Below are 126,536 nucleotides of genomic sequence, written 5' to 3' on the forward strand. Positions count from 1 at the left end.
ATGGATCAGAAGGACAGCCACAGGATAGGGAGAATAGCCAACCTCACAAGGTCCACCCAAGGAGATCAGACCAACTCAATCTACTCCTTCAACTGTCTCTTGTAGTGACTCTTCTCTCAGTTTTCACTGTTAGGTAGCCATTTTCTTATAGAGGACTTGATTTTTTTTTTTAATTTTCTTGATCATTGCTATTTTTGGTGCTAGTTTTTCTTTTACTGTTTTTCTTTGATAGCTAGTTTAATTTCCTTTTATGGGATAGGGTTGGTTAAGGTTTCTATTTGGTGTTCTATTTACTTAAGTAGTTCATATTTTGATAAGTAATGCTCTATTTCTTTTAGATTCTCTGCTTTGTTAGCACTTAACTGTATATAGGTTCTGATATTTTAATTTCTTTTGGGTTTATCATAATTTTTCAACTTGTTCATTTTTAAAAATTAATTTGATCTTTCTCCATTTTAAAAATCAAATTAGCCAGAGATTTACCAATTTTGTTGATTTTTTTTCAAAGAACTAGCTTTTCTTTTGGTCAGTTATATAGACTTTTGTGTTCTCCAATTTGTCTGTTTCTCCTCCAGTTTTCAGAATTTTCCCTTTTGTACATGTTTTGGATTTATTTGTTGGTTTTTCAATTGTAATAATTGCATTTAATCCATTAATCTTCTAGTTTGTTAATGCATGTGTTTAGGAACATAATTTTTTTCTCTAGATACTGTTTTAGTTATATCCCAGAATTATTCATTTGTTATCTTATCATTATCACTGCCTTTCATAGTTATTGTTTCCATAATCTGTTATTTGACCTATTTATCCCTTCTGACCACACTATTGCTTTCATTTAGGCTTGTTTCTTTTGCTTGTCCTCCATGAATTGACCAATTTTTTTTATCACATTACAACACATAAAGTACATTTGGTATTTCTGATTTTTTGTATTTATTTGTATTTTCTATGCATATGTATTATTTAGTGGTCTTATTTAAAAAACTCTATTAATTTTACCTCTAAATTCTATAAAAACTTAGTTTGGTTCTGTATTTTTTCTTTCTTTTTTTTTTTTAAACCCTTACCTTCCATCTTGGAGTCAATAGATTTATCCTGCTTTAAGTGAGAAATATTAAAGTGTCTCCTCACTATTTTGTTAATGTCTTCTTACAACTTAGTCATTTTTTTCCTGTGTAAATTTAGATGCTATGTCATTTGGAAGATGTAATTTTAATATTGACATTGGTTCTTTGTGGTTCCTTTAGGCAAAATGAAGTTTTATTTTAGTTTCCATTGATACTGTGAACTTCTATTTTTTGCTTTCACTGATAATGTGACTATAACTCCAGCACCCCAGGAGAGGCTCCATCATGGCAATAGGTCCTGGGCACAGCTGAAGCAGCAGCAAAGAATTCTAGAGCTCTCAGCCATAGATGGTAAGTGGGAGGGGATTGGACGACTGTTCAAAAGGAAATTAAAGAGGTCCCTTTGCTCTGGGTACAAGAATCTTATTGCATTGCCCATATACATATCCAGGTCACAATCGTGAGACCCAATCTCAGGGCAAGGATGAGCACTAGTACACACCAACACTTAAGGCCACAGGAGGACAGGGGATTCTAGTCATGGTTCAAAGACAGAAGAGAGTATTTGTGGTTGCTCACATACAAAAGCACAGGTTGGGAGAGTATTAGACACACCTCATTTTTTTCCTCTCTTTTTTTGAGACCTAGAAAATAAACCCAGGAGAGATGATCTAAAGATTATTGGACTACCTGAAAACCAGGATATTTTTTTAAAAGAGCCTAGACATCATCTTGTAAGAAATCAGGGAAAACTGCTCTGATTTAGAATGAGAGGGTAAAATAGAAATTGAAAGAATCCACTAGTCATCTCTTGAAAGAGATCCCTAAAAGATATCCCAGGAATATTCCAGAACTCCCAGGTTAAGGAGAACTTATAATAGGTCAAATTATAAGAGGTCAAAAAGAAATAATTTAAATCTCATGGAGCCACAGTCAGAATAGCACAAGATTTAGCAGCTTCTACATTAAGGGGATCAAAGAGCCTGGAATATGCTATTCCAGAGGGCAAAAGAAACTAGGATTTCAACCAAGAATCACTCATCCAGCAAAACTGAGCATAATTCTGCAGGGGGAAAATGAGTATTGAATGAAATAACAGACTTTCAAATATTCCTGATGAAAACCCCAGAAGTGAATGGAAAATTTGACTTTCAAATACAAGACTCAAGAGAAGTATAAAAAGATAAACAGGAAAGAGAAATCAAGAAAATTGATCAGGTTAAATTGTTTATATGCCTACATGAAAAGATTTTGTAACTCCTAAGAACCTTATCATTATTAGGGAAATTTAAAGTAGTATATACATAGTCAGAGGGCAAAGGTGTGAGCTTACTATGATAGCATGATATCTAAAAGACAGATAAAATTAAAGGATAAGAAATAGGAATGCATTGGGAAGAGGGGGAAGGAAGAAATAGAATGGAGTAAATTATCTGGCATAAAAGCTTTTACAGTGTAAAGGAAGATGGGGAAGATGGGGAGGGAAGCAATTGAACTTACTCTCATTGGAATTGGCTAAAAGAGGGAAGAATATATACCCTTAATTGGGCAGATAAATCTATTTTACCCTATAGAAAATTAGGAGAGGGAGGGGATAAGTGGGTGGGGGGTGATGCTGATAGAAAAGAGGGCAAATTGGGGGATGTGGTAGTCAGAAGATAAATACTTTTGAGAATGGACAGAATGAAAGCATAGAAAAAAGGATAAATGTGAGGGGCAGATAATGGAGAATAATACACAGTAATCATAATGGTGAAATTTTTTTTTTATAATTCTAATAATGGTTTCATATCTCAAATACATAGAGACATAAGTTGAAAACATAAGAATACAAGTCATTCCCCAATTGATAAATGGCCAAAGGATATGAATAGGCAGTTCTCAGACAAAATTCTCTATAGTCATGCAGAAAAATTCTTTAAATCATTAAAACAATTCTGAGGTACCACTCCATACCTATCAGATTGGCTATTATGACAGAAAAGGAAAATGACAAAACTTGGAGGGGAATATGAATGTAGAGATATGAATGCACTCTTGGGGGAGTTGTGGCCTAATTTAATCATTTTGGAGAGCAATTTGACTTATGCCCCAAGAGCTATAAAATAGTAAATGCCTTCTGACCTAGAAATACCCGTTACTAGTTTTGCATACCAAAAAGATTTTATATGCCAAAAAGATAAAAAATAAAAAAGAGGAAAGACAAAATATTTAAAGAAGCTCTTTTTGTTTGGTGGCAAAGAATTGGAAAGTGAAGGGATACCCATAAATTGAGAAATAGCTGAGTAAGTTATAGTACATAATTGTAATGAAATACTATTGTGATATAAGAAATAATGAGCAGGAGGAACTCAGAAAAACCTGGAAAGACTTACATGAATTGAAGCAGGATGAAATAAGCAGAACCAGGATAACATTTTACACAATGTCAGGAATAGTGTACAATGAGCAACTGTGAATAAGTTATTTTCAGCATTACAATTATCAAAAACTAAAATAATTGACAGTCTGAATCCAGACCAAAACAAACCTTTTTCACTTTCTTTCTTAATTTTTTAAAATTTGAGTTTTCCTTCCACAAAAGGATGAATATGGAAAAATGTTTTACATGATTGCACATGTAAAATCTATACGAGATTACTAACCATTTCAGCAGGGATGGGAGGGAGGAGGTAGAGGAAGAGATTTCGAAACTCAACGTTATTTGAAAAATGTTGAAACTTGTTTTTATATGTAATTGGGTTGAAATGAAATAGCATTTAATTTTAAAAATATCTAAGTGTATCTCATGGAGTAAAATTTTCCAAAATACAATGTGTTTCTTCTTCTAACAAATTTTTATTTTGCCTTTATTTTTAACTCTGAAAAATTCTGCACTTGGCAAATATCCTAAAATGAAGGTTTTCATATACAAAAAGAAAACAAAAAGATTATTGCATATGAAACTATGAACCTCTATTTTTTTAAAAAGTATTTTTAAATTTTAGCACTATACTTCAAAAACTATGCTCATCTGTCTGCTTTCTCTTATTCAAGTAAATATTAACAAACTCTATAGAAATTAAAGATGAGTTTAATTTAATTTGTAACACTATCACCCCAGCACGAAGTTTGCCAGAGTTCATTACTAGAAAGCCAGAGGAATGCTACGTCAAGCTGCTCCCCTTCCTCTTGCCTGAGGACATTTCTCACATCATCCACCTCTCTAAAAGGTTTGCCATTACTGTCATATACTATAATTCATCCAGCTAAAATTTTAAAATACTTTAAAAAATTGGACATAATAGGGATTCATAGCTTTTCCCCACTTCTTTGCTATAATAAAGAGCTGCTATCATGTGATTATATATGTGTGTGAGTGAATGTGCATATACATGCATGTGTATATATATATATATACATACAGATATTCCATACACACACACACATATATATGTATATATGTATATATATATATAATGTGCTTTTCTTTAAAAGATAATCTCTTTGAGGTACAGTCTAAATAAAGAACCGGGAGAAGGGTATATATAGTTTTGTAATTTTTTGGATATAGTTACAAATTATTTTCCAAAATGACTGTACCAATTTATAGCTCCTCCACCAGTGCTCCTATATCTTTCTACACACACTCCAACAACTGTCATTAAAATTTTGTTCAATTTTGCCATTCTGTTGTTAGGTTTCATTTGTGTTTCTCTAATTATTAGTGATTTGGAATATTTTTTTCATTTGGCTGGAGAGATTAGATTCCTTCCTTTCTATTCATGTCCTTTAATTATATATTGAGAATGGTTTGTGTTCTTATAAATTTGAATTGGTATGTGTGTATACATATACACATATGCATACATATGTATGTATGCCATCTGACTTTAATCAGAGAAACCTGCTTTTAAGATTTTTCCTAGTTAATTATTCCCTTTCTATTTTTAAACACATTAATTTTGTTTCTATAAAAATATAAATTTTAAGTAATAAAAATGGTCCTTTTTATTTCTTGCAATCATGTAGTTTAATTACAAACCCTCCTCATATTCATAGTTGTAAAAGATATTTCCTTCCTCTCCTTTCTAACTTGTTTGTGATTTGACCAAACTTATCTAGGACAACTATTCATTTAGAGCATATATTGTTATACATAAAAGATCCAGACCTAAATTCTGCCAAATTTCTTTATAGTTTTCCTAATAGCTTTTGTCAAGTAGTGAATCTTTTCCCAACCCAGTAGGTGGGTTCTTTGGATTTATCAAACACTATACCATTATGTTCATTTTCTTCTGTAATTTATTTATCTGTTCGTTGCATTGGTTGATATTTCTGTGGTTTAAACAGTACTAGTTTTGATGTTTACTGCTTTGTAGTTTTTGAGATGCAATACCAGTAGGATATCTTTCTTCCCAATTTTTTTTCATTTTTACCCTTGAAATTCTTTACAATTTGTTCTTCTAGAAAAATAATAAAATAAACCTTTGGTAGTCTGAATACTAAGACATTGAATAAGTAAATTTATTGAGGGAAATATTTCATTTTTATTTACTTTGGCATTATATAATCATCAGAAATTAATCTCTCCAATAAAGTTTTTTTCTGATTTTTGATAGCATCATCAGTTAGCTATTGGACATTTCAAACTGAAAGTACTAGAGACATCACAAACATTTCTAAAATAGACTTATGATCTTTCCACAAAAAGACAACCCTCTTCCAAATTTCCTTAATTATGTCAAAGGTACTACCATTCTTCCAATTTCCCAAACTTATAATTTCGCTATTTTCCTTGATTCCTCAGTTTCCTTCACCATGCATATTTAAACAGTTGACAAATCTTGTTGTTTTTATCTGAGAGACATCTTTCACAGCTTACTCCTCTCTACTCATTAGGTTAACACCTTATTTCAGATCCACAATCACTTTACCTGGATTATTGTAACTGCCTCTTCACTGGTCTTTTCACCTTAAATATCTTCCTAGTTCAGTCTGTCTTCTAGACTGATGCCATTAGATTATGAGCTCTATAAGGGTAGACTGTCTTTTGTCTTTGTATTTTCAGCAATTAGTAGAGTACCAAGCATGAAGTAGGTACTTCATAAATTCTTATTGACTAAATAAGTGATTTTCCATAAGCACAGCTCTGACCCTGTGACTTTAATTCAGTGAACTCCAGTAGCTTATTGCCTCTAGAATAAAACATAAATTCCTCCTTCTAAAATTCTTCACAACCTCGACTCCGCCTATCTAACATAACTGGATATCATATCCATTCCTGCACTCTTATGTTCCAGCTAGCTCTCTTCTTTACACACGACACTCCCTCCCTGATTCTGTGCTTTGCAGTCATTGTCCTCATTGCCAGGACTGCTTCCCTCCTCACCTCTACTTTATGGGATCCCTTTTTCTTCAAGATGCAACTCAAACACCACCTTCTACTCAAAGTCTTTCCTACTGCTTTCAATTGTTAGAGAACTCCCTTTTAAATTACTTTGTATTTAGTCTCTTCACATGGGGTCTGTATATTCTTTTATATGTTCTTATTTCCTTCATTATGATGTTAGCTCTTGTATAAGGAATTTCATTTATTACATTGTGTCTAAGTGCCTAGTAGAGTATCTAGAATATAGAAAGTGTTTACTATATATTTATTGGTTGATTGATTGCATTTCAAAAGGGTTTGTACTTCATCTGTTTTCTTTTTCTTTTTTGTAATAGTTAAGAGAGCTTTATAATAATCACTTTGAGGGTTTAGTAACCATTCTAGTTTGAGGATTTATATGCTTGTGCTCCCAGTTTTTGAGTTGTCTTCTTAATATTTCCTCCTATATTCCCTCATTAGTTACTTCCAGATTGGTAAATACAACCTTGGGACTATAAAATCATCTCAATCTCCTTCCTTGTTGCAGTGTTTAATACTTCCTAGCATTAGTGTCTGCCATGAGCAGGCTCAGTGGAGACAAGACATCCTGGTTGGGCTTCACTGCCTTTCCCTTCAGTCCTGACATAGGCTTTCACGTTGTCAATCTACCTTTAACTTTCTTCCTTTCTTTTACTGGCTGGGCTGAATCAGTACCTGCTTCTTTTTACAAAATTGGGCAAAAATTAGGAGGTCATTCTAGACAGAGCCTATACAGCTTTGAGGCCTGACAACCAAGGGCTTCCCTAGGCTATGCTTCTTCTCAACATTATGTCTTACTTAGCTTGGTAGGTGGTGTATTCCAGTTATTGTGGAGGAGAGGAAAAGCAGGGGGGATAAGGTGTGCCAGCAAAGTCTTTGTAACAGAAAAGGAAAGGATCACAATGTGGGTTTTAAACACACTCATGGGTTGGTTTGTGCCATTCCGTGCATCACTGTAGGGATTCTGGAATTTAATAGTGAAGGGGTGCTTAGTGAGTGCTTCATAGATTAGTGTTCTCTAGTGTGAATTTGTAAGGATTTTTGTCTCATCAAAGTTTTCTCCTTTTTCTCCCATGGATTCAGCTTGAATTGTTTTGCATACGCCACATGATTCCTTTTAATAAAGAATGGGATCAGAAAAAATTTCTGCTCATCTTATATGTGTGTATTGCAATTAAGAGTTCACTTTTATTTCCTTTAATATATAACTAATACTTTCCTTCTGTCCCACCTCCACCTTGCAGTGTGCTCAATTCCTAGTGACCATCTGGAAGCTTGAGGTGAGCCTACTTCTAGCCATTGAAGTGATGACAAAGAGTATCCTAAATCCTTAATCCAGAAAAGCTGATGACTCAGGGATTTGCAATATGAAATTATGAAGAATTCCCTAACTGAATATTGAGAAAGAATTCAGCTGAGAAACAAAATGTTTAACTGATCCTATTTTTTAGCTTTGAAGTATAAAGTATAAAGACTACTTTGAATTATCTCCTGAAAATAAAAGAGGGCCCAAGACAGAGTCCTGGGACATGCATGGGCATGACTTGGATAAAGATCCAACAAAGGAAGCAGAGAAACAATGGTCAAATAGGTTGAAAAACATGAAAGAGCAGTTTCATGAAATCTTAGAGAGAAAAGAATATCTAGAAGAGAATATTTGATAGCATCAAAAGCTGTAGAGTAGAAGGATGAGATCTGAGAAAAGGTCATTAGATTTGGCAATTAAAAGATCATGTATAACTTTGGGGATAGCAGTTTGAGAAGCAAAATACGAAATGAATAATTAGCAATACTGTGCAATTATTTTATATCATGACATAAATCAGCCTCTTTAGAGAACTGCAATAGTAGTTGTGAGTTGTTAGCGAAATCTGTTCTAATTGTTCTGTAATATTCCATGTGATTCTTTCTTATGGTTATGATTGCTTTCTGTATAAATGTAATGTATAAATGTAAATGACCTGTCCTTACCTCATTCTGTAGCTTAAACATTCTCTGTTATGCACCCCTTTTGGGGAAAATTTTAGACAAAAGCTATAATTAAAATTGTCCCTTGACACTGAGAGGTTTGGTCTAATGAGACAAATGAATGTGAGAAAGAGGAGTCTAAAGCCCTTAATAGAGGTAGACTCCTGTAGTAATGAATCCAGCCCAGGACTGCATTGGAGATACTCATCAGGAAAGGAAGCCCTTTCTTCTTTCACATTCACTGATACTTAAGCTGGCTAAAGAATGTTATCCTTCATGTTACATAATTTCTGAAATGAACTATAATATTTAAAATAGGTTAATCATTTTTCTGTTCAGGGATGGGAGGACTAGAGGGTATAGTCATAGCAAAACTGTATAGCCTGGAGTTCTGTTGCAGATAATGGATTAAATGGGAGGCTTTGATAAGGCTCAATGTTGAGAGTTGGGAATTTCTTGTGGTCTAGTTGGAAGTGGTAGATCAACAAGCCCTGTCATCTTTAGAAGAAATCCAAGGATCCTTTCTGTTTTATGGGGAACAAGAGAAGATGAGTGGGAAATCATGGTTTTACTCTCTGGCCTAATGATGGGGGTCAAGAGAATGGATTGGGGGAGAAATGAAGGGATTGGAGAAATGAGCAATGAGAACTTTTTTAGCTATTGGTTGCACAGGCCTTGTGGAGGGGGAGTGCAGGGAATAAGGGTTGAACAGTAGTTCCCATTTTTTCAGACTCTACCGGGAACTATTTTGGGAAAAGGCAGAGGGAGGGGATTCACCAGAGGCAGAGAAGATTTCCCAGGGTCCTGGTAGGGGGCCAGGAGTCTTTCTGGGATTTTGATTAAATAGTTCAAGGTGTTGAGGGTATTGAACACTCTACTGAGCTGTGGCCAGACATTTGGGTTGGGGGGGCAGGCTCTAGTGAGTGTGTAGTGGAGGGAATAGAGGTGAGAGGTACAATATCTGGCTGGCCTAGGCCATTATGAGGGGATCATAGAGATCTAACTCATGGCCCACCAATTGTGATAATTAGATTAAGTCTACACTGCCCATCTTTATATTTAATCACCAAAGGTGAGAACACCTATAATTCTGGGAGGTCTGTAACTAATAATTAATACTGCACAAGTTGTATAAATATATATTCCCTTTTAGCTAATTCCATTTAATTAATTAACTGGGAGGTTTGTAACTTGTGCTAGAGTGGATGACGAATCAGAATCAACTGACTGCCCCCTAGGCAGTACTATGAGAAGTGTCTATTGTGATTGGACATGCAAATTAGGAGGGAGGCACAGGAAGTGATGCATAAGTGACCCCTTTAAAAGGAGAAGGTCGTTAGTCAGCTGGGGGCTTCTGGTGAAGAGGGAGGATGGTGAAGGAGCTCTTCTAGCTCTTCTGATCCATGGAGGTGGTGAGTTTAAAGACTGACTGAATCTTCCTGAACTTCTCTTAAGGAACTTCCTTAATATACTCTGTGAATGAAGCAAAGCTTCATTCACCTCTGGGCCTCTGGCCCTCTGACTCTCATCTGAGGGTTAATTAGATCTACATGGATTAATTAGAGGATCTTAGTAAATTATCTACTGGGTTAGATTCTTATTTCCTCTCTCTCTTCTTAATTGTAAATAAACTTCCATAAAAGTCAATTTTGACTTGAGATTATTCTTAATTGAGGATTGATAATAGTTCAATCCTCTGGTGACCATCTTTTAATATATTGAACCAAAAAAAAAACTTTCCCCCCCTTACACAATACATACCAGTTGAAAGATAAGAGTTTGTGGCTGCTTCCCATTTATAGAGGCTAAGGAGGGTAACATTCCAGGACTGGAAGAATAAAAGTTATTGTGGGCCCTAGGACTTCAAGGCAGATGGATAGTGTGATTTAGTAGAACAATGTCTCTCTTTCTCTAGCAGAAGACAGATGATAGAACAGAAGATAGAACTCTGGGCCTAGCAAGGACAGCTAAGTTTAAACCTGGTTTCAGACACTTACTAGATGTGTGAATATGGGCAAATCAATTAACCTTTGTTTGCCCCAGTTTTTTCTACCTCCCAGGGTTGTTGTGAGGATTAAATGAGGCAATATTTATAAAAACTGCTGGCACATAGTAGGCACTACATAAATGCTTATTCCTCAGGGTCTGCAATTCTCCACAAGTCGTATAACTATCTATTCCCTTTTAGCTAATTCCATTTCCTCCCCTCTTTTAGGACAAATAGAGTGAGATGTGTAACGGATTGAGTAGAATTACTAAATCATTGAGGGAATTGGAACAGAATTAACTTCTCTTGCTTCTTATTAATCTGTTATCTTACCAGCAAAGACTCAGTTAATTATTGCGTAATATAATGATATGGGTTTTGAATTTCTCCTACTGGCAAGGTGCAGATAAGTCCAATGTCCCTTTCTCCTTAACAATATCATTTGACATTACTGACCACACACACTTTGCTGCTGGATACTTTGTCCTCTCTGGTTTGTTTTCTTTTAACTCCTTTCTTGGTTCTACTACTACCTCACCAGTAATTCTTACTGTCCTTTGCTGAATCATTATCCATATCCTGCCTCCTCCCCACACTCCCAATATGCGTATACCTCAACACTCTGTCCTGAGACTTATTTCTCCACATTCTCCTCATGACTTGATCAGCTCTCCTGGATTCAATTATTATCTATGCAGATTACTCCTAGATCTGTATATCAAGTTGACTCTTTCTGAGTTTCTGACTATCTATTAGACATTTCTATGTGAGTGCCCTTTAAGCATCTCAAATTGAACATGGCCCAAACAGAAGTGATTATATTCTCCCTCCCCTTTCCATAAGCCCACACTTCTTTCAAACTTCCTTATTTCTATCAGATACCATTATCATTTCAATTACCTTGGTTTGTAATCTTGAAGGAAGGGAAGAGAATAAATATTTATTAAATATCTACAATGTGCCAGGCACAGTGCTAAGTACTGTTTTTGTTGTGGTGGTTTAAAAAATATTATCTCACTTGATCCTCACAACAACCTAAGAGTAGGTGCTGTTATCACTCAGGCTTCTGACTGGGAAGGGAAGATAATACCAAGGAAAAGCCATATGAGACAGAAGCTAAGAAAGCAATCAACACGTAGGAACCCCAGGCCACTAGAGGCAAAAAGAATAAGCAGCAGCAAAAAAAGCTCTTCATTCTGGATAATTTCTATGGAGAAAAAGAGCAAAATACAGAAGCAACAGCAGAGAGTGACAAACAAGCAAACATAACCAAACTTTAAAAAAAAAATGGAAATTGGCCACAGTTCTCAAGAAACTCAAAAAGGAGGTCAACAATCAAGTAAGAAAGACAGGAGATTAAAAAAAAAAGAAAGATAGGAGAAAAATGGGAAGAAAAGTGGGGAAAAGAAATGAAAGTAATATAAAAAAATAACAACTTAAAAGACAAAATTGCCCATATGGAAAAAGAAGCCCAGAAATCAAAGGAAAACCAAAAGATCATAGATGAAAATCAGTTTTAAAGACTACAATTAGGCAAGTAGAAGCTAATGATTTCATGAGAGAGTAAGAATTAATAGAGTAAAATCAAAAGAACGAAAAAATAGAAGAAAACATGAAATATCTCATTGAAAAGACAACTGACCTGGAAAACAGATCCAGGAGAGACAATTTGACAATTATTGGTCTACCGGAAAACCTGGAACGAAATAAAAGTCTTGACATCATATTACAAGAAATTATCCAGGAAAACTACCCTGATATCTTGAATAGGAGGGCAAAACAGTCATTGAAAGAGTCCATAGATTACCCCCCTACATTAAATCCCCAAATGACAACCCCTAGAAATGTTATAGTCAAATTCAAGAGCTTCAAAGTCAAGGGGAAAATATTACAAATAGCCATAAAGAGACAATTCAGATATCAAGGAGCCCCAGTTAGGATTATACAGGATCTGGCAGCCTCCACACTAAAGGACCACAAGGCTTTGAATATGATATTCAGGAAGGCAAGAGAATTGGGTCTACAACCAAGAATCACTTACCCATCAACACTGACTATATACTTTTAGGGGAAAGAATAAGCATTTAACAAGCATTTTCTAAAGAAAAGACCAGAACTAAATGGAAAATTTAATATCCAAATACAAATTCAAGAGAAGCATAAAAAGGTAAACAAGAAAGAGGGGGGAAAATTTAAGGGCTTTTGTAAGGTCAAATTGATTATATTCCTATATGGAAAAATGATATCTGTAAATCTTAAAAATTGTTTTCATTAATAGTAGACAGAAGAATTATTCATAGGCAGAGGTTGCGGTACTAAATTGTTTAAGATGATATGTTAAAAAAAAAAGGGAGGGGATAGAGGATGGTGCTAAGAGAATCTTGAAGAAGAAAAATAGGATAAATTATACCACATAAAAAGGCAAATGTTGGTGTGTGTGTGTGTGTGTGTGTGTGTGTGTGTGTGTGTGTGTGTGAAGAATACTATTATAAGAAGGGGAGGAAGAGAGTGATAATAGGTAATACTTAAACCTTACTCTCAGTGTAATCAGTTGTGAGAGGGAAGAGCAGATAAATCTATTGGGGTATAGAATTCTATCTTACCCTACAGGGAAATTGAGAGGGAATAATGAAGGGAGGGGGGAGTAGGACAGGGAGTATTAAAATGGAGGGAAATGTTGGGAAGGCTATTAGTAGATCTTAAAGAGAAATAAGAGGGGAATAAGAAGGGAAGGGGTAGGAAGGAAAGTAAAATAAGGGTGGGGAAAATGGTACTGATTAAAAGCAAAACACTGGTGTAGAAAGAAATAGTGAAAGAAGAAAGGGCAAGACTAAAAGGAAATTAAAATGATGGGGAATACACAGGTGGTAATCATAACTCTGAATATGAATGGGATAAACTCACCTATAAAATAGAAGCAGATAGCAGAGTGGATTCAAAACCAAAATCCTACCATATGTTGTCTACAAGAAACACATAGAGGCAGGGAGACACAAACAAGCTAAAGGTAAGTCGTTGAGCAAAATTTATTGGGCATCAACTGAGAAAAAGAAGGCAGGAGTTGCAATTATGATATCTGACAAAGTCAAAATAAAAATAGATCTGATTAAAAGAGATTAGGAAGGTTATTACATCCTGATAAAAGGCAGTATAGAAAATGAAGAAATATCAGTACTCAATATGAATGTACCAAGTAGTATAGCATCCAGATATTTAAGGGAGAAATTACTGGAACTTAAGGAGGAAATAGATAGTAAAACTATACTAGTGGGAGTCCTCAACCTTCCTCTATCAGATCTAGATGAATCAAACCAAAAAATAAATGAGAAAAAAGTTAAGAGATGTGAATGAAATCTTAGAAAAATTAGAGTTAATAGATACATGGAGAAAAGTAAATAGGGATAAAAAGGAATATATCTTCTTTTCAGCAGCACATGGTACATTCACAAAGAATGACCATGTAATAGGGCATAAAAACATTGTAAACAAATGCAGAAAAGCAGAAATAATAAATGCAGCTTTTTTAGATCATAATGTAATAAAAATCATAATTAGTAAGGATACATGGAGAGGCAAATCAAAAATTAATTGGAAATTAAATAATCTGATTTTCCAAAATTGGTTGGTTCAAGAACAAATCAAAGAAACAATGATTTCATCAAAGAGAATGACAATGAGGAAACAATATATCAAAATTTTTAGGATACTACAAAAGCAGTACTCAGGGGAAAATTTATATCCCTGAAAGCCCATGCAACTAAAAAAACTAGGAAAAGGACAAATTTAAAACCCTCAGCTAAAGACCAAATTGGAAATCTTAAAAATCAAAGGAGAAATTAATAAAATTGAAAGTAAAAGAACTATTGAACTAATAAATAAGCTGGTATTTTGAAAAAAAAAATAAACTATTGTTTAATCTAATTAAGAAAAATAAAAAAGAGAACCAAATTAACAGTATCATGAATGAAAAGGGTGATCTCACCTCTAATGAAGAGGAAATTAAGGTAATTACTGAGAACTATTTTGCCTAATTATATAGCAATAAATATGGCAATCTAGGTGAAACGGATGAATATTTACAAAAATATAAACTGCCTAGATTAGAAGAAGAGGAAATAGAATAATAATCCCATATCAAAAAAAGAAATTGAACAAGCCATCAAAGAACTTCCTAAGAAAAAATCACCAGGGCCAGATGAATTCACAAGTGAATTCTATCAAACATTTAAAGATTGATTAATCCTAATACTTTACAAACTATTTGATAAAATAGGCAAAGAAGGAATCTTACCAAATTCTTTTTATGATACAAATATGGTACTGATTCCCAAGCCAGAATGACTAAAATCAGAGAAGAAAAACTATTAACCAATATCCTTAATGAATATTCAAAAATAGTAAATAAAATACTAGCTAAAAGGCTACAAGTTATCACAAGGATTATTCACTATGACCAGGTAGAATTTATAGCAGGAAAGCAAGGATGGTTTAATATTAGAAAAACCATTTGCATAATTGACCATAATAACCAAGCTAATAACAATCACATAATTATCTCAATAGATGCTGACAAAATACAACACCAATTCCTATTGAAAACACTAGAAAGTATAGAAATAGAAGGTCCTTTCCTAAAAATAATAAACAGTATTTATTTAAAATCATCAGCAAATATCGTCTGCAATAGAGATACATTAGATGCTTTCCCACTGAGATCAGGAGTGAAGTAGGGATGCCCATTATCACCACTACTATTTAATATTGTACCAGAAATGCTAACAGTAGCAATTAGAGAAGAAAAAGAAATTGAAGGGATCAAAGTAGGCAATGAGGAATTTAAACTATCAGTCTTTGTAGGTGACATGATGGTATACCTAGAGAATCCAAGAAAACCAACTAAAAAACTAATAGAAACAATCCATAACTTTAGCAAAGTGGCAGGGTAACAAAATAAACCCACATAAATCATCAGCATTCCTATATGTTTCCAATAAAACCAAGCAGCAAGAGTTAGAAAAAGAAACTCTAGACAAGATAAAATACCTGGGAATCTACTTGCCAAGATAAATTCAGGAATTATATGAACATAACTACAAAACACTCTTCACACAAATAAAACCAGATCTAAACAATTGGAAAAAACATCAATTGCTCATTGATAGGACAAGCTAATATAATAAAAATGATAATCCTACCTAAATTAATTTACTTATTCAGTGCTATACCTATCAAACTACTAAAACACTTTTTTATAGAATTAGAAAAAATTATTACAAAGTTCATCTGGAAGAACAAAAGATCAAGAATATCAAGGGAAATAATTTTAAAAAAAGATGTGAATGATAGAGGCCTAGCTTTCCCAGATCTCAAAATATACTATAAAGCAGTGATCATCAAAATTATGTGGTACTGACTTAGAGATAGAAGGGTGGATCAATGGAATAGATTTGGGGTAAATGACAGTAGCAAGACAGTGTTCAATAAACCCAAAGATTCCAGCTTTTGGGACAAGAAACAACTATTTGCCAAAAACTGCTGGGAGAATTGAAAAACAGTATGGGAGAAATTACGCTTAGATCAACGTTTTATACCTTATACCAAGATTAACTCAGAATGGATAAATGACTTAAATATAAAGAGAGAAAAATCATAAACAAATTAGGTGAACATAGAATATGTCAGATCTATGGGAAAGGAAGGAATTTAAGACCAAGTAGGAGATAGAGAATGTAACAAAATGTAAAATGAATAATTTTGATTATATTAAATTAAAAATTCCTGTATAAACAAAACCAATGCAACTAAAACTAGAAGGGAAGCAACAAATTGGGGAAAAAATTTTATAACAAAAACCTCTGACAAAGGTCTCATTTCTCAAATTTATAAGGAGAGCTAAGTCAATTGTACAAAAAATCAAGCCATTCCCCAGCTGACAAATGGTCAAGGGACATGAATAAGCAGTTTTCATATAAAGAAATCAAAACTGTCAATAAGCACATAAAAGTGCTCTAAATCTCTCATAATTAGAGAAATGTGAGGCCAAAGGCTCTTAGAAGCCATATTCATACACAAACATACACACATACACACATATAAATCACACCCAGAGAAATAAAATTGACTGTATCTTCACAGGAAATGACTGGTTACCAATGTAATTCATTTTTTGCATCAATTATCATATCTAAAATGAAGGGTTATGGCATACAATTAAAAGAGTTCCAACCTAACATAAAAAAAAGGTTATTAAAGAACAAAAATAAGGGAGAGAGAGGGAAATGAATAATGGAAAACATTTCTATAGGGACACTATTTCCTAAGGAAGTTTAATTGATATAAAGCAAAAGCTACAAGAAGACTAAATGAACACAGAAGTTAACATTGGCCAACTCATCCTTGATCTTCGAGACAAGCAAAAAGCTATGGCAGGGGCTGCCAAGTGGCTCGGTGGATAGAGTGCCAGGCCTGGAATAGGAGGTCCTGGGTTCAAATTTGGCCTGAAATACTTCCTAGCTGTATCACCCAGGGCAAGCCTCTCTATCCCAGTTACCTAGATCTTACTGCTCTGCTGCCTTGGGACTAATACTCTTAGTATCAATTCCAAGAGAGAAGGTAAGGGTTTAAAAACAAAAGTTATGGCAGCCAAATGTAACCCTGGAATAGATTATCTTACCTTTTTCATGTGACCTTCCCAAGTCCCCAGCCTTCCTTCTGAAATTCCTTTCCACTTACACTGATTATATCTTGTTTATACAAAAAAAATTATATTCTCTATCTACTATTTATAAGGTGAGCTCCTTCAGGGTAAGTGTTATATTTTGGCCTTTATATTCCTAATACTTAATATAATGTTTGGCATATAATAAATATTTAATAAAGACTTGTTTGCTTACTGACAGATAAACTCATCTGCAAAATCTTAAGGGGTAGGATGGTGGAAAATTACAGTTTTGTCTCACAAGATTGCAAGAATTAGTCACAGAAAAATGGAAATTTGCAGAAAGCATGGTGTTTGACCAAGGTGTGGAGGATATCAGCTGAATTACTTCCTCTTAAATAATTTCAGTAAACCTATCTCCACAATCCTGGGGGCAAAGTATGTGTGCCATTTTTGCTGGGATCTTGGTTTTCTCTCCCGACTGCTCTCAACCTTTGCCTAAAATAAAGTCACATCTTTGATTTTTTTTTTTTTTGCTTACATTTCCACTTGCCAGGAAGCAGCTATTACCTCCCTCTTTGCACAGATGCTTTCTTTATATACAAGCCAAGCAAGGGCAGATTTCATTTTGAAACAGTGACAGAGTTCTAGTTTAGGGCCATTGGCCAGCCCCATTCTTTTAATCCTGTGGAAACCTCAGTGGAAAAAGTATAGCTACAAAATACTTTCCCATGTAGTTCTAGATGGCTATAAAATGGTCTCTTTTTCAGACAGTCTTTTAAGTCACTTAGTCTTTATCACTTGGAGTAGGGGACTGGATAAGCCATCTCGCATTCTTGGTACATTCTTGTGCCTCCATTGCACAGCTATTAGAGCTAATGGGGCTGCTGCTTGATGCCCATTCTTGCTCATTTCAGTAATAAATCTTATTTGATTTTATGACAGACTCTTTCATGAAATCATTTTCTATACCTAGGGATTTGAATCTAAGTGATGACTAACTTATTCATTAAACTAATATACCCAATGAAACCAAATTATTCCAGAACATTCAGGGACAAAAATGGGACAACAAATGAAAAGATAGAAAATGCATCTATTTCTAAAACAAACTATATATAATGGCAATGATATAATCACACTTGGACTTTAACATCATAGACCCTGATATATCACATAAAGGATTTTAAAAAATACTAATGAAAAAGTAGGTAAATCAGACTAACTATATAAAGCAGAAGGTCCTATTGGAGGTGACACACTTATGAGGATGGAGAAGATTCTGAAATATCTGAAAGAGGGGAGGATAGAGAATGAGTGGACCTTATTACTACCAAAACATCAAAGCAAAAAAAAACCAAAGGTAATCTAGAGTTGGGCAATTAGGTAGCTGAGTGGATAGAGAACCAGGCCTGGAGTCAGAAGAAGGTGGGTTCAAATATGACCTCAGATGCTTCCTAGCTGTGTGACCCTGGACAAGTTACTTAACCCCAATTGTCTAGCCCTTACTGCTATTCTGCCTTGGATTCCAAGATAGAAGGTTAAGTTGAAAAAAAAAAGTGATCAAGAGGATACAAAGAATTACTTACTTGCATACTTTTCCACTGACTGGCCTCAATGTCAGAATGCACCCCTTCTTATTTCAATGCTATTTTCCACAAATGGTTCTTTTTCTGCAAACTCCCATTTTCCCTCTCTCCCTTCCAGAAACTAAAGCACCACCTTCGAAATGAAACAATTCTGATTCTTTCAAAGGCTAGTTTCCTCCCTCCCAAATTATCTGAATTTAACTACTAAGTTTATTCTCTTTATATTTATTCTGTATATTTTGTTTTCTTTTCTGGAATGTTTCTCTTGAGTAGGGGTTTCCATTTTTGTATCTGTATCATAGTAGGCATGTAAAAAATACTTAATTCACTGATGCTTGTTTTACTATTTCAGAAAAATCTTTAGGAAAATAATCTACACACATATAAAGGACACTCTTGTTGAAAAGATGAGAAAACAGGTAGGCTTTCATAAATTATATTTTATAGTAGATTATATTTTTTCAGGAACACAACTGACTGAAAAGTACAGAGAGCAAGAGATCCCACTGTACTTGGTGTTGGAATATTTTTTCTTTAAAAAGCATCTGAAGGGCAAGTAGGTGAATCAATAGAGAGCCAGGCTTACAAATGGGAGGTCCTGGATTCAAATGTGGCCTCAGACACTGCCTAACTGTGTGACCCTGGGCAAGTCACTTAATACCAATTGCCTAGCACTTATCACTCTTCTGCCTTGGAACTGATATTTACTATCAATTCTAAGATGGAAAATAAAGGTTAAAAAAAAAAAGGCATTTGAACACGACTTTACACTGGCAGTCCCCCCATGTGTGGAATGCTCTACCTACTTGCCTTCATCTCTTAGTTTTCATGAAGATTTATGTTTTCCATTCTATTGGAATGTGAGCGTCTTGAAGGTAGACTGTTGCTATTTTCTTTATATCCCCCAGTGCCTTGAACATAGAAAGCTTTTAGATTGATTAGTGCAAAACAACACTTTAAAGATTCTCCTCCAAAAGTGTACATGTACATGTTGAAAACATACGAGATTCCTTGAAATATACAGCAATAATACTTGACACTTACATATCATGTTTGTGAATGGCTGCATGGAGATGATCTCATTTAGCCTTAATTATATAATCTCACGATAACTTTGTGAAGTTCTATCAGTATTCCTATATGCTGCAAGTGAAGAGATGTAGATGAGGAGAGTCTAAATTCTCACCCAGCTAGTAAATGATTGAGGCACCACTAGCATTTAGGTCTCTTCAATTTCTCTTCTCTACAGCATAATGTCTCTTAACAAAAGACAGCAGATATAATTTTGACTGAAGAATCTCTGATTATTAATAAAAAAAACATAAAATGGAGACAAAGCTAAAGGAGCTTGCCACTGTCATGAAGCGTGCCAGCATTGAGCCCAAAGAGAAAAGGAATTTCATATAGATGGTAATATCCTTCAGAAGTGCTTTAGTCTCAGAATACTGCAGAACTTCTTTAATGAGATTTACAGTCATTCAAGAGTTTGGTCTGACAATCCAAATAGGAAAAAACAATTAAAGAACTATAACATGCAGCTGGATGGACAGATTATGGAGCTGGTGCATCAGTATATATATTTTGGACAGACACTGCAGATGAATTCTATAGATCTAGAAATGAATACAAGAGCTGGGCAGATTGGTTTTGAGAAATCACGCAGCACTTTCTATTGTATCTGACTTCTCCCAAAAACAAAATTCCACCTTAAAATATGCTAATATTCTTCCAAAGACCCTCTATGGTTGTGAATCACAGAAATACTATACATCTTTGGAAAACCAAAGCAGATCCTCCATAGGAAAACAAAGGATTGCATGATGGGCATACATAGATTGCATCCAGCATTTATTAGGATAGTGTGATATAGTGGACAGATTAAAAGACTTATCAGGAAGACCTGGACTGAAACTGTCTCAGACTTCTATCATGTAATTCTGAGCCTCAATTTCTGGATCTACAAAATGTAAGAGTAGACTTAATGATTTCTAAAATTCCCTCTAGCTCTAACTCCATGATCCTATTTAGAATAATAGAACACAATACTGAAGAGATGTAAAGCCGGGCTGTAAAGGAGGGCTGGTAATATAGCTAGAGTAAGAAATAACAACTACTTGTTGCATTGGTGCTATTATAATATTAAAATCCATTTATAGGCCCCCAGTATGCTGCATAGATTGATCCCTTGTGGTGAATTTAAGCAAGGATATGGACAAAAGCTACACACACACACACACACACACACACACACACAATAAGAAGGTATGGTTGGATTGATATTTTTTCCTTTTCTAGTGAGTTTTACAACGAGATGACAGACCCAATTAAATACAAGGTATCACTATTAAAGCTTCATTAAATTTTGAAGATTGTATTATATTGCCTATTGTTTTGATAAAATGGACTCTTTTGCAAACACCCATCTCAAATTTTTACTAACAACAAAATATATATACTAAAGATACTAAATGCCAAATATTGTTTTTTCTATCTAAATGAAAAACACCACTAAAATTATTTTTTAAACCCTTACCTTCCACCTAGAATCAGTACTATGTATTGGTTCTAAGGTAAAAGAGTGGTAAGGGCTAGGCAATGGGGGTCAAGTGACTTGCCCACCGTCATATAGGCAGGAAGCATCTGAAATCAGATTTGAACCTAAGACCTCCTGTCTCTGGGCCTGACTCTCAATCTACCAAGCCACTTTGCTGCCCTCCAAACAGTTATTTTAAAAACAATGAATATAGTGAATTCTCCAAAGTAGCAGAGGCGTTAAGGACTTTTGTGAGTTGTGTGTTGATGGATCATGGGGATAGGAATGAGGTCCAACTGTGCCCTCCATGCTATCTGAACTTCCCTCAACCTTCCCCACTTCAACTCTGAAAATATAATGTTAATGAAAAGAAATCTTAGCAAATGATGCATAAAAGACCCAGAGAACTTCCATTTACAAGGAGCTCTAAATTAGCAATTATTGGTGGTCTATCTAGAATTTCTCCATTTTGCAAAGCTATTACTTTGTTACTTTGATTCAAGATAATTTAACATTTTCCCTAACACCTAACTGCATTTTAAAGATTAACTAAATATAGATTGATAACCTGAAAAGTAGTCAGAAGGATATTGCTCCCAAGAAAACTGCAGGGCTCAAGGTATTCCTGCTGAGTTTGCTTTCTGATATCTAAGAAAGAAAACTGCTGTTTGGGGTGCTTAATTCAGACTTCCAATGTAGATCCAAATTCAAACATTCCTTTAGATGGTACTGACAATGATGACTTCATCATGGTAGAAGCTTTGGCTCCATGTTGGCTTTGTGATGCCATGCCAAAATCTTGACTTTTAATAAATGTTCCCCAAATTCCCTGGATATGTTAGCACCTTTTTTACTCTATAAAAAATATGGAAATGATCAATGGAAATGATCTGTCCCATGAAATTCAAGTATCTTCTATAAAAAACCAGATGTCTTGGTATCAGTATAAAAAAATCAGGAGTATAGGTGACCCTAATTAAAGTGGCATATATTTCTAAACATATATACATAACAAAATACACCAAGTGAATATAATTCCACAAGATGCTACTATCTCATACTATATGTTTTCATGCATAAGTCTGTTAGCATGCTCTGTTTAACCATCACTGTTAAGAACTATGGCTAAAAACTCATGGTTTCTTATCTATTTTATTACTTAAAAGAAAAAAAAACAATCTGAAACCAAAGTGGAGGTTCACACTCAGTAGATTAACTATTCTACATTTGCCTTACCAGAAATTATTGAATATGAACATCAACATTTTCTATTTTTCAATAAAAATATCAATGATAATATATTGTTTTGTCTAAAAGGGCACAAGGGCTCCTTGACTTAAGGACACACACACACACCAAATAAAAGGCAAGTAGACAATATTGCAAAAAATCACAGGCATTGTCAACAACTAAAAAGACTTAATGGCAGCTGATATTTGGAAGTAAAAGTTTTTATCCCTCAGAGTAGTAATGGAGGGCCAGGGTAGTCAATGGGCAGCAGGTCAGACTGCTGCTCCAGTGATCTGGGAGATGATATGGAAAGTTGAAGCCCTCCTCTGTCTGTCATACAATCATGTCAGGAGAGCCCAATATGAGGGTAGCACGACAGTGAAACAAATTGACAATATGTCTGGTTTTCCCTTGCTCCTAAGGCCAAAGTGCAGGTAGAAGTTGACATTATGGGGTTTCTATTGCTTTGCCAACCTATTTTGCTCCCAGGATGCTGCTCAGAAAATGCTGGTCAAAATCTCACAAGAAGAAGTCATCTTCCCTCACTTTCCTGCAATGCATGGGGTAATACACTATAGGGAAGTCTTCTTTGTCAGATTTCATAGTGTTAAAGATATAGGTGGAGAGAAAAGTCAAATTCAGGAAAAACAAAAGCAAATCGCCCAACTTCACAAGATAGTATGTAACTCTTCCAAGTAAGAGCTGGGAATAAAGCCTAACATTCTTACCATCTACAAGTCACCTTTTAATTTTATATGCCAATGGTGTTAAATCACTGAAGTACATCTAGTTTTTATCATCTTGTTTTATAAGAATCCTTTCTTTCATTTTGCTACAAAGCTACTTATCATACATTTTAGACAGATACAAGTACAATTATAAAATGAAACATCAAAGGCAAATAGGAAGACATCATCTTTATATACTAAATATGACCTTTACTATTTTTTTACAGTGTAAACAGGAAATATTTGTTTACATACATGCATTAAATAAATATATCTTCACATGCAAGCCAATAATTACAATGGGTTTTTGGAAAATGATTTTTGAAATTGTATTTACTTCCACTTTAAAAACAGTGAAAATTATAATCATGTACATAATTTCTTTCAAGTGGATAAACTTAGCCAATTTATCAATGCATCTTTAAATTTTTATACCACACTGAACCCCAACTGGTTTTTGTTTTAGGGTAAACCAGATTTTGGGTTCCTCCCTGTGGAGAAGTTACTTTCAAGTCAGTGAAAGTTCTTGGCCCATGATTAAAAGTCTTTGCCAATTAGTACTCAACAACTTCAATTCATTTTTTTCTGGTTCAAGATGAGTAGGAGCCTAATAGGGCTGTGATAAAAGGGCAAAAGGCACTGAGAGCCAAAAGCGGATTAATGAGCTCCTCCATTTATTTGTCTTCCTAACAGCTGAACTGTTACAACTATTGACACTCTTCAAAAGGTTCTGCTCTGAACCCTATCCAGGCTCTGCAGGCTCCAATGGACATCTTCAAATCCACAGAATGGAGGGGCAAGAGCTTCCCCTGTGTGATGCCAAAACCAACAAAGCCCCATGGATCAGGTAATGAAACTTCAGCTTTTCCCTCTTTGAGATTTATTTACTGGCAGCTGACAAGGGGGCAAATTCAGCTCGAATTGTGCAGTCAAGGCCCTGTCAAGCCTTTAGAGGAACCCTTGTCTTGAAGCACCTTCATGACTGGCATTTTACTCAAAAGCCCTCGGCACTGGTCCTTAACAGCTTATGACATCACAAAGGACACTCCAGACAGATGCCTACATGGCATCCTGCAGCATTTTAAAAGAGAATTAGTGGTTTTAATTATGGTCGTAGTATGAAAGGGAACCATGCAAGCTCCACAGGAGACCTTTGATCAGACCCTTTTGCTAGTACAATGCCACGGAACTGTGACTATTCCTAGTAAGGGGCCTTTTCTTGCTGAATGACTCACCAGTGATCTTTGAATGCAGACAAGCTTCTAGCCCTCCCTCTTCATTAGTGAGCATTTCTATACAGGGGCCTATATAGTGCTTGGAGTCCAAGAGCTATACAATTGGGGGGGAAAGAATCCCTACGGATTCTGGCCTCTACTTAGGAAGTGCTGAAGGACTCTAAGTGACTTTATTCATTAAAACAGGTTGCTATTAATTAACTGTCATAATAAAATAAAGAACCATTATTTGCATTTCTTAGTATGTTCTCTTTAGTAATATCTATAGAAGATGCTTGTAACAGAATTTATATAATCTTTTTTTTTTTTTTTTGCATTTTTGGCAGCATGAGTCTACTAATTATTAGGACCATCTGGTATGTATGAGAGTACAAATAGGGATAAAACACAAATATTAAAATAATTAGGAAAATGGGAAACTCTTTACTTGCCAAGCAGTTCATGCAACTGAGACAAGTGAACACCAAATCAGCTTTACTTGTTTGGTAATCTGAAAGCATCAACTAAGATGGAACAATAACTGTACTTTTATCAGCATATCATAAGACTAGAGTTTTAGCCCAGAGCTGCAGAAGATTTGTGCAAGCCACCAAGTGATTTGAGAGAAAGAGGGGAAAATGTCATATGCTGACTTTCATTCCTATTCAAAATTCAATGGCAAGAATTAGAAAAGTTTTAAGATTTCTTTTTAAATATGTTACACTTTGTAGAGCTGGCCATAGGAAAACAAGGTTCCTGAATTCTGAATGAGTAAGTTTAAGGATACAAAAATAGGGAAAACATTAATTCTACCTCTGATTCCTACAAAACACAGAATAATTTTATGCATGATTATTTTAACAAGATTTTCTAGCAATATTCTCTGAATTCCTCATTTTTGATAACACAGAAGAACTTAAATCCTCGTCACTAAACAGCACAGGGAACATTTGTCTATTATTTTGTGACAAGTTACCACATTAATACTTTCATTATTTCCAGAATCTATCATTGGCTTTCTGGTTCCTTAAAATTTCTTTTATGAGAATGGAAAGAAAAGTTAGACAATTCTTGAGCTTTTGGATCATCAGGCAAGATCACAGGCACGTTTTTCTAAATGTTGCTGCCTTAGACTCTTTTGGTCTTTCTTAGCCCCTGCAGTTCCCTTCTGAGGTGCTTAAGAGCCTCTAAAATGTCAGCCTGCTGTGGATCATCCTGTACTTTCTCCACATAGAGGTGGAAATGTTTGATAGTCTCAGATAAAAGGACTTCAGGATTCACATCGATTTCATGAAAACGAAGCATTCTTTCACAAGCTATGGCATAGTTCTTATGCCAATTTGCTGGATGTTTCTTTTGTAGATATACGATTTCCTTATATAGCTGGAAAAAAATGCATATTTATTATTTAATTGTATGATAAACAATTCCTAAACTTAAAAAAAAACAACGCATAGATAACATACATATCAACAAAGTCAAGAAACCAATAAAATCTAATATTTGCTGCATGATGCAGAAAATGTGAAGATGTTACTGTAATTGTCACAGTAACAGGTGGCAAATATGTTTCATATAAAACTGCTTCTGGGCTTTTTAGGATACTGCTGGGGGAAATCTAAGGCACACTGTGTTAGAACAGAATGCTCTTCCTCCAGAAGGATGTTCTGGGAAAGGGATTTAGCTGTAATTCATGGAAAGCTATTTACTCAACAGGCAGAAAGGTTGGAAACTCTAAATTTAGCTGTCAGAGGAAAAAATATCCTTTACAGTTGACTTATTTTTTAAAAGCTGTTTTTTAAAGCATATTCCTACATTAGCTCTCAACAAATTCACAATTTTAATATTGTCTTTGGGTACAATGTTCAAATTTGTGCATTCTTTAATTCCAAAAGTTTACATTTTTTTAAACTTCAGGTTGAAACTATCTTCTAACTCTGAGTTAGTCATTTTCCCTTTAGGCATTCATATTTTAAGCACCAGAGATATCATGTCTATTGAGAGGTCCAACAGACTTCACATAATTGAGTTTTACAGAGGAAACAAGAAGAAAGGCACTATCAGAATCTAATAAACAAAACGTCAGACAGAAATCTGCAAAAAACAAATGCTTACTTGCTTAGTGATTTCAAAGCTTTAATAAGACCTCCATGTTAAGATTTAGATTTATGAAGAACATGAACTTATCATTAGACTGGTTAAAAAAATAGAGCAAAAAACTTTCACTAGAGGGAAGGTATTATTTTTGCATAGGGTAACATTTACAGAATTACTGGGTTGGAAGGGGCCTTAACAGATTATCCCATTCACTCACCCTGAGCCATACCAGACCAACTAGGGACCTTTTACTTGAGAAAAAGAATTTCCATAACCTATTTTTGATAAATTATTCTAATGTTTAACAGTTCTGATTGAAGGTTGTTTCTTACTGCTAAATTAAATGCTTAGTTCTGTAGTTTAAGCTCATTTCTTCTGGTTCTTAGACACTGGAAGAGAAAATGGTCACTATTTACATTGCTATACATGAAGAACATCACTTAGCAAACTTTTAGTATATCTTTTCTAGGTGAAATAGTCAAAGCTCTTCTATCCTTTTGTTATAGGTCTTTTTATCTCTAACCTTTGCTCTTCTTACATGAATTTTCTCCAAGTTTAAAAGAATTCACCAACTGTTTGAGAAAATTAAGAACTCAAGTTCTATATGTGATGATCTCTGCTGTATCATATAATACTATTCTTTTAACTATATTTTGTTATTAATTCATAATTTTCTTTTCTTCTAAGACTTACTGAAATGTATCTTCCATATCACATGAAGTAAGTTATTTCTCATCTAATTACATTTTTTCCTAAGTGAGGTATCACACAGATTCTACTGTTTCTGACATTTTCAACATACTAAAGTATTTTGAATTTGAATTCAAGTTTCTAAGGTGCTAATCATTCCTGTTCCCTACCATGGTCTGTTTTCACCTGGGAACTTACAAACTTGACCTTGATAATTTATCACCTTTTAATCTGGGCCACTGTAAATAATTATGTTATTCTTCATATTTAATGTTTTTGCTACTGACTCATCACCAATCAGACATTTGTTCTGAACATTCTTCCCAGCAGTAGTGATGAGTATGTAATGAAACATTCACATTATTTGCCTAGTATTGTGATTGAACATCTGAGAACAGATAGCTAGGACTGGACTTGTAGTCATAAGACAGAGCAAATCTAGCTAGGCCAAACAGAAATCAAACATATGATCATGTTTTCAATAATATTAAAACCAAGCAAGTTAGCTAGCTATAGATCAGATTATTGACATGATAAAAGCAATGAGCCTAAGATCTTGCCACTTGTTTTTCATAGAATCATAAATTTTAAGATGAAGGAGACCTTGTAAATCACCTAGTCTTTTTATAGATGGAACTCCAGAGGGATTAAGAGGCTTATCTAACAACTAATTAGTAATTATCTCACTCAATAAGGATTTATTAAATGTTTAGCTTCTACATGCCAGGTACTAGGCTGAGCATTGGAGATACAAAGACAAAAATTAAACAATCTCTATCCCTCTTATTGTCTGGCAAAGATGAAAACAGAGCAGTTTGGCTGTTGGGGGAAAAGGACCTAAAATGAAAAGACTGATGACCTTTGAATACATCACCTAGGGAAAAAACCAAACACCTATTTTATGAAGTCTACTGGGCCACTGTATTTTCTTCTGCTTCACATTATGTCTTATAATTGTATGTAGGCTTGACAATGAACCACTGCTTACAACTTGTGTAATATAATCCTTCAATTATTGATATAAAGTCAAAAGAGCAAATTCTCCTCTTGATCTGAATACATGACCATATATTCTAGCTGAGTAGATTCAAAATTGTCCCTTTAAGAAATAGGGAATAATAGTTCAACTTTCCCAAAATCTAGTTCTGGGAATCCCTATTATCAAAGTATCTTCATTTTCTATAGAATAGGTCCATTAGACCACTTAATCTAGGAAACTCAAAAGTCAATTTCAATGGTTCAGTGGGAAAAACTTTAAATAATACTGTAGCTGTTGGAAGCTTTTCCTCTGACCTCCCTACTCCAGTCACAAAGAGCTTGCCTAGTAATGTAAGTTAGCCCAACACCAGTAATACAGAAATAATAGCTATTGCTACTGTTTTGCAACTTTAAAAAAAAAAAATTTACATTCATAGCCAATAGCATATAAGTCAAGATAGATCAGACAAAAGGAAATTATATGTATTTGGCAGGACTTGTTCTTTACAAATTCACTTGATGCTTGCAAATTGATTTGTAAAATGATATATTTGAGTATTTTTCCATATACCTGTTAAGCTTACCACTTCTACAATGGCCCAAGAAGATGAAGAGAAAAGAATGAATTATTCTTTATAAGTCTCCCATATTACCATTCCCAAATCAAAACTATGTTTTATAAAATCACATACATTATATGTAAGAGCATAAAGTTCTGCTTTCATATTTGTAGGTATATTAGCAGTTTCTGCAAGGTTAAAGATAAAGAATGCTGTTTTCATCCTAGAAAAGAAAATATGTGTAAATAAAATCATGGAATTAATTACTTAGCTAAATATAGTCTATTTCACATCAAAGATAAATCTGGAAAGTATCCCATAGACAATAAATGTACAAATCATGTTTTCTGTATACTAATATTGACACTTTCATCATTATGGACATTTAAGTTGAAATACCAGCTGAGAAAATCAAATTATCTATTATAAACAATTTTCTCTTCCGGATAAATTATATTTCATTCAAGAGGTAGTATGAGAAGGAATCTCAGTTAATCAGCATATCTCAGAAGCATTTGTCACAACTGTAATCTAGTTCTTCAAATATGAAACCAAATTCTTCAAGGGTGGGTATACATTTTTTATACAATAAGTCCTTCAAATCATTTACAGCACACAAGTTAATATACATATTGAGCTCCATATCTATTTTGTTCATCTCTCCCTAAAATGCATTAAGTTACAAAGCAGGACTAAGCAATTAAATATACAATATATCTTTGCCCCTCTTAAGACATATACTCACAAAATTCTGCATTATGTATACACTATTAATTAAATAAAATTTCAGCACACACTATTATCATAATGGGATGAAATTTAACTTCAGCCACTTTTCTATACTATTTCAAAACACACTAAAAGCATAAGTGCATACAAATATAGAATCACCTTGCTTGCCACATCTCTTCATTAGCTACGGCTTCCCAAGAAGATGGGTCAAACCTATAATTAGAATAAAATCATTTGTTTCTGGCAGTTACACAAAAAGTTAATGAATTATTGTCTCTAAGATACAGTCTTCCATTACAACAAAACAGATTACATATTAAAATGTAGAAGTAGGGGATCAGGTGCTTTTCATATCTATAGCTAGGAGGAAATTTTTAACCAATTAAAGAATGGAACAATTAAAGAAGATAAAATAAATAATTTTGAAGATATGAAATTGAAAAACTTTTGTATGAATGAAAATAAACACAGTGAAGCTGAAGGAAACTTTAACTGGGAAGTCTTCTTTGCATCAAGTCAGAATGTGATGTTCAAGATATTTAGGGAATTAACAAAGATATACAAAACCAAGAGCCATTTCCTAATGGATAAGTGGTGAAATGATAAGAACAAATAGGTTTTTTTTTTAATAGTAAACTATTAACAAACATATGAAAAACAGCTCCAAATTAATCAAATCAATTCTGAGGTATCACCTTAAACCCAGGAAATTGGCTAAGGTGACAAAAGATAGAAACAGCGAAGGTTGAAGGGGTTTTTGGAAGGCAAAAGCTTTTCATTCTGGAAAACATTGGAATTATGTTAACAAACTAACTAAACTGTCCGTGCCTTTTAACCCATATTTCTTACTGCTGGGAATATACCCTAAGGTGGGCAAAGGCAGAAAGGAAGGTCCCATAAATAAACATATGCTCCTGCTGCTACTATCACTCCATCCTCTAAACTGAACCACTAGAGAACAACTGGGAGAAGTGAAGGCATTTATCTCTGTACTTCCTGGGAGGTAGGGGTCCTCATTTTCATCCCAATCATTTTTTGCCCTGATACTCCTACTACTGCTATTACTCTACCTTCCAAAGTGAAAAGCAAGAGATTATGCTTAGGAGTAACCCTCAAATCTGTATTCCCTGGGACACAGGACAAGTACCCACATCTTCATCCTGCTGCTGGTATAATTCTTATTATTGCTATGGAGAGGCACATCAGTTTCTAGGCTATCTGTAAGCTTCTAGACCACTGATGGTTCTCATGAAGATAAAGTGGTTTCATACAAAGGATGGCAATAAAAATGAAGTTTTTCAGTCCTTAAGTAAAAGTTTCTAAAATGTAATTTTTATATATTTTTTTTACTAATCAAAGCCATATTATGGATATCTCATTTCAGACTGAACTGGAAATGCAGACATCAGAAGGTAAAGATTGATCAAACAGGTCCTTTTGTCCCTATATGGTACAAACCCAGGTTTTGTGTTGGCTAAATAGAAAGATTTGTCAACACTTAAGGTTATTTCAGGCACATAAAACAACTTCTACAAAGCATACCCCAATTGACAGTCAAAAGATATGAACAGGCAGTTCTGAGATGAAGAAATTAAAACTATCCATAGTCATGTGATGAAATGCTCCAATTCACTATTGATTAGAGAAATGCAAATTAAAACAACTCTGAGATATCACCTCACACCTAGCAGATTGGCTAAAATGAGAGAAGGGGAGAATAATGAATGTTGGAGGGGATGTGAAAATTGGGACATTAATGCATTGCTGGTAGAGTTGTGAACTGATCCAACCATTCTGGATGGCAATTTGGAACTATGCTCGAAGGGCTATAAAAGAATGCCTACCCTTTGATCCAGCCATACCATTGCTAGGTTTGTATCCCCAAAGAGATCATAGATAAACAGACTTGTACAAAAATATTTATAGCTGCACTTTTTGTGGTGGCAAAAAACTGGAAAAGGAGGGTATGCCCTTCAATTGGGGGATGGCTGAACAAATTATGGTATATGCTGGTGATGGAATACTATTGCACTCAAAGGAATAATAAACTGGAGGAATTCCATGTGAACTGGAAAGACCTCCAGGAATTGATGCAGAGTGAAAGGAGCAGAGCCAGAAGAACATTGTACACAGAAACCAATACACTGTGGTAAAATAGAATGTAATGGACTTCTGTACTAGCAGTAATGCAATGACCCAGGACAATTCTGAGGGATTTATGGAAAGAACGCTACCCACATTCAGAGGAAGAACTGCAAGAGTGGAAACACAGAAGAAAAGCAACTGCTTGAACACATGGGTTGAGGCGGACATGATTGGGGATGTGGACTAGAAACTACCACACCAATGCAACTATCAACAATTTGGAAATAAATCTTGATCAATGACACATGTTAAAACCAGTGGAAATGCACATCAACTATGGGAGGGGAAGAGGTGGGGGGGGGTGAAGGGGAAAGTAAGAGCATGAATCATGTAACCATGCTAACTTTTCTAAAAACTAAAAATTATTAAATGTTAAAAAAAAAAAAAACCTCACACCTATCAGAAAGGCAAAGATGATCAATACTGGAGGGGATATGCACTGTTGGTGGGGCTGTTAGCTGATATAATCATTCTGGAGAACAATATGGAACCACACCCAAAGGGCCATAAACCTATGTATATCTTTTGACTCAGTAATACCACTACTAGTTCTGAATCTCAAAGAGATCATAGATAAGGGGAAAGAACCTATTTGTACAAAAAATATTTTTAGCAACTCTTTTTGTAGTGACAAAGAACTGAGGGGTACCTATCAATGGAAAATGGCTGAACAAGTTGTGGGCACATGGTTGTAACAGGGAAATTACTATTGTACCATAAAAAATGATGAATAAGATGAGCTCAGAAAAAACATGGAAAGGCTTTAGTGGTTCCCAAACTTTTTTGGCCTACCGCCCACTTTCCAGAAAATATATTACTTAGCCCCCTGGAAATTAAATTTTTTTAAAAATTTAATAGTAATTAATAGGAAAGATAAATGCACCTGTGGCTATCACCACTTCCCTGGATCACTGCAGCACCCACCAGGGGGTGGTAGTGCCCACTTTGGGAATCACTGGTTATATGAACTGATAAAAAGTGAAGTGAGCAGAAGCATGTCTACATGTATACAGTAAAAGAAATATTATATAATGATCAATTGTGAAGGACTAAACTACTATCAGCAAAACAAAGTTCAAAGATAATCAAGGGACTCATGATAGAAAAAAAGAGAAAAAGAAAAAATGCCATCCACAGCTAAAAAAGAAATCTTTGGAATCTGATTACAGATCAAAGCACACTATCCTTCACTTTATTTCCTTTATGAGTTTTTGGTTGTATATGTAATATGTTTCATTAGTCACAACATGGGGAATATGGAAATATAAATTACATGAGAGCACTACTATAACTTATATCAGACTATTCACTGCCTCAGAAAAGGGCAGGGAAGGGAAGGAAAGGGAAGAAGAGAATCTGAATTACAAAATGCCAGAAAACAATTGTCAAAAATTCTTTCTACATGTAATTGAAAAAATAAAAGAAAATTCAATAAAAAACCAACTATCTAAACAAAATGTAACCTGTTCATACCTTCCATATTCTTCAGTCCAATTATATATATTTCTAGTAAGCCTAATCCATTCCTCAGGGTTGAATACAATCTCTGAAGAAACCAATTTGTCACAAGAACCCCATGGCCAAAGTGAATAGTTCTCTTTCCAAGTTGAGTCACCTTCATGAATTCCTATGCAAACAAACGTCTCTTTGCTATGGAAAACAAAAAAAGGGGATTTATTTTTAAGTTCAGCTTCAGGATTTAAATGTTAAATTTATATTTCCCATAGCATAGGGTTGTTTCTCATAATATCTGTAAGCAATTCAGTTTTATTAAGACTTTCTAAAAAATAATCTTAGTTGAACATAAAAAAATGATAAGGGGAAAAAGTATGTTTACTCAATATTATAATAACTACCCTAGAAACAAAGTCTTAAGAGAAAAATCCTTACGGTATCTATCCCTTCACATGTATCTTTTGATACTAAATTTTCATTTCATAGACAGGAATGTGATGCCAAATCAGGCTGGAAAAATCACATTGGAAGGCAGAACATGCAAGATTTCTAGTAATAAGTTAAAAAACTTAATTCTAAAAACCTTATTATTTAGTGCTCCTTCAACAATTATGAGGTGTAGTGGCCAAACAGTGTTTTGTCCCAATTTTTAGAGGCTGATGATAGTTGTTTTTAAGCTTTGTTCTATGTAAATAACTTTTAAAATGTTAGCTTCATCTAATATTTATTGGACCATGAATTTATATTGAGACTTTTGCTATAAAATCATTTAAACTTATAACAGCACTATGTTTTAGTAGCTTTTTGTAGTTCCTAGGAATCTAAAAACAAAAGATAGCAACCATTGCCTAATTTTGATATTGTCATGATTTCTAATCTATGAAATTAGAAAACATTAAACATTGCTCTCACAGAATACTTATTCCTAACAGAAGCTTATTTCATACATTTTATTCTCATGAATATTATGAATAAATTATTATTGATAATAATTACTTATAATGTATTAAGATTTTTGAGTACTCAGAACACTTCATCACTTTGCTTTTACTATTTTACTTTGAAAAACCACAAGGGATTTATCAGGATTCCTTTACAGAAAAGACATGTTTAAATACTCTGAGAGTCCACTTAAGTTTCTAACTCTGGGTCTTGACAAAACCCAGTCTTTCAAAGGAAGGCCAAATGTACTACAATGGTTGGCAAACCCATGGCACATGTGCTAGAGGGGGCTGCTCCCCTTCCCTTCTCCACTGTACCTAAGAACATTTCTCATATCACCCACTCCTCTGCCCAGCAACCCAATGGGAATACTTCCTCCCTCCCCTGTCTGGGGTAAGGTGGGGAGGGTTCACAGGTGGTGTGAAGGTTGCAATTTATGCACTCAGTCTCTAAAAGGTTCACCATCACTGCACTATACTATTGACCTTAGTTAGCAAAAACTGTATGCCAAGAAGTATGAGGATTGACAACTTTCATAATTTCTCTCAGCTAGTACAACTGGAGGTGTTTCTTAGTCATAAAAGTGCTTCATCTTATTTTTTTAAAATCTTAGGCTATTTTTGGGCAGTGATTATTCCTGGAAAACATTTGCTTTACATTAAAAAGGTGGCCATGGTGTTCATCAATGGGAAACTAATTATTTGCTATCCACCTGCAAAGATTTCAAGTAGGCAGGCACATCTCTAATTTCCCTGAATTGTGCTAAGATCTCATATGCTATTCTTGCTAATCTGCCTTTATTTTTACTTCACTCAGAAAAATAACATTTATTTCTGCCTAGCCTTATTTCTGCATAGATATTCAATTTAATTACAAAGATAATCTCACCAGTGACAGGGAAATCAGTGTAGAAAATTGTTCTTTTGGATGAGGCACAGTTGCTACATAAACAATTTTTGAAAAGCTTAAAGATTTTAGAAAAGCTATTACATGAAAGGAATGCTTACTGTTTATTTACTTTGAGGAAATGATAAAGATTAAACATGACCATTCCACTAGGTAATATTCCTTCCACAGGACTCCATCGGTTCCCAGGAAAGTAGATACCTGGTAAATGCTTAGCCATCTTAGGTAAATACCACTCATAAGTCAACATCTGCCAGAAAAAAAATCACAAATAACTTCATACTTAATTCCAGGCTTCTAAAAAGAAATTAAATGAGCAAATACAATTAATAGACTATGAAAATTGTACTGCATAAATTTATATATAGACATTGAAATGAATAAGTAGATACACGTAAGCATATAATAATCTCCATTTTTCTGTTAACCTAACCTTTGAGATTTATGTCTTCATTAATACTGATGATGATCATAGTATCTAGTATATTCCTAAAGAATAGTCTGGGAAGTTTATATATCCAGGATAAAACCACAGAATGGACCTCAGGTTGGCCTCAACCCAAACAAGAGAGGGGAGAAAAGAGTTTTAATACATATCTTTGCAAAATCACAGATCTAAAAGCAGTCATGAATCTTTATTAATTCACTAAGTACTTATCCTGCTCTAAAATGTGCTCAACTATTTATGAGGCATCTTAAAAATTAAGAACAATTCCTTCTTTCCAATCCTAACAATGCCTCTCATGTCACCAATATTTGCTTATTTAAGTGCATATTGCCTCTCCCAACAGAACATAAGCTTCTGTGAAGCATGGGCAATTTCACTTTTTCTTTGTATCACCAGTGTGTAAAACAGTAACTAGTATCTGGCAGTAGTAAGAGCTCAATAAATGCTTGTTCATGAATTGACAGAAGAGTTAATCCTCCTTAAATCATGGTGCTTACTAGTTAAAAAACATTTTCAGTTCCAGAAAATTATTTTAGTGTAATAAGAAATTTTCATGTCTTTCCTAAGAAAAGGTGGTAACAAGCTCATAAAGAAATTCTACAGTAACATAATTTTAACGTTTAATGAAATTTCTATTTGCTTACAAAATTATTTCTTTTAGGATCACAATTTCTTTTAATCCCTAAGCCTGCAAGATATATTTGCTTATATGGCTCAGATATTATTAATTATAACTAATGTTTAAAATAAACTTGCTATGCATTGAAAAATTTTCATGGTTTTATGTTATATAAACCTAGGATCTTATTATAAATCTAAAATGAAGCCAATCAATTCTTAATACACTGAGGAAAAATATGAAGTCTTTATTAACTTGTTTGAATGGCCAAAAGAGCCAGAGGAATCTGAAGTCAGAAGCTGATTGTTAAACAGGTCATGAAAACTGTATGTATGCATACTTTGCAAAAATAAAACTGTAAATTAAAAAAAATTTAAAATTATAATATATTTAGTATGTTCTTAGTATACTTACTTCCTGATCTACCAATGAAACATCAGGCCTCAGACCCTCACAGTAATGTAAATAACGAAGAGAATTCCCTGGTAAGTCTCCTCTGAGTAAGATGATTGCATCATGAGGCATAGAGAACAGAAGGTTCTTTGCAAATTTATCAATCACATAATTGGTGCTTTGGTCACAAATGCTAAATCAAAAGGACAAAAAATATTTTTAAAAGTCTATATTTTTAACCACAATTATAACATGACACTACCTTCCCCTTTTCCTATATAATCTGTATGAAAATATTCTAAAATTAATCATCATATGACTTGAAAAGATGGAGGCCAGGTTCTATGACTGATAAAAGAATCTACTGCTTCATCTCTCAAGATGAGTTAACTCTTTCAAAGCAAGATGAAAGGTTAATTTCTAAAGGATGGCAACATTTATTACAATAAGGCTTCCAATTTCAATTGGAATTTTGAATAGTTCTATATAATTCCCATTTCTTTCATGGGGAAATTTTCAAACTGTAAAATGAAATATCTCCCCTCTCCCCCCCTTTTTTTTTAAATAAACCCTTACCTTCCATTTTGGAGTCAATACTGTGTATTGGCTCCAAGGCACAAGAGTGGTAAGGGCTAGGCAATGGGGGTTAAGTGACTTGCCCAGGGTCACACAGCTAGGAAGTGTGTGAGGCCAGATTTGAACCTAGGATCTCCCATCTCTAGGTCTGGCTCTCAATCCACTGAGCTACCCAGCTACCCCCAAATATCCTTTTTTTAAAACAAAAATTCAATATCCCTATGAATTCTTCCCCAAAATGACAAATCTTAACAATTCTCTGAACCAAAAGCTCTCTTTTTTTCCCTTCTCTAAACTGTTTAGGAAGGGACCAGAGGGAATAAGGAGAAAGATAAGTAACAGCATAGATTTATTCTGCCTTTATTAATAGAGTAACTATCTGCTGTTGCACATAACAGCAGTATGACTCTTTAATCATGAAGCTGACTTTCTTAGAACTTGAAGAACTGGCATGAATTCTGAAATCTTGCAATGAAAACAAAAATAGGATGAGTTGAAGCACTGCCAAAAGCTGAAGCAAATGAATCCTTACATGTAATTAATATGAAGTTCATTATACTTAATAATAAGAAACATAGCATTTAATTTTTGTCCTTTAAAATAACTGATGAATAATAACCACTATAGTGCCATTAAGCAAAAGGGCACATCTGTAAACAAAACCATATTTCTAATTAATTGCTATTTTGATAAAACATCTATAGTTCTCATTTTATACTGCCACATGTTTTTGATACTTTATATAAAGAAAGATTTATCCCTCACCCAGAAGCAAATTTTAAGAACTAAAAATGAATAGCCTACCTTTGGTTATGTCCCAATCTGTAGTTATCATACTTTTCCAGTTTTCTTGGTTCCTATCCTATCTAAGCATCTTGACATTTAAAGTTCTTCATAACTTGGCTCTTTTCCTATCTTTCAGCTTTCTTAACTCTTACTCTCATTTGTCTCCCATTTTCACATCTTTGTACTGGCTCTCCTTCCTCAATTTCTTGACTTTCTGCTCATATCCTAGCTTCTGAAGGAGGCATTCCCCAGTTTGCTCCCTTCCCCCAAGTTGCTAATGTCTTCCCCTTTCAGATTGTCTTATTTCACATTGTATGTATCTCACATGGACCTAATTATTAGGTGTTATCTCTGCCATGAGATGTACAATCAATCAATCAACATTTATTAATATGCCACGCATTGAACTAAGTAGTAGAGATATAAAAAGAGGCAAAAGACAATCTCTGCCCTTAAGGAGGCAAAAACCAAAAATGTCTTTCTTTAGATCCTCAACACTTAGCACAATGTCTGGGCACATAGTAAGTGCTTTATGAATAAATTCTTGTTGATTGACCAAAAAAAGTAAAATGAAAATATCTAAAATCCTAAATAGACTTTTAGCTGAAGCAAGATAACATTGGTCAGTGGAAAGGTTGCTGGATCTGGCTTGAGATGCTAGCTCTCCCACATATTACTTGGGTGGGACCTTATGGAAAATAAATTTAGAACTGTATGGAGCTCAGTTTACTCATTTCTAATGGAAGGACTTAACATCCTTTTAGATCCCTTCCAATTCTAAATTTATGATCTTATAAGATTATCAAGGCACTTAAGAAATGCTATTAATTAAATAATTAATGCTATTACAGAGTAAGAGAAGGAAAAGAATTACTAAATATATACCAAATACAAGCAGTATGAAGCACATGGTATTCTGGACACATAACATGTTATGAATGGAGTAATAAAACTCAAAATATTTTAAATCATCTATGTCAGATTCCTGTTTTTTTACATTATTTCTCCCCAAACTCCAGTTTTCCTTTAGGGGTTCTAATTCTGCAAATAGTAAATAGCAAATAATTTACATTTGTATAAATGTAATAAAGTAAAAGAGATAGAGGTTCTGAAGGATGACAAAGTACAGGGGCATTAGATAATCTTAGAATGACACTATGACACTGGGTTCTTCATAAATATGTGATAATAAAGGACTTAATAAAATAAAAATTTAGAAAAAAACTTTTTCTAAAAATGCTTCCCAATTTATTACCTGTAATTAGAATAAATTTGGTAGATTACAAAAATGGCTGCTGAAAGCCATTCCAGAAATTGAAATACAGAGCTGCCGCTCAGCATCCTGCTACTCAGAGAGGAAAATGAGGCCAAGCCAAGGCCAGCCAGAACAGTCACCACTGCATTGCTCTGCATCCAGAAGCGTTCTACCTGTGAAGCATTAAATGAATAAGATGTATTCAGCAGATGTACTTGTCCCCTACAAGCAAATATCTTTAAATGCTTTCCCATGAGAACTAATTATGGCATACAAGTCTTTCAAAACAATTCCTCTCTATTCCTTACTACTCATATGCCTTTCCTGTCCAAACACACACAAAAAAGTGTCCACAGAACCTTGCAGTGTCTAGCACATAGTAGGCATTTAATTTTAATTAATTTGACTGACTGACTGAACTAAGTTAGTAGATATGTGAATAGAGAGAAAGGGTTATAGGTGAAAGAGGTGGTAGAGGTAGAAATGAGAAGACTTGGGAACCAAGTGGACACATGGAGAGAAGGAAAGTGAGGAGTCAAAGATAACATAAAAGTTATAGACTTTGGTAAGGATGGTGATGTCTTTGACAGAAACAGAGAAATTTAAGAGACAGAAGGTTTTGAGAGGAAAGATAATGAGTTCTTGCTTTGATCTATTCAATTTAAAATGTCTATCTATGGGACAACCAGTTCAATAATCCACTACACAACTTGTGATATAGAAGTGAAACTCAAGAGTCTAGGGTTGGAGGCACAGATGTGGAAGTTATCTGTATTGAGAGGATAAGTAAGCCCATGGGAGTTGATGAAGTTACCAAGTGGGAGAGAATGAGAAAAGAGAAGAGAGAAAAGAAGTAAGAGAAGCTACAAATTTTCTGCTCATGCAGATGGAACAATAAAAGAGAAATGAAGTAGGGAATGATAAACAATTCTAGTCTCCGAGTCCATCTCCGGGATGAACAATGCATCAGGAAGGGCAACCTAAGAGATAAATTTCACATTCTAGAAATAATTATATTTTAAATGGGAACAAAGCAGGAGGGATAAAAGTAGTTGACTAAATGAAATCACTCTGGATTTATTTTTATTATTTACCTGCTGTTAATCAACTGATGGATTTTTTAAAAAGTCGTAACCCTAATTTAATTTTGCATTCTCATAATTATTTTTACTTTTAAAATTCTTGTAAAGAAATAAGCTGATGAAGTCTTACAAAACTCTAAGTGAATTGCAGTAATTGTGAGAAACTTACCACACCCAAGAAAAGAGGTTTTGAAATATCTAAATTTGCTCGCCAAGCAAAGAACAATGAATAAACACAAAGCATTCCAACAAAAAGCCACACCAATGGTGGGTTTTGTTTGTCCCTGCAAGACATAATACAACAATCATTCTTTTTATTATGCATTTAAAATAAAAAGTAAATATAAAAATGTAAATGAAAACTTTTTTTAAAATGCCAATAGATGCAAATGATAGATCTTTGTATAAATAGGGCTCAAGAAAAATCTGTCTACATTTCAGAGGAAAGTAATAAATATTTCCCCACTGGAAATGAGGCAGAGTTCTAAGGAAAAACAAATAGCACTATTTTTTTAAAGAAATGAAACTGAGGCAGAATAAGCTATAGCAGTGATGGCAAACCTATGGCACACAGAGCATTCTCTGTGGGCACTCAGCCACTTTCCCCCTCTCCCCAAAAAATTTGTTACTAAAAAGGCAGAGGGACTAGGGCAGAACTACTCCCCTCCCCCTCTCCTTTGTGTCTGTTGACCTTTTTTCACATCTGGCTCCTTTCTGTCCAACAGTGCAATGAGAGTGCTTTCTCCCTCCCCTGTGTAAGATAAGGGGGAGCAGGGCATATTCAGGATGTGGTTGGGGGAGGGGCATGGCACTGTTTCTTGGGGTGTGGTGGGGGTAGGGCCTGGCACTGCATCTCTAAAATGTTTACCATCACTGAGCTAGAGTACCTACTGAGGGAGGTCTTACTTTCTCCTCGCTTCCCTGATCTGGTAGGTTGTTTCAGGCAGCAAGTGGATATAGGAGGAGGGGGGAGTAAGGAAAGTGAAGAGAAAATCCCCAGTAATGGTAGAAAGCTAAAGGAATTCTTTCCATTGCTGGCTAGTCATGTGTAAGAGATGGATGCCTAATCCAGCAAGTGTTATAAATTGTGGACCAACTGACTAAACTTCAACTGGTATCTTAATAAGATTTATATTATGAGTGTTACAAATGCCTTAAAAGTTTAAGACTATCAAGAGATTCATTTGGTAAATCTGAAAAGGGAATATTATTCAATTCAATTTTTAAAAATGACCCTTTCCTTCTGTCTTCACATCAATACTAAGGATCAGTTCCAAGATAGAAGAGTAGTAAGGGCTAGGCAATTGGGAATGACTTGTGCAGGGTCACACAGCTAAGAAGTGCCTATGCCAGATTTGAATCCAGGACCTGTTGTTTCCAGGCCTGGCTCTCTATCCACTAAGACATCTATTTGCCTCTCAATTCAATCTTTCAACATTCTTAAGGGTTCTGGAAATAATAGTATTCACAAAGAGGTAAAAATTTGATTTAAGAAAAAATGGTGACAGTTTTTTTTCGGAATATAATGATATACTAACACAATGAAAATTCATTTACTTAATATAAAAAAATTGCAAAAGTAGGGATATTACTTACTGTCTTATTAAACATAAACAAGCTATTACTGCAAGGACTTGAATATTAATTGATAATTCAACCTTCATATTTGCCATCTGAAAACTAAAAAGTAAACATATAATTTATTCTTTTCACTAGGCAGGGAGCAAACAATTTTATATTTTAAATGTTTTAAAGTTTTAAATCAAGCATTTTTCATAAGTGCAATACCATATGAAATCCTGAAAACATGTTAGTCAGAATAATAATAGAATATATTATTTTTAAAATTTCAAAAACTGAAGTTTAGAAGAATGAAGGGCCATATACAAGAATGTGATAGAAAATTAAACTCAGTTTATATCTACACACACACACACACACACACACACACACACGCAAAAGAGTTCTAAGAGTTTGAAAAATTGAACATTGTTCAATTATTACAGTTTGTCAACCAAGGAATGAGATCATATTAAAAACAGGTAACAGGTCTCTGTTAACTATACTTGTATAATTAACCCACATCATTCTAACTGGTTTGATCAAGAGTTATGGCTAAAATGGTTCTTGAAACTCCATTTTGCCACAGATATTGACATTGCCTCAATGAATAACAATATGGAAAGCAAAAAGAGTTTCTGTAGGTCCTTCTAGAGAACATCTACTTGAATAACCCAACAAAAATATTGAAGAAACATAAATCTCCACTTATCCTTCTCCCCAACCTCATCGCTCCCCAATAATTTCTCTAAGAGATGCTTTCTTTGATGTCAATTTCTTCTCGTGTACATGCTAATTAGTCAATTTTAGACAAATAGGATGATTCTTTTAGGACTGAATTCTATTGCCAACTAAAAATATATAAAGCCACTCTTCATTCCAGTTGACATCTATAGTTGTTTGTTCTAGGAGCATCTTATATTTAAAACAGTATATGTTGCATATATTTTTCAACTCAAAGTGATCTCTCCCTGGTACCAATTTAACAAAGGAAAAAGTAATGATGTAATTATGGCAACCACACACTATGTGCTTTACTAAAGCATACTCATCTACCATGAAAAGATATGATTATTCTGATTCCATCATGATGCTTATTTTACACTATTCTTCAAAAAGAAGAATGGGGTCAAGTTTCCAAAATTAATTCTTGAAGAACTACTGTTTAAATTTAAGCTCTGAAAGATGGTCACTGCCTAAGATTAGGTTCAATAATTTACTTGTTGAGGATTGAAATTTAGAGATGTGGATTGAGAGGGAATGTAATTTGTTTGACTAGAAGAGGATGTATGACTTAATTCTATCATAATGAAGGATTTTTCCCTTATTTTATTAGAAGGCTCCTCCCCTTAATACTCCTCTTCATGTGCCCAGAATCTCTTTTTTTTTTAATTCAAAGAATAAGCTAGACCTTAATTATCTTTTATTTCAGGTCACTATTTTGATAGTGGTCATCTTCTTGAGGTTTCTAAGTATAAGATTTCACTTTTTTCTTTCTATTATAAGGGATTTAAGTATTCACACTCCTAATATATTATCATACTGTACACCTAAGAGTCAATTAGACCATTCTAGTATTATATTATAGTTCTCTGTAATTCAAATAATAATTCTCCAAGCCAACATGTTATTATTTCCAAATATCGTATAACTAAGGTGGAGGAAAAAATTGGAAGAGCACAGAGCCTGCCAATTTTTTGAGACAGGCTAACAAAAAATGAAATGGAAAGTAATAGAGCCATTAGTAGACTAAAGACATAACACTTACAGTATAATGAAGGGGAACAACAAGGTGGAAAAAGGGGAAAGGGGGTTCTCAAAAATTAATTAAATGCTAAGAGAAGTATTTAGATGAAACTGTGAGAACTAAGATAGAGTAACATCACTTAATCCACAAGACTGTAAATTTCTTTAATGCAGAAACTAAACGAGATGCATCTTTACATCTATGTTTACACCTAACAGTGCTTTGGGTACAGGAGGTACCAGTTTAATGAATGAAAGAAGAAAAAATAATAAATTGAAAACAAATAGATGGTTTGGATGTTTATTTCCTTAGCAGAAGAGCACAACAGGGTAAAGCCACTTAATCCTTCTGGGTCATAGTGATTCCTTATGAGGGGGACGAAGGAATTATAATAAATAAGGTCCCTTACAAACTCTAAAATCCTTCACCTCTAAACAATGTACAGAAATGGTTCCTCATAATGATGAGCTACTTTTTTTTCTTATTCTAGTTCATTATAGATGTATTTCCCTATATTTTTACTTAATGATGCCATTAAGAAATTCATAGTTCAGTGAGAGGAGAAACACAGAAGAAAAACAACTTCTTGAACACATGGGCTGATGGGGATATTATTGGGGATGTAGACTAAATGACAATTCTAGTCCAACTATCAATAACACGGAATTAGGTCTTGATCAGTGATACATGTAAAACCCAGTGGAATTGTGCATCGGCTAAGGGGGGGGGTAGGGGAGTTGGGGGGGAAGGGAAAGAACATGAAATATGTAACTATAATTAAAATAAAAAAAGAAATTCATAGTTCAGTTAAAATAATAAAGGTTGATGGGAACATTTTTCAAGTAGCCTCAATTTGTTTATTCTTCAGCAAATCCACCTTTCAAGCATTGTTACTAAAGATTTAGCATGTCTTATTACTTGCTGAAAAAATAAACTGCAAGTGGTTCAATTGCAATTTGGTTTTACTAATAGTGATGTTTTAGTGGACATTTGATTTCAATGATATGGAGAACTACAAATGAGGAAATTCCTTCTCCCAATATAAATAAGCATTTGCTCCACAAGTTATAGTCTTAGGGTTCTTTCCGGGTCACTTAGAAGTTAAATAACTTTCCCAGTTATAAAGCCAGTATTATTCAACAACGGCACACAAACCCCAGCCTGACTACCTTTCTATACGCTTAACCAGTGATATTAAACTCAAAGAGAAATGCAGGTCACTAAAAATCTTTGGTGGCCACATACTAATTAATGTACAAAACCTCAAATTAACATTATCTATGTTTTACTGCATTTTAATTTATTTTGTTAAATATTTACCAATTGCATTTTAATCTGGTTTGGCCACTGCCATGAGTATTGCAAACGCTTACTGGTCATGTGTTTGAAACCTCTGTTCTACATCATGCTGCCTCTAAAGGATGATATTAATCAATAGAGAAGTCAAGAAGAACCTTTTCTAATTCCTTATATACTATAATGATAGCTTAAAAACATGTGAACTACATGGATCTCTTATAGAACTTAAAAATATTAGTTCATATTAGAATTATATGAAAACATTTGTTTAGATTTTGGTAGATGATATATTTGAATAATAATTTCTAAAGAAAAGTTGTTAATAAAAATCCAGGGAAAAGAATAAGTTATTTCTAAAAACTATTTTGGGTCATCTTGTAGCAAACAGAAATGTTATGATTCAGTATACAAATCTTGGGCAATATTTGTATGTCCTCTATGTTTTGTTCTCTATCAAGAACAAGTATCAATATTCAAAAAATTGACCAAACACAGAAATACATATTAGAATTAGATGCTACTTCCTTTAGAAAGAGGAATATCAACAATCCTGACAAGTTCTGGAAGATAAACTCTAGTAATACAAAATGCGATTGAACAGTTGTTTCAGTTATTTTTTACTCACAACAATATTTCAGACATACTGGATCCTGTCTCAGATTTGGCCTGGTCATAAAAAAGAAATAGTCATATTTAATAATGCATATAAGAATTGAACATAGTATATTTTAGTATTTTGAAATTTTGAAAATAATTCAATTAGAACATATAATATGTTTTATTTTTCAAAACTGTTATTTCTTAATCTTAAGAAATTTTTTTAAGCCACCACGGAAGTATAAAGCTGCCATAATGGCTTAAAAAGAACTCCAGAAAATAATGGCCAAAGCACCTAGCTTTGAACACTAGTCTGGCATTATTATCTGATTGACTTTGGACAAGTCCACATCTTTAAAAATGAGAAAGTTGGACTGACTGGCCTTTAATGTACCTTTCAACTGTAAATCTATATTGATATGATTTAGACCATAAGGTAAATGCCAATTGAACTAATATTTCTAGAAGAATTAATTAACAACTTCATTAGTTAACCATAGCTTTACAGAAAATCTCAAATATTTGTATGAAATAAGTTCTTCTACTGTCTTTGATCCCATTATGTCCATTGATGAATAATTATTAATTCCACAAGCAATAAGTGAATTTCATTCTCTATTTCCAATTTTCTTTTGAATCTCAGTGAACATTTTCATATAAGGAACACTATTCCACATAATGCCATTTCCCTATATTGACCAAGGCAGAGAGCCATACTTAAATTAACAAATGATTATCCTACCCATTTTAAACAAAATAATCTCTTAATGAAATGACTGACTGTTCTTCCATTTTTCATATACCAAAAATATTGTAATCTCATTTTATACTAGGTTTTTCCTCACTCTCTAATTTATATATGGTGCATGTTAATAGTCATCTTGTTGAAACTGAGACTTTTAAACTCATTCAGAAGGACATTTACTCCAAAAAAAAACACTTTACATATAAATGCCTATCTTTTTTTCAAAAAAACTTATTTAGTCTTAGACTGAATATTAACCACTCAAATTTGTGCATGATCATAATTCAAACAAGGCAACCAAAAATATTGGATTTATTCTTCAACTTTCCTCTAATAGTTTTATTCATAAACCCAATGCTCGCAGTGACACCTACTGCTAAAATTATTGAAATGTTGTTTCCACTGTAGGCAGCAAAGTCTTTTTAATGCTTGTTATCCTGAAAAAGAATATTATTCTACCTCTGTAGTATAAAAAAAGGTGGATTAAATGATTCCAGCACTTTCTAAAGTATTCTCAAAGGCACATTCCAAGGAAAAGTTTGTCATATAAACAACTAAGATGAAAAATCTAACTAATGTAATTTTTCCAACTTTTGCCCATAAAGAAAACTGAAGGAAGTTTTCTTATGAATTTCACTTTTAAATGACTTTAATAATAAATTTACCAGGTTGAATGTTCCATATTCTTCCCTAAGAAAATGGGTCAGAAATCCTGAAAAGGTTGTCTGGTCTCCCCAGGTCCAACGAGCTTGATTGAGGTAGGATGAGATAGGCAGATAGAGATAAGGGAGAAAGCCAGTGGAGAAGAACAAACTCAGCTTTAGCAAATGGTCTAGGGAGAGCTCCTGTGTCAAAACATATAAGATCGTATTACAATGTTTATTTTAGTTTAATTATTTGGAACTTTAAAAACACACTAAAATAAACATGAAATATATTTACAGAGCTGTCTCTCAATTTAGAGTAAGTAACCACAAAATACCTTGTTAAACCTTCCGATTACTATGGATTACTAAGAAAATTTCATCAGTCTGAACTTCTTTGCATGGCTGGGTGAAATTTGAGTGAAGCAAATGACATCAGAAAAGACTCATGAGTATCATATTCATTGCATTTTTTACATTTATATCATGACATATATAGATGGCTGAAGCCCTGCAAAGCTGAGATAATCCACTTTGAAGTGATGAAATATTGTTGGCCCGTACTGTATATGCCAGGAAATGTCCTTCCGATGTTGGTATGCTTCCCTGTCTTCATCAGCAACAGACTCGCTTTATTTTCTGTATCATGATTATATGATATATACAACTTCTGAAATACCACTACAAGTATTTCTTGAGTAGCTATATTAGATGCTTTGTTTAAAAAGATACAATGAAAATAGTCCTTATATTACATTATTGTTTTGAAATGGCCTTTAATATTTTAAAGGCCATTTCTTGATCAAATATATCATGTAGAACATGTACTATAAGACACTAAAAATACATTTTCAAGTATTTTCTTAACATATAGGGGATTCTCAGTATCTCACTATTCATTATTTGAGTCTCTGGAGACCACTTTTTGTCTTGGGTCTGTGAGTGTAAAGACCTCAGGAAGGAGCTAAACAATAGGAAAAATCTCTCCCCCAATAGAGATCAGTAACTTTTGTCATTTAAAAATCTAAGAGAATTGCCTGAGAAGCTAAGTGATTTGCCCAGGGTTATATAATGAGTATACATCAGTGATAGGACTTAAGTCAGGGGTTTTACTGATTCTGAGGTTGGCTAACAATCTAAACTATACCATGATGTTTCCATTTGAAGCAAAAGTCACCCTAATGAAATAACCACTTAGAAAATTTGTCAATAATGAACATTCATTCATTCATTGTCTACTACCTGCTAGTTGTGTTTATAAAGATAAATGCAAAACAGTCCCTCTCCTAAAGGAATTCAAATCCTGAAGAGGGAGACAATCCAATATATCTAGTTATTATAAAAGACATGCCAAATATGTATAAGACAACCTTGGTAGAGAAGGCACTAGAAGTTGAAGGGTCAAGAAGGGCCTCTTATACAAGAGGGTACTTCAGTTGAGTCTTGAAGAAAACAGATTCCAGGGAGTTCAGGTGAGGAGGGGGTATATTCTTGGCATGGGAAATGGCCAGTGCAACATCAGAGAAAAGAAACAGAATGTCATCCTACAAGTTATAGGTATGTGTGAGAGAGTCAGAACTGTGTTTTAGGAAAGTCACTTCGGTGGCTATGTGGAGAGACTTTAAGGCCAGGATACCACTTAAACAGCTACTAATGATGGCCTAGGCAAGAGGGAATGAGGACTTTAAGGAAGGTGATGATTGATGGATGTGAGATATCATGGAGGAAGAAAAAATATTTAGAAACTTATTGGTTACATGGAATGAGTGAAGGTGAGATGTTGATGAGACAGAGAGAGGTTAGAGACCTTAGTGACAAGAAGAATGGTGGTGGTCTCAACAAGAAAGTACTAAAAACAGGGAAATATAGAAATGGGTTTTGGGAAAAGATAATAAATTCTTATTTGTAAATTTTGAATTTGAGATGCCAATCCAGTTTAAAATATACAACAGGAAGTTGGTGATTCAGGACAAGAACTCAAGAGAGAGACTATAGTCATACATATTGTGTGTGTATGTGTGTGTGTATGTTTTCCACAGAGAGATGATAATAAAATATGTTGGAGCTAATGAGCTTACTAAATAAGGGTAGAAAGAAATGAGAAGGGTTCAGGGACAGCCTTGGGATTGTACCCAGGTAGAGAACATGTTATAGCTTAACGGTCCAACCAAGGGAGAGGAAAAACTAGGATGGAAAAGTGTTAAGAAAACTCAGAGAGGAGAAATTATTCAGAAAGGAAAAATAGTCACCATGTCATATGCTGCAGAGAGGTCAAGAAAGAAAAGAACTAGTAAAAGTCCATTAGATTTGGTAAATAAGAAATTATTGGCAAATTTGGAGAAAGAGGTTTCTATAAAATAATGTTAGAGGCCAAATTACAAAAAATTCAGAAGAGTAAGAGGAAAGGGAGTGAATGAAGAATAAAGACAGACTTCTCAAGAAGTTTGACTGGAACAGGGAAGATAGATAGAAGATAAAATGCAGAAGGAACAGTAGAATTTAGTAAAAACTTTTTTTAAGGATGAGGAAATTTAAGCTTTTTTTTTTTCTAAATCAGCAGGAAAAAACTTATAAGATAGGAAAAGAGGAAAAAGAAATGTGGAAGGGATGATTATGAGAACAATGAATGGGTCACCTGCCTTTTCATCAAAGAATGAAGTAAAGGAGGAGAGGGGTGAAATGTCCAGGGATGGTAAGATGCAGAAATGGAGAAAAGAGGAAGTTCCAGGGGAATGACTGTATTCAAACACCCATTCCTGTTTAATATTAGTGCCTACATGTAGCCCATTTCATCAAATGTTTCCATGTTTGCCTCTGGCTTATTCAAAGAATTAAAAGGAGCCCTTGGAAAAATTAGTGAACCTTGGACTATCTTTCTTTTCTTTTCCTTTTAAAAAAACCCTCACCTTTTATGTTTTAATCAATACTAAGTATTCTAAGTATTCAGTTCAAGGCAGAAGAGTGGCAAGGGCTAGGCAACTGTGACTAAGTGACATGCCCATAGTCACATATTTAGTAAATGTCTGAGGCCAAATTGGAACTCAGAACCTCCTATCTCAGGTCTGGTTATCTATACACTGAGCCACCTAGCTGCCCCATGGATTATTTTTCAACCATGACTCTATATGTTCTTATTGAGAAGTCAAATGAGATTTGAAGGCTGTCTTATCATAAATATTGTCCAAAAATCACATTCCCAAAATCCTCGACAACAGAATTATTCATTGTGAGAATTTGAGCATGACTCAAAGTGTAATCTTCAGTTTTAAAAGGTAGAAGATAAAATAAAGTATTTCAATGATTTAAATTTAATTTTTCAAGATAAAGCCCCAAACAAATCTTTTTAAAACTACTTTCTTTGAAACAATCAACCCAGTTTTAAATAGGTTTGCTTTAATTGTCCTTTTTATGGTAACAATTATCCTCTCAGATATGAAAGACCTATTATTTATTCTTCATTCAGAAAATATTTTTTCCTCACCAAATTGATTTCCAAAATAAAGGGAAAAATCTACAACATTTTGCAAAGAAGACCTCAGAGTTATTTTTCCTGGTGAATTTGAAAAGTTCAAATGTTGATGTTTTTAAAAATTATGATTAGGGCAGCTGGGTAGCTCAGTGGAGTGAGAGTCAGGCCTAGAGACAGGAGGTCCTAGGTTCAAACCCGGCCTCAGCCACTTCCCAGCTGTGTGACCCTGGGCAAGTCACTTGACCCCCATTGCCCACCCTTACCACTCTTCCACCTATGAGACAATACACCGAAGTACAAGGGTTAAAAAAAAATTATGATTACTCTATTGAAAGATGTCGGTTTTTACTTTAAAACTGAGAGACATTCACATTTAAAAATAAACTCAATACTCAAATTCAGTCAATAAGCATTTATTAAACACCTACTATGTGCCAGGCACTGTGCTAAGTTCTAGGAATACAAAAAAAGACAAATGACAGTTCTTGCCATGGAGGAGTTCATAATTAAATTTTACCTGAGTAGAATAAGTAATTACATTTGGATTAGAATTATCAAATGAATGTTCTATAGTAGAAAATAAAGCCTGGTAATACTGAAATGCATAAATTGTTAAAGAGTATAAGAACAATTTTACCAAAATGTCTGTATAGGGTTTTTTTTTTAAGTCATTTTAGCAATCAGAATATATGGTTTGGAGCAAACGGTGAATTAGGAAACAGGCAATACTCTAAAAAAATCTAGAGACCTCCAGACAAATCCTCAAATAATTCTGCTTGGTAATATGCTTTTTTCTGCCTAACATGATGCATTTAACTCTGTTAATAAGGAAGCTGTTACCTCTGTAACATTACTACAGATGATAAGGTTCATGAGGATACAAACTTCTGTGATGATAGCTTTGCATAAAGTTCATTATGAGCTCTGGAAGAGAGGTCTGGTAGAATAAGGAGCATTTTTAAATTTTAGGATTCCTTTATGTTGATGATCCTTATTCCATTCAGTTTCATGTATTATGGTCTTTGAAAACATCTTATCTTTGGATCATAGATTTGGAGCTTCAGAAGTTGTTTAGTTCAACTTTATAGCATTTTTTTTAGATGAGGAACCTGAGGCCCAGGGATTTTTTCCCCTCTGTGTCAAAAAATGTTTACTATTTTCCCAGGAGCCATGTTAATATGGGTTTATCATTCTCTTTCTTTTACATGTTGATTGAATTTTTTTAATATTCATTTTCTGACATTTTGCAATCCATATAGATAGTATCTTTCCCTCTGACTTTGATCTTTTTTGGGGATACTGTCTACTATTGTAATCTTTTTTATAATTTTATATATCCTACTTTAAAAATATTTTCTTTATTTATGGATTATGGTTATTTATAATATTTTTTACAAATGAGCAAAACTATTATTCTCATGGGAAAAATTAGAGCCTCAAGTTCTATGATTTTTTAAGTATGATTATGTTTTTATTGTTAGACTTTTCATGACCCCATTTGAGGTTTTCTTTCTTTTTTTTTAATCTTTACCTTCCATTTTAGAATCAACACTGTGTATTGGTTCCAAGGCAGAAGATTGGTTAAGGGCTAAGCAATGGAGGTTAAGTGACTTGCCCAGGGTCACATTGCTAGGAAATGTCTGAGGCCAGATTTGAACCTAGGACCTCCCATCTCTAAGCTTGGCTCTCAATCCACCAAGCCATCCAGCTGCCCCCCATTTGAGGTTTTCTTGACAAAGATACTAGGATGATTTGAAATTTCCTTCTCCACATTATTTTACAGATGAGGAAACTGAGACAAACAGGATTAAGTGACTTCCTCAGAGTCACAGAAATAATAAGTGTTTAAGGCTAGATTTCAATTCATGAAGTTGAATCTTCCTGACTCAAGGCCCAGCATTCCATTCACTGCTACCCCATAATTATGTTGGGCCCAAAACAAAATCTTTGAAAAGTTATTCATTACACCATTTTATGTAGGTAGGTTCAAACACCTACCTTCTCTTTAAAAAGTCGGAAGAGAACCCACACTGCAATGCATAATACATAAAGTATTATTGTGTGTTGATTGCATAGGCTAAGGCCACAAAAGAAGGCACCAATTTTGGATATCTGGGGAAAAATAAAAATAATATTGGCAAGATCAATAAATCAAAGAATTTACTTAAAATAAAATGTAACACTAAATAAAAACTGTGAATGATTTATTTTTGTCACCACCACCATCATTATCTATCATCAAATATTTATTTTTAATAAATAGCTTAGTATGTAACTCAACTCTTCAAGAATGGATACTGCTATCTACCGTACTTCAGATGCTATTCTATGAACTAGAGGGAATACAAAGCTAAGTAAGGCTTATTCACTGCTTTTGAATTTAAGGCTGTTTGTGTTATCCATGATTATAAGGAATTTTTTAGGGCTTTCAGAAGTCTACGATAGAAAGAATGGTATTAGGTTTAATATGAATAAGGAAATAAGGAGAAATAAGTTTTAGAAAACTGATGATGAGTTCAGTTTTGGATTTGCTGAATTTGAAAGACCATGCATCCAGGTAATGTTAGATGCCTAATAGGCAGCTGACAATACATGCCTGGAAGTTGGGGAAAAAGACTAGACTAGAAATATCTAGTGATATCTGGTGATAGCTACTGCCTTGAAAATGGGAGAAGATACTAATATCTAACTTTGAAGGTTTGTTTTTATTTATCTTTTGTATACATATAGCTGTATATAGAGATACTTTGGTCATATTAAATTTATTTTAAATTATCACATATACTACAAATAGACTAAAACATTTACATTTTTCAAAGTTATATCTATATCTATGAAGCTCATGATTATATTTTTCATTTGAGGCTGTGGGTGCTTATAGTTCCCCGGCACATTGAAACATCCCTGCTTGCCAAAGATACTCAAGATATGATTTTATTTGATGATGACAGCTTCACCAAAATGCAACGTTTTTATCCCTGGAATTTCACATTTGAAAACTGCAACATTATTTCATTTGTTTTCTGTTTTGTAAAATAATATTTTTTGCAATAATATCAAAAATCAGAGAAGTTATAACCAAGGTTGGTTGTCAAACTTTTTTTCAGCCATAGGAAAATACTCTTTGACAAAAGGAAGGAACAATAACACACTTTACTGTCTGGGTGTCCAGCCTGTGATTTCTTCAGTATAGAGGGCTCAAGGTTGAAGCATTTCCTCTGCTGATGCAGATCTTTAAATGTGTCAGAAGTGAGATTTATACCCATGTCTCTCTGAATCTCAAGGTCAGATCTATGGCCACCACTCCACACTTAACTCAGGGATAAGGAAACACGGTGGAGGGATAATACAGAATTCAATTCATTAGACAGGGGTCACTTCACCTCTCTAAACTCCAGTTGTGTAATCTGCATAATGGGACAATACAATTTTACTCTCTACTTTAACAAGTTGTTTCAAATAAAGTATTTTGGATATATTTGCTGTAATTAAGGGATAAGCACAGTAGTTACAAAATAATTCTCTACCAATTTAATGGTTCTTCATAGTCAGGAACCTAGAAGTTTGAAGAATCTAGTTTTAATGATACTGCAGGGGTAACTTTTTAGCATAAGGATAAGAATGAGACCTGTTATTTCACTGGCATGGAGAATGCCAAGATAAGAACACTTTTTCCTCCACATGGCGCTCTCTGTTGCTTCAAGTCTTTCACAGATGCCTGGAGCACCGTAAGTGACTGCTCAGGGTCACACGGATAGTGTATGGTTATCCACCCAACATGCCATTCTGCCTTCCATTACTCAGGCTGATTTGAAGGAAATAGGCTTCTCTGCTAGGCAAACATTCTGATGGTATCCACTAGTTAGGATATAAAAGAAAAAAAATAGTTCAATATCTCATAATAATTTTTGCTGTTTAAATTAAATGACTTAAAGAAAAACTTGAACAATTAAGAAAAAATTTTATCTTGCTATTTATTAAACTAAATTCTAATCATGAGAGAATAAAGGACAAATCCACTTATTTATCTGTTCAACTGAGAGACATCTCTAAGTGAAAAGAAGTCTCTTTTTTAGTGCCTAAAAACCCAGTTTGTCAGGTAGGTAGCTGAAATGGAGAAAAGAATACTTACACACTAAACCTTTGCCAACATTCAAAACTTTAGTAGTGACAGTTCACCATATTTTAATTGTAGCTTGTAATCTGACTCAATTTGTGTACTAGAGGGATAACCTTTTTACCAAAAATGTCCTTGTGGCAGCAAACTTTGATACTTTGTAATTCTGTTATCTGTGGCAAAGTCACTTATCAGCTCTGAAACTCAGTTTCTTCTTCTGTAAAACAGTGGTTATACTTGTACTTCAGGTTACTATGAAGAAAGTTAAAAGCACTATGGGCATGTGAATTAATACTACTAATACCTCATACTGATATTGAATTTAAAGTTAGAAGAAACTAAATATGATTTAGTCTAACCTCCTCATTTTACAGATAAAGTAACTGAGGCCCAGAAAGGTTAAGGTCTCATAATAAATTAAACCTCTTAAGTTCTCCAGGCAAGTCTCTTAAGACTACAAACTTCAGTGAAGGTACTAAGTCATACAGATAGGGGAAGATCCTCAGGAGTTTTTCCTCTACATTGATGAACTCTCGAGTCCAATAAAAAACAGACAAACATAAAACGACTCACCCTGTTCAGGGCACGCTTAGCAAAATTTGTGGCATATCCTTCAAGAATCACTATTTAATAACATAGGACAGTATAATTAGAGTGTGGGATATACTGGCATCTAAAATTATCTTATAGCTATTAGACATTTAATCAAAGCAAAACTACTCGATCCACTACATCATGTAAAGAAAGAGTTCAGTACATAGGAAACTGATTTTTTAATTTGAGAAGGCTTTATAAAGGGGAAAGTAGCAGTGTACAGTAAAATAACTGAACATTCTTATTTAGCCAATATTATCTAGATTGCTGTAGCAGTAAGTGGAACATATAAGTTTAATATTTAAATTGAAGTTCTTTAAAAAATACAGCAGTTGTTCAAAAATTAAAACAAAAATAATTTTACTTTGATCAAAATAGGTTACCTTTGATCTGTCTTCTGCAGTTGTTGCCTTCTCAAAATGTGCAGCAAGAGCCATAAGCAGCCCCACAAACAAATTGTTTAGGCTAAAAACCTCTGCTGCAATGGACCACTGCCATGTTAGGCGAGAAAATGAAAACACCCCCGCAGCAAGGATTCCTCCAGCATATGAGCCAGAAAGCCTGCAAACACAGATAACATGAAATCTTCTTTCCCAACCAAAAAAAACCCTACTTTATTTTCCATTTTCATATACTGTAGAAGAAGAAATTATGACAGTCACCCACTACCATTCCAAAACATTATATGGTTAATACATTACTTCTTATAATAATTTTTTTTCTACCAGATTTTAATTAGAACAGTCATATATTTGTCTACTGTATAGCAAAAGTAAGACACATGGCTCAGTATATGATGAAGAGAACAGGCTTTCTTCATCAAACAAACTAAAAATCTCTAGTGATTGAATCGTTTTAGAAACCCTGATAAGATACTGCCTATATGAAACAAAACTATGACCTTTTTTGCTTTAATAAGAGGAATGGTGGTGAAATAAACCTAAAAGTGAAATGTGTTAAGCAAAAAATGTGATGAAATGACAAAAAAATTATGAACATTCACTCTAGTTTCTAGCTGAATATCTGAATCTAGATGGGAAAGGAAGTATGGCTAATACCATTTGGAGATAGAAAACTTAGACAAGGAAGACTTTAATTCTTTAATGTTTTCTTCTCAAGAGAGAACTTGTCTACTTGAATGTAAAACACAATGTTAAGAAAAGGAAAAGATTGTGAAAATTTAAAAAACAAAAGAATCAAAATTTGTTCTTAGGCACAAAAAGAAGATCCCTTAATGTTAAAGAGGATCTATATTTTGATCCAAGAATAAATCTGGATTGTAGTGAGTAACTTTGGGAATACTAATAGACCTACATGAAATGAGATCATTATTCTGATTTATGACATGAAACAGCCCACTATGTGAAGACTGGTTCAAGGAAATATGGATATTTAGCCTAGAAAAGACTCCAGGGGGACATGATAGCTGTCTTCAAGCATTTGAAAGGTTGTCATGTGGAAGAGGGATTAGACTTGCTCTATTTAGCCCCAGAGGGCAGAACTAGGAGCTAAGGGTATAAGCTGCCAAGAGACAAATTTAGGCTTGATGGAAGAAAAACTTTCTAACAGAGCTATCTGAAAATTAAATGGGCTGCCTTGGGACTTCATTGGACATTGTCAAGCAATGGCCGGGTAATCACTTTTTGGGGTATATTGTAAAGCGGATTATTTTTCATGTTTGCATTGGTCTAAATGGCAAATGAGATCCTTTCAAATACTAATGTAATACTTCCTCTAAGATACTCTCCTAATTTGCACCCACACTGTGGGTTGGGTCTCAATAGATGACTGCTACTTCCAGGTTCTAGGGTATCCTTTGTTTAGGTACTACAAAAATTATAGCTCCCAAGCACCCATTAGTGTGCTTCCTATTAATAATCATCCAATAGATGCAACAGCTCATAGAAAGGCATTTACTAAAATGACACACAGTTACTATAAAATCTTTTCTCATAGAACTGAAACACACTCTTCTACAATCTTAAGAGTATGATGGTCATGAGACACAAATGTAGGGAACATATTTGGCCATGGCAACTTAAAACTCCAGTACTGCTGAGTCCTCAAAGAGTCCTCAAAGAGTTCCCCCTATATACAGTACTTTTGCAAGACTGACTGTTTGGCTGGGATCTTCTTCACAGAACACATTGTCTCTTGAAAGGCCAGATCTCTTCTACAGCCAGAGATCATCCTCTTGAAGCATTTTCCAGCCTTGAGAGCCTGCCTCTCTATATCTGAGCATTGTCATATCTGAGCACCTGAAGCATGTGTTTCTGTACCCTCAGTTTTAATTTCTCTGGAATTGACTCTCCAACTGCTGGATAAGATGCCTCCTTTTGATTAAGTAGCTCTGGTGCTATTTGGCATGACTGATGGAGGTCATGGAGGGAAGAAAGGTAAAAGAAATTCTTCACTAGGTTCTTTCTCCACTTCTGACTCCAGGCTGGGAATGACCTGATCCTGGAACTACCTTTTAAGGATCACTCAGAAGAGTGGCCATTCAACCATAGGGTTATCCTTTTGAATACTATCTGAGAAAGGTATAAATATCTTCAATCATAAATTAATCAACAATCACCAATTAGCATCTTACATGCAAGGCTCTGTGCCAAAGACACAAGACAAAGAGTGATTATGGCTCCAAAATACATGAATAATTTTAATAAAATGATTGAGCATAGAATGACCACTTCAATCTCAACATATTCAAAATGGAATTTATTATATTTTCCCCCAAAACTCTCTTGTCCCAAATTCTCTATTTCTATTGAAGACACCAATTTTTTTAAATTTTTAAATTTTATAATAAAAGATTTTTCCATGGTTACACAATTCATGTTCTTACTCTTCCCTCAACCCACACCACCTCCCCCAACCCCCGTAGCTGATGCACATTTCCACTGGTTTTTACATGTGTCATCGATCAAGACCTATTTCCATTTTGTTTATAGTTGCACTGGGGTTGTTATTTAGAGTCTACATCTCAAATCATATCCGCAACAACCCATGTGTTCAAGCAGTTGTTTTTCTTCTGTGTTTCTACTGCCATAGTTTTTCCTCTGAATGTGGATAATGTTCTTTTTCATGGGTCTCTCAGAAATGTCCCGAATCACTGCATTGCTGCTAGTACAGGAGTCCATTACATTAGATTTTACCACAGTGTCTCAGAAGACACCAATTTTAACAATAAAAGTTTCACCATTTTGAAGTGATTTTTTTGACCTCCTTTTTACTCTAACATCCTTGTATATGTGATTTAATCCAATTAAATCTATCTCCAGAACATCTTTTCTAGGAATCTCTTTCCCTCCACTCATATAAGATCTACTCTAATTTACACCTGAACTACTGAACTTTTGGTTGAACAAACAGCATAATTTCTCCATCTTTTTTTAACACACACTCTAATCAATAAAAAAAGTCTTAGCACACCCAACAAAATTATATTTACTAGTAAATTATATACTAGTTTATTGTTAAATTATGCACATTATAAATTATATAAAATAGACATTAAAGTATTAAAGATGAAATAAATAGTATTTTAGAAAAAATTTTTATCTAGAGTGCAAAAACATTTTTGCTCTTGAAAGTAATGACAAAAAATATTTCATTACTTTTTTAAAATCTCTGTGTATGTCCTGGGGAGGGAATAGACTTGTAAATAATAATTGTTTATTTATAATTATTCAGCTAATTTGATCACTATAACTAGCCAAATGTGTGGATTTCTGTTTTAAAGATATCATACTTAAATTTCTTACTCTCAAAATTTTAGTTCTGTTTTTGTATGTATGAGAATGAACAAGCAGGCCAATTTGGTTAGACTAAAGAATACAGGAAGGAGATGAATAAAGTAGGAAATTTAGGTTGGGTCCAGGTTGTCAAGGGGTTTAAATATTAAATAGGAAGTTTGTATTTGAACCCAGGGTCAACAGTGGGCCATTGGAGTTTTACCAAGTAGAAGAATGACATTGTCTGCCATTTAAGAAAATCACTTTGGGAGTTATGTGAAAGGTATACTGAAATGAGCAGACTTGAGGCAGGGAGACCAATTAAGTAACTATTTCAATAGATCAGTGGATGAGAGTCTGAACTACTGTATGGTTGCATGAGCAGAAAGAAGGGGACAAATGAAAAAGATGTAGGTATAAAAATGACAATATGTGGCAAACTGCTTGAATACATAATAGGGTAAAAGAAAGTGAACAACTGAGTTTGATAACAGGATATTGAACCTTGGTAACTAAGAATGGTGATGTCTTCAATAGAAGTAAGTTGGGAAAAAGGATAGATTTGGGGGGAAAATAATGATATCTATGATATAGATTATAAACCATATACTTGTTCATCCTATACAATTAGCTCTGTCCCACTCAAAATAAAGAGAAGTGGCAGACCAGTTACTGCCCTAGAATGCAGAACAGGTAGTATATTAGGGACAGGAAGTGAGTATATCAAGAGAGAATTTCTCAGTGATGCCTCTATAGATGTCTAGATTGGAGTTAGAGCAAAAGCCCACTGAGATGCTAATATTCAGATAGCTGCTGGAGGTGGAGTGGGAAAATATTGGGACTATACTGGGAAGAGGGTATGTATAGTTGTGAAGGAGACAAATCTCACAATTGGCTATTATGGAAAAATGGGCTGTGAACCCATCTTCTGACCCATAGCCCTTTCGAGATCATACTATTTTCTTCTCCACCCCAATATGATCCCAACAGTCCTTATTGTGGGGACCACAAACCTAATTGGCCTGTCGGTCCCCTATTTTTCTATCCTTCATTCTGACCTATACACAGTGGCTAAATAGATATTTCTAAAACAGAGATGTGACCACATTGATTCCTTACTCAAAAATCTTCAGTGGCAACCTATTGTTCTAGACTGTGATTTGGCACCTGCTTTTGCAGGTATTATATATAGTTCATATCTCCTCATTAGCTATGGCTACTTAAGAAATGGAAAAGAAAGTTCTTGCCACCAGTGTCACTGGATTGTCAAATGGTTTAGCATGAGAAACAGATATAGGGGGCAGCTGGGTAGCTCAGTGGACTAAGAGCCAGGCCTAGAGACAGGAGGTCCTACATTCAAATCTGGCCTCAGACACTTCCCAGCTGTGTGACCCTGGGTAAGTCACTTGACCCCCATTGCCTACCCTTACCACTCTTCTGCCTTGGAGCCAATACACAGTATTGACTCCAAGACCGAAGGTAAGGGTTTAAAAAAAAGAAAGAAAGAAATAGATATAGTTTTTCTAGAAGAGATGAAATTAAAGACAATCCAAAGACATTTGCTTTGCCATTTGCAGTCTAAAGACCATAGTACCTTTCCAAATGACTTTAGGCTAAAACTTTTTATATATGCTGTTTTCTCCATTAGAATGTGAGTTTCTTAAAGGTAAGGACTGTTTCTACTTTTCTATTTGTACCCCAAATGCTTTGTAAATATTAAGCATGTAATAAATCTATTCACTTATTATTTTTTGTCACCTCTGCTTGTTCTCTAAATACAATATTTATATTAAAATGATTGGATTAGATGACTTCTGAGGACCTTTCTGGCCCTGGAATTCATCTCATCTCTGCTTTTTGGGAGTCCATTGGGATGCATTCTCAATATAGCTCACATGTTACCTTAAATACAAAGCCCTTCCTGATCTTCCTAGTTCTGAGTATTCTCTTCCTCTTGAAATTGTTTTATATATACTTGGGTTTCTTATCATTATTATAAATATGATATTAGAAAATAAGTATTTTTTTTTTAGTTTAAAGATTAGAAGTAGAGAAGCCGGCTTGAGGAAGAATTGGAGTTTCAAATAGAACTGAGAGAGAGTGTTAATTTAAATTGTGGCAGTTATAATCGTTATTTCTATAACAGTTACTCTCTCTGGGTGTGGCATGCCAGGAATGGGCTTCTGACAGTCGCAGGGTCTTTCTCTCTCAGGGCTAGAGAAGGTAACATCTTTGTCTCTCTCTGTCTCTGGGTGAAAAGACTTGAAGGAGTGGAGTGTTTTCTTTTCCAACTTGGGAAACACTATTCATTTATCTGGTACTGATTATAGATTGGTTAAACTCTGAAAAGACCAAACAAAACCTGGTCTTTGGTTTGGACACTGAGTCTGTTAAGGCTCAGAGTCCTAACCTGATTCTTGTGGAGACTCAACCAGCTAGCCTTAGTTATCTTTATAACTTAAAGGCGAAGCTAAGAGTTACAGTGGTTAGGTTTATTTAGAATAGTATAAATTTGGTTGGATCAGGGAGGATTAGTGTAGCCTATGAACCACAGGAGAAGCGGTTCCTTGTGGACACTAGTATTAAGGAAGGACATGAAAATTTTTGTAGAAAGTGGAATTTGTGGCTGAGTCTTAAGAGAAGCCAGGGAACCCTTCCCTAAGCCTTGGCCACTGGTAGAAGTTTGGGCAAGCCACCACTGGCTTGCTGCCCATTCTCCTGGCTGGTTCCAGCCCCTAAATCAGGTCCCATAGAGTTACTAAGTTGCTAATGTCAGACCATCAGGGAGATACCTGGGAATTTAGACCAGCTGAATAAAGTTACCCTCAGCTGCAGCTTATTCTATGACAGTGATAGCAAACCTTTTAGAGACCTGAGTGCCCGTTCAAACAATAACTCTCATACTGCATGTGAGCTGCCTGCCTTACTACAGACAGGGGAGGGAGAAAAGCGCTCCCATTGGGCTGCTGAGCAGAGGGATGGGTGATGTGAGAAATGTCTTCTGGTGAGCATGGAAAGGGGGAAGGCAGCGGCTCCCTCTGGCATGTGTACCATAGGTCCACCAATATGTTACTAAATCTTCACCAAGAGCTTATTACAATTCCTTTTCCTTGCCTGCAGTACAGACAGGGATAAACCCTGGCCAACTTCTAGTATGGCCTGAAGGTTTTACCCTCATCTATGCTGTAGGCCAGTAATACCAACAGATTAACCTCCAACAGTGGCTACCTGTTCTCAGGGAACCTGAGAGTTATTCTACATCTACTGCCCCCCATCCCTATCCTTCAGAACTCCAATCCTTCTCAGCTAAATCAATCAATCAGTAAATACTTATTATCAATATTGATTAGATGCAACTGTCAGAACGTATTTGAAGCAGCCTGAAACCAAGTTATTTCAGGTAGGGGAGGAAAAGTTCCAGTTAAAATGAAAGAGATTTAAAATTAATGATAGCTAAATTACAGAAGAAGAGGCTGTTCCTTGCTCTTCTCTTCCCTCAGATCTGGCTAGGTCTGGGTTCTTTGGGAAACTGAATGCTTGTGAAGTTCAAAGGAAACTCGGCTACAATAAATACTCACAGTGCCTGTAACTGGCTCTCCTCACTGTGCTACACACCACTCCCTCCACCTCAGGGAAACTGAGATAGATCACAAGAAGGCTGGGGACAAAGGAAGGGGGGAAAAAGTAACCATGGATATAGTGCCTACTATGTGTCATGCACAATGCAAAGCGTTTTTACAAATGTTTTTTCATTTGCTCTTCACAACTCTGTGAGGTACAAATTTTAGAGTTGGGGAAACAGACAAAGAGAGATTTAGTAACTTTCCCAGGGTCATATAACTAGGAGGCTGGATTTAAACTCAGAACTTCATGACTCCAGGTCCAGCACATTATTCACTGTTTCACTAGTTGCCCAAGGCCTTTAAAGACCAATGGCAACTGCCTAACAGTATTTAACTTACAAAAATTAAATTAGTCCTAGTGACAAAAGGAGATAGGCTGACAATTCACTTTAAGAAAAGTATTTGCTAGTGACAAGTAATAATTTAACTTGGGGAAATAGTAAAAACTACTAGTTTATTTTGTTGGTAAACTTGTATACCTTAAAAATAGTGGACTATAATATATTGACCAATGTAAATGAATTTTTGGATTATTTAAAATCTTTGTATTGGATTTCCAAAGTTTTATAAATTAAATTATAGCTTATAGAAATGGATTTCTGTGTTGCACAATGATTTAGAAAACCACAAATGAACATTACTTATGTTTAATTGTATTTTTAGTTATTTTATGAAAGATTCAACAATTACATTTTAATTTGGTTCAGGTCACATTGAAGTCTCCATACCACACAAGTAAAAAGTGCCCATGATAAAAACAAATTAAATTAAAATTAAAGTCTCCATATGTATATTACTTTAAGAATAAGAATCAAGACATGCATATGCATGTTTGCAAAATAAATGTTTAATAAATGTTTAATAAATCACTATGACCCAAGAGTTGATCCATTGTCAAAAGAATTCTTAACTACTTTAGTTTATTCCTTTAAAAATATTTCACAGGGGCAGCTGGGTAACTCAGTGGATTGAGAGTCAGGCCTAGAGATGGGAGGTCCTAGGTTCAAATCCGACTTCAGACACTTCCCAGCTGTGTGACCCTGGGCAAGTCACTTGACTACCCTTACCACTCTTCTACCTAGTAGCCAATACACAGAAGTTAAGGGTTTAAAAAATTTTTTTTAAATTAAAAAAATTTCACAAATGGATTTGAACTTGAAGAAATTAAGATAAAATGAATGAATATAGTGAATCTAGAATAACACTTTTCTGATGTGTTAAATAAAGCTATGTTAATTCTTTAATTAGAACATGCCTAAGAGCTGAATGCTAACCTTTGTATATGAAGATGACACTGTTGACTCATTATCTGTAAACTAAGAACTATAAAATATCAGCATAGTAATCTAGAAGCATTGCCCTGAAGTAACCACAATAACTAAGTCCAATTCCCTTAGTGCCCACTGAGTGATATGTAGCTGTAAGTCTGCTAGTGAGATTTTTTGTTGGCCAAGGAACAAACCAAATTTGTGACCTTGGCCTCATTACATTATGCTGGAAAGATACTACCTTTGCTTTTAATTACCTTTTTTGTAAGCTTATTGTAGGAATCTTTGATTGTAAGGCAATTTTGACATAATAATAATAAAAAGGGTTTTGTTATTATTTTTTTTTTCAAATTTCAGTGAAGGGAAAGATGGAAGATAAAGTATTTATTAATTTAAAAACATTAAAATAAATAAAATGAACTATATCTTAATTGGAAAATGACTAGTAGCCAAAGTGCTAGTATTATCCAAAACAGCTGTAACCAGTTACTGTTAACCAGTAACGGTAAAGGTTAAAATCAATATTAAATTAGAAAAAAAGTAAACATAAGGAAGCAAAGCACACAGTTTTACTAGCTTCAACCCAAACTATTCAAATAAGTCATCAGTGCTGAAGAATGGGAAATGGAAAAGGTAACTACATTAATCCTGATTATCACAATTTCTTATAAAATTTAAGTGATATAAAGCATGAACTACAAAAGATATGAAGAATCTAAATCTCCTTGCCAAGCAGAGAAAATGGCAACCAAAGAGAATTCTGATTTAGAATACAAACCTATTTGTAAAAAAAATATTATGAAAATGTCAGATTATAAGCAGTCTTTATAAATCTGTAAAAAATTGCACAAGTGTAATAAACAAGTACTGAAATTAGAGGAAGAGATTCAAACTAAGCCACATCATCCTTCCCCAAAATTAATAGATAAATTTCAAAAGGAGCAACAATAACATAGAAAATGGAGCAAATTTATTCTCATATATCTAACTATATTTCCATCATCAAAGAGTAGAATAAAAAAATTTGGACTTTAAAATTTCAGTTTCTGATTATGATGTAGAAAAGGAACTTAAGATAAATTTGGATAAGATTAACGGGACCATGTAAAGTAAATTTTAAAGAAATATATTCTTGAAAGCTCTGAGTTTTATAGCATGGCTCAAAGAGGAGTAAACACCACTTACTCTCTTTCATCATGGGTTTAAAAAAATGGGACAGGGGCAGCTGGGTAGCTCAGTGAATTGAGAGCCAGATCAAGAGACGGGAGGTCCTAGGTTCAAATCTGGCCTCAGACACTTCCCAGCTGTGTGACCCTGGGCAAGTCACTTGACCCCCATTGCCTACCCTTACCATTCTTCTGCTTTGAAGCAGTACACAGTATTGACTCCAAGACCGAAGGTAAGAGTTTAAAAAGTGGGACAATGTTTGCTTCTATTATTACAATAGATTTGTGATCTCATCAATATAGATGCTCCCTCTAATAATACAGATTGCCACAGACAATGATTTGTCAACCTGTACTGCTTTTAGCTGCCATGTCCACCTATAAATTTTCTTTAGGAGTCCACCCAGTGTGGTCTTCCTTTAGGACCCTGGATACTATGGGCTCCTGGAGCCCAAGGACTGTCCATCAGTTATCACTTGCTTTCTCTACATGCTTGCATTTCACCTTTTCTGATCTTATATCCTCTGATGATAATATTTTTCATAATCTTTTTCCGGAGAAGTGTTCTTCATTTTCAATATGTTATAGGTTATTCATGCTCAGACTATTTATTTAGTTAACTACTGATTTCCCTTTGAATAACTTGCAACTTTTAATTCTCTCTTAACCATTTTATGTCACAGACTTCCAGCAGTCTTGTGAAGTCCATGGACCCCTTCCAAAATAATATTTCCAAATTGAATAAAATAACTAGGATAGCAAAGGAAACCAATTATACTGAAATAGTTATCAAAGCATTTTAAAAAACAAGTTCAAAGATCTCAGGTTAAGAACCAATGCTATAGAGACTGTTGGTACACATACTTTGCAGCCATAAAGCATCATTGAAAGAATATTGATAGTAAAAAAGATGGGCCCTTTTTTCAGGGAGATGTTATGGGTTATTAAAAGCATTATTTATTCTTGTTAAGTTGTATCAGTTGTGTCTGATCCTTTGTGATCCCCCCAACCCACTTGGGGTTTTCTTGGCAAAGATATCAGAGTGGTTTGCCATTTCCTTTTCTAGCTCCTTTTATAGATAAAGAAACTGAAACAAACAAGGTTAAGTGGCTTAAGCAGGGTCACATAGCTAGGGTCTAAGGTCAGATTTGAACTTGGGAAGATGAGTTTTTCTGACTCTAGAACTAGTGCTTTATCCATTGTACCACCTAGCTGTCCTTAAAAGAATCATGCAATCTATTCCATCCTGGGAAAAATTCAATGTCAATCTAAAATAGAAATACTGATGGATTAATACTGCACATCCTAGTAGAGACAATAGATATTTTTCAACTCCCTGTCTACATGGATAATGAGGTCTAACAGTTAAGAGGTTATTGTTCTCATTTAGGAAGCTTTGAAATATTTATGGTTTAATGCTATAAGCAAAATGTCATCCACAAAGGGAAGCACCAGGAGACCCCCTTTTTCTTCCATTTGGATGTCCTTTATGAAAGAAGCAAACAAGTGTAACAAGCACAATAATCATATGGCCATTCAACAAGGTAATTTCTGTTGTAATCTTTCAAGAAATCTTGTATAATTTGAATAAACATACAATGAAAATATGTTGTTAGATGCCTTTATGTGTCTTTGGAGCTTTTCAATATTTGACAAAGATCTATGAAATTGATGTACTGAATTTTTTATCTTTTAGTTAATTGTGAAATTTCAAAGAAGTCTGTTAATCAAGTAGTTTAATTAACTAAATAAATCCCAACCCTTTCTTATATGTTCACTAAGGACTCTTTATATGTGCAAATGATGTTATAAAAGTTTTGTAGAGATGTAAAATTAAGTAGGCATATGAATTGATAGTAACTAATGTTTGGGGAACTGACTTTTTCAGAAATAAGATTTTTATAATTTCTTGCTATCATTTAGTACTCTCGTTTCTTTCAGATACCTAGAGATATAGTCTTTCAACACTTCAAAACTACATCCTTTCAACTATATGCCACCTCTGTATAGACTTGGTCTTGCTCTGTAAGACCTTCACCTTCTTTATATATTTTTTTGGTATCTTTTCAACTGCAATGGCACATGAAGGCCTGGGATTTAAGGGACCAAAAGTGATGGCTCCCCTGTCAATGGGGAAAGCCATTTGTTATAAACGATATACAAAATCATTTGCTATAATAATCTTCCATTTTCATTTATTGCTCTACTTCCTTGCAGTTTCACTCTAAATGTTCTTTGCACAATCTGGCCTGGTTTCTCATTAAGCTTTCTGCAAATCTGCTTTTCCTTTCACTGCTTCTTGTTGTTTTAAGAAGCAAACTATTCATATTGTAAGCTGAAGTTGCCCTTAGTTGCTGTATTTCACTTCCTGGCAAAATGGTGTCATGTTTACTAGGAGGGTGACTTGTAACTTATTGATTTCCTCACTGTCATGGCTATATTAAATTTCCTTAGAAAATGGTGGCAACATATGCATTATAATGCTTAGTTTAAAAAATAATTTTACCTCCATTTCTCATTATTAAAAGCTTGTTAAAATAGGTCGGCTAAATTTTAGTTGTACATCATATTATTTTTATATCTTTTCTTAATTTGGAATCCATGTTGGGTCTTGCTCTAATAATCTGATGTTCTGATGTACAAGACAGTTGGTTTGAAAATGATATATAAAACCCACTTCATTTTTATGGAGTCACTTGGTACTCACCATGACTAACACTCCTTAAAGGAAGTATGATAATAAAAGAGTGAGGTTTCTGTGTGGACTAACATTTTTTCTCTTAACATTCCTAAGTTACATTTTCCACCATAATTTCCCCCCTTTGGCTATTCTCCTCTAGGCTAGAGTTGTCAAATGGAGCCTTGCCCACAAATCTCCAGATTGCATCTGAGTCTGAATTAAAATGTAATTGGGAAATATTTACAAAATAAATAAAAATGCAATAAATACAGATAAAATTACATTTTTTAAATTAAGGTCAATATGCAGCACAAGGATTCAGATTAGTGGCTCCTATTTCCATTTGATTTTGACATCACTAATCTAGGCCAGCTTTTGCACTGAAGTAAAAAATTATCAATAATTAAAATCATAATATTGACAGTAGCTCATATTTCCATAATTTTCTAAGGCTCATACAATAATTCACATAACCTAATTTGATCCCCATGACCATGCAGTGAGAAAATTATAGACATTAATGTCCCTATTTTACAAATAAGGAAACTGAGAATGAGTGGGGTTAAGCATTTTGTCAATGGTCACACTAAGGCAATATTTGAACTGAGGGTCTCCTTGACTCCAAATACTCATACCTGGCTGCTTTCCATATTAAAATATATGTTGATTTAATTTGGAGGGTCATACTGAATTCTCTGTAGAATTTTTCTCCTACTTTATCCTTTGTAACAGATTTTTGGGAGCATGACCCAGAATAATTTTTTTACAAATATTTATATGAATACAAAATGACAAGATGAGCACACTTTATATGAACTGTTTCCTGGTGACTTTGTTCACCCACACAAAAAACCATCTTTGTTGATTCCTTTATTTGCCTCCCTCAGAACACTTGAGAGTCATCCTCTAACTCAGCTATAACTTTCTTTTGTCTTTTAGTTTCATTTACAGCAAGAATGTTAAAATTGCTATGATTAAGTTACTACTAAAGTATGATTACTTTCTGTTCACTGGACTTAAGAGATTCAACAATAATATTAATGTTTATAGACTGACTAGATTTTTCACACTGCTTCCTTTTCTGTCATTGTCACTTGAAAGTTAAAAGTAGGCTAGGAATACAAGATGTAAGGCCATTTCATATTTTAGTTTCATGGATTGCCTCAGTAAAAGTTTCAACACCTTATGGCCAGCCTGATAGTGATAAGTTTCTCCATATTTAGCTACCTTCGACAGAAGACACAGTCTGTCAGTGGGATCATATTCAAAACTTTTCTAGCTGGTAGAAACTGCCAGAGCTTCAACCCTACAGGCACAGACTTTGAGAACCCACAGTAACATTACCATACCACGATGAAGCATCAGAATGCAAGTTTGGGACCTAAAAAAAGGCAATTGAGAAGAGATTAACAAATGTTAACCCTTCTGGACATTTTCTCATGTTTATAAAATTTTTATAAGAACAATCTATTATATGTCAAAAGAATCATTGATGAGAATATGAGAATGGAATTGAAAGACTTTTTCAAATGACTGTCTGCAGCAGACAACAACTATAGAGTCATACAACTGACTGAAGGACACAAAGAACACAAGATTTCACTGTTTTCGTTTGTTGCTCTACAAGTGAGCATTTGACTCAGTTGAAAAAAAACACAAGCTTATAGAATCTTTTCTAACAAGCAATCACACACACACACATAATTGGTAAGATTATACAAGATTCTTTATTAAATGCACACACTGAGATAACATGATAATTTGAGCAGCTTAATGGTGCAGCAGAGTTCTAATTCTGCCTCAGACACATTAGTTATGCACCTTTGGTGAAATTACCTACCCATTGTTTCTTAATTTCCTCATGTATAAAATAGATGTAACACCTACCTTACAGGGTAGTTGTGAGGACAAAATGAAATAATATGCAAAGTTCATTCATTCAATAATCATTTATTAAATGCCTTCTCTGTGCTAGGCATTGGGCTGAGTGTTGGAGATATAAAAAGAGGCAAAAGTCAGTTCCTTTGCTTTAAGGAGCTCACAATCTAACAAAGGAGATGACATGCAAACAAACATATGCAAAGCAAGCTATATACAGGATAGACAGGAAATAACTAACAGATGGAAGGCACTGGCATTAAAGGAGGTTAGGAAAGACTTCCTGTAGAAAATGGAATTTTAGTTGGGTCATAAAGAAAGCCAGGAAAGTCAGAGCAGAGGAGGATGAACATTTCAGGCATGGGGAACAGCCAGAGAAAATGCCTGCAGCCAAGAGATGGGAGTGACCAATTCATGGAGCAGTCAGGAGTCAAATGTCATTGGATCAAAGAGTAAAGCGTAAAGACCGGAAATGTAGGAGGGGGCTAGGTTACAAAAGACGTGGGACACTAAACAGAACATTTTGTACTTGTTCCTGGAAGTAAAAGGAAGTTCAGTCATTTTTAGTCATGACTAACTTTATAACCTCATCTGCAGTTTTCTTGGCAAAGATACTGGAGTGATTTGCCATTTCCTTCTTCAGTTCATTTTACAGATGAGGTTACTGAAGCAAAACAAAGTTAAGTGACTTGACCAGGGTCACACAGCTAGTAAGTGTTTGAGAACAGATTTGAAACCCAAAGATAAGCCTTCCTGACTCCAAATGGGCCCAACACTCTATCCACTCTGCCACTTAACTGCCCTAACAGGAAGCTAGTGACTCAATAGAGGATGGATTTGAAATGGGAAAAGACTTAAGGAAGACAGACCCATCAACAGGTTATTGTAGTAATGAAGGCATGAAGTAATGGGATTTTGCACTAACCTGGTGACAATGTCAGAGGACAGACAGAGGTTTATTCAAGAGATGTTGCAAAGGGAAAATATGAGGGGTGGGAGAAAGTGAAGAATCCAGGATGACTATTAGGTTGCAAGCCTGAAGGACTAGGAGGATGACGTTACTCTACAATAATAGGGAAGGCAAGAGATGGTAATTTAATCCATAGAAGCTTTTGAGATCACCAAGAATATAGAAATTTTATAGAGGGAGAAGGCCCAGAATAGAAACTTGAAGGATGCTTATGGTTAGAAGGCATGATCTAGAAGAGGATCTTGCAAAGGAGACAGAGAAGGGGACATTAAATAGGTAGGATGAAAACCAGGAGAAAATGGTGTCCTGAAAACCTAGAGAGAAGAGAACTACCAAGGAGGAAAGAGTGATCAACAGTGACAAAGACCAGAGATAAATCTAAGAATAAGGACTGAGAAAAGGCCACTGAATTTGACAACTAAAAGATCATTAGTAACTTTGGAGAGAGAAATTTAAGTAGAATGTTAAGGTCAGAAGCCAGCTTGTAGGGGATTAAAAAGAGAGTGACATGAGAGAAAATAGAATGAGAGATTTGTTGTAGATGGTTTTTAGAAAGGTTTAGCTACAAAAGAAGAGAAATAGGACAGTAATTAGTAGGGATGGAAGAATCAAGCAAGTTTTTTTCAGGGTGGGCGGGACATAGGCATGTGGGTAGGGAGAAGAGAAGGAGAAGGAGAGGGAGAGGGAGAAAGGGAAAGAGGGAGACAGAAAGAGAGACAGAGAGAGAGAAACAAAGAGTGAAAATAGTAATTTAAAAATAGCAATAGAGTGGAGATGACAAAGCAAGCAATCTGTTGGAAGAGATGAAAAGGAATGGATCACCTTAACACAGAGCAGGATTATCCATGGTAAGGAGTAAGGCCACTTCATCATGTGAGATGAAGGAAGATATAGACAGGAGAAGATGAGGAAGGGAGAAGAGATAAAAACCAGGAGTTCATGGTGATGGCCTCCATTTTTTCTGTAAAATATGAGACAAGGTTCTCAGCTGAGAGAGTTGGGGAGGGGGGGAAATGAGAGATTTGAGGATGGATGAAAAGGTTTGGAAAAGTTGTTGTAGAGAGTGGGATAGTGAGTTGATAAAGGAGGCATAGTAGGATTGCTTAGTAGCAGTGAGGACCTGGTTTAGGTTATGTAATATTTGTAGTAGACACAGTCAGAATGGCCATGTGATTTTCTCTACCTTCAGTCGGCAGGTGTGTGATAGACCAGTGCACAGGGAAAGGAAGTGACATGGAGAAAGAGAACTAAAAAAATACTCATCTCCTCTATGGTCTCATTTTTTATAAAAGTCACACCTATCCCATCTCAGGAACCAATCAAAGTCTCTTTAATCTGGACCCATAACCCTTAGTGCCATGTCATGCTCCTAGGGCTGGCTCAGATGAGCAGAAAGTTCATGACTCTGGAAGGGAGGAGTTCCCTTTACACACAGCAAACCTTAAAGTACTATATAAATATTGGCTATTATTGCTGATATTACTGTTTAATGACTCTCATTATTAATGAGAAACAAAAATCTTAAAAGGAGATGTAAATTTGCCTAAGGTGCTGACTATGGTCATGGAAAACCTCTATGGCAGACTCCTAATGGAAGAGGGATTCATTACAGATGGTAAGGTACTTACTCTAGATGATTCTGTTTTGCAAGAATATCATCAGAATTGCACTGAACCCAGGAACATTACAGCACCTCCTCAATGAGATACATGATTACTCAAAAGGGATAAAGCTAATAAACCTTATAGGAAAAACTAAATGAATTAAAAATGTCTATTGTCCAGATGGACAATGAATTAGGCATAAAACTAAATAAGAGGAAGAAAGAAGAATTGTTTTGGCAAATTCTGTAGTGTTTATAAAGTTCCCAAGCAATTTCCTAATAAAAAGACCTATCCTGAAAAAAAAAACCTGAAACATCACAGTCCCCAAAGAATAGGGTGATTCAAAAGGGAGAAGTATAGTGGGAGCAAGTAGGCGCAGCAGTATCCAATCAAAAATGTTTGTATATCAACTAATGTTGGGAATATTAATTCAGGAAATATGTTTGGGAGGAAAAAGAACAGTCAGCTAGATAGTGAGAGCAAATATTAACAGAACAAAATGTTACACACCCTATTCTAATAGGGCTTCCAGTACAATGGGGGGGACAATCTATCAGAAAACATGGACAAAATCATATAGGTTAAATAGTATAGATGGATTATGATCTGTGCCAATGGAGGAAATACTGATATCAAGGTGATCAGAATTTTTAAAGTAGTAATATCAAACTTAAATAAAAATAGGGCCACTAAAACATATGCAAGGACATGTGAGGGTCTTATATTGACTTAGAAACCCACATATTAACATTACCTGTTTTCTACTGTATTTCAATTATTTTATAAAATATTTCCCAAATACATTTTAAGCTATGAGGTGCCACGATTTGCCTTAAAAATACAGTGGTAAGAAAGGTATTATAACACCACTAAGAGTACTAGAGAGTACTAAAAAAAAGTAATAAATATGGAAGGCATATATAAAATGAAGGCAAAAAACCAGAATGGTGTAATACATTAACAACTATACATTTTAAAAATATACTCTTGCCTACTCAATAAGATCAGAAGGGAATTTAGAAGGAAATACATTGCTATGATTTGTATTTAAGCATATTGTTCATTATAAATACTTTTAAAAGATATAAGAAGAAACTTTACACATTTTGTATACACTTACTAGTGGTATGGCAAATCACAGACTCTCAGAATCTCCATTTTCTTATGTGTAAAAAGGAAATGATAAACTACCTTCCTAACAGAATTATTGCAAGGAAAATGTTTTGTAAATCCCCAATACTAGAATAATCATTTCATAATTATTATGATTATAAAAATTTATGGGGGTCTTGAAGTCAAAAATACCTGGGTTTTAGGTCCTGTCTGTGGACCTAAGCAAGTCATTTATCTTATTAGCACCTCCAGACAACTTTTTATGACTATATATTATATATGAACTGCCAATTGAAAATAGTTTCCACATTGAGTTTTTCCATTAATAAAATTATTGCTGACAAGTAACTAAATAAAAATTATATCACAAATATTTAGACATGACTTCAATTGGCCATGAAAGTAGCAGCAATGATAGGGGACAGAAACCAGAAGACTGTCAGATCAAAGCAGAAAGCCAGCAAAAAAGGGACAGAAGAGTGGTAAGGGTGGTAGTTGTGGAGAATTCAAACACTTGCATGATATCTAAAAGGTGTCAGTATACTTGCTATATATATATGTTAATGTATTATAATATTATATTAATTGAAATTAATAATTATATTTAATTATAATTTGTTATATATAATTTTATATTTATTATATAATTATAATGAATAATAATAATAAAATCCATCAGTTAAGGGTGGTAGTAAGTATAGTTTTTTTTAACAAAGCACAAAGTAAAACTGTACCATACCTTTATAGTAAGGTTTATACTAAATATATTATAGAATATATATGTACATATATATGTACAGATTATAATCTTTTAGTGAATAGCAAAGAGTAGAAATAGATATAAGAAAGCTTTTTAAAATTTAAGAGAGAAAATGGAAATCCTTATACAATTTGAAAAGATCAGGGAAAGGAAAATTTTTCTGAAAGCTGGTTTTGGAGTCAGAGGACCTCTTTAATATATCAGCTCCATTACTTACTATTAATGTGACCATAGGAAAGTCAGTTGACTTTCTTGCCTCAGTTTGCTCACTGGAAATAAGAAGGGTGTACTGGATGGTATCTATAATCCTTCCAACTACCTTGTAGTCAAGCAAAGTTCAGAGTACATAGCTATTAAAATTATTTGCAAATTCTGAGAAATCTAAAATTATGTTATAATAGTATACAAAGCATCCAATCATAATCTTTGGGTTGTTCCCAATTCATTTGGGAATTGATTGAGAAAAAGGATGGCTCTTTATTGCCAAATGTTTACTAAAAATGGTAAAATATTTATAAATAATTATAGCAATACAGATAAGTATAATATTTTATAAATAATTATAGACTGAGTTATATAAAGTTTGGAGAAATTTATTTTGATATTTAAAATTATACAAAGTATCAAATAAGGATTGTGAATAGATGCCGATTAAGGAAACTCTCCCTATCAGTGGCAGTCAGCACCTTCTGTGTGAAGGGAATCCTCTCCTAGGATCACGCATGGGATATTGTCCTGCCTGCGTCCCTGCATTCCTGGAGCTATGTCACTAACATCACCTAGGCTGGTCACTTAGTTAAGTCACCTAGCATATATTATAGGACTCTGAACCCGATTCAGACATGACTCTGAATTTGAACCGGATATGAAAGGAAAGGTAAAGAGGTTTGAAGATGGAAGTACTTGCTCTCTGTCCCTGGTGTCCGGACAAAGGGAGCTGCTGATGGAGGTCATGCTGGGAGCACCCACATGGAAGCTAGATTAGGCTATTTTACTATTATCTTTCTATGTATTTTTCATCTTTTACCTAGTGAAGTGATTCTAATAAACTTTATAAAATTCTAAGAACCGGTCTCAATTTTAATTCTTACACTTCTCTGCAATGAAAGGTTAAGTGAATTTCCCTGGGACCCACAGACAGTGTGTGTCAGAAGTGGTACTTGAATGCAGGCCTTACTGGCTCTGAAGCTGGTTCTCTATCCATTATGTCACACTGCCTCTCAAGTGACTAGCTGTATGATTAAATATACTAGGTAGGAAAATGAATAAAACAAATATAAAGAAAATAAAGAAAAATCTGGCTTTTCTGAAAAAAAAAATCATTTCTGATTGCTATTCTCTTCCTAAACAATTTTACCATAAAAATGAAAGCAAACTACTATGGTCATGCTTGCCAATCAAAATTTCCCTGGAATTTAAACACAATAGGAATGGGTTGACTGTCCCTGTATATATTAGTGCTATAAAGCCCTTAAAATCAAACCTTTGTGTTTGGAACATTTTATCATTCTAAAGTTTTCAACAGTGTCCAATAGGACATTTACGTATTGCTTTGTGCAGATGCACAAAAACTTTCTACCTCATTCTATAACTCCATACCTTTAGCAAAAGATCATTTTAGAACCACAGGGTTACTAGAGGATGCAAAGTTAATATATGCCTAGACAACTGCAGAACAAATTCTGAGGAGGTAGGATTAGTTTGAGAATATTTTTTCATCTTCCTCTCCCCCCAATATTACTTGATTCAACCAATGTCATTCAAAATGTAGGATGTCATTAAAAGAGTGAATTTCATGAGAAAGTTGCTCCATCAGGAAGATACTATGCAAGACTTTTCAATCTTGTAACATTAAAGATACATTTTTAAATGTTGCTTGTGCCTGGAATTCTGTTCAAAGTCAAATATTAAGGAAAGCTTCAAGAAAATTGCAGACTGGTTTCATGTCAGCAGAAATGTCTTCTTCTAGTGATAATAAATTTGTAGGCCCTGGAATAAGCTTTCCCCAAAACATCCCAGCACAGATTTTTGATGTGGTTAGGGATATTTCTTCTTCACATACCTTGAAGAAACTAGAAAGGGCTCAACCTACTGAGGAAACATGGTCTAGTATGTTACTTTGGTAGAAACGAAAGAGTATGTATTCAGTGGTGCAAACATGTCAAGACACTGATATCAACAATGAAGAATAGGATGATTTTCTAGAAGGAAGAAAACTTGAGAAAGGTGGCTTATACCAATGATTAGTAGATTAATTTTGTAGCCATTCTGTACCACTTAAGGGGCCATGCAGCTCCATGAAAAAGAGGCAAAAAACTAAAAAGTAAGCTAAATCAGGAACTTCTTTATGATAACAAGCTCCAGAGACACTATTGGTTTTCAGTCATACAACCTATTCTTACTTGAACAACCTATTTCACAAAGTTATTGTGTGGAAAATATTATATAAACATTAAAATAAGCAAGTGGGAATTATTTGTTCTCCCATACTTTATCTCACTTGATAGAATCCTGCTAGTTAGGTACTACAAATAAAATTATCCCTATTTTAGAATCCTTGCCCATGATCCTTAAAGATGGTGAAATAATCAAGTGGGTTTTGAACCTCGGTCTCCCCTGATTTTAAACTTGGGGTTCTTTCCAACATTCATACACACACACTGAGCTAACTTTTGCCACCCAACTGTTTCTGGGCTGCCTCTTCAATATCATTAGTTGGTATGTTTATTCTCTTAGTAATATGCCTGCATATAGAGCCCTACTGCCTTCAATCCCAGAGCAATGAGGCTTAGAGGAAAAAAGAAGAAAAAAAAAAAAAGAAAAAGCATGTCCATCCCTCATATGCTCCACCAGTTTTGCCTTTTCTTGGTTTCTAACGTAGAACAATTGTGCTTTTTTAGTGAAATGATAACCTCAAACTTGATGGGTTCGAGACATCCAACTTCAGAAAAACTATAATCTAGAATGCTAATGAGAACGATAGATGTGATTACTAAATTATTTCCAGTAATCTTTGAAAGATTATGAGGAATAGAAGAAACGTGATAGACCTAAATATGAGTAAATGTCCTGATTTTTAAAAAGAGAAGGTATAATCTACAAACTGTAGGCCAGTGAGCTTGACTTTAATTTACCGAAAATCATAAGAACCTTTCATTAAGTGGTTATTTTGTCTCAGGCATTGGTGGAATCCTAGAATAAATAAAGTATTATTTGTGAGCATTTAGAAATGGAAACAATGACCAAGAAAAAGTAATGCAATTGCATTGTGAAGAGTTAATATTAAACTAAGTGCAATTTCTCTTTTGATAGGACTACAATTTCAAAAGTCCCTAACCATGCTTATTTCAATTCCAATTCAAATCACTCTGGTTTTTCCTACCTTTTCAGCAGGTGCCTTTCTAACCTGGAGAAACCTCTAAACTGAGGCCTATTTTCTTGATTACTCAGCTCCTAGATAGACCAGCATTTCATAAAGAGATTCAGGCATGCTTATTTGACTAAAGACAAAGGAAAGCCCATGAAGTTTCTTAAATTGCTGAGTGACACAGTCAAACCTTGCCAATATTAACAACTCTATATATCCCAATTCCATTGAACCTGTTCCAGGAGCTTGCTCCTTCAGTTATTCCTTCTCTCTCCCTAATTTCTAGCTTCTCTTTATTTATTGTTACCTAAAAAACATAACCAGACTTCTTATCCATCTCAACAAATCTTTTTGTAATCCTACCACTCTCTTATGCTATTGTACCATATGACAGCAAGATTCCTTGCAAAAGCCATCTTATATTGTCTTTACATTCTCACCTCCCACTCATTTCTCAATTCCTAGATTCTTTCTTTACTGCCTTACTGAAACTGTTCTCTTCAAAATTAACCAACAATCTCATGTTTAATAAATCCTTTTTTGCATTTTCTCAGGTTTCAGCTTTCACTGCGGAAGAAAATAATTCCTTAAGAATCAGAATTGGGATGGGGAGAGCCATGACGGCAGAATAGTTATGAAAAGCTGAAACTTCTGTGAGAATTCTCTCCAACCAACCTTAAAATAGCAGTTCAAAATGAATTCTAAAGTGACAGAACCAACAAGGGAATGGACTGAAGTAATTTTCTTGCATAAAACAACTTGGAAGGCAGGCAGAGAGGGTCTCATTTACTGGGAAGAGAAGAGAGCACAGCCCACAGCAAGGCCACTCCAAGGAGTATCAGCACAAGCCAACAGCAAGCTCCCCAACCCTACTACTACTACTACTCCAGGTTCTGAACCTGGGCCCCCAAGACCCTGCCTAGGCCAACAGCAGAAAACTCCATGCTCATCCCTTAAAGTTTCAAGCCCTAGCACAAGCCTGTAGTGAGGCCCCGAGATGGAGCACAAGGCATTCCATGGATCACCTGGCTGACCTAAACCCAAAGTGAAGCCCAGAAACCCTACCTATACCTTCAGTGAGACCCCAAACCCCAGCACAGGCCAATCTGCAATTGCACCTTCCCAGTGTAGGCCCAGAATGACTCAGAACCCCTGTCCAAGTCTAAGATTAGGTCCCAAGCAATAGTAAAAGACAATCCACGGTGCACCTGGTCACTGTAAGCCCAGAGTCATAGAGCCCTAGCCCAAGCCAGAGGTAAGTCTCTAAGCCTCAGCACAAGGTAGCTCATAGTGCTACTAATCAGTAGTGAGAGGTGGTTTTCAGAGCTCACAGTGCACAGGCACCTTGGAAGAACTGAAACTTGTAGAAACTCAAAACTAGTGCTGCGGGTTGTAGCAAGGACTGAAGTTTAAGTGCCCCCTCTCTCCCTGAGAACAGAGCCTAGCTTTAAGATAAAAATAAAAGTCAAGGAAAAGGCTAGAAAAAGAAACAAATATCAAAAAATCTAACATAGAAAATTATTATGGGGACAGAAGAACAAGGCATAGACTCAAAGAAAAATGAGAACAAAGCAGCTATATGTAGAACTTCAAAGAAAAATGGAAATTGGTCCTAGGTCCTCAAAAAAACTGAAAAAGGATTTCAAAAAATCAAATAAGAGAGAAAGAGGAAAAATGAGGAAGAGAAATGAAAGTGATGCAAGAAGAAAAATAACAATTTAAAAAGCAGAATTGGCCAAATGGAAAAAGAGACACAAAAATTCAACAAAGGAAAAAGTTTCATAAAAAGTAGAATGGGCCAAATGGAAAAGGATGTTCAAAGATCACAGAAGAAAATAATTTCTTAAAAGTCAGAATTAGGAAAGTAGAAGCTAATGATTTAATGAGAGATCAAGAAACAATAAAAAAAATCAAAAGAATGAAAAAATATGAAATATCCCACTGACAAAACAACTGACCTATAAAATAGATCCAGGAGAGACAATTTAAGAATTACTGAACTATCTGAGAGCCATGATTAAAAAAATAAAAGCCAAGATATCACATTAAAAGAAATTATCAAAGAAAACTGCCCTAATATTCTTAAAAAAGAAAGTAAAATAAAAATTGAAAGAATCCACAGATCACCTCCTGAAATAAATCCCAAATTACAACTCTCAGGATCATTATAGCCAAATTCAAATGTTCCTATGTCAAGGAGAAAATACTGCCAACAATCAGAAGGAAACAATTCAGACACCATGGAGCTACAATCAGGATTACATAGGACTTAGCAGCTTCTACATTAAAGGATCAGGAAGCTTAGAATGATATTCCAGAAGGCAAAGGAAATAGGTTTACAACTGGAATCACCTAGCCAGCAAAACTTGAGTATATTCTTTCAGGGGAAAAAAATGGTCCTTTTAATAAAATAGAAGACTTCCAATCGTTCCTCATGAAAAAAAACAAACCTAAACAGAAAGTATGATATCTAAATACAAGACTCAAGAGAAGCATAAAAAGGTAAACAAGAGAAAATTTAAGGGATTCAATAAGGTCAAACTGTTTATAAACCTACATGGAAAGATGATATTTATGACTTAATTTTTTTATTATTATTAGAGCAGTTACAAGAGTGGGGGAGTATATTGATTAGGATGACATGATATGCAAAAAAAAAAATTAAAAAAGAGGACTGCCCTGAGAGCAAAGGGAAGGGAGAGGTAGAATGGGGTTAATTATCTCACCTAAAGAATCATTATTAAAAAAAAATAGAGGGGAAGGATGAGGGTGGTGACAAGCAATGCTTAAATCTTACTCTCAATGGAAATGGCTCAGAGGAGTAAAAACAACCATACTCATTTGGAATCCTATCTTACCCTTTAGCAAAGTTAAGGGGGGAATAAAACTAAGGGGGAACTAATAAAAGGTAGGAGGAAGTAAGTGGGTGGTGATTAAAAGAAAAACACTTTTGAGGAGAGACAGAGTAAAAGCAGAGAGAAAGGGCAAAATCAAAGGAAGAAAATAGGATGGAAGGGAATACAAAGTTGGTAATCCATAACTGTGAATGTGAATGCAATGAATTCATCCATAAAATAGAAGCAGATAGCAGAGTGCTTTAAAAACCAGAATGCTATGATATATTGTTTACAAGAAACGTTTTTAGCTCATATTATAGGCAAACATAAAAGAAGATAAATAGAAAGATTTAAGTGTAGACAGAAAGATTGCCAAGCAGGGTAGCATGAGCTGAACATTCCGTGAAGCCTTAGAATACGGCAGTGTGTGTGACCCAGGGCTCTGGGACAGTTGGCTGCAACCGGGAAGGAGGTCTGTGTGTTGAACTCCCAAAATCATGACCAGGATATCATCTGCTCTGTGGTCAAGTGCAAGCTGGAGTTTGGGGTTACAGATTTGGAGGGTGGACTTCCATTTCTGTACCAGTTCACTGTTTGTTACCTACTGGAATTACTGGCTGATTATCATCTGGAACCTTGGGACATCTGAGACCACCGCTGGAGGGACAAGGATCTAGGAGTGAGACTCCACCCCATCATGCTTGGATCTTGGTAGTGTTAGATTCAGTGTAGAAATCTGTTTCCTTTGTCTCTGATCCCTGTCCATAGTTAACCCAGTTAAGGAATCCTGGTCCCCATCTCCCTAATTATTTACCTTAATAAACTATTGGTTTTGTTTCCTGTCTGTTCTCCTTAACTAGAACCCTAGTTAAGATATATAAGTTCTCATTTTAATTCTCCAGCTGGCTGGAGGCTGGCTCACTATAGAAACTGAATAACAGCCATTCCTCTATCTTGGTGTTACACATTTTCTCAAGTCCTTACCCATCTTCAAAGGCTGAGTTAGTAAATGGTAATTACTTTAAGATACAGTTACTGGGCACTCATTTAGTGTATTTTAAGTATTTGTACTAAATTCAGTTAATCTAGTGAAGTCAGTAACAGCCCCACATATTTCAGGAGGGAGACAGAGTAAAGGCAAGGGGCTGGAGCAGAATTTATTGTGTTTCAGCTGAAGTACAAAAAGCAAGAGTAGCAATTATGATCTCAAACAAAGTTAAAGAAAAAATAGATATAATTAAAAGACATTTAAAGAACAATTAACCTCAATATTATATATTTGGGAAAATAGGAAAAAAGGCGCCCTACCAAATTCTTTTTATGACACAAATATGATGCTAAAGCTAAGAAGAGCAAAAACAGAGATAGAAAATTATAGGTCAATTTCCTTAATGAACTTATGTGTAATTAGAATTTGAACCCCAGAACTACAATTCCCAGCACTCCACTTTCCTTCTCATGTGCTGACGTAGGGAGGATATGAGTTTTGTGGAGCCCCATCACTCTGGCTCTTCCTGTGATTGGGTTTGGTGGAGGTGGCGTGAGATGAGAGCCAGAGAGTTTTTGCTCATGTGGTCTTATTTTGTTAGACAATCTTTTTATTCCTTTACTTCAAGTGATTATATAAAACATAATACCTGGAGTATTGGACATTAATTTAAATCCTACATTTATGACAACCAGAAATCTGGAATTTAGGACCATTACTAAGTGAGTAGATTAGTTAGAAAGTTTTGAGGTGTCTTTTCTTACTACCATTTTGGGGTGCACTTGTCCTTGCATTTAGCTTGAGTGATCCTGAGATTCAGGAGGGAGATTCATCTCCCTATGCCCTCTTCCCATTTTGGCCTGCCCAGTCTCTGCAACACACCCAATATGGGATTCGTCCACACTATGCCCAGTGTGGGTATGGGGAACCCCAGAGGTGTAACCAAAGGAATCTAGATGGACGATGATACTGGGGAGGGGAAGCAACTTTAAAAAGTCCTGAGGTGAATTTTTAGTCTGAAAGGCTGTTTCAGTTTGTTCCCCACCAAACAGTAAATAAGTCTCTGTAACATAGCTTTTGGAATTGGAGAAAAGGACTCTTGAATTCGGTGTCTGTATGCTGTCACATATATATTATTTGCTGATTGTTTGCTTTTTTATTTTTGTTTTTTTTTTTAAAGTTCATATATTGATCTAATCTATTCTATTATACTATGCCATTTTAAGTTACTGTATTTTAGCCATTTAGTTATATATTCTGTTACATTGTCTTTATTTGTACCTCTCCATATGACTGGACTGGAGAAAATACCATTGTAAAAGTCCATAAACAACTTGCGCAAACCCTTTTCCATGGCAAAACCATAGATCTTTATGGATGCTGGGTTTGTCACCAGATCCATCAAGATCACGTGTTGCCTAAATGGCCTTTTGTTCCTTTTGCCTTTGTTAATTGTCACATAGATGATGATGGATGGGCTCCATCAAACTGGTTACAACCTGTATACAACCTTTGGAGAATTTAATGACCTAAAAATTTAAATTGATTGTAAGTGATTTTTCAGGATATCTAGGAGCACCACTACCTCCAACCAATCATTTGCCTACCTTTGAGTTGTTTGTAACTAAAGGTAAAGGGTCCATTTAGTAGTTGAAGTGAAGTAGTTGAAGTGCTATAACACTGTTGTATTCCTCACCTCCACATTTATAAAAATGTAATGGATAAGACATATTAAGACATGACTTTTACGGCTATTACAGTCTCATTCAGATGGTGGGAAGGTTTTCCTAGGGGTCCTGGTACCTCTGGATGGCTCTCGAGAGGGAGAATTTCCCAGGTAGTCAAGTGGCTTCTGGATGGTTCTTATATTTCCAACTCTTCAGCTCACTCTACCCTTCCACCAGAATGATCTAGATTCTTGGTGACATTTTAGACCCAAAAGGTTTTCATTGGCAATACAGAAGTTTCTGTTTTTCTGGGCTCATCTACCACATTTTGGAATGATGGCAGTAATCGATTTTGTTAAAATATCTCAGCCAAGGTTGAAAGATTGGCTAGATCTGGAGAAATTGTGTCAAGTATCCATGAGCTTCAAAGTTTTTTTTTTTTTTCTTTAAATGTCACACAGCAAATGGCTATAGACTCATGTGAATCCTAATGATAGAGGGTTTGTTTGCTATTGTCGTTAAATGGGCTCTTGTGATTTGGGGGATTTGGGTACTTCTTGAATGTGCTTTAGTTGCTATATTACTGTTTTATAAAGCTGTTACCTGGTAAAAAAATTATGTACACACACTGTGGATCATGACCAAATTAAAAAGGAAACGGATCTCATTTTTGGATGAGAAACCTTTGTATTGCACATCTCCTTGGCAAACATAGTGTGTCACTAATTGTGAACTATATATTTTTGATTATTTTTAAAATTTTTTATTGTTTTTCTTTGTATGTGCAATAGAATATTTGTGTTTTCTTTTTTCTCTCATTTTTTGTACCTGAAGCACATGTTATCAGTATTAATGGTTTTCTCATTTTGCACTAATATATGTTTACAATATCCATTAGCCCTAATATTAATGCATACCCAAAAGCTATAGACTATGGAAACCCGTCACTGATTGTTAAATATTATAGGACTTTGATTGTGTCTGATTCCATGAGAAGGGATCACAAAAGAGCCATTATACAGTGTCAAGAAGCACAAGGTTGAGGAGACCAACCAGTCCTCTTGAGACTGATGAGAATCTGCGCCAAGACAGAGGACTTGTTTTGAGGTTCAAGGAAGTGGCTGTTTGACAACGTCGGATGCAGGATTTCCCTGTGACAGATTCAGACAAAGTACCTCAGTTTGGTTATAATTCTGGCTCCCCTATCCCTGAGAACAAAGGTAAAATCAGACCAGGGAATGATATTTCCAGTCCCCTTCAAAATCTAGTTCCTTTTCTGTCTTTCATAAGTGTGGCAATTTTCTGTAGTCCTGGCTGCTGTTTGGGTAAGTGCATATTGTTGCAATGGTCCTACAGACTTTTGGGACATAAATCACTTTATTGGTCCCTAATTCTAGGATCTGTTATTAGGCTTATTCTTCAGAATTTTTATATACTATTTAATTTTTATCTTTTTTTTTTCTTTTCTTCTATGTGGCTTTTTTATGTCTTTGCTTTCCTTTTAACAACTGATTCACATACCTCATAACTCAGCCATGTATCCCAGGGTGATCCATGTGTTTGTTAGCACCCTCCTCAGGAAGGATTGTATAATTGTCATAAATTATAGATTTATAAAAATTTTTTCTTGTTTGAGAGTAATTTTAGGATAAGAAACTTGATACCTGCCCAAATCCAGAAAGTGAACTGTTTGGAGAAGGCATCATGGAGATGTCTGCAGAAACCTCACACTGCACCAAAGGATCCAGAATGAACTTTGGGATGTAGTGAAATTGAACTATGGGGGGGTTGGACGCATTTATTTTGAATGTAAACTCTTATGCCAGGGGGGACTGCCCCCTTATTGGCTTTTTGTCAATGCACCTAGCAACCATTAGTTTTGTTCTCGTTCTCTTTTATTTCCCTCTTATCTCTAAATCAGTGGTTCCCAAATTTTTTTTGGCCTACTGCCTCCTTTCCAGAAAAAATCTTATCCCCCTGGAAATTATTTTTTTTATATTTTAATAGCAATTAATAGGAAAGATAAATGCACCTGTGGCCATCACCACTCCCATGGATCGCTACAGCACCCACCAGGGGGCGGTGGCACCCACTTTGGGAATCACTGCTCTAAATTATTGTAATTTCCCCTTAGGAAGTGCAATATTGTATGTACCTTTAGTTGAAGATCTTTAGAGATATAAGTTGGTTTCGTGTACTGATTCCATGGGGAAACTAGGCATGTAAATCTGGGAGATTTTTTAGGAGGGAGGGGACAAAAAAAGGGAATGAAAAAGAAACAGAAGAAAATAAGAGGGGGGAGGAAGGTGCCATTAGTATCATACCTATGAATGTTAATGGCATGAATCTGCTCATAAAATGAAAGTGGAAAACAGAATGGATTAGAAACCAAAATCCAACAATATTCTATTTATAAGATAAACACTTGAAACAGAAATACACAGAGTTAAAATAAGGGGCCGGAGCAGAATTTATTTATTCTTCAGCTGAAATAAAAAAGGGAGGCGTAGAATACTTGTAATCAGACAATGCAAAAGCAAAAATAGACCTAACTAAAAGGGACAAGCAGGAAAACCACAACTTGCTAAAGACAATGAATTGATAGCAATACTAAAAATATGCACCAAACAGCATAATGTCCAAATTCCTTCACATGGAGGTAAAAAGCTCACTAAAGAAAACAACTCCTTAAAAATTAGAATTATCCAAGTGAAAGTTAATGACTTCATGAGAATCAAAAAACAATGAAAATGAAAAGGATGAAAAAAATAGAAGAAAATGTGAAATATCTTATTGGAAAAACAATTGACCTGGAAAGTAGATCCAGGAGAAATAATTTAAGAATTTTTGGCCTATCTGAAAGCCATCATAAAAAAAAGCGTAGGATAAGAACTTTCAGGAAATTATAAGGGAAACTTGGTGGCTCAGTGGATAGAGTGCCAGACATAGAGATCTAGTGGTCATGGATTCATGTCCTCATATACTTCCTAGCTATGTGACCCTGGGCAAGCCACCTAACCTCAACTGCCTAGCCATTATTGTCCTTCTGCTTTGGAACCAATACTTGTATTAATTCTAAGACAGAAAGTAAGAGGTTGTGTTTGTTTGGTTTTTTTTAAGAAAAATGAAATTATCAAAGAAAACTGTCCTGATTGTCTAAAATCAGAGGGTAAAAAAGAAATTTAAAGAGTCTGCTGATTACCTCCTGAAAGAGATCCCAAAATGAAAATTCTTAGGAATATTATATCAAAATTACAGAACTCCCAAGTCAAGAAGAAAATATTGAAGCAGCCAGAAAGAAACCATTAAAATACTGTGGAGCCAAAGGGGATAACACAAGATTTAGTAGCTTCTTTATAATATTAAAGAATCAATGAGCTTATAATATGATATATGCCAGTGGTTCCCAAACTTTTTTGGCCTATCGCCCCCTTTCCAGAAAAAATATTACTTAGCACCCCCTTTCACATACTATCACCGCCTTCTTACAGTTATTCACCACCCCCAAATGCACCTGTGGCCATCACTGCCCCCCTGGATCGCTGCAGCACCCACCAGGGGGTGGTGGCGCCCACTTTGGGAATCACGAAGGCAAAGGAGCTGGGATTACAACCAAAAATTACCTACCCAGCAAAATTGAGTAAAAACCTTAAGGGCATTCAATGAAATAGAAAACTTTTAAACATTCGATGAAAAAACAAGTGCTGAATAGAAAATCAGACTTTCAAATACAAGACTCAAGAGAAGCATAAAATGGTAAAGAGGAAAGATAAATCATAAGGGTTTCAATAAGGTCAAATTTTTACATGAGAAAATGTTACTTATGACTCCCCTAAGAACTAATTTATCTTTATTAGGGCAATTAGGAGTATACATGTAGGGCATAAATGTGAGCTGAATATGATGAGATAGCATCTAAAAATTAAAGGCATAAGAAAAAGAGAAGGGAGAGTTAGAAGGGCATAAAGATCTAACATAAAAGAGGCACAAAAGAGCATTTACACTGAAAGGAAAGATGGGGATATTGAGGGAGAACACTAGATTCTTTCATCAGAACTGACTCAAGGAGGGAATTACATATGCACTCAGTTCAATATAGAAATCTATCATACCCTCTGGGAAAGCAGGAGTGGAAGAGGATAAGAGGGAAGGTGAGCTAATAGAAGGAAGGGCAGATTTGAAGAAGCAATAGTTAGATGCAAAACACCTTTGAGAATGGAGACAGTGAAAGGAGAGAGGGTAGGACAAATGGGGAGGGGTGACAGCACAGAGGGAAATAAACAGTTGTGCCATTTAAAATGTTCTAAGTCCTGGGAGACTACAACTCCCAGGACTCCCTACCACAACTTCCTCAGATACCTCCCACTTCCTCTGTGGATGGTGTCTGAGAAAGTATAAAAGAGAGAGGCACTGGTGCTTTTGGCACCTTTTTCCCCCAGAGTGGTTTTTTTTTTTTCTAGAGAACCCATCCTAGCCTTCCTAGACCTTTGCTTTCCCTAAACTAAATAAACCCGGCTGTTCTATGCCCTTAAGTTGTTTCCTGATCTTTGTTGAGCCCTGAAGAGCTCAGGTCAATTTCCCAAACCCTTTGGGCTTGGGGCTACCCCAGCTAGGCTATCTTCCTATTCCTATTCCCTTTCCCTTCCTATTCCTTTCCTTTCTCTCATCCATCCTTCCCTTCTACCACCCACATCAAATATACAGAAATCTGAGTCAAATTTATAAGAAATTTATAAGTCAAGATATGAACAGTTTTAAGATTAAGTAATCAAGGCTATCTACAGTCACATGAAAAAAGCTCTGTATCACTACTAATTAGGGAAATGTTCATTTTAAAAACTCTTAGGTATCACCTCATGTTTATCAGATTGGCTAACACAACAGAAAAAGAAAACGACAAATGTTGAAGAGGAGGTGGAAAAATTGAGGCACTAATGCACTCTTGGTGGAGTTGTAAACTGTTCTGAAGATCAATTTTGAGCTACATCCAAAGCGCTATAAAACTGTGCATACCCTTGACCCAGCAATACCACTAACTAGGTCTGTATCCCAAAGAGCTTAAAAACAAAAAGGAAAAGAACCTATAAGTACAAAAATATTTATAGCAGCTATTTTTGTGGTAGCAAAGAATTGGAAATTATGGAGAAGCCTATCACTAGGGGAATGACTAAACTAAGTGTGGCATGTGAATGTTATAAAAAACTAAATGTGCTATTGGAAATGACAATTAGGATGCTCTCAGAAAAGCCTGGAAAGACTTATATAAAATGTCACAATGTGAAGTAAGTAGAACCAGGAGAACACTGTACATAGTAATAGCAATACTGCACAGTGATCAACTATGAATGACTTGGCTATTCTTAGCAGTACAAAAATCCAAAACAATTATGAAGGATTTATGATAAAAAATACTATTCACCTCCAGAGAAAGAACTGAAGGAGTCTGAATGTGGATGAAAGTTAACTTCTTTTCACTTTATTTTTCTTGAGTTTGGGGAGATTTTTGTCTTTTTGGTTTATATTTTCTTTCACAACATGACTAATGTGGAAATGTGTTTTGTATTACTACACATGTATAACTTATATTAAATTGCTTGCCCTCTCAAGGATGGAGAGAGGAGGGATAGAGGAACAGATGTAGGGAAGAAACAAATTTTAAAATAAAAAAAAAATTTTAAGTTAAAAAATAACTTCCAAAACAATGAGTTCTTTAAATTCTTAGGAGAAAAACCTTCAACTATGAGGGAAAGAACATTCAAATAATGTAAGACTATTCTGTTCCCTGTAATAAGGGGATTAAACAGGTAGGGTTGTAATAAGGGGATAAGGCTGGAAGTAATAGCTAAGGTGATAAAAAAGGACTAAAGCAGATGGGGTAATAAGGTAGTTGTAATAGGGGATAAGACAAGTGGATGGGGTCTGTAGATCCCTAAGTCAGTAGGTAGGAAAGGAGGGTGCAGTACTGGAGGTAGTAAATTGAGGTGGTAGGAGGTATAAGGGAATGACTGAGTTTTGGAAATATAAAACACTGAAGTATCAAGAGCTGCAAAGGGAGAGGATGAGGTAATTGGGCAGGCAGCTGCAGCAGGGAGACACAGACTGGGTACACAGGTTTGAGACAGAGACACTGAAAGGAAACAGGCTGAGCCCACCAGGTAGGAAGGGCACTTCTACAGACAAAAGGTTAGGACCAGCCAGAAATGGTTTGAAACTGACTAGAGGACTTTCTAGTCAGTTTCTCTGGTTCCCAAAGGAAGAGTCCAGAGGAAGTATAGGGATTACCACTTCCTCCAAGATGGACACCTCCAACTCCTCTTAGGACCCAGAGAGAGAAACTATTCCTTTCTCCCCTTCTCCCTCCTTTATCATTCAACCAATGATTTAGCCAAAGGTTTGATTAAATGACAACAGGGTTTGTTGAGTTTCAGGGTTGATTGTAAAGGACAGAAGGATACAAGATATCTTTAACAACTGCCTAGGGAGAAGCTTCAGGTGGGGGAGGGACACAGGAATGAGAGACTGAGAAAGGACCTGCCCCACTCAGTCTCAGAGGTTTCTGTTGCCTTTAAGGTTAGGAAAGTTGCATACAATAATTCAGGAGATAATTTGCATCAAAGATAAGCCCTACTTGACTACTGGAAACTAAATCTACAAAGTTTGAATGCTACCACCCAGATCCACCCTTCTTCCAAGAACCACAAGAAATTCAGGAAGGGAAATGATGATAGGGATAGGGAAGGTCAGGGCGATTCAGAGGAATTAGCTAAGCTACAAATCTTAAGAGAAAAGCTGCAGAATCAAGGCCAGGTTTTCAGTCCAAAGATTGAGCTCAGTTGACCCTCCTACTCTGACCGAGTAGTCTCCAGGATCAACTGCCTCTAGTCAGGGTTCTAAACCCTTTTCAACTGTCAGAAATTCTGCAGTAAGGCTTTTCAGGGTTGATTTTCACCTTCTGCACCACATCCCATTAGTAAAGGAAGGAATAGAATAACTTGTTCTCAAAAGAGCAATGAAACTCAGGATGCTACCCACAGTAACCTATCCTGCAAATCAGAGTTTAACTTTACAGGGAAAGATAGACATTTAATAATAAAGAATAATCTGGAATACTTTACAAAAAAATTAATAGAACTGAAGAAATTATATGCCTGCACATTTCCAAAAACAAAAATGCAACAAGAGTGAATAAATGCAGCAGGAAAGCACAGATACCAGCAACAGTGACAAGAGAGAGAACAGTAAAAAATTTGCTTCTATATGTATACAAGGAGACATGGGTTGTGGGTGAAGACAGAAATCTGGTAGAGATAACAGTGAATAGGTAGACAGGAGGTATCAGGGGGTATTATTGACAGTACCTGGTGAAAACCTGCCTACAGATGAATCAATGCTTTTTATTTATTTTATTTTTTGGTGGGACTATATTACAACACAAAGGGGTACATAAAGCATAGTGGTAGGGAACAGAATAGAGAGGAGAGCCAAATCAAGTGTTAGCAATAGGGGAAGGTGATCTCTTTGGTTTCAAAAGGAGAGCCTACAAGAGAATAGATGAGAGAAGGAACATGCGAAGCTGAAAAAATAGGGGGAAGTAAGGAGCCCTTTCTTTGCAGTTAGGGTCTTCATTGATGAATGTTCCCATGAAGAGGGATTTTCAGAGAAGGGAGATAAAGACCTTAAACTAGATGAGGCCTGGGGGGTGGGGGTGGGAGGGCATGCATAATATGTCTACTAGTCCTTAATGAGATAAGCTGCAATACTCAGAGAAACCTGTTTCCTGTAAGAGAGAATGTGAATACAGGGAGATTTCCAGGCAAATATAGAGGGAAATGGTCACCAAAAGAGATCAGTAACGGGCTGCATAATCAAAGACACTGTGGAAGAAGATGGCCTACTATGGGACAGCATCCTCTGATTTCTCAATAATTGTCCTTGTTCTGAAAATGAGACATAATGAAAAAGGAAAATCCATGGGAAAAGCCTTACAAGACAATGGGGATCAAGGATGAGGGGTAGAGAGTCAGTAGGAACAGGGCTATGCAAAAAAAAAAGAAAAAAAAGATTAAAATAGCTGAAGAATAGAATACTATTTTCAACAAAAGAGAAAACTTGAAACTGAAAAGCTTCTGCATAGATAACATTAATGAATCTAAGATAAGGAAAGTGGTTGAATAGGAAAAAATTCTTTGTATCAAATTTCCCTGATAAGAGTTTGGCATCTTTTATATATATATATATATATAGTGTTAGTTAAAATCACCTAGGGTTCTATTTGGAAGGATTGAACCTCAATATAGTGTTTGACAAACTTCTGTGGACCTGTGGGGGTCCTTAAAACTACATTTCCCGTAGTCCAACGGGTTTCATGGGTTTCCTGTTTTGGATGACTTATTAAAGGTGAGGGACTATTTTAAGTAGGGGGTAGTGACTTGGAACTTCCTCTTTAGTTACCTGAGCTCTAGGAGAGAGGAAGGTAAATGGCTGAGGTGAGGTTGGAATAGGTTTTTCTTACAGGCGCGTGGTCAGTTTATCTCTATCAGCATGGCTTTTATTAAAATACTATTCTTCCTTTTGATCTTGGCCCTCATCATTTTTAATAATAACTATATATATATACATACATATATATATATAATCTCCAAATCCTTATATATAAATATATATGACTAAGAGTTTTTTCTCAATAAATGGTCAAAGGAAATTGAATAGTTCTCAAAAGAACTAGAGTATTTAAAACAACAACAAAAAATGTTCCTAAGAACTACTAATAAAAGACATGCAAATCAAAACAAGTTTAAGTTAGATGACTCAGTATATTGAGAGCTAGGCCTAGGGACAGCAGGTCCTGGGTTCAAATCTGGTTTCAGACACTTCCTAATTGTGTGACCCTGAGTAAGTCACTTAATCCTCATTGCCTAGACCAGTGGTTCCCAAACTTTTTTGGCCTACTGCCCCCTTTCCAGAAAAAAATATTACTTAGCCCCCCCACCCCGTCACATACTATCACCGCCCCCTTACAGTTATTCACCGCCCCCAAATGCACCTGTGGCCATCACTACCTCCCTGGATCACTACAGCACCCACCAGGGGGCAGTGGCACCCACTTTGGGAATCACTGGCCTAGACCTTACTATTCTTCTGCCTTGGAACCAATATACAATATTGATTATAAGAGTAAAGACAAGGATTTATAAAATTAAAAAACAAGTCTGAGGTTTCACTTCACTCTGTAAAAACGCAAAAATAGCAAAAGTCATTGTTGGAAGGGTTGTGGAAAGAGAGGCACACTGATACATTGTTGGTGGACTTGTAAAAGAGTAGTACAATTACATTCAAAAGCAACTTGGAATTAGGCAGATAAAGTGACTAAAATGTTTTTATCCTTTCAATCAGGGCCTCCATTACTGAGATCATACCTAAAGAAACCAATGATAAGAGAAAAGTCTCTATATACTTCAAAAAACTTATAGCAGTACTTTTTTTGTGATAACTTCATCTTGGGGAAAAAAGTAAATACCCATAAATTGGGGAATGACTAAACAAATTGTGGTATGTGAATATAATGAAATATTATTGTGCTTTAGAAACAATGAGTATGATGAATACATAGAAGCATGGAAAGATTACTATGAATTGATGCAGAATGAAGTAAGCAGAAACAAGGAAAAATATACACAGTAATGACAATGATATAAACAGAAAGAGCACATACTAAAAAAAAATCAAAAGTAAATATAACAAAATTATAGGGGGCAGCTGGGTAGCTCAGTGGAGTGAGAGTCAGGCCTAGAGACAGGAGGTCCTAGGTTCAAACCCGGCCTCAGCCACTTCCAGCTGTGTGACCCTGGGCAAGTCACTTGACCCCCATTGCCCACCCTTACCACTCTTCCACCTATGAGAAAATACACCGAAGTACAAGGGTTTAAAAAAAAAATTATAAAGATCAAATTGGACTCAAATGAAGAAACATGACAAGACTTACCCAACCTACCCACTTATGGAGATGAGAGGTTCACAGGTATATTGCACATGTTTTCAGGCTTTTTCAGTGTACTGATCAATTGTACTAACTTTTTTTCCTTTTCCCCTCTAAAAAATACTATTTGTCATGAGATGGCTCTCTGGGAGGAAGAGGGGGCATGGGATACTATAGTGATTTAAGAAAGAGAAAATATAAATAAAAACTAATGTTTTAAAAAATGAGCATAGCCAAGAAAACAATGGTAACTTAAATAAAAAGCTTGCCAAAAGAAAACTGAACTGTGTAATTAAAAAAAAACAATTGGTGTCCTGGAGATTATGTATATAATATCAGACAAGATTTCTATATTCAGTATTTTGGATTTTTGTTCTCCTTTGTCACAAGGAAAGATTCAAATAAAAGATGGGGATGGAAAATCAATTAACCAAGGATTTATTAAATTCTGCTATGTACCAAGCACAGTATTAAAAAACTGAGTATACAAATATGAAAAATGAAAGAATCTCTATTCACAAGGAATTTAAATCCTTACAGGAAAGACAAATATATGTCTTTACAATATATACAGGATAAAAATGAAGAATATATGGAAAATTTAAGTAGAGAATGAATAAAAAGCAGGTGACTACAAGGTAATTTGAGAAGGAGACTACTACCAGTTGGGAGGATAAGGAAAAGGTATTTAAAAGTTGATGCTAAAAACCATGCAACTAAATGCAGAAAAACAGAAATAATAAAAAACCTCTTCAGATTATAATACAATAAAAATTACATTTATTATAATACCATGGAAGCATAGATTAAATATTAATTGGAAACTAAATGATCTAATCCTAAAAGAATTAGTGCAACAAAGAATAAATCATAGAAACAATAATTTCATTAAAAAGAATGATGATGAGACAACATTCCAAAATTTGTGGGATGTAGCCAAAAATAGTATTTGGGGAAATTTTTATGTCTCTAAATGCATAAAAGAGAAAAAGAGCAGGTCAATGAATGAATGAATCATGTATGCCACTTTAAAAATACTAGAAAAAGAACACGTTAAAAATTCCCAATTAAACACCAAAATACACATCCTGAAAAATCAAAGGAGAGATGAATAAAATTGAAAGTAAAAAGACAACTGAATTAATAAATAAAACTAGGAGTTGTTTTAATTTTTAAAACTCAATAAAATATATAAACTAAACTGATTTTTTTAAAAAGAAAAAAACTAAATTTGCAGTTATCAAAAAATGAAAAGGGTGAATGCAACACAAATAAAGATGAAATTAAAGTAGTTATTAGTTGTTTTGCCCAATTATATGTTCATAAAACTGACAATCTAAATGAAATGGAGGGATATTTACAAACACATAAACTGTTTGGATTAACAGAAGAGGAAATAAAATAACTAAATAATCCTATTTTAGAAAAAGAAATTGGTCGAGCCATCAATGAGGTCCCTAAGAAAATATCCTTAGGATCAGATGGATTCATAAGTAAAAACTACCAAACATTTAAAAAATACTGAATCCTGGGGCAATTAGGTGGCTTGGCAGATAGAAAGACAGGCCTAGAGATGGGAGGTCCTAGGTTCAAATATGACCTCAGACACTTTATAGCTATGTGGCCCTGGTCTTGCTCTTCTGTCTTGGAACCATCATTTAGTATTGATTCTAAAATGAGAGTAAGAATAATTAGTATCAATACTATAAAAACTAATTGAAAAAAGAGGTAAAGGAGTCCTATCAAATTTCCTTCATAACACAAATATTGTTTTGATACTTCAACCAAGAAGAGCAAAAATAAAGAAAAAAAACTACAGACCAATTTCCTCAATGAATATAATAAATGCTTAAATTTTTAATAAAATACAAGCAAGGAGCCTATAGCAATATGTCATAAAGATCATATACTATAGCCATGTAGAATTTATACCAAGAATTCAGAGCTGGTACAAACAGAAGCATACTATACTTTATTTTTAGTTTAGTTTTTGTTTTTGCAACATAGCTAATATGGAAATATATTTGACATGATCTCACAGGTAAAATCAAAGTGTCTGCCTTCTCAAGGAGAGGGGTAGAGTGGGAGAGAGATTCTGAAACCCTAATTTTAAATTTTTTTTATGTATAATTGGAAAATATTTCATGAAATAAATTTTAAAATTAAGAAACATTTTTTAAAGTTGATGCTTGAGGGGCAGCTGGTAGCTCAGTGGACTGAGAGCCAGAGCCACAGATGGGAGATCCTGGGTTCAAATCTGGTCACAGACACTTCCTAGTTGTGTGACCCTGGGCAAATCACTTAATCCCCATTACCTAACCCTTACCATTCTTCTGCTTTGAAATCAAGTAAGGGTTTAAAAAAAAAAAGTTGATGCTTGAACTGCATTTTAAAGGAAGATAGAGTTTCTGTATAGTGGGTGGCAACTAATAAAAAGGTACATAGACTGGATGCCACTGTGATTTAATAACAAAAAGCATCAATTTTTTGAATCAGGATAGTTTATTATGCTAACAAAGAATTCCATTCAAAAAAAATTCTATTTACATTCAGGCAGTTAGGTGGTGCCAGGGGATAGATAGTGGATAGAGAAGTGGGCTGTATTACAGGCAGGAAAATCTCAATTCAAAACTTAACTGAGAAACTTCTTAGTTGTATAGCCATGAGAAAAACCCTTAACATACCTGTGCCTTAGTTTTCTTACCTATAAAATGAAGGAGTTGGATTTGATTGCCTACAAGGTCCCTTTTGGTTCTAAATCTATAATCAATTGGGTAATGACTTTTGTTCCATAACATTTGGATTAATTCCCCACATATCTTGTAATAACAAACCTATATCAGAGATAGTTGATACAAAGATTCTTTTCCTAACTCAAGTTTCCCTACTTATCCTAGCTTCATTTATTTTGTTCATGTAGAATTTTTTGGTTTATTTTTTTCAGTTTCAAGTCACTGAAATTGTCTGCTTTATCATTTATGTTCTCCTTTACCCCTTGTTTGATTAATAATTTCTTCTCTAATCATTGCTGTGAAAGATGTCATTGTCTATTTTCCTCCCAATTTTAAAAATGTATGACCTTTTATCTTTGAATATGCACTTGGAACTTAAATGGTACATGGCATAAAATGGTCAAATCTATTTTTGGCCAATCTGCTTGTCAGTTTTCCTAGCAGTTCTTGCCAACTAGTAATATTTCTCCAAGTAGTTTATATTCTTGGATTTAACAAACCCTGGGTTATTGAGTTTAGTTGTTTCTGAATGATGCTTATGTAATCTGTTCTACTGATCTATTTTTCTATTTTTTTAACCAGTATCAAGGAGTTTTGCTGATTACTGCTTTATAACACAGTTTGAGGTCTGGAAGTGATTAACACAGGTGGGGAAGTAAGAAATAGCATGCCCTTCCATTCCAAATAGCTAGATGGTAACTAAGTGTGTGGCAGTCTATTATAATATTTAAAAATGTATCTTAGCTGACTACCTACAATACCAAAATGAAAAACAGATAATTAAGCTTTTACAAAAAGCCATCAAAAATAAGAGAAAAATTAAAAGCATAATGTCTTTTATAAAATATATCTAAATGATACTTAAAACACACATCCTAACAAACATTTGCCAAAGACCTGAATCTTGGATGTATTTCTCTTAAAAAAAAAAAAAAAAAAAAAGCAGCTGGGTAGCTCAGTGGATTGAGAGTCGGGCCTGGAGATGGGAGGTCCTAGGTTCAAATTTGGCCTCGGACACTTCCCAGCTGTGTGGCCCTGGGCGGGTCACTTGGCCCCCATTGCCCACCCTTACCACTCTTCTGCCTCAGAGCCAATGCACAGAAGTTAAGGGTTGAAAAAAAAATTAAAAAAAAAATTAAAAAAAAAAAAAAAAGAAAATGAACGTTTTTAATGGAAACTTTATTAATTATTCAAAAATATTTATATAGCACCTTTCATACTTTCTTATGTGTGAATGGTACTATTCTAGGACTAGAAATACAAAATCAAAAAGGAAATACTCTTGTTCTGTAGGGCGTTACATACTATAGGAAGTAGAGAATATATACACAAATAAATATGAGAGAAAACTGAATAAAGACAGAGCATCATGAATAAAAAGAGGGCAAAGCCTTAAAAGAAGAATAGGATTCTCAATGGCAGAGATGAAGAAAGAGTGCCAGGACATCCTACTTAAACATACATAAGGAGGTGCCAAGATAAGGAGTCAAATTCAGAAAATAGCTACTATCCAGTCTAGCTATAATGTAGAGCTCATGAAGGTGATTAGATATTAAACATGAGTGGAAAGGAAAGAGAAGAAGGCATTAAATGTTAATCTAAATAATCAACAAACATTTATTATGTGCCAACAAAATGCCAGGTTCAGAGAAAAGTGTAGAGGGACTGCATTCTAAGTATGAGGGATAACTAGAGAAAAGACAAAGAGACAGAAGATGGAGTGTTGTTCTGTGTGAGAAAGAGCAAGAATGCCACTTTGACTGGATTATAGAGTAAATGAAGGGTAGTAATAAAAAAATTGTAAAGGAATGGGGCAAGGTTATTAAGTATATTTTTTAAAAAGTAGATTGAGGAGAATTTCCTTTTAAATTTACAGAATAGCCAATGCTTTTAGAAACCTCCCTCCAAATATTTTCCTGGACATGTTCCTGACTTTTTTTTCTGGATTTTCAAACCATACTCAACTACAGTCTAATCCTGAGACCTCTTCACCCTGGATCATACCACCATGGCAGCTACCACCTACTCACCATAGAATATCTCTTCCTAAGGACTTTCTTCTACCCCTTTAGGAATTTCTCCTGAAGTCTCCATTTCATGAAGGAATCCAGGCCAGCTTCTGTTCATTCCCCTCCTGACCCTGTTCCTGTTCTTCTGGACTTTTATGGCCTCCTGCTAGGTATCTTCACACTGTACCTCAACCACAACTACTTTTCAGCTTCTTTTTGTGTGGTGCCTTCCCCTATTTGAATGTAAGCTCCTTGAAGGAAGAAGCAGTCTTTCTTTTTTGCTTGTTTTGGTATCCTCGGTGCTTAGCACTTACCTGGCATATAGTAAGAGCTTGATAAATATTTATTTCTTTCCTTCTAAGTCAGTCATAGAATATTCTGGCCTTCTGAAGATATGGCCATTCAAGGTCCCCACTTTATGTTGGGTTCCTTATAACCAAGCCCAAATAGATGTCCTGGGAATAGTAATAAATGAAACAACTTCACCTTGCAGGATATTGGTTTCAAAAAGTTGGAAGATTAATTACTTTGTTATTTTATTAAAAGACAAACATAATTCAGCACATAAAGCTGACTACATATTTTTACAAAAAGAAACATGATCTAAAACTGTACAATTATAACAAGAATGACGTACTGTACATAAATCTTTATACTTCCAATTCTATTAAACGAATGATGTACTTGACCTGATTTTGTACTCTATAAATAATCTTTCTTTGGAAAGAAATGTACTTATAGGCAAGAGTTTTAAATGAAATTGCCTTAAATGAATCTAGAACTATTTTGAATAAATAAAATCCCATTATGAAAATAAGTTTAATCAAATCTTATTATCATAACAGCTTCATTTAAAAATTAGAACAATTAATATTCATCAGCATTTTCTAGGGAAAAAAATCAGATTTTTTTCCTATGTGAAAACTGTCTCATTTTAAAATGGTATAAAATCTTATGTATTATTTTCATTCAGCAATCAAGCTACCCTTCATAAAACTGTCATATTATTTCTTCTTTATTATCAACTAGTTATCAACAGTTTTAAAAGTATAAGTAATGGGGGCAGCTGGGTAGCATCAGTGGATTGAGAGCCAGGCCTAGAAATGGGAGGTCCTAGGTTCAAATCTGGCCTCAGACATTTCCCTGTATGACCCTGGGCAAGTCACTTAACCCCCACTGCCTAGACCTTACCACTCTTCTACCTTGGAGCCAATACACAGTATTGACTTCAAGATGAAAGGTAAGGGTTTAAAAAAAAAAGTATAAGTAACTAAGTGGCTATTTACTTTTAACTGCATATGCCACACTAAAGTATCTACTTGAAGTTAAAAAATTAATTTGAATATTAAATAAACATTTTCTTTTTTTTATTTCAAGCAGGCAATACTTCATCTGCCAAACAATAATTGCAAAACTATCACAGCAACTAAGATATGCTCATCTTTTAAAAAGAGGAAGGTTTATCTCACGAGAAATATTGAGGCTTTTGGCAGCTAGATAACCGATACATTACAAAATATATTCAATGTATAATTTTCTGTATCTTAGGATAACTAATGGAACTAGGTGTTGTTTTCTACTTTCAGTCTTAATTATCTGTTTGATTTAACAGGATCAGAAATATTTTTATGTGAATTTCATATTTTTAGAAGACTAAAATTATTTGTGGCCATTTTTCTAATAATGATCCTCCATCATCATTACTATTGTATTTTAAATAATAGGGGTACTATGCTAATTAGATATTGAAATATTAACTGCAGAAACAAAAACATGTGGAAAAGTATTAGGCATCACAGCAGTATAATCAGGCAATCCTCTGTAATTAATACTAATGAGGAAAATGATATGATATGCTGGGTGTATACCACTCAATTATATCAAATTACTTTTTTAAAATAAGGTTCAAAATTTATTAAGTTGTTTTTTTGTTAGTTATTTACCTATAATTATGATTTAATTCTAAAAACTGTAGAAATTTATATTTTCTGAACATACAGTGATTGAACCATCAAGATCTTTCAAGAGTATGTCAAATATTATGAAGGTAGCCTGGTGGGTGGTATTAGAAATTCTTCCAAGATTATCCATAAAACAGAAAATTCTCACTTTGATAAGAAAAATTTGATGATATTAAAACAATAAGAACTTTTTTTAGCATTGAGAGACTAAATCTTTATTTCTTGGGGCCTTGAATGAAATTTCTAAAAATTATATTGATGTTATGTTATTATACTTATTATGATGTCAACAAGAAGGTAAATAAGAGATATCTTAGAGGTCTTTCTAAGTATACCTTTGACATTCTCCCATAAAAGTCATTAAAGTATGTCTAGTCATTGTTGTGTCAAGGAAAAGAAAAGATGTGATTGCCCTCCAACAGCATCGTTACTGAATGTGAATGGAATCTGCTTGTGTAGTTAATAGTAAGTCACTTTCTAATCAAATAAACACTTATTAAATACTGTTGTGAAAAATTATACTATAGAGTATATAGAGGAAATTAATATGTTAAAAGACTAGAAATCTAGGAGCCAAGTTATGAAGTTTTAAATTATCACACCAATACGGTCTCCAAGCTAATAATAGGTTTTATTGAGAGGAGGCCAGTTTCACAATAAAGCCGGGCTCTGGACAAGATCAAAACCAAAGACCCTAAGCCTTAGGACAGGGGTTGGCAACGTATGGCTCTCGAGCCATATCTGGCTCTTTTGAGGGCCAGATATGGCTCTTTCTGCAGGAGCAGTCAATTTTTTTTCAGGTGCTGTTATAGGAACGCACACTGTGAGCACTGTACGGCTCCCATGAAATTACATTTTTAAAAATGTGGCATTTATGGCTCTCACGGCCAAAAAGGTTGCCGACCCTGCCTTAGGAGATAGCCTTTTTTTAAGCACAGAAATCTGATGACATAGTGTAATAAGATACAGTCAATATTAAAATAGAATGGATGCAAAATTCTTTCACATAGGCAGATCCTAATCAATGATGCAAGTGCTAAATAAGCTGGAAAGTATAAAAATAATCACTATGGATGGTAACTTTATTGTTTAATATAAAGCAAACTATATTATTTGTGTTATAATCATAAAGGCTAATACTATTATAATCATAAAGGGGGTAGGGGGGTTCACACTCACAGTACTCACTGTGGCTCCATCGATAGAACACTGGGGCTAGAGTCAGAAAGATCTGAATTCAATAACATAAAACAATTATGACTTAATACTAGGAGTCAACAGTTAAATGGCTGACATTTGCTCCCAAGAGCAGTCCTCCACCTCCCTTCTGACTATCTTTGTCATTATACCACAAAGGCAGTCCTCCACCTCCTAACTTACTCTCTTATGTTTACATGCAGCAGGGTGTGGTGGACTTGGTAGAAACTTTGGGTTATAGGCTTAAAGTCAAAGTGCCTGTCAGCAAGATTTAATTCCACCCTAAGTTGTATTTTTCTTAGCTAATGCTTATAATTCATATAAAGCAAACTATATTATTTGTGTTATAATCATAAAGGCTAATACTATTATAATCATAAAAGGAGGTAGGGGGCTTCACACTCACAGTACTCACTGTGGCTTTATCAATAGGACACTGGGACTAGAGTCAGAAAGATCTGAATTCAAATCAAGCCTCAGACATGTAGTAGCTGCATGATCCTAGGCAAGTCTCATAACTGTTCACTTCAGTTTCCTCATCTGTAAAGTGAAATAGAGAAGGAAACAGCAAACCATTCCAGTGTTTTTGCCAAGAAAACTCCATACAGGGTCACAAAGAGTTGGACACAGTTGAGTGGCTGAATTACTGAAAAAAAAAAATATGCCAGACAATGCACTAAGAACTGTGAAAAACCAAAAATGGTCCCTGTTGTCAAAGAATTTATATTTATAAACAACATTTATAAATCAGTATATACAAGATAAATACATATACAGAGTAAAAAGAAGGTAGTCTAAGGGGGGAAGGTACTAAAAGCTATGAAGATCTACAAAGTATCCTGAAGGAGATGATGCCTGAACTGAGGCTTAAAGGAAGTCAGGGAATGGAAGAGGCAAAGATGCCTCATTCCAGGCATGGAGGGCAGTCAGTGAAAACACATAAAGATTGGATATAGGCCAGTATGTCTATACCATAGAGTATATAGAGGGAATTAATATGTTAAAAGACTAGAAATCTAGGAGCCGAGTTATGAAGTTTTAAATGCTGAACAGAGGGGTTTATATTGGATCAAAGCAGTTATAAGTCTTGGCAATTGAATGAGAATAACAAGTCAAGGATGATAGCAATGTTGTCAAGCTAGGTAACTAGAAGGATAATGGAGCCCTTAATAGTAAAAGGAAATTAGGAAGAGAAGTGGGTTGGGGTGAAGCAAGATGAGGAGTTCTGTTTCAAACATTTTGAGTTTGTGATGTCTATAAGACACTAGTTAGAAACATTCGTTAAGGCAGTTGGTCATATGAGACTGGATCTGAGGAGAGACTAGAGCTGGACAAATTGATTTGAAAATCATATTTTGATAAGATTGTTGTACCCTAGGAGAGTTGATAAAATCACAAAATAGAGTATAGAAAGAAAAAGTGAAGAAAACTCAGGACAGAATCCTGACAGATACCCACTGTGACATGAAAATCTAGCAAAAAAGACTGGTTAGTAGGCAGATAAGTAGGACCAGAATCAAGAGACAGCAGTCATGAAAACCCAAAGAGAAGAAAGTATGATTCATGAGGAGATGTTCAACAGTGCCAAATGTTGCAGAATTCAAGGATGAAGATTGAGAACAGACCATTAAATCTGGTAATTAAGAGATCAGTAGTAACTTTGGAAACAGCAGTTTCAGTTGATTATGAAGAGGTCAAATGCAGAGTTTGGAAAAGGGAGAAGAGAGAATATGGAAGTATTAATTATAAATGGCTAATCTGAGTTTTGTCAAGAAGGTAAAAAAAGACAACAGCTAGCAGATATAGTAATTTCTCTTAAAAATGAGAGATTTAGACAAGTTTGTAAGTAGCAGGTTAAGAACCAGGTAAATGAGAAGAGATTAAAAAGTTGGGTAGGAGTTCAGGGGAGGTCTGAGAGAGAGAGATAGGAGATGAGAGGAGAGAGAAGAGATGTGGATGATGGACATTGGTGGAGGTAGGCAATCTGTTGGAAAAGACAAGAAGGAATGGAATCAAGGGTTAGCCTTGGCAAACATAGAGAAAATGGAGAGATGATGTCAGAGAGATGTGAGATGAAGAAGAGAAAAGGGGGAACTCTGGCATAAATTGGTACTGGCAGCATGAGAACATACAAAGAAACCATCTAAATCATGTCATGATTTACAATAAAAATGGTAATTTTATCCTAAGTCTTCTATTCTGGGCCTTGTTCACAAAACAATGCTATCTAGGATCCTTTCAACTTATACCCATAATTGTGTGTAATTCAAGCTATCTCCTTAATAATGAAACTAGAAACAGTTTTTTTCATTCAATTTTGGGAGCCAATTACTGCACAGTTATTATCTTGCACCAAAAATATCTCCTCTTTTTTGTCATTTTCATATTTGGTTCACACAAATCACTGCATCTTTGTGAGAAAAGGCAAAAATAAATTCTACTTCTAGTTGTTTTAAGACTTGCTGTCCATAAAAGTATACAAATCAATTATATAAAAAGCAGCAATCTATACATATGGCAATTAAAGATACTTCCCAAGGTTTTGAAATATATATGTATATGCAATGTGAAATCTAAAAACTAAATTTGAGGTCAAAAAAGGGAGTTTTAAATAAGTAGTGAATGCAGCACTGCTAAATCTGTAAGTAAACTAAATAGTTTCTGATTACATCAAAGATTGATCCATTCATTCAACAAGTATCTAATGACTCCCAACTATCTCCTGAAATCAAATCCTATCACAGTTATATCTACTTGTGAAAAAAACTTTGGTCAATAGTTTGGAATTCCAGAATAAAAGTAAGGTGTTCCCCTTCCCTATTAATTACTAGTACTTAAAAACAGTAACTTCTTAGTCCCATTTTGAATATCTGAATTAAAAGTTAAAAAGAAAAATTAGAGGAATGAGAACTTCTATAAGCAATATAATTTAATCATGCAATGTCCATTATAACTTGGGCTAAATATGACAATAAAACTATTTAATCAGTTATTCAAAAAGCACTTATTAAGAACCTACTATGTGCCAGTCTCTACGCTAGGTACTAGGAACTTAAAGACAAAAGTAAAAGTTCTTGCCCTCAGGGAGTTTATATTTTATCAGAGACATGTTAACAAATAAGTGTGTGTGTATGTGTGAGTGTGTATATATATATACACAATGTAATTTCAGTGCAGAGAGACATTAGCAGCTGGAAGATCAGGAAAAAGGCTTCATGTTAGAAGGAACAATTTAGTTGAGGTGGCAGTTGATTTGTGCTTTGAAGGAAATGGGATTCTAAGATGTAGCGGGGAGAAGGAAATGCATTATATTTATGGCAGACAAACTGTAAAAGGGCAAAGAGAGATGGAACATTATGTTTGGAGGTCAGCACGAAGGCCAAATTGACTGGATTATAGACTTTGTCAAGGAAACTAATATTTAATTAGCCTCCTAAGATGGTAAAAGCTTTAAATGCCAAACTGAGGAGTTTGTATATTATTCTAAAGGTAATAGGGAACCACTGGAGTTTGAGTCAAAAGTGACACAAGCAGATTTCTGCTTTAGGAATATGAGTTTTGTGGTTGTGGAGGAGCACAGATTGGTAATTTGAGAAATTGCAGTAGACCAGGTGAGAGGTGATGAGGGCCTGAAGCAGCTTGGTGGTCATGTGTCTTAAATCTGGTGATAGATGCCAAAGCTGTTGTGGAGATAGATTTGACTGTATTCAAGTTGAACAAAAACTCACAAATATTTTCTCCTATATAGTCTTCCTGAGAGATGTCATTTAAATGAAATGGAGGAAAATTTTAATTTTACAATTACTTATTTTAAACTTTACTAAATATGCCATCAGGCATAGAAGGAAGCAATGACTAAAACCCAAAAGCAATTATGAAAGTCTAACCCAAAATAATTCCCTAAATGACAAATGATTTTTTTATACTCTTCAATTCAAGATTGGCCTCCTTTTTAAAGAAATTAATATATATAGGGTATGTTTATATACATATATACTAATAAATGCTGTCAAAATTTTCAGTCTAGACTAGATTATATTTCAGTCTAGAGTGTATTTTGCATTCAACAACAACCACTAAAATTGGATAAAAGTATACACCAACATATTATTCCCAGAGGCAAAGAATAAGGCATATCATCAGAGCTAAAGCCTTGTAACTTGCAAGCTAAAATCTAAGTAAATGTTCCAAAATTTCAAAATGCATATTGAAAAAATTAATACACCATGATAATGTCAACAAAAAATATAAAATATGAAACCAAACAAATGAAAATATGAAATATTTTTCATTAGCAAGATTAATCAATTTCATTTGAATATGAACTTTAAATTACACATTTTAATATTAATACTTTTATTACCCCAAGTTATAGTCAGCATTTTTATTTCAATTCATTAAAATGGTTTCTCTCTATTTCACTAAAAGGCAGAAAAGTTATATTAATTCCAATTTACTATTTTACTTATAATTTTAAGAAAATAAGTGTATTTAATATTACAACTATAATAAGTGATGTCTAGTTCCAGTAGCAAAATCTCGGCAGGAAACAGATTTAGCAATTTAAGTGTTTTATAAGTTTTTGTAATTGAGGAAACTTTTCATAATCTGACATTTGTTAAAACCACTTATTAGAAATTATGCAGCACAGTAGCTGTGGAAATATGAGCTCACTTCACAATTATAAAGTCAGCCTATGTAGTCCTTTCCTATTGTATATAGTGGCATAAACCCCATAGCGGCCTATCAGCTAACTGGCAGGCAGGGGGCTGCTCTATTCAAAGTGAGAGATACAAGCTGCAGGGCAAAAACCTGGCAGCTCCCATCTGACCCCACAATCCCCTACTGGTGACAGCTCCAAGCTCCATAGCAAATTAGGCCTTCTCATATTACAATTGAAGAAGACAGATTCCATTAGCAGTATCTGAAATTGAGTGGAGAGCTGCACTGTTATCAGACTTGACTCATAAGCACTGCTATTAATCAGAGCTATGATAGCATTTATATATTTCAAGCTATCTGCTGCTGCTGTGATATTCTGCTACAAAGGGTTGATGGGACTTAGGAAAGTGAACAATAGAGCTTTCTGGGAAAAGCAGAGTAAATCAAGAAAGTCTATGACTTCCGAACATTCTGAAGGGATTGCGGTTTACATAAATTTTCTCCCAATTGGAGATTGAGCTCTTCCTCATCTTACACATGGGATTTAGTTGTCACTCAATGGTAACAGCTGTGAAAAGGTGAAGCGGCCCACCGCTCAGAATACTGCCTTCGCTTTTAAAGCAATTAACCCATGAACAGGAGGATACCTGGTGATATCAAAGGGATTAGGCTAGGCAGTGCATTATTAACATTTCCTTGAACTAATTCTAACTCTGACTAGCTGTCAGAATAGACTCCACAGTCTTAAAAAAAAAAAGAGTTTTTGCCCTGCTTTTTTTCTTCAACAATGAAGCTCTGCTACTTGAGCCTAATATGTCTGCTTTATAAAAAAATGCAAATGAACCAAGCTTTTAAAGTACTTAAACAGTTTGATTCAATGCAATGTTATTACATGTATGAGAAAAATATATGATCAATTAGCTAGGGATCACAGCAGATATTCTTCGAAAAGGAAATTAATGCTTCAGTACTTTCTATTCTTCAACTATTAAAACTTGGTAACTATTTGTAACTTATGCATAGCTACCTCTGAAATAAGGAAAACCTCCAATTATTCCCCATGGCAATAATCTAAAATAATATTTGAAATGGAAAATCCTAATATTCCTTAATCAAGAGATTCTACATTCTTTAAGGTATGGAATTTACATTACTGAATGGAATCATAGTCAAGGCTACAATGATAATAGTTTCAATTAATTTGCAAAAGTTTCATCACAGTATTTGAAAGCAATGAAATTTTTAAAATGTTTAAAATAATTTTTCTGATTTACATAAATAATAACATTGACGCAGAACAATCTGCCAAATGTAAACAATCTTAAGTTTGAGTATGTTGTCAGTTCTACTATATAATAGTAGTATACAGGTATGACCCACTTTGCACTAAAATATGACATACCCTGTACTAAACTTAATCTTACACATTAGTTCTAACTAGTATCTGGAAATGCATAACATTTGTTATTTATTATTTTTTTAATTTCACCATTTTAAACCATTCATTCTCATATAATTTCTTGTGACTATGTCTACAAATTAACAGCGGAATGGTGGGTATGATTGAACCTCTGACATTCTTTAAAATTAAGCACAGAATTTTCTTTTGAAAAGTGAACTCCATTTTCAGTTTTAGAGTAGGTGCCCAATAACTACGTTGAATGAATTCACTTTAATAAAACTTACTGTAAATCACTAAATTCAGCCTTAAGTTTTTTCAAAATATATGCTGTTTCTATCCATCCCAATGTGCAATGACAATTCATTTCTCATTTCTCTATCTTATTACCTACTAAGAACAAATAAAACACAAGCAAAAAAGTCCTAACAAGAAATCTGACATACTTCAAGACCAAAAACAAGCTAAGCCCAATATAAAGAATGATGTTTTTTATATTGTAAGAGGGAAATTTAGGTAATTTATAGATATGTATATAAAACTTAATGATGTATTTCGGTTTAATTAACTATGACTGTAAGAGGCCCCAACTATTTCCACTGAAGAAGAAAGGTAATCCTTGCTTTATGTGGACACTCATAAATCATTCATGGCTACCCAAACTTTTTATTTCTCTAATCCATAACTTCTTTAAAATATAATTTTAAAACTGAAATAACCAATAACAGTCTTCCATACAGCCCTAGTTTGCATTATTATAAGAATTTTTTCCTTTAAACTAGTAGGCTTTGTGAATTTCAAAGAGTATACTTCAAAAATCATTCTAACAAATTTCAGTCACTGAATATAATGGCTACTTTAATCTTGAAACAACAGCAAAAGCACAAAGATTTTATTAGATATTACCATGTGTCATGCAGTACCTTATTGATATAGGCATTATCTTAAATGAGTATGTGATTTCATACTAATGAAATCTATTAGTCTGCTCCTGAGACTTAGTACTTGTATGACCTTGAACAAATTACCTAACCTCACCAGGCCTCAGTTTCCTTTTTTGTTAAATGAGAGTAATAAACTAGACAATCTCTGAAATCCCTTCCAACTCTAGATTTATGATCTTATGAATTCCCACAATATTTTCAAATGTATTCCTATAGATGTGTAACAAATTGCCAATTATAAGAAATGCACATAATTGAACATTACAATGTTGTTACTTCTTGAGAATATTTTCTAAAACAGTAATATTTTATGCTGTTTTCCTGATTCACATATATTAGAGCACAGCCAATATTAAGCTGTTGTTGCCAATCATTTCTAAGAATTGACTAAAATACATCATTAATAATATTGCACAAGTTTTTAAAGGGATACAAAAAATTATATAGTAATCAAAGACAGAGTAAATTGTTCTTTCAGTCTTGTTTACTGAAAATTGGAGCTCTTTGCATCAATATAGTTAAATAGAAATTTGCTTTTAAAATACAATCTTTGTTTAAAAAGGAACTAAAGGTCTTTTTATCTACCCCAAGAGTTAAATATAGTGAACGACATGTGAACAATTACCTGGGAAAAACATAAACCTGTTAAAAGAATTAATTTACTGCACACCAGTTAGCACTAATCCTACATGTACAGTAATGTTCTTTTAAATAATTTTAAAAAGACACAAAAGTAGATTCAACATCAAAATGTTATGATGATTTGACATGTAAATGAATAAAGTAGTGAAATATATCTTAAACAAATGCCTAGCAGAAGTGTAAATCTGTTAAAGGAATACATTTACTACACCCAGGTTAAAAAAAAGCTTTCACTGTAATGGCGGTACAAAAACTATGCCCTGCTGTTGGGTTTATGTTCACAGAAGAAAGGTTTTAAAGGTTAAGTTCAGGTCACACGACAAATGAAATTGTAACAACCCAACTGACATTGTATAATGTCTTCTTCCACTCAATCAATAGGGTACTGTTAGTCCTATTACCATAGAGATGGCTTGCTCCCTTCTGAAGGGTGTCTATTGTTTGACAAAACAGATTTGTCAACTGAACTGTTTTGTTCCCAAAGGATGTGTACTTTGTCAATTATTTGTATTCAAAATAATAAAGCATTTTCATATTAAAATATGTAGAACTACAGTATAAGTAGTTGGGTAAATGTTTTGAAAGAATGTAGGAGAGTTTTAATAAAGCTCTTCAAAATATAGTTTTGATTTCAAATGAAAGACCTTAATAAGCATAAATATGTACAGTTATATCAAATTAAAGATTATGATCTTGAAAAAAAACACAGGTAATATGCTATAATATGTAAAGACATTGTCAAGTACAATGCAGATCATTTTCTTCACGAATGAGTTTTTTTTTTAAAAGAAAATTATATTCTCAGCCTATCTGGAACACTTTAAAATGTTACCTTGTATATGTGGTATTTTGTTGTCATGGATCTGACATTGAATGGCATTAGTAATACATGTTAGTAGATAATATATGATATTTGCCTGAGTAATATTTGTCAATATTTGCATGACTTCTTAAGATATCTATTAACTGTCTAAAGAAATATAAACAAATTTTTTAAATCCTTATAAAATGTGATAAAATGTATACTTAAAAAATGAATTTCCAAATTTTAACCTAGGAGAGATTATGTCATGTTTTTTAAAATCCTGAAAAATCAGTTTCTCTCTCAATGAAAAGACTGACAGATTCTTAATTATAGCAGTCCCAGTAGGAATAGCTATAATAAAGATTACTCTGAACAACTGAGGGAAGGGGGGAAAGGATTCTTAACACTAATCAATCCAAACAGAATTGTTTTTTAATCAAACCTTTAAGATTTAGAAATAACTTTATATAAACATATGTATAATAACATATGTACAGGTAAATACAAGGCCATTATATAAAACATAGATAACTATATGTTTGAGGATAAAAATATGAATATGAAAAGTTAACATAAAAACAAAAGATGCAAGTCCATAGAATCAAAGAATTTCAGAGTTTGTAGAACCTCTGTGGTCTTCTAATCCAAATCATACATGAAAGGAATTCCTACAATCATATACTTGACAAGTGGTCATCTCGCCTCTGATTTTAGAGATATAAGAATGCTAGATTATTATTCTGAAAAATAGGAAGATTTAGCAAAATCTTGTTAAAACTTAACTACAGGACTAATTCATAAAATAGCAAGAATGATGATGTAAAAAAATTTGTTTCAAATAGGCATACTTTTAGAATGTTTTTCTATTCAAAGACAATACTTAGATCATTTCAGATAACTATCTATCATGAAATATGCCAATATTTTTAAGGCTATTTAACATGAAATATGCCAATGTTTTATTCTTTTTCAGGGAGAATTTAAAATGTGTTTGTATTTTTTTCACTTCTTAAATTCAGATCAGAGTAAGATTATCATTATCAAAGACATTTGAAGAGAGATAAAAATAAACCAATAGCCAACTGCTTCATTAAAAAAAAAAAGATAGCCTTTTAAGCACAAAGACAAAATTAATAAAGTTCTGATTTGCTTTGAAATGGTAAAAAAATGTCTAGAACATATACTAAGCATAATTTTTCTATTCTCAGAAAAAAATAAATGGAACATTATGATATCTAAAATACAACTTAACTGGAAATCATTCCTGGTAACAGAAAAGCAGCTGCTTACCAGGAACAATGTAAGTAATGAAATGATGTTTACCATTTACCAAAAGGTGAAATTCATATTGTCAACAGGACCATCTGCATTTTCAGAAATGACAAACATCATTAGTTCTGCCTAAAAAGAGATATGTGATAATGAGAGAGAATAACACTATCATTTCTTTGTAAGCAACAAACCCAAATGAGCAGCTGTTTGAAAGAAGTTATCTGATATGAAATTATCAAAATGAAATCACTTGTTACAAAAACCATTTTGGGGGAAAATATTTTGAGCTCATATAACTCAGATCTCATGAAAAAAATGCTATTTTTAAATACCTTTCCAGTTACTCAAAATTAATTCTTTTGACTTATCAATTAATTTACCTGAAAACTGTGAAAAAAAGTAATGATGCTGCAGCTGCTCCAAATAAGCCACAAAGAAGATTTACTCGGTAGGCAATGGAACCAAAAGGGAATAGACCAATTGCCAGTTTGGCCAACAGAGTGAACAAAGGGTAACCGGGAGGATGAGCAACCTATGGACAAAATAAGCAAGTCACAAAGTTTTCTTCCCTTCAAAATAATTTACACTGGAATTAAACTTAAAAACAGTTTTCTCAATTAAATTATGAAGATTAGAATCCCATAAGCATATCTTTGAACATAGTTTCTCTGTAACATCTTCTCATGCCAATATAAACCAGCAGTTTCCTTAGTTAGTTAGGCATAGTGCATATCACAATATATTACTTAGAAAGGGTGATATATTACATTGTCAATTCTTAAATCATTTATTTAGGTTCATACTAAATTAGGGTCACTCAAAAGGCTATTTTAAAAAGGAGATCCCCATATATTTTATTGCTTAGAAAGTTGAAAGACCACACTCATATTGGATTACCACCATGCTGACAGTCCTAAGGTCTTGCCTAAAGGGATCATGCACCATAATAAAGTTTATTAAATAATAAAACTTATTAAAACTGTTAACCCGATTTATTTTATTCTCCACAGCTTATACAAAATTTGGGTTGATAATAAGACAGCTACTATATATACAGTAAAGCCTTTGCTTTATAATTTAGTATAATTGGATTGCAAATTTAAAGTAAATTGTCACATACTGTACTTATAAGTTAGTAAAAAATGTGGTTTGAAAATAAATTAATCTACTTTGCTCCATGCTTAATTAAACTTTCTTAATTCCTAAAACTGTTAATGAGAGCATTGATTAAACAATAAAACTAATACTTACTCCAAGCTCATATGCGGCTGTGATCAGCTCCCCTGTGAAAAAATAATGTAAAACCAATAATTACTATTAGAAAATGACACTCCTCCAAAGTTTTCAAAATCCAAATGCTTGCATTGGGGTTTTGCATTAATTTGACTGGATAAAACTGTAAATCTGTAGAGATTTAATGGCATGAAATTTTCTAAGAATATTTTCTCCCTCTGATCTTGTTGCACAAAATATCTTTTGTACTTTTTAATTGGTCAGTGAAAGTACAGGTGAGTTTTATTAAATATACTTATTTGCATTTTGCAATTTTTTAAAACCTAAAAACATGCAAATGCTTTGATGTAAAGAGCTGCTGAAAAGTAACAAATTATTATTAAACATTGTATTAGTCTTCAAGAATTTAGTACAGAACTGCCTACATTGGCTTTTTAAATATATATGACTAATAAGATGTAAAATATGCCTGTAATCATATATTCAACAGCACATACATTGTGGTTTAAATCACTTTATTATTTGTAAAATATATCCAATGCCTGCTCTAAGCTTCACTTTTAATATTTAGCTATTTTGTCTTTACTAAAACAAGTTAACACAATTCAAAATCAAGTAGAATAATAGCCTATCATGCAGTAATTCAGTTTTTCAGAAACTGAATACCTTCTGACTTTTAAAATACTCTGGCATTTCAAGGAGCTGTGTTTTGTAAATATTTTGTAAATGCTCCCTCCATCTATAGATCATAAACCTTCAAAAACTTAATAGACAATCTTTCAGAGTAGCTATGGGGAAAAATTTCATCACTCTGAAGCCAATTTGGTAATGTGCCTCTCTGATCTCAGGTTGGTCTATGACAATGTCAGTTGGACACTTAAAAATTGAGACAATGCAACTCTAAGAATCTTTTCACTTTAAGCAGCATTTCTAATAATTTCTTTTAAAATAAAAGCATTAAGAAATGTACATCAATGTCAATATTCTGTGCTTTAAGAGGACTAAGGATGCTTATTCATATTTAGTTATTTCAAGAATTGAAAAGGGATGCAAAGCTATCATGCTAAGTAACTGTTAGAAAATAATGATACAACTATAACTAGATTTTTATCTGTCTTAAGCTAGTCACTCTGAGACAGTATGGAACAACAGGTTAGAAGCCAGCCTTGCAGTCAGGAAAATCTGGGTTCAAGTCTTATCACTGACACATATTGGCTGGGTGACCCTGGGCAAGTCGCTTAACCTCTCAATGCTCCAGGTAACTCTTTAGAACTATAATTTGCAGAGCAGGCACTGATCCCCACGGGAAGGGAAAGAATACTCACAGGGAGTTCTCAATGCCAATTATATCATAGATCTAGTCCAAAATCCAAAAATCAATTAGTAACTATTTCATACACATAACCTCTGAGGCATTCTGCAGCTTAAGACAAAGTTGGCCTATTCAGGTCAATTGTTTGTCTGTGAAATTTTCTCATTAAGATACTTAAAAACAGCTTAGAAAAATTTAAAGACTTCAAATATTTTTTGTGTACCACAAATAAAAATAGCATCTTTAAGGAAAACAACAATGAAATCTAAAATTTTCTTAATGAACTAAGCTGACACAATTCAAAGTGAAGTGGAATGTGAGGTAATTAGCACAACTGTGGATGGTACATTTCATGATGAAGTAAAGATTATTTAATACGTAGTTACTATTTGATTCAATATTAAGTACATCCTAGATTCTAGGTGACATGCCAGGAAGTCGTATTTTTTTAAATAAGTGTTAATCTTGTTTATTTCTATAAATGTTACATTGAGTAATTCTGTAGGTCATAATAGATATATGTATGCATTTAAATCCTCTAGATTATAAATTCTAGAGTAGGATGGGATCTTATAGATCAGTATTTTTAAATTACCATACATGCCACAAATACTCACTATTAAAGTCAATATTTAAAAGTGAATATGTAAGGCAGCATAGTGGCTCCTAAGTGACTTAAAATACAATTTTCTTTATTTTTATTTCTCCTTTCTTTATCTCTTCTACCAAAAAGTTAACATCTTCTATTTCACTTGAGTGCTACAAAAAAGCAATCTGGAATGTCTGAAATTTCCACTGCCTAATAGTAAGGATTTTTAAGCTAAAACTTGGGGCGGAGAAAAAAGGATAAATTGCTTCAGATACAAAGCATAAAAATAGACATTTAACAAGAAGTTAAATATAGTTATTTTGGTACCTATATTTGGTGTTGGACCTGAAGGAAAAAAATAGTAATAAGATACATAAGCAGCATAATGTACTCTTCTTGAGAGAATCTTTACTTTTTTTCCAACACAAGGTGTCAGGCCCAAATGAATAGGAAGCTGAAATAAAATCTCTGTAAAATCTTAGCAGGTTCACTTACCCTTAACTAGTGAAGTCATAGAAATTCATTAGTCCCCCCAAAACTAAACTGTAGTGGTCAACTTTTTCCACAACAATTTGGTCATAGGTCTTTAAATACTTGTGCCATTCTAGATCTAGAACTTTTTTAAAGTCAGATTTGTATGCGAACTGGAGAATGGAAAACATGATAATGTGATGTCTCCAGCTTGCACACAAAAGACAATTTGTAGGACACACCAAGAAGGAACATTAGTGTTTTATATTGGTTTTATGATATGAACTTTATTTGAAGGAACATTTACTTACAGATAAATGCAACAGTTCACTAAAAAAGTATAATAATCCATTATTATTATCAAGTAAAAGGCTACATTGATATAATTGAAATAAATGTTTTCATCATTATCAAATACAAAAACAAAGAATAATGAAAGTATATAAACTTAGCTTCAAAGGAGAAAATAGTTTTAAAGTGAAACTCATCTGAAGGACATCCTATTTATTTGGGCAATGTATTTATCTTAAAATATGACTAGTAAGATATAGCATATAATCACTGCTTTGACAATATAGCAACATAAGGCTGGCAGCTGGGTGGAGCAATGCATGGAACACTGGGCCTTGAGTCAGGAAGCCATGAGTTCAGATTGGCCTCAGCCACTTACTAGCTGTGTGACCCTGGGCAAATCACTTAACTCTGCTTCTGTTTTCTCAATTGGAAAATGAGCTGAAGAAGGAAGTGGCAAACTACTCCATCATCTTTGCCCCACCCCCACCCCCCAAAAAAAACAACAAAAAGGATCAGGGTAGCAGGACATGACTGAAATGGCTGAACAACAACAAAAATGGAAAATTTGTAAGATCTAAAATCTTTTGCTACCCTTGAGAAGAATCACTTCCCTCATCTAAAAGTGAAAGAGATTTACCAGAGAGGGATATTCAGATAGACAAACTTTAAGTTCTTTTTGTAAGGACTGTGATGATGCAAAGTATGCCAAGAAAATTCAATTCTAAAAAAAAAGATAAATTTTATTTTATAAATGTATTCACCCTTTCTTGAATGTTATTTCATTATTCTAGCTTTGCATGTAAAATAGCTTGAATGAAGTAAACTTACAGATAAGTAGTAATATTAAATACCTTATAATGAAACAAACAGGAGTACTGTTTCTTCTACTTACCCAAACTGATAGCATCACCCTAGCATAAGTCTGATGAATGAATATGCTGAATCTGAACAAATTTAATTAAGTGGACAGATTAATTGTCAACTACTACATTATAGCTTTAATAAAGCTATTACACTAAATCATCAAATCTTCACTTAACAAGACTGACAAAGCATTGTGCATTGATTCTCTCAAAAGAAGGAGCTAAAAGATACAATTCAAGTTTTTTAAATGATACACTGTAACTTGTGGATAGGAAGAAAACACTAGCTATTAGACCCAGTGTTTCAAAGAACACTGACCCTGTGATAAAAGGGCCTGATTTTCCAATTCTACTTGCAATTCTTACTGCTTGTGTAACCTGGGGCAAGTCACGAAAACTCCCAAGGCCTCAATTTCCTCATCTGTAAAAAAAACAAAACACACACACACACACACACACACACACACACAAACGGGTAGGCTAGATGGCCTCTTAAGGTCCTTTTCTGATCTAGATCTATGATCCTGACTCTAAAATTTACTTAACTGTGTGACCTTGGCCAAGTCACTTACCTCTCTCATGGTCTCAGTTTCCTCATCTAAAAATAAGGTAACTGACCTGGATGATCAATAAGATCTCTTTTTCATTACAATTCTAAAGAAGCAAGCTCTTGTAGCAAAGAGGTAACCCCCAATGCTCCACATTCTTTAATTCCAAGATGTTAAACTAAGAGCATTAAACATTCTTGAAGTTGGAGATTTAAAAACACAAAAGAGTATTTTGTCAAAAAGTCCACGGTGTGGAAAAGGAGTTTGTTGTCATTTGGCAGCCCGGGTCAAGGAACACAGGAGTTAACCCATTCCCGGTTTCGACAGTCAGTCAATTAAGCACTCATTAAGCGCTTGCTGTGTGCGAGGCAGGGCTGAGGAAAAGACCTACAGATATACAAAATAAAAGGTGGCTATCGGGATTGGGGGTGTGTGTGCGGGGGCGGGGGGGGGGGAGTCGGGGATGCGAGAAGACTCCTAGCCTCAGAGATGGGGTTCCATCTACTCTCTAGAGAGAAGCTGGCCGGCCAGGAGCGGGGTGGGAGAGGAGGGAAGAGACCCCTCCCCCCACTACAGACAAGCCAAGAGTTGGGACTCCACGTGCGCCGACGGAAAGAGGCTAGCCACGAGGGGGCGGTCACATGATCTGCTTCAGTATAAGAGCGAGCGAGAAGGAAAGGCTGCGGTTGTGCGCAGGGTAGAGGAAAAGATGGCCAAATTTCTACTTTACCCGAATCTCCTCCCGGCAACGAGGGGGGAAGCGTGAGGAAGAACACGCTTGACACTGCTGTGAACACGGCAACGGCGACACCGAGGCCCCCCCGCCAGCTATCGCCAAGGAAACCCATGGGCAGTCCGGGCAAGGAAAACTGAGGCAGCAGCAGTTACTGGGAGTGGGCGGAGGGCCCACAGGGTCCTAAAGCACACTACTGATACCTGTCCACCCGGAGAAGGGGCGCCTGCCGAGGCTTCTTCCAGGTGCCGGGCCCACCTTAAGAGGGGCACATCTTTTCCCTTCACAGTACGGGGGAGAGGAAGAACAATCGCCGCTTCGTTGCGAGCTAGCGCTGCCTCTGCTTTCCCAACAAAAGGCGGACTACCAGTGAGTTTGGCGATAGGAAAGGCCGACTTAACCCTGGAAGGAAATATTCTGGCAGAAACGAGGGCCTGACCACCTCCACGCCGCCTTTCTCTATTATCTTCCCCCTCTTCAGGGCCCTGGTTTGGTAAGTTCTGGAGAGGAAGAGGCGGCAGCGGAGCCTGGAAGCCTGAGGAGGACCTTATCGCCTTCCGTGGTGTGGGGTGGTATTACACCCAGGAGTCCTATCTCATCCCACCCTCCAAGTTGTCTGGGGGCATCTAGGGAAACTGCCCTTAGGAAATATTTATCACTTGTTTCCAGGCTTCTGAGCGGAAAAGAGCCTGTCGAGAATTTAGCTGCTCATTTTACCGAGGAAGGCTTAGAGATTAGCACCAAGGTCAAATGATCCAAATATAATCCAGTTCAATTTAAGAAACATTTGTAAAGTGCCTCTTGTATATAAAAAGACAAGGCTGTACCATGAGTTGGGGATACAAAGACAAAACCAGAGACTCTCCACTCAAGGAATGTATATTCTCTACTAATAGTGATACTATGTCACTAATAATAATAAACAGCTAACATTTATATAGCACTTACATTGTGCCATTCTGTGCTAAGCTTTTTATCGGTTTGATCTTCACAACAACCCTTGGAAGAAGATGCTATTATTATCCCCATTTTATAGATGAGGAAACTGAGGCAGAAGTTGTGTTCTGCATAGTTAGTAAGTGTAAATTTGAATTCAAGTCTTCCTCACTTCAGGCCCAGTTCTCTATCCACTGCCACCTTACATATTAGCCCCAAATAATTTTAAGCCTTTATAAAAGTATTTAAGTATTTAAATATTTAATAGTAAATTACTAAATTTCCTCTATTTTCTGATGTTAAACTTGGGAGTAAAATATTTTTTATATATCAGATTTCGAAGTAGATGTAAAGGAAAATAATTTGTCAATTTTTAATTTACTTATGCATAATAAACAAGTTAGTAAAGGAAATTAGTTTCATTATTTTTGCAAATAATTAGAGCTATTGTAGAAAGAACTCTTAATGATGAGGGTTTTGATTTTCCTTCAAAATTAAATATAAAATTACAAAATATAGAATCAACTTGATAAGCTGTAATGTTAAAGAGTATTCAAGTCATCTGTTCATAACTGCAATTAGAACTCAACTTTTTTAATAATAAAATTTGCATTTTAAAGGAATTTTCATTCATTAAACATTAAGAACATAAGGATGGTAAAATGGATAGAGTTGGTCTCAGTCATGCAGATCTGATTTAAATCCTACCTCTGAGGCCTACAAGCTGTAGGACCCAGTATATCACTTTTTTCCCCAGGGGAAAATAGAGGATATTAAGTAATTTACTCTTGGGTTGATATTTAATCTGGACCAGTAGGTGACAGTGGATAAAGAACTGGGCCTGGAGTCTGGAAGACTTAAATTCAAATTCACACTTACAAGCCATTCAAGACTCTTAACCTTATAGAGCCCCATGAACCTCTAAGAATATAAATTGTAGTTTCCAATCTGCAAAGATAAAAGGGTGTTTATACCCAGAATCCCTAAACTTAGGAAATCATAGGTCCTATAAAAAACAGATATTGAATACTTACTAAGTGCCAGAGGGCAGATGGGAAATGCTGAAGGAAATAGGAAGTTTAGATAAGATATAGTCACTACTTAAGGGAGATTATAATCTAAAACAAGAATAAATATTTTACCTTTAAGTAACTTGAAGCATTTTTCTTGGCTAGCAATTGTTAGGCAACTTGGGGCAGAAGAGAGGAAACCATTGTATTTCTGGTCCCCACCTTGTTGTGGACTAGTGCCCTAGTCCTAATTCCACCCTTCAGACCGGACTCTCTTTATTAGTGCTATTCCCTATAAGGAAGGAGTTTCCTTCATCCTGTTGAGAGAGTTCCCTAAGGCAGTCCTTACTGGCTTGCTTTTAGACTCAGGCTCATTTGTGCAAAAGTTTCTTTTGGTGCAGATTCACTTTGTCTTTCATTACTTTAAGGAAGCTATAAAATGTAATAACTCCTCTTCAGTTTAGCTTGAATCCCTTATAAATATATATAAGGCTTGTCAACATGCTTTATAGGTCTGTCTGTTTCTCCTTTTGGCTACCTTACCACTCAACTACCTCCAAAGACAATACAAACCAGTAATATATTAAGCAAACTCATTAGCTTAAAGAAAAAAAGTTTCCTTAGAATAGATGGTAAAATAGAAAGCAAACAGCCTCTAAAGGAAACAGATGAGTTACAAGGGAAAGAAAAATGTCATCTCTTTTAGCTCTCTGCTTGAAGGATAGAGAATATCTCCTCTGCATTGTTCCCCTCAGCTTCATTATAGCTTGGCTATAATTTTTGTCTTAAAATTTCACATTCACTCACTCTGAATTTATGGTCATAGCAACAGGTGTAAAAGCAGTGAAATTATAGGCTTGTTTCCCTTTTAAAAACATGTCCTCATCCTTACCCACATTTTCATCACCTCCCATAAAGATTCTTTTAGGAACAGGGGAGGCTAAGCCCTTTCAGGGCAGTGGAGACAGTGGTCTTCAGTGGTCTGCTACAGAGATTTTGCTTTCTTGTAATATTAGTCAAATCACTTCACATGTGGAATGACACATCAAAATTAGCACTTAAGAAACTAGGAATGATTAACCTAGCATCCCAGGTAATCATCTCACATTACTGTTTGTAGCAGATATACACATAGGACATTGTAAAACATCACTTTCCAGCTTGCTTCTATGACTTCAGGACATATTATATGCATGTGTCATAGCAGTATATATCCATAGAATAAAAGCAAATAGGCATAATAGCAAAACAGACCTATTTGGAGGCCTACAAAAGAGCAGAATATGCAAAATGAATACCATACATTAAAATAAAGTTATGCATAGCTAATACTCAAAATATCTATGTCATCCTCAAAATACAGAATAAATTAACACACCAATGAACATGTGAAATTTCTTGTAAAGCAGATATTACATAGGAAAATAGTGTTTTTATCTGACTATATGTGTTTCTACTTCTTCAGATTCCTTTGTAATATAAGTTAGTTTTAACACTAGTGAAATAGGCCTAGTCCTCCAACTTGCTGACTTTTTGCCACTCTACCTTAGTTAGTTGCTATGTTTAATCATTGGTGTCATCAGAATTGTAGCCTCACGAAAAACTGGAAAATGAGGGGTTATCCCTTCATTTGGAGAATGGCTGAACAAATTGTGGTATAGGATGGTGATGGAATACTATTGTGCTATAAGGAATGATGAACTGCTTGATTTCTATAAGAATTGGAAAGACCTACATGAACTGATGCAGAGTGAAATGAGGAGGATCAGGAGAACATTATACACAGGAACTGAAACATTGTGAGATGATCAAATGTAATTGACTTTGCTACTAAAAGCAATGCAAGGATTCAGGACAATCCTGAGGGACTTAAGAGAAAGAATGCTATCCACATCTAGAGAAAGAACAGTTGGAGAAGAAATGCAGAAGAAAACATGTGATTTGTCACTTCTTTATATGGGTATATGATTTGAGGGGTTGAATTAAAAGATCACTCTATTACAAAAATGAATAATATGGAAAAGGGTTTTGAGTGATAATACATGTATAACCCCAGTGGAAGAGCTTGTCAGCTCTGGAATGGGGAAGGGAGAGAAAACAAGTCATGTAACCATGGACAAATATTTTGAAAAAATAAAATAAAAATTATATTAAAAAAAACAACAACACCAGAATTGTAGCCTCAGATTCCTAAACCTGAACTTTTGAAATTTTTGCACCCTTTTTAATGAGTTAGTCAATAAGCATTTATTAAGTGCCAGATGTGTGCCAGGCATTCTATTAAGTGCTAGAGAACAAAGGCAAAGAACAATCTATACTCTGAAGGAGCTCATGGTCCAATGGGGGAGACAACATAGTTGTTTCTATGTACAAACAATATTGTACAGGATTAATTGGAGATAATAGAAGGAAGGCACTAGCATTAAGGTGGATCAGGACAGGCTTCTCATTGATGGTGGGATTTTAGCTGGGACAAGGAAGGCAGAGATGAGAAGGAAGGTATTCTGGGCATAAGTCATAACCAGTGGAAATGCCTGTAGTCTGGAAAAGGAGTGTCTTGTGAAAAGAACTGTGAGGAGGTCAGAGTCACTGGGTTATAGAGTATATGGGGGACTATAAAGTGTAAGAAGACTGGACAAGTAAGAGGGGTGCTCAGGTTTTGAAGGTCTTTCAAACAAGTTTTTATATTTGATCCTGGAGGCAATAGGGAACCACTAGAGCTTATTGAATGAGGAGGGGGGAAGGTGGCATGGTGAAATCTGTCCCTTGGGAAGATTAATTTGACAGCTGAATGGAAGGTGAACTGGAAAGGGAAAGACTTAAGGCAGGAGAGTCAACCAGCAAGCTATTGCAATAATCTAGTCATGAGGAGAAGCCTATGTGAGAAATAATTTTGAAGACAAAATTGATAGGAATTGAAAACCAATTGAATATGGGAGGTGAGAGAGGACAAGCCAACTATGACAGCTAGGTTGTCAGCCTATGTGACTAGGAGGGTGGTGATGCCCTTGTCAATAATAGGGAAGTTCAGAAGGGGGAAAGGATTGGTAGGATAGATAATGAGTTCCATTTTGAACATGTTGAGATATAAGGCATCCATTTGACATGTCTAATAAGCATTTAGAGGTGTAAGTCTGGAGACTTGGAAAGAGGTTAGGTTTTAATCTGAGTTTATGATGAATCTGAGTTAATCCTGAGAATCATCAGTTTAGTGTTACTATTGAAACCATGGGCTCTGATGAGATCACTAAGTGAAATAGTGCAGAGAGGGAAGAGAAGAGGGCCTAGGACAGAGTACTGAATATAACCTGAATAAACATCCAGCAAAGGAGACTGAAGAAATGACCAGACAAGTAGACTGAAGTTCAAGGCAAAAAAGGTACAGCTTCATGGTTCAGTCCTCTACTTCTCATCCACAACTAAGTATGGCATAGTTTTCATACATCTATTCATTGTATCTCATGAACACTCTTGGCTATTCCATGAACAAGACACTCCATTTCTCAGCCCCAAGCATTTTCTCTAACTGTCCCCCTCATGCCTGGAATGCTCTCTCTCCACTCTGACTACTGACTTCTCTGGCTTCCCTTAAGTCTCAACTAAAATTCTATCTTTTACTGGAAGCCTTCCCTCTGCTCATTATTTTCAATTAATCCTGCACATAGCTGCTTTGTATATAATTATTGTCATCCCTATTACGTTGGAAACAATTTGAGAGTAAGGCTTCTTAGGGCTCTTTTTGTATCCCCAGCACTTGGAATGGTATGTGGAGCATAGCAGGTGCTTAATAAATGTTTATTAATTAAGTTGCAAAGCACTGTACATATGTTACTTCATTTGATCCTCATAAGAATCCCTAGGAGAAAGTTGCTATTAATATTCCCATTTTATACAAGGTCTTGCTGCAGTTATTGAGGCAGTATTTGAACTCAGATCTTCCTGACTCCATAAGTCCAGTAAATCTTGCCCATTGTGCCACCTGTGGTATGAAGACAGAAACCCCGGAACTTGTTGGTAAAGCCACTCCTAGGGAAGGGAAGCAAAGTGAGGCTAGTCAGAGAGGACCTCACAGGGCAGCTACCTGGGAGACGAAATATTCCTTCCAATTTTAGTTCTGATTGCTTCCTGTTTTAACTATTTATTCTTGCTAACTAGATACCTCTGGCTAAAGGAGTACAAATACTGTCAGTACTTCTAAATTTTAATGTCTAGATTCTAGACCTTAAAATTTAGAAGTATTGACAGACTCTAGGACAAAGTCTTGCCTCCCTCCTACATTATATCTCTGGATTGTGGTCCTGAGTGGAATTCAGGCAACTGGGTGACAAGAAACATGGTATCTGGGTCTCCCCTAGTTGTGCCTGCTCAATGCTCTGAGACAGAGTACAAAGTAATTGAAAAGAAACTTTGTGGGTATTATTCTCTAGTGTTCAAACACCAGGTCATGAGTTTAAACTTAGCCCTTCCTCTTAAAGGGTTGAGACACCTGGAGATTGTATGACCTGTGATCACTAGATACCTTGAGTAGGGGTGTCCAACACATTATTTAATCTGATTAACTTCCTTTGTTATTTACTTTACTTCATGTTTGAGTAAATATTTTATTGGATTTATGTGTCTGGAATGTGCCTCAGTAATAAGAGTAACTTTTGAGTGGGAATTTATGACCTGTGAATTTAAATAGCATTCCAAATCTAGGAAGTAATAAGTGGTCCCAGAGCCACAGGGGACGTGGGCTACACATAGAAAATTAGCAGTTATATGAACAGAGTTTTGCATATACAATTTAGGGGTGTGGTCATGCCAGTTAAAACAGTTGTAATGTTTTCAGGAATAAGAATCCTGAGGCCTCTTGCTGTCAGTCAAATTACTAGGGACAAACTAATAAAGAGCAAGCAAACAGAGAATTTCTCCTCAAAAATTCCAAGAAAAAGTGAGGGAAAAAAAGGATTACAAAAGAGTAGTGGAAATAGTGCAGCATTCACACTATCAGATTTCAAAATATACTATAAAGCAGTAATTGTTGTACTAGTTAAAAATAGAAATGTTGAGATCAGCTATGGTCCAGGTTAAGATGGCGGCAGAGTAAAAAGCAGGGCTTAACCTCTCCTGACCAAAACATACAGGACTCCTCAAGGGGACATAAAAACAAATCCAGACGAATGGAGGGACCCCACAACAGGGTGCAGCATGGAAGGTACGTGGAATCGGGACATTTCCAAGCTATAAAGGGGTGAAACAGCTCTCAGTAAATCACGGGCTGAGCAACCACCCCCCTGACCCCCTCGACACACACCACCTACAATGCCAAAGCCAGCTAAAAAGAAATAGAGCAAGTTTGGGGCACCCATTGAGTCATTGACAGCTCCAGGGCCTGTTCCTGAGAGCAGCAAGATTTAGGACCCCAAAAAGCTAAAGAACGCACATGGACTCTGAGTGTGGACACGGAGCGCAGGCGTGGGCAGAGGCTCGGGTGGAGGCGGACACAGGCACCAGCGAAGGCTCTGAAACCCTGAGTGGGGAACAAGTGCAGACTGGTATACGACTGTGGAAGCAGCGCCCTGAGACTTGTAAAGGAACCTCCAGCAGAGGACCAAGCAAGGGGGTCCACCAGGGGGCTTGACCTTGAGAAAAACCAGACCTCAGACCTCAGGACCCAAAAGAACGCAGACAGACCCTGAGCGCGAGGATAAAGCTGAGAAGCTGCTGGGCTAACAATGGCTACCCAGAATCAGGAAGTTCAGAAGAGAAAGATTAACAACAAGAAAAAGAAATCGTTAACACTCAACAACTTTTACACAGAGAAAATCCAACAAGACAACCGAGCAAACAGAGGAGGAGAACTACAAGCATCCAGACCCTCCCAAAATAATGAAAACTGGTCACAAGCTCTTGAAAAGTTCAAAACTGAGATGACAAGAAAGTTGGAAAAGATTAGGTTAGAGAAATGGGAAATAGCTCAAAAGGAAATCAGGCAAGAAAATAACAGTTTAAAAGGCAGAATTTTGCAATTGGAAAGTGAGGCTCAGAAATCGAATGAACTGATAAACAAATTGAACACCAGAAATGACCAGATTGAAAAGGAAAAACCAAAAGATTATAGCCGAAAACCAGTCGCTAAAGGCTGGAATTGAGCAATTGACCCAGTGCAGAGGGGTGCACAACTGTGGAAACAGTGCCCTGAAACTGTTAAAAGAGACTCAGAGGAACAAACAAGGGGGCCACCAGGAGGCTTGACCCTGAGAACAACTAGATCTGAGACTTCAGGAGCCTAGAGAAAGCAAACAGACTCTGGGTGTGAGGATAAACCTGAGTGGGCGCAGGGCTAACAATGGCAAGCCAGAGACAAGAACCCCAAAAGAGAAAGATCATCAAGAAGAAATCTGTAACACTGGACAACTTTTACACAGAGAAAGTCCAGACAGCAGAGCAAACAGTAGAGGAGAACAAACAAGTAATCACATCCAAACCTTCCGAAAATAATGAAAACTGGTCACAAGCTATTGAAGAATTCAAATCTGAGATGATGAGAAAGATGGAAGAGACCTGGCAAAAAAATAACAGTTTAAAAGGCAGAATATCACAATTGGAAAGTGAGGCAAGTCAACCAAAGACCAGAAATGACCAGATTGAAAAGGAAAACCAAAAGATTATAACCGAAAACCAGTGCGTTAAGGCTAGAATTGAGCAATGAGAAGCCAATGATCTCTCAAGACAGCAAGAACAAATAAAACAAAGTCAAAAGACTGATAAAATAGAAGGAAACATGAAATATCTCAATGAGAAAGTGACAGACCAAGAAAACNGTGAGGCTCAGAAATCGAATGAACTGATAAACAAATTGAACACCAGAAATGACCAGATTGAAAAGGAAAACCAAAAGATTATAGCCGAAAACCAGTCGCTAATTGAGCAATTAGAAGCTAATGATCTCTCAAGACAACAAGAATAAATAAAACAAAGTCAAAAGACTGAAAAAAATAGAAGGAAACATGAAATATCTAAATGAGAAAGTGACAGACCAAGAAAACCAGTCTAGAAGAGACAATTTGAGAATCATTGGTCTCCCTGAAAAAGGAGAAATTAATAGAAATTTGGACTCCATACTAAAAGAAATTGTTCAGCAAAATTGCCCTGAAGTCCTACAACAAGAGGGCAATATAGATATTGAAAGGATCCATAGATCACCCTCTACACTAGACCCAGAAAAGTCAACGCCCAGGAATATAATAGCCAAATCCAAGAGCTTCAAGTAAAAGAAAAAATCTTACAAGAAGCCAGAAAGAGACAATTCAAATATCAAGGAGCACCAATCAGGATCACACAGGATCTGGCAGCCTCCACGCTAAAAGACCGCGAGGCTTGGAATATGATATTCAGAAAGGCAAGGGAGCTGGGCCTGCAACCACAGATCAACTACCCATAAAAATTGACTATATACTTCCAGGGGAAAGTATGGGCGTTCAACAAAATTGAAGATTTCCAAGTATTTGCACAGAAAAGATCAGGGCTAAATGGAAAGTTTGATATCCAACCACAAAAATCAAGAGAACCATGAAAAGGTAAATAAGAAACAGGGAAAAGAAAGAAAACTCATAATTTTTAAATTTGCCTTTTTAAGGGCCTCAGTAAGATCTAATTATCTGTATTCCTATGTGGAGAAATGCTATGTATAATTCTCTGTAGTGAACTCTATTCACTATTATAGTATTCACTATTATAGTAATCAGAAGAATAATTCACAGGGAGAGGTTGGAATACTAAATGGTCTAAGATGATATGGGGGTGGGAAAGAGGGGGGTGAATAGTAGGGGACACCAAGAGAAATTTGAATGAATGAGAAAAATAGGATAATTTATCACACACAAAGAGGCCATGGGAAGGGGAAGGGATGAATACTATTATAAGAAGGAGAGGAAGAGAGCATTAAGAGGTAATATTTAAACCTTACTCTCAGTGTAATTAACCCTGAGAGGGAAGAGTAGCTATACTATCCATTGGGATATAAAACTCTTATCTAACCCTACTGAGAAAGTCAGAAGGGATAAACCAATGGGGGAGCAGGGGAGTGGGGAGGTCAAAAAAGGGAGGGGAGAAGAAGGGAGAGGGAATTCATTAGGCCCTTTAAAAACAAAAAGAGGGGAATAATAAGGGAGGGGGTAGAAAGGGAAGTTAATCAAGGGAGGGGATAGGGGATAGTGGCTTAATAGCAAACCACTGGATTAAAAGGAAATAGTTTAAGAAGAAGGAGGTAGGAATAGGGGAGGATACGAAAATGTCAGCGAATGCACAACTTATAATTATAACTCTGAATGTGAATGGGATGAAATCGCTCATAAAACGGAAGCAAATAGCAGATTGGATTCAAAACCAAAATCCTACCATATGTTGTCTACAAGAAACACATATGAGGCAGGTGGACATACACAAGTTTAAGGTTCAGGGTTTGAGCAAAATCTTTTGGGCGTCAAATGAGAAAAAGAAGGCAGGAGTG

The 126,536-nt window shown here is 35.0% G+C and overlaps 1 protein-coding gene across 1 annotated transcript; it reads right to left on the minus strand.

Moving 5' to 3' along the window:
• Positions 1-25,491: 25,491 nt before the first annotated feature.
• Positions 25,492-117,017, minus strand: TMEM260 (transmembrane protein 260). The gene is made up of 16 exons (XM_044662049.1): positions 116,094-117,017; positions 111,305-111,336; positions 110,434-110,585; positions 55,183-55,360; positions 52,087-52,200; positions 46,641-46,820; positions 45,259-45,299; positions 41,624-41,707; positions 40,197-40,311; positions 38,946-39,118; positions 36,350-36,521; positions 34,970-35,118; positions 33,039-33,215; positions 29,580-29,633; positions 28,821-28,911; positions 25,492-25,746 (listed from the first exon to the last, which is right to left on the minus strand). Exons 1-16 carry the CDS (start codon positions 116,209-116,211, stop codon positions 25,492-25,494), a joined length of 2,085 nt encoding a protein of 694 aa, XP_044517984.1. The 5' UTR covers positions 116,212-117,017.
• Positions 117,018-126,536: the final 9,519 nt, after the last annotated feature.

This window comes from Gracilinanus agilis, chromosome 2, assembly GCF_016433145.1.
Source record: "Gracilinanus agilis isolate LMUSP501 chromosome 2, AgileGrace, whole genome shotgun sequence".
Taxonomy (NCBI): domain Eukaryota; kingdom Metazoa; phylum Chordata; class Mammalia; order Didelphimorphia; family Didelphidae; genus Gracilinanus; species Gracilinanus agilis.

Coding starts and splice junctions, on each gene's coding strand:
- TMEM260 (XM_044662049.1), bottom strand. CDS start 116,211: ATGGGTTTCCTTGGCGATAGCTGGCGGGGGGGCCTCGGTGTCGCCGTT. Junction 111,337..116,093: donor GTTGCCGGGAGGAGATTCGG/GTAAAGTAGAAA, acceptor ATTTTTTCACAG/GGGAGCTGATCACAGCCGCA. Junction 35,119..36,349: donor TTTCATTGGTAGATCAGGAA/GTAAGTATACTA, acceptor TTTTTCTGGCAG/ATGTTGACTTATGAGTGGTA.